The sequence below is a fragment of the Lygodium microphyllum genome, chromosome 25 (genome assembly GCF_053477565.2).
Source record: "Lygodium microphyllum isolate KBCC chromosome 25, Lygodium_microphyllum_v1.1.10, whole genome shotgun sequence".
Classification (NCBI taxonomy): domain Eukaryota; kingdom Viridiplantae; phylum Streptophyta; class Polypodiopsida; order Schizaeales; family Lygodiaceae; genus Lygodium; species Lygodium microphyllum.
Genome location: NC_141159.1, coordinates 42,143,558 through 42,287,736, shown reverse-complemented (window position 1 = coordinate 42,287,736; position 144,179 = coordinate 42,143,558). Strand labels below are relative to the sequence as shown.

The following is a 144,179-nucleotide window of genomic DNA, read 5'->3' as shown; positions in this document are numbered from 1 at the left end:
TTTGTAGTTTAGTAAAATGCATATAATAAGTTATTTAAAAAAATTATGTTCTCCAAGTATATCAAAAAACAATCGAGATACCTTAATGCCAATAATGTGCGTTCACATGCCTAGGATACTCTTCACCCAAAGTTGTAAATAAATTACCTAAGGTGACAGAACACTGCTTAGGTATATATGGTTGTCCATATAGAAAGGTTATCCCTAATCATGGGTGAGAACTAGCGAGGCTCTGGTCAAAGGTTATAATCTTAATCCTAGTCCTATGATAGGAAATGAAACCTATACGAGCCCAATGTGGTTTAACATTGGATAATAGCTTTGGCTTAATCTTCATCTAATGTTCTTTTCACAATAGCCAATTGTTGTTTAATGTCCTTATATTTATTCAAATGACTTGTGAGATATTCTTTTGGATTGAACTTTAGATTATAAAGTTGCGTCAGTAGTTTCATCTTGGAGTGCTTGGATTCAATGCCAATTGAGCTCCTTCCATGTTGACTTTGCACTTGGAATGCCATCAATGTGATGTATGCATTCATCACCTAAGCTTGCTACTATGTATCCTCTATGTATCCCAATGTTTTTTTGTTGTTTCTTCATATTCCTCTCCTAAGTTTGTTGTGCCTCTCTCAATGATAGTGCCCAATGAGCTCTTTCGCATAAGCAGATACATCATTTTGGATTGCCAAATGTAGAATCCAAACCCCATGAATTTAACAATTATATCTTGATTTGACATTTTTCTTAATGGAGAGGTCTTATCGGGTTATCTTCCATGATAGTGTCTAACTCCAATTTACAAATAGTAGTGAGGATATTTTTGGACATTACAAGAGAGTTTGATTAATGAGGAAACTTGCATACAACCACCATTTTTTATGCTTTTACAATATCCAATTCAGACTTTCATGAGTGTGAATAGCCTTTTGAAAAATAGTTTGCATAGTTAGTGTGAATCTGTTTTGTGCTTAAACTATTTACAAAAACGCACTAATGTGGATCCTCCTTTGTAGAAACAACCTTGAAGAGGACAATGTAAACATGGACCTAAATGAACCAGTTTTGAAGTAGGTAGTTAATGGGGCCTTAAGTGGGCTTAAATTAAGCTATAAGAAAAGGAGAAGATAAGGATTTGCCTTACATGAAGACATGCTAACCTAATGTAGATTTGATGGTGATGAGTAGCTCAACATCCTCCTCTTGTAGCAAGTGATCAATTTTAGAGCTTTGAGCCATTTCTTTACCACAAAATAGATCTCTCTTTCTTATCTCCTCTATTTGTTCCACAAAAACAAACCTTGAGCTTGTGAGATAAGCTGCCTCCCCCCCCCCCCCCATCTCGAACTTTCTCCACAACCATCCCCCTTTAGCAAGGCCTTTAAACAGCCCCTTTGTGCAAGTAATGTGGTGGAAAGATCAATCCAATAGAGCTTAGACCAACCCCTTTAATGACTACAACCTTCTTCTTACTGAAAATAGAAGCCTTAAGACCTAAACCATTAATAAAAAAATAAAGAAGATGTATCTCCATACCTTCCTTGAATCCACACACTTGCAAGCTTCAATCCCAAGCCTTTGACTTCTTGAGTAGCACCTCCTTGTCTTAGAGCCTTGAATCTCTTCAACTTTGTGTAGCTATGGATGTCACTTTACTTAATAAGCCTCCTTGATGTGGTTTTGATATCACACGAGGAAATTATGGAGGATATGAGAGAGAGCCATTCATAGTAAGAATGTATGCAACAAGGGTGATTGAATTATACTTGAGTGGTACATGAATTTATAGCTTTTAAGCTTGCACACTCTCCCTTATCTTTGCGTATGGGATACATTTCATACATTGTAGGTGGCCTGTTTTGAGTGCCAACTCATCCATCCTCTTAGACCTAGTTCCCATACATGCACATCAAATATACTAACAAAAACAACTTTCTTGCATAGAGACTTGCATGATTATATTTACATAAAATAGCCAAAAATTCTTATATGGATTGAAGCAATCTCATCCAAGGGAATGGTATCATAAGTTTAATGCTTTTATGAGGTCTCAAAGATATACGAGGAATGATAAAACCTAGAGACTTGCATGAGGATATTTACATAAAATAGCCAAAAATTCTTATATGGATTGAAGCAATCTCATCCAAGGGAATGGTATCATAAGTTTAATGCTTTTATGAGGTCTCAAAGATATACGAGGAATGATAAAACCTATTGTCTCTAAACCTGGAAGGCTACTGGATGGTAGCCTTATGATCTTGATCCTTATGTGGATGACATGCTTAGTATTGGGAAGTAACTTATGGATGTGGATGCATTGAAAAGAAGGTTACATGAAACCTTTGGCAAGGACTTGGGGAATGTAGGTCATATTCTTGGCATGAAAATTATGAGGAATAAAGACAAGAAAATTTTGTATCTCAAAAGAGTGCATTGGTAAGGTACTTGCGTGTCTCAATATGTAGAGAGGGAAGGCTATCAATGTCCCCTTGCCTCCATACTTGAAAAATTAGCTAAAATAATTGCCCCAAGTAAATTGAGAAAATATATTCAACCAATCATTTCACATTAGTGATGTCTTTGAGTGTGTTTGACTAAGTGGCTGGAGGCTTAACTTAGTCTCAATCTAATGAAGATCATATTCTATTATCAAAGGGGGAGCGCTTCTCAAACACATAGTTTCCCAAGATGATATTGTGGTGGATCCACAGAAGGCATCTGAAAATGTTCCATTGGTGACTAGAGATGGGATAGAGATATGCTAGGAGATGTCATGTATGTGCCTACCGTTACTCAAAATTTGGCTTCAGTTAGACAAACGGTTGTTGATCAAGGACTTCAAGTAAGGTTTAGTAAATATGATTGCTTCATTGAGGAGTTTAAAAATGGAAAACTAGGTAAGTTGATTGCTTATGGTCAAAAGAAAGGCCAATTGTTTGTGTTAGATGAATGTACTCCTATCATGCAAAGCTCTATGTATGTGGAGACTAGACATGGACAAGACAAGGATGTTAAGATATGGCATAGAAGAATTGGGCATGTAAACTTGCAAAGGTTGAAACAAATGCAATCTAGATAGATTGTTCACGGTCTTCTATAGTTTGGCTATCTCAACTATGATAATGTATGTGAGGCATGTCAATTTGGCATAAGCAGTCTATGCTCCCATTTCCAAATAAGGGGAGAATCGGCACTTATCCTTTGGAGGTGGTACATTAAGATATATGGGATCCATGTTCAAATGTTTTCTTGAGTGAGAATGCATATTTTACATTATATTCATTAATGATTTCAGTAGGATGATATGGGTCTATTTCTTGTAACATAAAAGTGAGGCTTTTGAAAAGTCTTTGGAATTCAAAGCTATGGCAAAAAATCAATTGGAAATTACATAAAGTGTTTGAGATCAGATAATGGAGGTGAATGCATGTCAAATGAGTTCCTTGACTACTTGAAAGATCATGGGATTAAGAGATGTGTTAGATGTGGATATACACTACAACAAAATGGTGTTGCAAAAAGAAAGAATTTGATCATTGTTGAAGTTTGCAAGAGCTATGATGAACCAAATGCATATGCCTTTGACTTATTGGGTTGATGCAATACATATACGATAGTTCATATCATGAATAAGACTCCTATAGCATTGACTCATCACATGTCACCTTATGAGAAGATATATGGAAAAACACCTACAGTTGCACATTTCATGGTTTTTTGTTGTGTATGCTATGTCTAGAAAGGTCTACATAAGCAAAGATGTAAAGTTTAGTAAATATGAGTCCTGGTATAGACCTAAAGTTACAGTTGAGATGGATGCTTATGAAAGTAGTAATAGTGATGGTTTATGGAAAGAAAATTGCAACAAACAATAATCAAAGAATCAACATATTGAAGACATGCCTAGCCCTCAAGAGGATGAAGAAAAAAGTGGGACTTATAAACCATGGAGTGGCAAGTAAGAAGTGCACAAAAGAGGGTAGAAATAGCACAAGGAAAGAAACCGATGGGTGAGAGTTTCAGAGGATGATTCTATGGATGATGATTTTTGGATACCTCACCTTAGAACCCCAAGTATAAAGAGTGTAGGGAAGTATATACCACCACATGCAAGAACGGTTGAGATACGGTCTATTGCACCCCAATTGAGAATATAAAAAAGAGTAAGGCATCCAATTGACAGGTTGACATACATTGGCTTTATAAGATGCATTATGATTACATGGTATCATACATGTGATATATAGACTCTACTTAGTTTGAAGAAGCAATTGAAAGCAAAGATTGAAAGAATGCAATGGATGGGGAAATGTATGCTTTGACCAAGAACAAGACTTTCCACTTAGTTGAGTTGCCTTATGGCAAGAAAGCAATTGGTTGCAAGTGGGTTTGTAAAGTAAAATGCAAGTCAAATGGTTCTTTGTAAAGATATAAAGCAATCTTGGTTTGCAAAGTGTTATCCATAGACAAATAGATTGGGCTATGAGGAGACATTGTCCAGTTTTTGCAAGATGACTACAGTTAGATGAGTGATTGCCTTGGCCTCAATTTATGGTTGGAATTTATACCAAATGGATGTCAAGAATGCTTTTTGAATGGAACATTGGAAGAGGAAGTGTACATGGAATACCTTCAAGGGTATGTGCACCCTAACTATTCACATTATGTATGTAAGTTAAGGAAGGAACCCTATGGGTTAAAGGAAGCACCTAGAGCTTAGTATAAGAAAATTAATAGGTTTTTATGTAGCATGGGATTTTAGCGAAGCATGGCGACTTAGTCACTCTATATTAGATACATAAGGGATGGAATGGTGGCTGTTGTCATTTATGTTGATGATCTTACCATAACATGTACTCTTAAAAGAGAGATTGTTGAAGTACAATATGGTCTACACAAGGATTTTGACATCAAAGATCTTGGCTTATTGAGGTACTTTTTGGGCATTGAAGTGATTGATACACAACGTGGAGTTTGGTTGGTGCAAAGGCAATATTCTATGAAAATTGTGGAGAAGTATGGGATGACAACATGTAAACCAATTGAAACACCATTGGACCAAAACATAAACATGGCTGATGATGAATAGTATATTGACGATATTACCATGTTTATGAAGATGGTTGGTATCTTGATCTACTTAACCATAATAAGACCAAACTTGAGCTACTCAGTTGTTGGAGTGATAAGCCAATTCATGCAAAAGCCATGTAAGTCACACTTGGATGTAGTAAGAAGAGTATTGAGGTATGTTAAGAAGATAATTAGCTATGGCTTGTTCTATGAGAAAGGGATCAAGTCTACATTGTTTGGATACACATATGTAGACTAAGCAGGAAGTATTATGGATAGGAGATCGACATTGGTTATGTTTTTTTATTTGGTTCAGCCATGTTAAGTTGGAATAGCAACAAGAAGTAACCCACAATTGCTTTTTCAAGCACGAAAACAAAGTATAGAGGAATAGCATTGGTAGCATCTGAGCAGACATGACAAAGACTACTTCCACAGGGGATTCACCAGTAATAAGAAGACGTCACCTGCCTGCAAGAAATATATGAAAATACCCCTTATCTACCCTCTATTTATGGGACCTTACCTTATAAAATGTACCTTCATTCCCTTAAATAACCCCCCTCCCTTATACTCGCGCGGTACCATACGGCAAACCCTAGTGGACCCCCGGGACTACTTCTATGTGACATGGGGGTTGAGATAGATGGTGGAGTTATCATGTATTGGGATAACATCAATAGCATTAATGCTTTCAAATAACCCAATATATCATGCAGGAATAAAACACATTGAAGTGCACTATCATTCAGCAAAGAGAAAATCATGGATGGAGGGATAGACTTCCTACACATCAAAACCAATTACCAGGTCATGGATAGTTTGAGTACTTTAGAAGCACACTTGGGGTATTATATCTATAAGCTCGTTCTAAGCTTGGGGGAGTGTTGAGAGATATAACATAGGCTAAGTCATATCCTATGGTTGTATGAAATGTAGAAGAGGATGTGTGTAAAGTGTCCTTAAGTCAAAAGTATCTATCCACTTTCAGGATACTCATTGTCTATATTGTGAGAAGAGTAGAATGAAGATGATGAAGAAGAAGATGGATTGAGCCTCTATATCTTGTGCCATCTCCCTTCTATTGCGTATTTAAATTGAATCCTTTCAAAAGTCATCAATAATCAATCTTTGGATGCAATAGGAAAGATTTGACAATTTGGGATCACAATTGTGTAGCACACATTAATCTATAGACAACCTATAACTAGTTGATGTGATGCTTTTTCATAGTGGATGGATTTGGATTGATGCAGATGCAAGAAATAGATGCCATATGCAAAGTAATTGAATTTGAAAACAAGTAGTAATTTTTTTTGTATAGTTGAGGTAAATAATGCACAAATTCTGGCAAATTGAGAGCACTCAAAGTGGTGCAAAGAGTAGGTACTATGCATAACTTATGATTTTTTAACATACATAGTAAATTTCACACACATGTAGCAAATTCTCAACAAGTAGACCAATCAATTAAATTAATTTATTTTCTTTGATTCATTCAAATATGTGCAAGTAAGGCACATCTCTCAAGAGTATTTGTGGTAACAAAGTATCCATGGCTCCCATCTTGGTAGTTTTTACTCCTGCTTTGTGTGATATAGTTGTAGTAATCTTGTCTCCTCTTGATCATTGTTTCTTGTAGTCTCTTAGCCTCTACAATAGTTGTGGCATGAGAGAAAGAATCTTAGTTCATGCATTTTTTTAGTTTTGATGATTTTTATATTTAATCTGACTCCTTTTCAGTTAAGATGGCAATGTGATAGTCAATGTGATGATTGGTTGGGTTCTAGCACTTTTTTGGCTTCCCAGTATAGTAAGGTCCTTCTTTATTTGTAATGTAAAGTTCAAATCTTGTCCTACGTTATTGGATCTCTCTATTTGAATGACTCCAATGATGATTTCAACTCAATCATGATAAATTTTATTTTTTCTATCAATTTTTGTCTAGTTGAGATGATCAATTAGCCATGTTTAGCATTTTCTAGCATGTTTTAACTGACAAGCACCACTTTTCTATATAAGTTGTTAGCTTGATGTTGGTCTTTATTATCCATTATTCTCATCTCCTTGGCCTAGAAGAGAGGTTCTCATTCTAGTATAACCACCATTTTAAGTGCCTTTATTCTCATCTCCTTTATGTCACATTCTAAATACCTTTTGGATGCTTTGGAACACCTTAAAAGTAGTTTATGCTTCTCAAATAGGGTTGGAATGTGGTATATATGGATGTTATACATTGGTAGAGCTCTGTGAATGCACTAGAGGTGATACGAAAGTGGGATGTGTAAATTCCCTTGATCTAAAAGTTCAATTAAGGTTGTCTTAGTTAAGGTAATGGAGCGGAACTGATCATATCCAAAATAAAGGTCACCAAGAGAATAAATAGCATGACTAGCAAAAGCCTCAGCAAACTCATCCACAATAGGTCCTGCACCAAATTTTTGAATAGTGACCTTGTTCATTGACTGTAGGTCTTGTATGAATCTGAGTGTCCCATTATTTTTAGGAACTGTGAACCACCTATTCGAATATGGAGCTGAAGATGGCTCTAGAATTCCCATCTTGATCCACTCATTCAAGATTTCTACTAGTTTGGGCAAGTGAGCCCTCGACATAGGAATAGGCCATAGATTCCAAGGGACATGCGGAATGGTAAAAATAACCATAGGCATCACAACCCTAGGATCAACGCATCCAATCTCATGTGGAAAGAAAGCAAAAGCTTTTTCATGTCTGCATAACATCTCTTCAAAACACCTGACCTCTTCAGGAAGTAGAAAATCTTTGGACATAATCTTCATCTCTTTCAATGTCTCACCTGAAAACTTATATACAATACCTACAGGATCTCACAAAAGAGGTTGCATAGCAGCTCTTCTAATCATCTCATCATTGTCCAAAGGTAGTAGTCCTGCAACTGGTTGAACCTTCTTGTCAACTGTCTTATATTTTTCCTAAACTCATGCTTCATTGCTACAACCTGTAAATTTCATTCCTAAATGAAAATACCTTGGTAAACACAAATTTTGTTGTGTATAAATAGCAACACCCAAATCTTTTTACTGAAATGTCAGCAAGGAGTTCTTTTTGCTGAGAATCCTTAGCACCCAAATGTGACAACATGAGTAGTATACACTTGGAAAATAACCCAGTCTATCATGCTAGAACAAAGCACATTGAGGTGCATTATCACTATGTGCGAGAGAGGGTTTTACTAGATCTTATTGATCTAGTTTATGTCAGCACAGAGGATCAGGTAGCTGACATATTCACGAAGGCATTGGGCGCAGAGAAGCTGCGCAAGTTCAGAGACCTGTTTGGTGTGCAGGAATTGGGATTGAGCTCGAGGGGGAGTGTTGAGATATCGAGCTCCACTCGTGATACGCCAGGGTAACCGTTGTGTATTTATATCACCGACTTGTCAGTTGCAGACACGGTTGGTACACCGCCCATGAATAATAGCTACATGATAGCTATCCTTATCTACTCTAGTTCGTGGCTCAGTTAGTATGCCACCTTAGTTAGTTGAGTTTGGTTTGAGACCCATATATAGGGTTCTTCTATTTCTTTGTACTTGAGTTCTTTTGGCTTACACAACTAAGAAGAGGAAAACTGTTTTCAGCCTCCACCCTTGTGTGTATTCCCCCATTGTGCAAGCAAGAAAGCTTCAAGTGAGACTCCTTCCTTCTCTCCCACAATCTTGACAATGTCAACATGAGTAGTATCTTCATCTTCCATCCTCCATAGCTTCCACCTCTACCATGCTCTAGATCCCGCATCTTTAACAGGGCTCAATATCGAGGGTCTCTCAAAATTCCAATCAGATACTTTTGTTTTTAGAATGCCTTTAGAAGCTCCATTTTGATGACTCTCACCTTGGCCTCTAGCATCATAAAAAAAGATTCTTTAAAAAAAAACATTTTTGGGGAATAAAGTAGATTCAAATTGTCCTTCAATAGAAAATGACAAATCTTAATGCTTGCATACGTCTTTTACACACTCCATCATTCAAGGATAGTGATAGCATTGGAAGTAATCGATGTTTTCTTTCCTTATAACCCATGGGATTTTACTTGCACCTTTGCAAGTTTGCTTCTGCAATGTTCTTATCCTTCTCCATTTGCTTCAAAAGTGATTTCAATGAAGCATTCTCCTTCTCCAAGGTTAAATTTCTTTGTGTGTCTATTGTTGTGTCTTGTTCCTTGTCTTTATATTGCTTCAATTCTTCTTCAAGCTTTTGTACTTTGATTTGTTGATCTTGTAGGGCTTTTTGCAACACATTTAAAGAACCTTGGGATTGTAACAAAGATTGATGATTGCTGTATAACATTGATTGAGAATATTTATGCATATGAATATTTCCCTCTAAGCGTTTATAATAACATAATAGACCATTTTTACCATCCCCAACAAATGTAAACAACGAGAACTTGAATTGAAAGGTGGATTTAGCCTAGTGCTAGGATCATTAGAATACAAGGAGCCATCCACCCAAAGATCAATATTATTCTTTCCCTCCAAACAATATTGGAAATCAGTTGTTGCATCTAACCCACACTTGCTATAAGGGGACTTTGCAATATCATATTCTTCATCTACATGAACATGCAAATCCACCTTTCTCTTACGATTGCTTATGTCCTTATGTGGTTTCATTAAAGAAGGAGAGAAAATGGAGTAGATTAAGTTTTCATGGGATAATACTCATTTGGAATGGCTAGAGGGAAAAAGAGAGCATGAAAAATGCTTTGATGCATATATAATATGGTTAGACCACTAGAGATGGAAAATAAAATGTTTTGACAAGGGAGGAAAACATTCACTTTTTGGGGTCAAAATTAGTATGTCATGTTGTTGTGGCAATTAAGAGAAGTAGTCGAGCATAAAGTAGGTATGTAACTACCTCAACAGGGTCCCAAGTATCACATGTGTGGGTATTAAAAAATATGAGCTGATTTTGAGGGCCTTCAATGCAAAAAAGTGTATAGAAAATGATTATTTCAACTTGCAATATGATTGGGTATCTTTTGAGAAAAAGAAACCTATTTTTTGAAAAATAATTGAAATTTTATTTTTTAGGACCGAGTTGCTAATGTGGCACTTTTGGAAGAGTGGTGGTCCCTTCTTGGAGGATGAGCTGATGTAGAGGGGCTTTAATACAGAAAAGTATATAAGAAATGAATATTTCAACTTGCAATATGAAATTTGGATATCTTTTAAGAAAAAGAAACCTATTTTTTATGAAAATTTATTTAAAAATATTTTTTGGGGAAAAAAATAAATCCGAGTTGTTGATGTGTGGCACTTTTGGAAGAGTGGTGGTCCCAACTTGGAGGATGAAAATGGCTAGTTACTAGGGTGAAAAGTAAGGAAGACCCCCTTTCTTTTTAGGTAAGGTCCACCATAAAAAGTGGGTAGAGCCTAGGAATGTAGGGGAGTGAGGGGAAAAAAAGGTATTCAATGATGACCATTGAAGAGGTAGTAATCCAAAATGAAGGATTCTTAATCAATTTCTTATGAGGCCCTTTTTGAGTCCGTATTCTTCCTAATAAAAAAGTCCTTAAAAGAGACTCTAGAGGGGATGAACCATTGTCCTTAAGGACATGTCCACAAGGGATCAAAGATACATGTGACCCCCTTAACTACCTTGAGAGTCCTTTTGAACCAACCCAAGATCTAAAACAATAGTTGTCCTCAACTGCTACCAATACCAAACTCACACGCTTGGTAGATACTATATCCCATGAAGATGTTGAAACACAACCATCACAATTCCCAACTATGACTGATCCCACCAACCCTACTAAGAAGTATACTCCAAATGTCTTGGAAAAGAGTGATACTAGCACAAAACCTAAGAAGTATACTCCTAATGTCTTGGAAAAGAGTGATACTAGCACAAAACCAATGAGACCTAGTGAGTCAGCAACTCTTAAGTCAAGCTCAACCCAACCAAAGCCTCAAGCTCAGTTGAAACCTAACTTATAGGGCTAAGAGAATTAAAGGACATTGCAATGAAAATTGCTCAAAATGAAAATTGAAGAGTGCCTACTTGTCTAATGAATGGAGTGATAAAATCATGTTCCTTCCTCGGGTGTACTTCAAACTGATGTTGGAATCCTATTTGAGAAATTTGAGGAAGTCTTTGCCCACCCACTAACTTGGGAAGAGTAGAAGCACCTCAACAAGCAATATAGTGACCACCTAGATGACCTTGTAAGACTTATCCCTAATGAGGAATTTAAGGAATGCCATTTGGTCCCCACGATGGCCCTCAAACCATTGAGGAAATAGTAGCACTAGAATAGAAAGGAGAGGGCGGGAGTTGATTCAAGCAAGTACAGTAACTATGCGAGCCTCAACAGAGTTGAACTTAGAAATAATCTCATGACCATTTCACAGCAAAGATGAGCCATATGGAAATGCCAAGCTAACCCAACATATATAGCTTTGACCACCTTTTGAGTACTTGCCATCGCATGACGAGTCATGCTAGTTAGACCACTCTTAGACCTTCCCTTACTCAACAAATCCTCATAGAAGAAGAACTCCATGTTGTGCAAGTAGATTATATCAAGAATTTGTGGTACTTGATGTTGTAGCACACCTAACCCTATTTGCACAATTGCCACAACTTCTTGACACATATGCTCCACTTCAATACAATCCTTACTTCTATCAATGGCTCACATCTTGGTAGAGTAACCCTATACCATAATCCACAACACTTGTATATTACAATTTTACACACAATATAATTTACATTTACTTAAATAAAAAGAAACAAAAAGTAATAAAATAAGAAAATTCATGCACACCACACTATTAGTATCCCCACAACGCTCACAAGGATTACAATATTTTTCATGTAGGGAGGGAGTAAGTGGAAGCAACTATATGTTAACAACATGAACTTGCAAGTGATGTTAAACAACCATTCTCGAAAATTTTTAGCTTCTCATTGAATTTGATTGTTCTCAATTTTTATCAAGTGAATGCAGACAAACAAGTGGTGAATGGTATGCTTAAGGTAGCAATAAAGCAGCAGCAGGTTAGCAAGCTATGAAGGACCTCATGGATACAAGAAAGATTGAAGAAATGGACATGTAGGATTGTCAACAAAATCCAAGGGAACATAAGAAAAAAATTTGACAACAAGGAGCTAATTTTGTTAAGTGAATCTCACATGCTATCTCAAAAAGTGGCCACCAAGATATTTAATCATCCCTCAAAATTCAAACTCTTCATCAACAACAGGTTATCAAATCACGGCTTAAGGATCAAACACCTCGTACTCAATGTATAAGGGGTCAATCAACTTAAACACTTTGAGTAGATTTTTGCTAGCCTATATGCTTTATCTAGGCTAAGAATGTAGTAAGCTTGTGTGGATATAGAATCAATCAAGGTGATGATCACCTTGAGTGGATGTAGAATTAATCAATGTGATGTGATCACCTTGATCAAGGTAATCCAATTCCAATCTAGGTGATGGACTATGATCACCTTGACTGGTCAAAATGTGATCATAATAATGGGATATAATAGTAGTGATGGATTAAAGTTTGGGTAATGATGAACTTGAGTAGTCTTGTGCTAGTGGAGGCAATGATCACCTAATCAAGGTGATTATAATGAGAAAAAGTGACTCAATCAAAGGTGACTAATCACCTTGGTTAGAGGTGATGGAATGCAATTAGGGTGATACTTAGTCAAAATGGGTATTGCCAAGGTGACTAATCAACTTGAATAAAGGTGGTGTTGGAATATCTTGAGTGAAATGGATCCACTCAAGGTGATGATCACCTTGATCAAGGTGAACATCAATAGAGGTGATGCTCCCTCAAGGTGAGGACCACCTTGAGTTGATGGATGGTATGAAGTCAAGGTTAAACTTTTGAGTGGAACGGGTCAGTCAAGGTGAAGGATCACCTTGAGTGATCTTGTGAATCAATTAAGGGAATCATCACCTTGATTGACATGATTGGAATGACTCAAGGAGCTTGAGCAGGTTTATGTTAGCCAAGGTGAAGGATCAACTTGAGTAGAAAAATGCAATGTATAGTTGGGTGAAAGCATACATTGGTGGTCTACTTTTGGTGCTAAAAAGCATATGGTTTTTAATATTTAAAAAGCATGCAATTTAGGTTTAGTTTTTGGCATATTATAGATAGTGGTCCATCAAAATACAAGTTTATTCAAAAAAAAGGTCTAGATTTCAAATGCTAGTGAAAAGAAAGAGTAAAATATTTATTAATTGCTCGATGTTCCATTAAGGTTGTATTGTAATAACTACAAAATATTCCTTGCTCCTCTCTCTCTCTCTCTCTCTCTCTCTCTCTCTCTCTCTCTCTCTCTCCCCTAGATGGAGCAACTCATATTTAAAATACGAGGTAGCCTCCTTTGCTCTCTTTCTTGAATGTTTTGGCCCCAAGCTATGCATGTCATGTAGTTAGTACATGTGTGGCTATATGTAGGTTTGAAGGTTTTGCACCATGCATATATTAAGGACCACATGCATGCTTATAGGAATCATCATTTAGGTTGTGAAAATATTGTTTTTAGAATATTGTATTTTGTAATTATTTATAGGAATCATCATCCATCATTTAGATATTTTATTGTGGGATTGTTTTCGAGATGACGAATCATGTTACAAAAGGGTCTTCCTCAAACTCCACAATGGATACACCTCAAAAGTGAAGGAACCCATCAAAGAGTCACCTAGCAAGACTCACTAATTACATGTATACATTCATGTAATTGGTATCGTGGCCTACAAAAGAGACATGCATAATCAATATGCCTTTAAGTTTGGCGAAAGAGACAAGTTAGAATTAATCTTTGTTTGAATCAATCATAAAATGACTATCATGACCATTTTGGGAGAATATTTGGTGCAAGATGTGAGGCCCAAAAAATATAGTAAAGTTTTAAGACTGTACATGTACATGAAAATATAATTATTGCGTAAATATGTTTCCAAAAATTAAAGTTATACTTGATTACATAAATAACAAAGGTTGTCCATGCAATATAAATATTGCATACTATTTAAAATCTTGATGATAAAAGCCCTTCAATATTTATATGTATATCTATTATCACTTACAAGTGGTCTGGTCCCACTTCCAAGTAGTCTACTCACTTACAAGTGGTCTAGCTACCACTAAAATAAAGTTAATCAAAATTTACAAGTGGTCTCCAACTTAGTTAGTGGTAATAAACCACTTCTAAGTAGTCGCAAGTAACTTGAAAAAGGGTTGTTATACTACTTACAAGTAATAATGAAGCACTATCTACCACTAATAAATGTAAATGCACTAATCCAAGTACTCTAATATCATTGACAACAATATAACACTTGTTTTAAGTCAAAGTATGTGGCAATGCATTGTAATGCTGACAACTTTTAGACCACTTTTGAGTGTTGTAGCCCGCTTTAATGGTGAATGTACATTGAGGTGAGATCTCATATACAATACCACATTTCAGTAGTTCATAACCACATAAAAAATGTGAAATATGATACTAGTATGTGGCAATGCAAATGACATTTTACCACTCTTCCCACCACTGAAAAGTTGAAATGGCTTGAATTTTCAAATGTATACCTTGCTCAACTACTCTCTATTGGTACTCTACCATTGAAAAGTAGTTAGAATCCACACTTTAAACATAAAAAAGCACTCTAAAGTGGTGGACTACCTAGAAAGTGGTGAGGGGCTTTATATTGATCCATAACTTAAAAGTGGTGCTCCACAACTTTCTACTAGTGTGATACTACTCTATAGTACTTAAAAGTGAAAGAGAATGTTAAAAACCATATCCTAAACATGAAAAAAAGCTATAAAGTGGTTAATAATGACTAAAAAGTGGTAGGGAGGGGCTTTAACATTGAATAACCACCACTTTAAAGTGGTGCAATATCACTTCATCCACCAATGAGAAGTGTAGGAGAATAATTTAAAAGTGGTGTAAAATCATTGTAAGATGGTATCAAAACCATTGTTGAACAATTTTATAGTACCTAAAGAAATAAAAACCAACTCTAGACACCCATTTAAAGGTGATGGAACCACACTTTTCAAGTGCTCCACCAATTAAAATCTTTCTAGTTTTGCTCTACCACTCAAAAATGGTGGAAAACCATTCCAAAGTGGTAAACAATCACTATTAGATTGGGATGAAGCACTTCAAGGTTCTTGAAAAGTGGTACTCTACCACTTCAAAAGTGTTGCTCCACAACTTCACATTTAGCAATTGTGCATAAACTTTTAAGTGCTAGAGAAACTAATAAGTGATGCACTTCCATTCTACAACTCTCAATGCCACTAACAAGTGGTGAGCAACACCACCTAATAGTTGTATATTACTACAGAATGATTCTCCACCACTTTTAAGTGGTGGAGCAACATTGTAATGTCATGCATACAATTAAACAATGATGTGATAGTTTTGCAAGATTTTTAATTGGTTGTGTCTAATTGCATAATGACATGAATTATATATATATATATATATATATATATATATATACATATGAGAGAGAGAGAGAGAGTAACGAGAGAAGGGTTAGCTGCACGATTAGCATTATCAATTCAAACTAGATTTTGTTTTATGAAGGAAGAGTTTGAATTGGAATATGGGTTAAGTCAAGTTGAGCAAGATCGCAAACTTCTTTGTATCCATGATTTCATTGACTCAAAATTAGCAAGATCGCAAACTTCTTTGTATCCATGATTTCATTGACTCAAAATTATTGGATTTAGGGTTGCAAGTATGCACATACTCAGTTTAGAGGAGAAGCTTCAAAAAGCACAACTCAAAGGGTATTGAAAGGCATCAATAGAGAATATTTACATTACCTAGTGTGCTCTAAAGTGAATATGCATATATAGAAGGCTAGGGAAGGAAAAAAGCCCTAAAAAGGAAAAAAAGTGCCCCAATGGTGTGTTCACACACATCACTACCAAAATATGGTAACAAATGCTTCCTATGAGTGATACAAGAGCTGGCACTCATGTATAGGGAAGTGCCAAACCTAGTGGAGGAGATAAGTCCACAAAGATGAGTAAACCCAAAGCTTTGAACTTATCATGAGGCAAAGCTTGTGTAAAAAAATCTACAAGGTTGTCCCATATTGGCTCATGGGTTAAGCTAATCTCTCTTGTAGAGAGTCTCTCCCTGACATAATGATAATGCACCTTATGCATGCATGAAACATTAGATTCTATGTACCTTCTAATTCACTTCAACTATCAATGAAGATAGTAGTAGCAATGAATGTCCAATAACACTCAATACAAGAGAATGTAGGTCTTTGAATGTAAGCCCAAAATTCTAATAAAGACTACAAGATATGAGATAGAGTCCACAAAAGAGTGACATAGAAAATGACTTATAAAGAGGTAGAAATTAGTCGAGTTAGAGATTTCACAAGCCTAGCTTAAAAAAATGAGTGACCTCTCACACAAATGACAATTCTCCATCCATCTCGTGACTTGCAAATGCTAAAATATACTCTATCAATGCTATCTTCAAACATACAATCAAGGCAACTATGTTGAAGAGGAAAAAGCACTTTGACCACCCATATATCTCACAATCAATCTAATTGAAAAATGAGAGCATACAATCAATGCTATCATCAACAATGAAGGAGCAAACTATAATGCCCTAACCCTTGATGCATGAATTGAGATTAGACAACCAAAGCTCACACCCATGAATGCTACAATCCATCCTTATGAGGGATCCTCATATTTCCTCTTAGGCAAAGTCAAATCTTAATTACCATTGGGAATAAAAGCTTGCCGAACATATTTTATGTATTATCTAATCACATGACTATAGGAAAGGAAGTCCAATTTCTAAAACCTTTTAATTATTCGACTAATTGTGACATCGATTACAGGGCACAATGTATACACTTGATGTTGAGTGTTGAAATGACTTGTTTTTTGGCTGATTTTTGATTGTTTTTGAGAGCTGAATGGTTAATTTTATGAGATGATTGATTGGTTTGGAAGTGGTTTGGAAGTGGTTTGAGAGTGTTTTGGATTATATTGATTATGTTTTGGAAGTTTATGATGTTTATTAGTGGAGATATGAGGTTCTGTGATGTTTTGATAGGTTTTGATTGGTTCTGTATAGCTTCTGTTTTGTTCTGATTGTCTTCTGTAAGGAGGGATGGATTGATTATTGATGAAGATTGAGATCTTGTGAAAGCTTATTGAATGGTTTGTGAGAGTTTGGAATGGTTTGAGTATGAGTTATGAGGTTTTGATGGCCTTCTGTAACCTTCTGTAGGTCTTCTGTAGAGCTTCTGTCTCTGTTTTGTTCTATACTGTAGCTGTTATGGTACTGTACTGTGACTATTTTGTATGCTTCTGTATGTGTTCTGATGGATGAGAGTGTAGCTTGGGAAAGTTTTCTAGCCTTGGAAAGAGGTGAATACAAGTGCAAAAGAGCTAAAAAAAAGTAAAAGAAGTAGCCGCTGAAGACTCAAGTGAAGACTGAAGTGAAGTGACAGTAGTGAGCTATGAAAGGACACTGTAGTGGCTTTGGTGACTCTTCATATCAGACATACCTCTTGGGAGGGGTATCCACGACCTAAGAATGATTATTGTGAGTGATTATGAGAGATTTTAGTGAGGAGATGATGTATTATTGATGAAGAGAGAGAGAGAGAGTCAGAGATAGCCAATTCTACTAAAACAGAGTGATTGTATATGAGAGATTGAGAGAGAAGACTATGAAGATATTGAAGATGAATACTATGTGATGTATTTCCATTCAAAGATGGTGTATTCCTTTGCTTTCTTTGTTCTATTGATGGATTTTGTGAAGATGTTGAAGAATATGGTTGATTCTATCAAATCCGTGGGAGATCTACATGATGCTGCATGAAGATTTGTTGTGCCTGGTGTTCTTTTCTTCATTGTGATCATATAAAACCTAATAAACAAGCTTGTTGATGTTACAAGATAGATTTTCTTGCAAGAGAATTTTCTTTTCCTTGGTGTTCCTCTTAGGGCTCTATGTTTTTGGTGCGCAGCCAGGGAATCTTGCCATCAACAAGCACCAGAAGAGGCTGAAAATGAAGGAAATGGCATTGCCAAGAAGAGAAGAATCCAATGGATGTTTGTAAAGTTCCTTCTTCCACTGAAGAGTTGGAATTTCTCATAATCAAAGCCACTTTCCACAAGAAGTTCATCTCACAATGGCGGAAACACATCACTATCATGATGCATGCTCTATGTAGTGGACAGTTTCCTCTTCCTGTTGAAGCAGCAGAAACTTGCATCTTGGTGGCAAACCGTTTGGGGACAAACTGAAGAGCAGAAACAGAGAGAATGACCATCCATGGAAGATTTGGCATTCATTGAGAAGTTTCCAGACATCATCAAGTGGGAGATTGTGAAGAAGCTTCAGGAGTCTTGGTCTGTGGAGGTTCACAGAGACAAGAAGGAAAAGAGTTGGAATTTGTTCGTGGATGCTCAATAGCAAGATACATGGGATGCTTGGTGTACTGATAATCTTCTGTTTATTCAATTAGCAACCCACTGGAAGTTGGTAGACAGAGTGTTCTTTACAACATACACTGTTGAAACCATCAGAAGCTGGCATTACTATGATGATGGCACCACCACAATGCTCAGACATATGCATTTTAACACCTTCAGAACCGAATACCTTCCTCTGTGCAGTGGCATGAAAGCAGAATTCAGGGACGTTGAAAAGGAAGAAGTAGAAGAAATGTTGGCAAGAGAGTCCTGCAGAGACAAGCCTTCTGTTAACCCTCTGTGGAGCACTAACAACATAGTGGATTCAACCCCCTGATGAATGACGCAATAAAGAGGCAAGCGTTAGAACAAGTCCAGAGGTACATGAGAAGAGAGAAAGCAAAAATCAGAGCTGAGAACGAGCTCGCAGCAGAAGCCACCTTTGACGCCCTTGCAGAACTATTTACAGAAGTCCCAATGGCACATCAAGCCCTTCCTTTGCAGAACTATTTACAGAAGTCCCAATGGCACATCAAGCCCTTCCTCCTCCTGCTGGAGGTCCATTTCCAAGCCAGATCCGTCCTGGAAATATTGATGACAGGCCAGCGAATGTAGTCCCATTGCCAGTTTTTAAGGGAGAGTACAATGAAGACCCCGATCTTCATGTAGCAGAGTTTATGGTAGCATGTGTGGCTAACAATGCCAGAACCCCTGAGCATTGGCTAGCAATATTCCCCGCCACTTTCAAGGGCGCAGCATTTCAGTGGTATGAGAGGCAAGCAACAGGAACTTTTGGCACATGGGATGACCTGAAGTTGGCCTTCCTCACTAAATTCAGGCGTGAAGGTTTTGAAGAGCGGATGCGAGAGGAATTTATGAATTTAAGTCAGTCCTCTGGAGAAAGAGTAGAAGCTTATGTCTCACGAATGGAATCCATCCTGAAGAGATGGACTAACCATAATTTAGATTATGGCATTCAGAAGGGGGTGTTTCTCAGAGGATTACAACCAGAAGTCCGTAAGTTTGTGGAGCTGCAAAGACCAGCCACGCTGCAAGCTGCAACAGAAGGTGCAAGACTGTACGATGAGGTGGAAGCTAGATTGTCGATGAATCCAAGAAGAGGAATCCTACCTCCTCTGATGCCAGGAATGATATACCCACCAAATGCAGTCCCAGGGATTGTTCCCTACCCCTACCAGCAGATGCCCTCAGTATCACAGTACAGTGCACCAAATCCATAGTGGCCACAATCAATGCCTCAAATGATGGTTCAACCACAACAACAATGGTCCCAACCAATTTCCCTAATGCCAAATCAGCAGCAACAGTGGAACCCTACCAACTGGAGCCAACAGCCAACAGTTCAAACAGGAGCTCTGAATCAGAACCAGAACAGAGACCCCTCTGCACCAGCCCAATATGTTTATGCAGTGATTACAGAGACTCCTCAAAACCCTGCTGCCAGTACCTCAGGAGGAGAAAGCTTGAAGGATTATTTATCCAACTCAGTTGCAAATATCAAAAAGGAGTTGATGGATGTGATTACAGAACAGCTACAGACGCTGAAAGTGAATACCGCTAGCATATCCAACGTTGCAAGAGCAGGAAGAGATGTGATGCGGTCAAATACTTGGTGTGGTAAATGTCATCAAGCAGGTCATTTAGCCACTGAATGTACACGAAAACCAACCATTCCTGGAGCTTTTTGTTCCTATTGCTTGCGGAAGAACCATACAGAGGACATTTGCTCTCTAAAGGAGATGCATGATAGGAGAAGGAAGGAAGAAGACGCAAGATTCAACTCACGCGTGCAAAGAAGAAGGAACCACCTATCCAGAAAGAAAATAATCCTCCTGCCAAAACAGTGAAGTTCAATCTTCCACCAGAAGAACAGAACGGAACAGAGCCTGACAATGCCATACAGAGCACTACAGTGCCACAGAGAGTCACAGAGACAGTTCCAAAGACAGGACCAGAGGTCCAGGAGATAGAAGAGGAGGAAGTGCTACAAGTGGTAGAAGAAGTCCCCATGATTCCCCTGTTGGAAGAAACAAGGAAAATGAAAATGGGTGTTGCCCCATTTCCTAACCGGTTAGAGAAGCCAGTGGATCCTATTAAAGAATACGATCTGGTCAGAGATCTAGATACCTTTAAACCAAACCTCACATTCCGACAATTATTGATGTTGTCTCCCAGTTACCGAAAAAGATTCAAAAGTATACTGACAAGAAGATGTGGCTTAAGGATTCCTCCCTCAACAGCAACAAAGTCCAACAAAGCTCCAGAGCCTGTAAAAGAAGTGGATGTAGCTAACGCCTTCCTAGATCCGGGTACCCCAGAGGCTGGCGTGTGGATAGAAGGCTGCTTCATTGCAAATGCACTGATTGATGGTGGTTCATCAGTGAACATTATGACGAATGTGACAATGAAGGATCTAGGCCTACAAGGTGTGCAACCCACCCAATGGCTCATCAGATTGGCGGATCAGAGCAGAATCAAGCCTTTGGGCATTCTCCCATATGTGAAGACTACAGTGGCTGGAAAAGATTATTGGCTAACCTATCTGGTGGTGAAGACAAACTCTTATGGTACATCCTACCCTCTGTTACTGGGCAGACCATGGCTTTTTGAAGCCCGAGCAAGGACGGATTGATTCAAAGAAACCTTGACCTTGGGTAGAGGACCCAACAAAGTGGTGATGAAGCTATATGGTGCTCAAAAAGGCCATGGATCCACCTCCTTGGAATTATCTTCTGACTCGCCTAATGAGGCTATGGATGGAACATCAGCAGACGAAGATGCTATCAAACAGATCCTTCCCAAGAAAACAATGGCACGTTCCTTAACAGTGGATACTGTAAGCCAACTCCCAAAAGATGCAAAGCCATTATCAATACTTCCTACCTGAACCAGGAACGATTTCCAAAATCACTTCTGACAGTGAGATAGAGGCATGGATGTACTGCTCTCCCTGTTACATGGCCAAAGCAGAGCCAGAGACAGAGGCAAAAGATGAAACAGAGAACCTGTTCTTCTCTTACAGAGCTCCCACAGAAACAGAGGCAGAGACAGAGACAGAAGCAGAGACAGAGACAGAGACAGAAGCAGAGACAGAGACAGAGACAGAGACAGAGACAGAGACAGAGACAGAAACAAAGACAGAGACCGAGATAGAGACAGAGACAGAAGCAGAGACAGAAGCAGAGACAGAGACAGAGACAGAAGAGGATGGATATGATATGGACGAAGAAGGTTATTAAAGCGAGACGGAAGAGTCTATCCCACCCGAAGAGGATATATATAAAGAAGAAGTTCCAGAAGCATCAGAAGCAGACGAGCTCATGCTATGGGACAGAATGGTGATGGTACCATTTGGTCTGGTAAATGGATCTTCTTATATGCAAAATTTTTATAAGAAATGGATTAAGAAGACCAAGCCGTCTTTTAGCAGTGGCTCTTGCTGTCCTCACCCATCCTTGCCAAAGAATGATGATGATGATGTACCGTGCCAACAAGCACCAGTCCCACAAACCCAACAGAAATCAGAGGGTCCCTATTATGTGGCGTTCCTGGATGTGTCATCAGAAGATGAGTCTTCAAGCCAAGAGGTAACTAATCGTGAAACCAAACCCGAAACGGCTCTAATCCCATTCCAACATCTCAAGAGGCAACCTAAGTCTCCACCAAAAGAAGAAGTTGGTTCTAGTGGAACATCAGGAGAGGATATCACTCCCTTGAAGGAGTCGGATTTGTATACCGAAGCAGTCCGTGGAACCTTCATCCGTGAAGTAGAAGGTGAAAGGCAGTTAACCTTTGTGGATGCAGATGGCACTGAACGCCACTTGAAGGTGGGTAGCAGCCTCCCAGAAGAGGAGTTGTCAACCTTGTACAACTTATTGAAAGAAAATTTGGACGTGTTTGCGTGGTCCTACAAAGACCTAAAGGGGATTGATCCCACAATATGTTAGCACCATATTGACTTGGAGCCAAGCCACTACGGCAACGACAGAGGCGAATGAACCCGAATTATTCCACATTGGTGAAAGCAGAGCTGCTGAAGCTTTTGGAAGCCGAGTTCATCTATCCAATGTGGCAAATAGTGAATGGGTTTCACCCATTGTGGTGGTACCCAAGAAGAATGGCAAGCTTCGAATATGTGTGGACTTCTGAAAGCTCAATTCCAAGACGAAGAAGGATCGCTTTCCTATCCCTTTCATAGACCAACTGTTGGACACAGTGGCAGGACATGAGCTTTATTCCCTTCTGGATGGATTCAATGGATATAACCAAGTCCAAATCGCAGAAGAGGACCAGTCCAAAACAACCTTCACCACAGAATGGGGGACTTACGCTTACCGAGTGATGCCGTTTGGGCTCTGCAATGCCCCTGCTACTTTCCAGTGCGTCATGATGGCCGCATTCCAAAATCATCTGCATGACTTTATTGAGGTATATTTGGATGACTTCTGAGTCTATAGTTTGATCCGTGAACATTGGGGACACCTGGAACAATGCTTTGACCGATGCTAGGAGTATGGGATTTCCCTCAACCCCGACAAATGCATCTTTGGGGTCTCTTCTGGAGTTCTGTTGGGCCACATTGTCTCTGCACAAGGGAATATCCACAGACCTTGCAAAGATCGAAAAGATCGCAGCTCTGACAGCACCCACCAACCTCAAACAGTTGAGGGGATTCCTAGGCCATGTGGGTTACTACAGAAGGTTCATAGCCCATTTTGCAACAAAGGCAACCTCCTTGCACAAGCTTCTGAGGAAAGATGTAGAGTTTGTTTGGACAAAAGAATGTGACAAAGCCTTCAACACTCTGAAGCAGTGTCTGATTGAGGCACCCATTCTGAAACCTCCTGATTGGATGAAGGAGTTCCATGTACACACTGATGCATCTATTGAAGGCTTAGGCGCAGTTCTCTGTCAGAAGGGCTCCTCGAAGCTGGATCAACCCATTTATTATGCAAGCCGAAAAGTCACTGATAGAGAACATAACTATACAGTGATAGAGCTGGAGTGCTTGGCAATGGTGTTTGCCCTAGAAAAGTTCCGCCACTACCTCCTGTCTACCCACTTTAAATTTTATGTGGATCATGAGGCCCTGTCCTTCCTGATGAATAAAGCAGATGTGAAAGGACGAATGATGAGATGGCTCCTTCTATTTCAGGAGTTCGACTTTGAGGTAATTACCAAACCTGGTCGTTCCCATGTTCTGGCTGATCATCTGTCGCGTATCCCACAAACTGCAGACGAGGAGCAGGATGATCCAGACCTCCCTGATGCTTCCCTCTTCCTAGTAGAAACTGTAACCCCTTGGTATGCAGACATTGCCAATCTGCTGGCAACCCAACAGTATCCTCCTGGCATTTCTAGTGGAGAGAGGAAGAAGCTTATGTTAGAATCAGCCCCCTACACCGTGCTAGGTGGTGCATTGTACAAGAAAGGAAAAGATGAAGTGCTCAGAAGATGTGTTGCAGAAGATGAGATTGGGATTGTTTTGAAGGCTTGCCATGATGAGCCATGTGGAGGCCACTTTGCAGGAGAAGCTACAGCCAGGAAGGCTCTGCTAGCAAGATACTGGTGGCCTACCCTTCATAAGGATGCCTATGATTATTGTAAAAGATGTGATGCTTGTCAGTGAATGGGGAAACCCACAAAGACAAGTGCCATGCCACTGCAACCTATCCTTCCTTTGAAGCCGTTCGAGAAGTGGGGCATCAACTTCGTAGGCCCAATTGATTATCTCACCAGAAGGAAACAGAATAGATACATCCTCGTATGTACGGATTATGTCACAAAGTGGTGTGAAGCTAAAGCCCTAAAGCGGGACGATGGTAACAGCGTGGCCCTGTTCATGTACAAGAATATCATCACCCGTTTTGGCAGTCCCTTAGAGCTGGTAAGTGACAGAGGCACTCATTTCATTAATAAAGTCATGGAAGAGTTGACAGAGTTGTATAAGATCCACCATCGCAAGTCCACTCCTTATTACCCCAAAGCCAACGGCCAAGTTGAAGTCACGAATCGCATCCTCTGCTCGATTCTGACAAGAACGATTGCCGCACATCGTCGTGATTGGGATGATCGACTTACAGAGCCCTCTGAGCATACAGAACCTCCCATAAAGCAGCAACAGGACAGACACCCTTCCAGCTAGTGTATGGTACAAAAGCTGTTTTTCCTGTTGAACTGGAATTACCCTCTTTGAGAGTGGCTATCAAAGAGCGTTTGGGGGACGTTCACTACAACGCCGTCTCCTGCACCTGGAATGTTTGGACGAAACTCGTAGGATGGCTCTACAGTGCATGGAAGCCACGCAAGCTCGACGCAAGGCTTACCATGATAGCTTCATCAAGCACAAGGAGTTCAAAGAATGTGATTTAGTCCTAGCCTATGATTCACGATTTGGCAAGTTTCCTTGTAAGCTTCAACAGCGGTGGATGGGCCCATATAAGGTACTTGCCGTCAACCCTAATGGCTCTGTCCAAGTGCAGACCGTTGATGCCTCTGATGATCCCTTCCTGATCAATGGATTTCGCCTAAAGAAGTACTTCCCTCCTTGGGGATCTTGACAATCACGGTCACCTGATCCTTTACCTCGTTGGCGTGGCACTGTACTTCTTATGATGCCACTTCTGATAGCCGTTCTTCAGCCACTCCTAATGAGGTGGACACAACCCTCTGTCCCCTCAACCCTACGTTCTAGCCTTGATCTCTTATCCTCTATTTTCCACCAGCAACGACAGTGGCGAGGTTGGTTCTGATACATGGTCTTTCTACCATTCCCTTGCTTGATTCGGGAAAAAAAAAACAAAAAGAAAAAAATATATACATATCGGTCATGGGAGAAAAGGACTTAGGTCCCTGTCATACCGACCTATTCTTCGAGAAAATGTGGAAACACCCTCGGGAGTAGGAGAAAAAGAAAAAAAGAAAAAAAAAACAACAAGAAAAGAAAAAAAACAAAATTGTTATGGGAGAAAAGGAAGAAATTCCCTGTCATAGCAGGCCTCGTTCCAAGAAAATGTGGCAAACATCCTTGGGCGAGAAGCTGGCTGTGGAAAAGGTGGCAACACCCAGCAGTCTAGAAAGTGGATTCATTCATGGATATCCCCAGGATCCAGTTCTGAAGCTGCCTCCCTTGGTACGCTGTGTCCTGGGCCTCTCTGTAGAGCGTCTAGCTGTCCTCTAGCAGACGACATGTCCTATCCAACACAATGTTTGATTTGATGGCTACCTCCCTGGATATGCCTCTTCAACAACTGACGACGCGATCTTCATCGACAACCAATCGAGTGATGTGAGCTTTTATCCTAACCGGATGGGGAAGTGAGTATGGTTGCCCGCTGTAATTATCAACAGAGTGTGAGACAGAGGGTGGGGCGAGTGACCAGTTTTTTCCCTTCAAATCAAATGAGAGGTGAGAAGTGTGAATGAACTGTTGCACGCACGGGATGGGCCTCTCAATGCACAAAGCAAAATTTGTTTCTGTGCACTGCACCATAAGACTCCCTGGCCTTCCTTCTCGCACCGTATGCCAGCACAGGGCAGGATGCATAGTTGCACCATCAAATGCGCACAAGCCATACAACCTTTGCACAAGTGATCGTGAGGATTACATCAATGGGTTTCAGGAAAGGGTTGCCCTCCTGTATCTATCAACAGAGTGTGAGACAGAGGGTGGGCTGAGTGTGACTGGAGTTTCTTCAATCAATTACCGAGAGGTGAGATTGAGGGACGTTATGACACTTGGAGTCAGGTATGTTCCCGTTTCCCTATGCACCCATGGGATGGGTCTTTACCGTCATCACAGGACACGTCACCCTGTTCTGTACACTGCACTGTACGGCTCCCTTGCCTTCCTCCTTGCACTTATGCCAGACGGGTTGGACGCACTATTGCACCATCAACTGTGCACCCTAGCATACTTCTTCTGCACCATTCCCCCTTGTCGATTCCTAAACCGGGTATGCGATATGGGTTTCAATCCTTATTCCTCGAGTGATATTAGTCATGGGGCGAGTGGCAGTTCTTTCATTCCATTTGAGTGATTGTAAGTTGAGTGCAACATTCCTTATCATCGACGAAATTCCTGCGATTCCTTCAACCAGCTACCTCCCTGGATGCTGCCATGTGGTCCCTGCCATGAAGGACGTGTGCCGAGAAGATGCCTTGGTACCTCCAGCAGCCGACAACAACACCGGACGTGTCATTGACAATCAACCTTGATTCCCGACAGCATGGGCCAAGTTTTTCTAACCCTATACCTTCTGTTTCTCAGTGACGTTCATGTTTTAAGTATGGGGACGTTAGTGGATGGTCTGTTATGTGGTTCTAGGTCCCTGTTGCTCGGTTAACCCTACCCGTTCGTGTTTTAAGTGTGGGGACGCGTCCCTGCGCGTCTATATTGCATACCCCTCTGCATATGCCTCAACCTACTAATGCCTCTATGACATGCCTTGCTTTTACCCTAATGGGGGTCCCTTCCCAACCACTCGTTCATTTTTCACCCACCCTTGGTGCTGTTCCCTTGCAGTTCTCCTTAATTCCCTGATTTTGCTATCCTGCCATGTGAAAGCACCCTATATTTTCCCAAGTCCAAATCCAACCTTATAGCCCTATTTCTCCCTCTGAATTGACCATTTTTCCTTTTTACCAACCCTCATTCCGATGCACGATTTTCGAGTTATTAATTTTTAAAGTATTTTGCGCAAATTAGCCGGTTTTCCATATGAACGCGCTTTGCTTGCTTCGGAACCGTGATCTGACGTCATAGTCCTGAGAAAAATTTCCCCTTGACATTTTTTCTTTTTACTCCGAATCATTTTGATGCACGGTTTGTCCAATATTAATTTTGCGGTTTTTAAAGACTTTTTCGTGGGTCTTTTTGACATTTTTCCATGTGAACCTACCTTGTTTGCATCGGAATTCCAATTTGATTTGACAGTCGTGTTCCGCGTGTCTTCCCCCACCTTTTTCCTTTTTCCCCACCCTCTTTTGACTTCTAGATTTTTTATCATTAATTTTTAAATGTATTTTTGGGCATATTTTTGGTTTTTTTGCATGTGAACCCCTCCTACTTCAACCGGAACTACGTTTTAACATAACCACCCTGTGCCATCCCTTCCTGCGAACATTTTTCCTTTTTATTGCATGACATTCCGGTGAACGGTTCATCTAATATTAATTTTCGATCCCATTTTCGGGTTTTTTTTGGGTTTTTCCCATGTGAACGTGTCTTATCTTAGTCGTAACTATGTTTTGATGTGATAGGATTGTCGTGCATGTCTTTCTGCACATTTTTCCTTTTTCGTGCACCTCGTTCCGATGCACGGATCTTCCGATATTAATTTTTAATTGCGTTTTTAGATCCGTTTTTGCGTTTTTTGCACGTGACCGCCCTTTAGCCCCCCCCGGAACCTCCGTTGCACATTTTTCCTATCTTCCCCCTGTTGTCTTGCCCACTTTTTGTTTTTACGCCATTTCGTTTTGACGATCGGATTGGGAGTTATTAATTTTTCTTTATTTTTATGTGTTTTCGTGCGCACCGTCCCGCCTGTGAACGCGCCCGTTTTTGATTTTACGCGTCTTAACGTGCCTCGGTCGCGTCCGCGTGCCTAGTCCCAGCATCCGGTTGCCCTTTCAATCCCGTCACGGCAAATTTTTTTACCCCGCCCCGCGCATGCGCGTGGGATGGGGGTATGCCTCCTTCTTGGGCCATTCCCCCTAACCTACCCCCACCCTACCCTGCCCATTGCCCCTACCCACCCCAACCCTACCCCGCCCATTTCCACTACCCACTCCCCCTACCCCTACCCTACCCCTACCGCCCATTCACCCTACCCACCCCCACCTTTCCCTATCCCCCCTCCCCTCTCCCGACCCCTTCCCCATCCCAATTGCCTCTCCCTCTCTTTCCCTCTCCTTCTCTGCGTGCGCCTGTCCTCCACCTCCCTCTTTACCTCCTCCATCTTCTCCTCCCTCCCCTCCTCCTCTGCTTCTCCCCTCCCCTTCATCTCCTTCCCCCTCCTCCTCTCCTTCCCCTCCTCCACCTCCCTCTTCTCCCCTTTTCCACGCCTCCTGCGCCGTGCCACGGTCCTTCCCCCTCCTCGCCCTCTGCGCAGCGCTCCTCCTGTGGCGCCCTTGCCACGGGTGTGCCCCTCCTCGTTGTCGCCCTCTGCACCCCCGCCTTCGTCGTCGATGCCCCGCCCTCACGACTGCCGCCGACAGCGCCCCTGCTGCCTGCGTGCCCCCTCGACGACGTCGCCATGTTTCGGCCTGGTCTCCGCTTGACGCGCCGCTGTCCGCACTCTTCGTCTCGCCGTCCTCCTCGCCGCGCGAAGCCGCCTTGCCCGCCGTTGCCTCTCTCCTGACACCCGCGCCCGTTGCCCTCTGCCACGTGCAGCCCCACCTCCAACCAAGCCCCCCTTCCCCCCCATCCAACCACCCCCCCCCCCCCCCCCCCCCCCCCCTCTTCCCACCATTACATAAACCTACCTTCCCTCCCACTAACACACCCCCCACACAAGACCCCTTTCCCACCACAAACAACCCACCCCTCTGTAAGCCCCAGTCACACCACTAACACACACACACAACCCTACCCCCCCTAAGCACCCCCTTCACACTAAACCCCACCCTACCCCGCTGTAAGCCCCCTGTTCCCCCGCAGCAGCTTACCCCACCACTTCCATAAACCCCCGTCTCACCCGCCGCCACCCTTGCGACGCAGCCAAACGTGCGAGTGGGTGCTTGAGATAGATTGTTCACGATTAATCATGCGCGGGTGCAGGAGTTTGTTCGTTTGTTGCGGACACGCCGCTGCCAAGCAGCTTCTTTCTGGGTATTTTCCCAGATTTTTTATTCAAAAACCTACAAACCCTTTTAACAACACTTTATTAAAAAAAACAAACAAACAAACAAAACAAAAAACAAAAAACAAAAAAAAAAACACAACACACAACACATTGAAACATTCTACCAATTCATTCAAAAATTCTACAAAAAATACAAAAAAAAACTAGCAAAATTCCTACTATTTTTGCAACCCATGGCCATATTTTTCTCAAGCTGTAAATTTCAGAAAAAAGCATTTTTGCCCATTTTAAAATTCCAATATCTTTTAAAAATGCCCTAAAAATTGAAACAATTCATTAAAAATACTAAAAAAATCCCAATTATTTTTTGAAAAATTCCTAAAAATTCCATTAATATTTTTACTTATTTTTTGCATATTTTCTAAGCTGTCACAATATTTCATTTCACACCTAAATTCCTTAAAAATACAACAAAAAATAAAAATCCTTTTTCATTCAAAACACCAACTAAACATCTAGCAAAAAAATCCAGATATTTTTTGGATTGAGAAGAGCGCATTCTTTGCATTTCCATACACCCACTACCAGGTATTTTTCTTTTATTTTTATTATTTTTTTTCCAGCTACCCCAAACATCACGATTAATTTCTTTAAAAACCACCAAACAAAATAATGAACCCTATCCACCACCATGGCACGCGCATTCGCGCTAAACATACTATTTTTTAAAAAAATAAAAATAACCCAGCCGTTCACTTAGCACGCGCTAAGTGCGCTAAAGAGGCACTTTAATATTTTTAATAAAAATGAACCAGCCGTCACAAGAGCACGCGCTTGCAAAAAAACGCTCCACATCACCTTAATTTGTAATCAATGAACTTGCATTTAGAGACCCAGTCTGGGTATCGAAGTCCAGGATTCGAATTAACATACCGCTTTAACCTAATAATTGGTAATTAAATTTTTAAGAAGGAACCGCCGTTTTCTTGTTAAGGTTTATCACTTAATAAAACTTCACCCATTTCTTAATAATTTATTACAATGAACATTTCATTAAATTAATTCCCCCTCACTGCACTTAATTTCCCCTTTTTAATGAACCCGGTTTCGTGGGATATGTATACGCAGTTTTTGGAGTTATTTCCATGGTCAAACACCGGTTTATCAAAGTTGTGGTCTTGCTGTGTGTGGGTAGTGGTGATGTTTTGGTTTAGTATCTTTGTTACGGTTAAGGGTACGGTGTGTAGTTTTTTTTTTATTGCCTGATACGGGGATTTGGGTGTTTGTATGTTGCATAGCATGAAGCTTTCGGTCGCATATGTCTAGAGGTCATGTCGAAATTTTTTTCTAGACTGTGGTTTGCTTGGGGATAGTTGGTCGAGTCACATTTTATTGTTTTGGTTGTTCTCTTATCCTTGGTTTTTTGTCTGTTGCTTTACAGGCATTCTCCTTGATTGTCTGTGTTTGTGGTGTGTGTGTAACCATCTGAATGGCCCCTTCTCACGCTCCTCCCCCTATCTAGTATGTCCCACTAGTCAGTAGGGATTACTCTTCCCTACTCACTTTTGAGCCTCTCACGAAGGCGGGACTCGCTACTTTTGTGGCTACCTCCATTCCATTGCTTCCAGAGGATCCATCGATGTGTGATGAGTTCCTGGCCTCCTACAGTAAGAAGTCGGGACTGGTCCAGGGTATTTCTATAACTTTGACACCTCGAGGCCTAGGGAAGGCTCTTTCTCTTCCCTTCAAAGGTGAACCCTTTGTTACCACTCGCCAGCTTTTCTCTAATGAAGAGATTTTGAAGCTGTTACAAAAACAGACAAGGGAAATGCTGGATGTTAAGAAGGTGATCAACTCTTCAGGAGTTTCCTTTTCCATGATCACTGATCCTGTGTGGAAGATGGTCTGTTAGTTTTTCGAGGACAGGTTTATGCCTGTCAAAACGCCATCCCAGTACTTGTCCAAAGAGCTTTTCACAGCTTCACGGATGGTGTTGAAAGGAGTAGCTATTGACTGGAGTACTTACCTACTCACTAAAATGGATCAACATTTCGTCAAAGTCACCAGGGGCAATGTTACCAATGTCACCTATGGATCATACTTGTTTGCCTTCTTGACCTACTTAGGTTTACAGAAGAGTGTGCCTCCACCTCCTCCATCAGATCCAGTACCTCCTCCTCCACCTTCAGATGAGTCAGAACCCATTGATATAGAGGATGATGATTCTCCGCCTCCCCTGGTCATACAGCGCAAACGCTTGAAGCGGGTAGAAGATAAAGCTCCTTCAGTTCTTCCTTCAGTGCCCATTCCTGCTACCTCTGGAAGTGTTCTCCCTGGTTATCTCACTTGTAATAACCTGTTCAGAGCACATCGAGAAGGTTCGTTGGATATATCAGTCCCCTCACTGAACAGTCTAGTCTCGAGAGATGCCATTCCTTTCCTATGTAAAGACATTCAGAGTTCCATTGAATTGTCAGTGACAGCCTGTGTTCAATAGCTGTACGCTTCCTTTTATAAAGAGCTGATGCAGTCTAAGGACTAGTTGTATAAGGCAACATCCGAGTTAGCCTCTGCTAAGGATACCCTAGCAAATTTGTTTAAGCAGATGGAGCAACAAACCCAACTGATTCAAACCCAAAGAGATGAGATATCTTTTTTGAAGATTCAGTTAACCGAGGCTCAATCAGAGGTTACTAGCCTTTCAGAGGAGAAGGAAGAGGATGTCCAAAGAAGCACAAGAGTTCCAAACTCTTCTAGATGTCAAACTTTCAGCCTTACAGACTACTAATGACACAGTGGAATCATAAGCTTCCTAAATCAAGCAGTTGTAAGATCAACTGGCAAAGTCCCGGTCTGTTCCTCCAAGCCCTCATGTTCCCTTGATCCTTTCTCTCTCACAGCAAGACTTGGCAGCTCTTCAAAGACGGGCTACCTTGTGCCCTCTCTTCCAAGATAAAGTGGAAAGATTGCAGTCCAGAATGGATTTGTTATGGTCTACATTTGAGCAGTTTCAGGAATATGTTCCTCCAGACCATTCTTTCTTTGTCCACTATCAACAACAGAAGTTGGCCTTCTACATGAAGCTTTCCACGATGGATCTTCCTCTTCCAGAGGATGGTTGGAGTGGGGCTTGGTCTGCTGAGTTGCTAACAGAGGTGGTAAGTATGGTGTTTGAAGATTCTGTCACGCCAGATATCATGTTGATGTCATACATGTATCTACGCGGAGACTTGTTGATTCCAGATGAAGTGGATATGGCTTGGTATGTGGGAGACGTGGTTCTACAAGCTGTTTTGTATGTCAACCATTTATACCCAGACTGGGTCTCTAAATTCAAGTTCATTGATTACAAATTAAGGTGATGTGGAGCGTTTTTTTGCCAGCGCGTGCTCTTGTGATGGCTGGTTTATTTTTATTAAAAATATTAAAGTGCCTCTTTAGCGCACTTAGCGCATGCTAAGTGAATGACTGGGTTATTTTTATTTTTTTAAAAAATGGTGTGTTTAGCGCAAATGCGCATGCCATGGTGGTGGGTAGGGTTCATCATTTTGTTTGGTGGTTTTTAAAGAAATTAATCGTGATGTTTGGGGTAGCTGAAAAAAAATAATAAAAATAAAAGAAAAATACCTGGTAGTGGGTGTATGGAAATGCAAAGAATGCGCTCTTCTCAATCCAAAAAATATCTGGATTTTTTTTGCTAGATGTTTAGTTGGTATTTTGAATTAAAAATGATTTTTATTTTTTGTTGTACTTTTAAGGAATTTAGGTGTGAAATGAAATATTGTGACTGCTTAGAAAATATACAAAAAATAAGTAAAAATATTAATGAAATTTTTAAGAATTTTTTGAAAATTAATTGGGAATTTTTTAGCATTTTTAATGAATTGTTTCAATTTTTAGGGTATTTTTAAAAGATATTAGAATTTTAAAATGGGCAAAAATGTTTTTTTCTGAAATTTACAGGTTGAGAAAAATATGGCCATGGGTTGCAAAAATAGTAGGAAATTTGCTAGATTTTTTTGTATTTTTTGCAGAATTTTTAAATGAATTGGTAGAATGTTTCAATGTGTTGTGTGTTGTGTTTTGTGTTTTGTTTTGTTTTGTTTTTTTTTTTTAAAGTGTTGTTAAAAGGGTTTGCGGGTTTTTGAATAAAAAATCTGGGAAAATACCCAGAAAGAAGCTGCTTGGCAGCGGCGTGTCCGCAATCAACGAACAAACTCCCGCATCCGCGCACGATCAATCGCGAACAATCTATCTCAAGCACCCACTCACGCGTTTGGCTGCGTCGCGAGGGTGGCGGCGGGTGAGACGAGGGTTTATGGAAGGGGTGGGGTAAGCTGCTGCGGGGGAACAGGGGGCTTACAGCGGGATAGGGTGGGGTTTAGTGTGAAGGGGGTGCTTAGGGGGGGTAGGGTTGTGTGTGTGTGTTAGTGGTGTGACTGGGGCTTACAAAGGGGTGGGTTGTTTGTGGTGGGAAAGGGGGCTTGTGTGGGGGTGTGTGTTAGTGGGGGGGAAGGTAGGTTTATGTAATGGTGGGAAGGGGGGGGGGGGGGTGGGGGGGGGTGTTTTGTGGTATTGGTTTGCGGGGGGGGAAGGGGGGTTTAGGTGGGGTGGGTTGGTTTTGGGTGTTTGGGGGGTAAAAAGGGGGGGAAGGGGGGCTTGGTGGGCGTGGGGAGGGTGGTGTGGTTGGATGGGGGGGAGGGGGGCTTGGTTAGGGGTGGGGGGGGGGGGGGGGGGGTGGTGGTTGGATGGGGGGAAGGGGAGCTTGGTTGGGGGTGGGGCTGCACGTGGCAGAGGGCAACAGGGCAGGAGGGCAACGGGCGTGGGCGTCAGGAGAGAGGCAACGGCGGGCAAGGCGGCATCGCGCGGCGAGGAGGACGGCGAGACGAAGAGTGCGGACGGCGGCGCGTCAGGTGGAGACCAGGCCGGAGCAGGGCGACGTCGTCGAGGGGGCACGCAGGCGGCAGGGGCACTGTCGGCGGCAGTCGTGAGGGCGGGGCGTCGGCGACGAAGGCGGGGGTGCAGAGGGCGACAGCGAGGAGGGGCGCACCCGTGGCAAGCGGTGGCAAGGGGGGGGGGGGGGGGGTTGTGGTATTGGTTTGCGAGGGGGGAAGGGGGGTTTAGGTGGGGTGGGTTGGTTTTGGGTGTTTGGGGGGTAAAAAGGGGGGGAAGGGGGGCTTGGTGGGCGTGGGGAGGGTGGTGTGGTTGGATGGGGGGGAGGGGGGCTTGGTTGGGGGTGGGGGGGGGGGGGGGGGGGGGGGGGGGGGGGGTGGTTGGATGGGGGGAAGGGGAGCTTGGTTGGGGGTGGGGCTGCACGTGGCAGAGGGCAACAGGGCAGGAGGGCAACGGGCGTGGGCGTCAGGAGAGAGGCAACGGCGGGCAAGGCGGCATCGCGTGGCGAGGAGGACGGCGAGACGAAGAGTGCGGACGGCGGCGCGTCAGGCGGAGACCAGGCCGGAGCAGGGCGACGTCGTCGAGGGGGCACGCAGGCGGCAGGGGCGCTGTCGGCGGCAGTCGTGAGGGCGGGGCGTCGGCGACGAAGGCGGGGGTGCAGAGGGCGACAGCGAGGAGGGGCGCACCCGTGGCAAGCGGTGGCAAGGGCGCCACAGGAGGAGTGTGGCGCAGAGGGCGAGGAGGAGGAAGGACCCTGGCATGGCGTAGGAGGCGTGGAAAAGGGGAGAAGAGGGAGGTGGAGGAGGGGAAGGAGAGGAGGAGGGGGAAGGAGATGAAGGGGAGGGGAGAAGCAGAGAAGGAGGAGGGGAGGGAGGAGAAGATGGAGGAGGTAAAGAGGGAGGTGGAGGACAGGCGCACGCAGAGAAGGAGAGGGAAAGAGAGGGAGAGGCAGTTGGTATGGGGAAGGTGTCGGGAGAGGGGAGGGGGGATAGGGAAAGGTGGGGGTGGGTAGGGTGAATGGGCGGTAGGGGTAGGGTAGGGGTAGGGGGAGTGGGTAGTGGAAATGGGTGGGGTAGGGTTGGCGTGGGTAGGGGCAATGGGCAGGGTAGGGTGGGGGTAGGTTAGGGGGAATGGCCCAAGAAGGAGGCGTAGCCCCATCCCGCGCGCGTGCGCAGGGCGGGGTAAAAAAATTTGCCGTGACGGGATTGAAAGGGCACCCGGATGCTGGGACCAGGCACGCGGACGCGACCCAGGCATGTTAACACGCGTAAAATCGAAAACGAGTGCGTTCACGCGCGAGACGGACGCGCGAAAATACATAAAAATAAAGAAAAATTAATAACTCCCAATCCGATCGTCAAAACAAAATGGCGTAAAAACAAAAATAGGGCAGGACGACAGGGGGAAGACAGGAAAAATGTGCAACGGAGGTTTCGGGGGGGTAAAGGGCGGTCACGTGCAAAAAACGCAAAAACGGGTATAAAAACACAATTAAAAATTAATATCGGAAGATCCGTGCATCGGAATGAGGTGCAGGAAAAAGGAAAAATGTGCAGAAAGATGTGCACGACAATCCTATCACATCAAAACATAGTTCTGACTAAGATAAGATGCGTTCACATGGGAAAACCCCAAAAAATAGACCCGAAAATGGGATCGAAAATTAATATTGGACGAACCGTTCACCGGAATGTCATGCAATAAAAAGGAAAAATGTCAACAGGAAGGGATGGCACAGGGTGGTCACGTTAAAACGCAGTTCTGGCTGAAGTAGGAGGGGTTCACATGCAAAAAATACCAAAAATACTCTCGAAAATACATTTAAAAATTAATAATAATAAATCCAGAAGTCGAAAGAGGGTGGGGAAAAAGGAAAAAGGTGGGGGAAGGCACGGAGAACACGGCTGTCAAATTAAATTGGAATTTCGATGCAAACAGGGCAGGTTCACATGGAAAAATGTCAAAAAGACGCACGAAAAAGTCTTAAAAAACTGCAAAATTAATATTGGACAAACCGTGCATCACAATGACTCAGAGTAAAAAGAAAAAATATCAGGGAAAAATTTGTTGTCAGGGCTATGATGTCAGATCACAGTTCCGAAGCAAGAAAAGTGCATTCATATGGAAAACCGGCTAATTTACGCAAAATGCTTCAAAAATTAATAACTCAAAAATCGTGCGTCGGAATGAGGTTGGTAAAAATGAAAACTTGTCAGTTCAGAGGGAGGAATAGGGCTATAAGGTTTGATTTGGATTCGGGAAACGTAGGGTGCTTTCACATGGCAGGAAAGCAAAATCAGGGAATTAAGGAGAACTGCAAGAGAACAGCCCCAAGGATGGGTGGAAAATGAACGAGTGGTTGGGAAGGGAACCCCGTTAGGGTAAAAGCAAGGCATGGCATAGAGGCATTAGCAGGTTGAGGCATATGCAGAGGGGTATGCAATATAGACGCGCAGGGACGCGTCCCCATACTTAAAACATGAACGGGTAGGGTTAACCGAGCAACAGGAACCTAGAACTACATAACAGACCATCCACTAACGTCCCCACACTTAAAACATGAATGTCAGTGAGAAACACAAGGTGTAGGGTTAGAAAAACTTGGCCCATGCTGTCGGGAATCAAGATTGATTGTCAATGACACGTCCGGTGTTGTTGTCGGCTGCTGGAGGTACCAAGGCTTCTTCTCGGCACACGTCCTTCATGGCAGGGACCACGCGGCAGCACCCAGGGAGGTAGCTGGTTAAAGGAATCGTAGAAAATTCGTCGATGATAAGGAATGTTGCACTCAACTTACAATCACTCAAATGGAATGAAAGAACTGACACTCGCCCCATGACTAATATCACTCGAGGAATAAGGATTGAAACCCATATCGCATACCCGGTTTAGGAATCGACAAGGGAGAATGGTACAGAAGAAGTATGCCAGGGTGCACAGTTGATGGTGCAGTAGTGCGTCTAACCCGTCAAGCATAAGTGCAAGGAGGAAGGCAAGGGAGCCGTACAGTGCAGTGTACAGAATAGGGTGACGTGTCCTGTGATGACGGTAAAGACCTATCCCGTGGGTGCATAGGGTGGGCTGATTGAAGAAACTCCAGTCACACTCAGCCCACCCTCTGTCTCACGCTCTGCTGATAGATACAAGAGGGCAACCATTTCCTGAAACCCATTGATGTAATCCTCACGGTCACTTGTGCAAAGGTTGTATGCCTTGTGCGCATTTGATGGTGCAACTGTGCATCCCGCCCTGTGCTGGCATACGGTGCGAGAAGGAAGGCCAGGGAGCCTTATAGTGCAGTACACAGAAACAAATTGTGCTTTGTGCATTGAGAGGCCCATCCCCTACGTGCAACACTTCATTCACACTTCTCACCTCTCATTTGATTTGAAGGGAAAAGACTGGTCACTCGCCCCACCCTCTGTCTCACACTCTGTTGATAATTACAGAGGGCAACCATACTCACTTCCCCATCCGGTTAGGATGAAAGCTCACATCACTCGATTGGTTGTCGATGAAGATCGCGTCGTCAGTTTGTTGAAGAGGCGTACCCAAGGAGGCAGCCATCAAATCGAACATTGTGTTGGATAGGAACATGGCGTCTGCTAGAGGACAGTTAGACGCTCTGCAGAAAGACATAGGACACAGCGTACCAAGGGAGGTAGCTTCGGAACTGGATCCTTGGGATATCGATTGATGAATCCACTTTCTGGACTACTGGGTGTTGCCACCTTTTCCACAGCCAGCTTCCCGCCCAAGGGTGTTTGCCACCTTTTCTTGGAGCAAGGCCTGCTATGACAGGGAATTGCTTCCTTTTCTCCCATAACAGATTTTTTTTTTGTTTTCTTGTTTTTTTTTCTTTCTTGTCTTCTTTTTTCTTGTTTATTTTTTTCTTAATATTTTTTTTCCTACTCCCGAGGGTGTTTCCACCTTTTCTCGAAGAATAGGTCGGCATAACAGGGACCTAAGTCCTTTTCTCCCATGACCGATATGTATATTTTTTTTCCTCTTTTTTTTTTCGAATTAAGCAAGAGAATGGTAGAAATACTATTTGTCAGAACCCACCGTGCCACTGTCTCGCTGGTGGAAAATAGAGGATAAAAGATCAAGGCTGGAAGGTGGGGTTGAGGGGACAGAGGGTTGCGTCCACCGCATCAGAAGTGGCTGAAGAACGGCTACAGAAGTAGCATCATAAGAGTGACAATGCCACGCCAACGAGGGAAAGGATTAGGTGACCATGATTGTCAAGATCCCCAAGGAGAGAAGTACTTCTTCAAGCGATATCCATTGATTAGGAAGGGATCATTAGAGGCATCAACGGTCTGCACTTGGACAAAGCCATTAGGGTTGATGGCAAGTACCTTATATGGGCCCATCCACCGCTATTGAAGCTTGCTAGGAAACTTGCCAAATCGTGAATCATAGGCTAGGACCAAATCACCTTCTTTGAACTCCTTGTGCTTGATGAAGCTGTCATGGTAAGCCTTGCGTCGGGCTTGCGTGGCTTCCATGCACTATAGAGTCATCCTGCGAGTTTCGTCCAAACATTCCAGGTGCAAGAGACGGCGTTGTAGTGAATCATCATCCCCCAAACGCTCTTTGATAGCCACTCTCAAAGAGGGTAATTCCAGTTCAACAGGAAAAACAGCTTCTGTACCATACACCAGCTGGAAGGGTGTCTGTCCTGTTGCTGCTTTATGGAAGGTTCTGTATGCCTAGAGGGCCTCTGTAAGTCGATCATCCCAATCATAAAGATGTGCGGCAATCGTTCTTGTCAGAATCGAGTAGAGGATGCGATTCGTGACTTCGACTTGGCCGTTGGCTCTGGGGTAATACGGAGTGGACTTGCGATGGCGGACCTTATACAACTCTATCAACTCTTCCATGACTTTATTAATGAAATGAGTGCCTCTGTCACTTACCAGCTCTAAGGGACTACCAAAACGGGTGATGATATTCTCCTACATGAACAGGGCCACGCTGTTACCATCGTCCCGCTTTAGGGCTTTAGCTTCACACCACTTTGTGACATAATCCGTACATACGAGGATGTATCTGTTCTGTTTCCTTCTGGTGGGAGGATCAATTGGGCCTATGAAGTCGATGCCCCACTTCTCGAACGGCTTCAAAGGAAGCATAGGTTGCAGTGGCATGGCACTTGTCTTCGTGGATTTCCCCATTCGCTGACAAGCATCACATCTTTTACAATAATCATAGGCATCCTTATGGATGGTAGGCCACCAGTATCCTGCTAGCAGAGCCTTCCTGGCTGTCGCTTCTCCTGCAAAGTGGCCTCCACATGGCTCGTCATGGCAGGTCTTCAGAACAATCCCAATCTCATCTCCTGCAACATATCTTCTGAGCACTTCATCTTTGCCTTTCTTGTATAGTGCACCGCCTAACAGGGTATAGGGGGCTAATTCTAACATAAGCTTCTTCCTTTCCCGACTAGAAATGGCAGGAGGGTATTGTTGGGTTGCCAGCAGATTGGCAATGTTTGCATACCAGGGGGTTACAGTTTCTACCAGGAATAGGGAAGCATCAGGGAGGTCTGGATCATCCTGCTCCTCGTCTGCAGTTTGTGGGATACGCGACAGATGATCAGCCAGAACATGGGAACGACCAGGTTTGGTAATTACCTCAAAGTCGAACTCCTGAAATAAAAGGAGGCATCTCATCATTCGTCCTTTCACATCCGCTTTGTTCATCAGGAAGGACAGGGCCTCATGATCCACATAAAATTTAAAGTGGGTAGACAGTAGGTAGTGGCGAAACTTTTCTAAGGCAAACACCATTGCCAAGCACTCTAGCTCTGTCACTGTATAGTTCTGTTCCCTATTAGTGACTTTTCGGCTTGCATAATAAATGGGTTGATCCAGCTTCGAGGAGCCCTTCTGACAGAGAACTGCGCCTAAGCCTTCAATAGATGCATCAGTGTGTATATGGAACTCCTTCGTCCAATCAGGAGGTTGCAGAATAGGTGCCTCAATCAGACACTACTTCAGAGTGTTGAAGGCTTTGTCACATTCTTCCGTCCAAACAAACTCTGCATCTTTCCTCAGAAGCTTGTGCAAGGAGGTTGCCTTTGTTGCAAAATGGGCTATGAACCTTCTGTAGTAACCCACATGGCCTGGGAATCCCCTCAACTATTTGAGGTTGGTGGGTGCTGTCAGAGCTATGATCTTTTCGATCTTTGCAAGGTCTGTGGATATCCCTTGTGCAGAGACAATGTGGCCCAACAGAACTCCAGAAGAGACCCCAAAGATGCATTTGTCAGGGTTGAGGGAAATCCCATACTCCCGGCATCGGTCAAAGCATTGTTCCAGGTGTCCCCAATGTTCACCGATCAAACTATAGACACAGAAGTCATCCAAATATACCTCAATAAAGTCATGCAGATGATTTTGGAATGCGGCCATCATGACATGCTGGAAAGTAGTAGGGGCATTGCAGAGCCCAAACGGCATCACTCAGTAAGCGTAGGTCCCCCATTCTGTGGTGAAGGTTGTTTTGGACTGGTCCTCTTCTGCGATTTGGACTTGGTTATATCTGCTGAATCCATCCAGAAGGGAATAAAGCTCATGTCCTGCCACTGTGTTCAACAGTTGGTCTGTGAAAGGGATAGGAAAGTGATCCTTCTTCATCTTGGAATTGAGCTTTCGGAAGTCCACACATATTCGAAGCTTGCCATTCTTCTTGGGTACCACCACGATGGGTGAAACCCATTCACTATTTGCCACACTGGATAGATGAACTCGGCTTCCAGAAGCTTCAGCAGCTCTGCTTTCACCAATGTGGAATAATTCGAGTTCATTCACCTCTGTCGTTGCCGTAGTGGCTTGCATCAGGCTCCAAGTCAATATGGTGCTGACATATTGTGGGATCAATCCCCTTTAGGTCTTTGTAGGACCACGCAAACACGTCCAAATTTTCTTTCAACAAGTTGTACAAGGTTGACAACTCCTCTTCTGGGAGGCTGCTACCCACCTTCAAGTGGCGTTCAGTGCCATCTGCATCCACAAAGGTTAACTGCCTTTTACCTTCTACTTCACGGATGAAGGTCCCACGGACTGCTTCGGTATACAGATCTGACTCCTTCAAGGGAGTGATATCCTCTTCTGATGTTCCACTAGAACCAACTTCTTCTTTTGGTGGAGACTTAGGTTGCCTCTTGAGATGTTGGAATGGGATTAGAGTCGTTTCGGGTTTGGTTTCACGATTAGTTACCTCTTGGCTTGAAGACTCATCTTCTGATGACACATCCAGGAACGTCACATAACAGGGACCCTCTGATTTCTGTTGGGTTTGTGGGACTGGTGCTTGTTGGCACGGTGCATCATCATCATCTTTCTTTGGCAAGGATGGGTGAGGACGGCAAGAGCCACTGCTAAAAGACGGCTTGGTCTTCTTAATCCATTTCTTATAAAAATTTTGCATATGAGAAGATCCATTTACCAGACCAAATGGTACCATCACCATTCTGTCCCACAGCATGAGCTCGTCTGCTTCTGATGCTTCTGGAACTTCTTCTTTATATATATCCTCTTCGGGTGGGATAGACTCTTCCGTCTCGCTTTAATAACCTTCTTCATCCATATCATATCCATCCTCTTCTGTCTCTGTCTCTGTCTTTGCTTCTGTCTCTGTCTCTGTCTCTGCTTCTGTCTCGGTCTCTGTCTCGATCTCTGTCTCTATCTCTGTCTCTGTCTCTGCTTCTGTCTCTGTCTCTGTCTGTGCTTCTGTCTCTGTCTCTGTCTTTGTTTCTGTGGAAGCTCTGTAAGAGAAGAACATGTTCTCTGTTTCATCTTGTGCCTCTGTCTCTGGCTCTGCTTTGGCCATGTAACAAGGAGAGCAGTACATCCATGCCTCTATCTCACTATCAGAAGTGATTTCGGAAATCGTTCCTAGTTCAGGCAGGAAGTATTCACCCATTGATAATGGCTTTGCATCGTTTGGGAGTTGGCTTACAGTATCCACTGTTAAGGAACGTGCCACTGTTTTCTTGGGAAGGATCTGTTTGACAGCATCTTCGTTTGCTAATGTTCCATCCGTAGCCTCATTAGGCGAGTCAGAAGATAATTCCAAGGAGGTGGATCCATGTCCTTTTTGAGCACCATATAGCTTCAACACCACTTTGTTGGGTCCTCTACCCAAGGTCAAGGTTCCTTTGAACCAATCCGTCCTTGCTCGAGCTTCAAAAAGCCATGGTCTGCCCAGTAACAGAGGGTAGGATGTACCATAAGAGTTTGGCTTCACCACCAGATAGGTTAGCCAATAATCTTTTCCAGCCACTGTAGTCTTCACATATGGGAGAATGCCCAAAGGCTTGATTCTGCTCTGATCCGCCAATCTGATGAGCCATTGGGTGGGTTGCACACCTTGTAGGCCTAGATCCTTCATTGCCACATCCGTCATAATGTTCACTAATGAACCACCATCAATTAGTGCATTTGCAATGAAGCAGCCTTCTATCCACACGCCAGTCTCTGGGGTACCCAGATCTAGGAAGGCGTTAGCTACATCCACTTCTTTTACAGGCTCTGGAGCTTTGTTGGACTTTGTTGCTATTGAGGGAGCAATCCTTAAGCCACGTCTTCTTGTCAATATACTTTTGAACCTTTTTCGGCAACTGGGAGACAACATCAATAATTGTCGGAATGTGAGGTTTGATTTAAAGGTATCTAGATCTCTAACCAGATCGTATTCCTTAATAGGATCCACTGGCTTCTCTAACCGGTTAGGAAATGGGACAACACCCATTTTCATTTTCCTTGTTTCTTCCAACAGGGGAATCATGGGGACTTCTTCTGCCACTTGTGGCACTTCCTTCTCTTCTATCTCCTGGACCTCTGGTCCTGTCTCTAGAACTGTCTCTGTGACTCTGTGGCACTGTAGTGCTCTGTACGGCACTGTCAGGCTCTGTTCCATTCTGTTCTTCTAATGGAAGATTGAACTTCACTGTTCTGGCAGGAGGATTATTTTCTTTCTGGATAGGTGGTTCCTTCTTCTTTGCACGCGTGATGGCAGCAACTTCCAATTCCACTAAATTGGAGGTAGGTTCTTAGGCCTTGGCCGGACTATCAGTAACACTGTTTTTCACTGGGGCTGGGCTTGGATAGTCTTTTGCAGTGTGGCATTCTCCTTTGCATCGACTGCATAAGGGCTTATAATCCACTGACCTTCTGGGATTTTGGACAATTTGGTGAAATGTGTTCCTTTTCTCCGCATCTGTAACACTCCACTTCTGATCTCTGACCACCCCAGACTGTCTTCCTCTGTAACTTTGTGAGGGAAACCTCCTTGGACCGAAATTAGGACCAAACTCCCTAGGCTTGGGTCCAATATCCTGTGTTATCATTTTGGATTCCAGCAAGTTGAATCTTGCGTCTTCTTCCTTCCTTCTCCTATCATGCATCTCCTTCAGAGCAAATATCCTCTGTATGGTTCTTCTGCAAACAGTAGGAACAGAAAGCTCCAGGGATGGTTGGTTTTTGTGTACATTCAGTGGCTAAATGGCATGCTTGATGACACTTTCCACACCAAGTATTTGACCGCATCACATCTCTTCCTGCTCCTACAACGTTGGATATGCTAACAGTATTCACTTTCAGCGTCTATAGCTGCTCTGTAATCACATCCATCAACTCCTTTTTGATAGTTGCAACTGAGTTGGATAAGTAATCATTCAAGCTTTCTCCTCCTGAGGTACTGGCAGTAGGGTTTTGAGGCATCTCTGTAATCACTGCATAAACAGGTTGGGCTGATGCAGAGGGATCTCTGTTCTGATTCTGATTCAGAGCTCATGTTTGAACTGTTGGCTGTTGGCTCCAGTTGGTAGGGTTCCACTGTTGCTGCTGATTTGGCATTGGAAAAATTGGTTGGAACCATTGTTGTTGTGGTTGAACCATCATTTAAGGCATTGATTGTGGCCACTGTGGATTTGGTGCACTGTACTGTGATACTGAGGGCACCTGTTGGTAGGGGTAGGGAACAGTCCCTGGGACTGCATTTGGTGGGTACATCATTCCTGGCATCATAGGAGGTAGGACTCCTCTTCCTGGATTCATCGACAATCTAGCTTCCACCTCATCGTACAGTCTTGCACCTTCTGTTGCAGCTTGCAGCTTGCAGCGTGGCTGGTCTTTGCAGCTCCACAAACTTACGGACTTCTGGTTATAATTCTCTGAGAAGCACCCCCTTCTGAATGCCATCATCTAAATTATGGTTAGTCCATCTCTTCAGGATGGATTCCATTCGTGAGACATAAGCTTCTACTCTTTCTCCAGAGGACTGACTTAAATTCATAAATTCCTCTCGCATCCGCTCTTCAAAACCTTCACGCCTGAATTTAGTGAGGAAGGCCAACTTCAGGTCATCCCATGTGTCAAAAGTCTGCTGCTTGTCTCTCATACCACTGAAATGCCGCGCCCTTGAAAGTGGCGGGGAATATTGCTAGCCAATGCTCAAGGGTTCTGGCATTGTTAGCCACACATGCTACCATAAACTCTGCTACATGAAGATCGGGGTCTTCATTGTACTCTCCCTTAAAAACTAGCAATGGGACTACATTCGCTGGCCTGTCATCAATATTTCCAGGACGGATCTGGCTTGGAAGTGGACCTCCAGCAGGAGGAGGAAGGGCTTGATGTGCCATTGGAACTTCTGTAAATAGTTCTGCAAGGGCGTCAAAGGTGGCTTCTGCTGCGAGCTCATTCTCAGCTCTGATTTTTGCTTTCTCTCTTCTCACGTACCTCTGGACTCGTTCTAACGCTTGCCTCTTTATTGCGTCATTCATCAGGGGGTTGGATCCACTATGTTGTTAGTGCTCCACAGAGGGTTAACAGAAGGCTTCAGTCTCTGGAGGACTCTCTTGCCAACATTTCTTCTACTTCTTCCTTTTCAACGTCCCTGAATTCTGCTTTCATGCCACTGCATAGAGGAAGGTATTCGGTTCTGAAGGTGTTAAAATGCATACATCTCAGCATTGTGGTGGTGCCATCATCATAGTATTGCCAGCTTCTGATGGTCTCAACAATGTATGTTGTAAAGAATACTCTGTCTACCAACTTCCAGTAGGTTGCTAATTGAACAAACAGAAGATTATCAGTACACCAAGCATCCCATGTATCTTGCTGTTGAGCATCCACGAACAAATTCCAACTCTTTTCCTTCTTGTCTCTGTGAACCTCCACAGACTAAGACTACTGAAGCTTCTTCACAATCTCCCACTTGATGTCTGGAAACTTCTCAATGAATGCCAAATCTTCCATGGATAGTTATTCTCTCTGTTTCTGTTCTTCAGTTTGTTCCCAAACGGTTTGCCACCAAGATGCAAGTTTCTACTGCTTCAACAGAAAGAGGAAACTGTCCACTACATAGAGCATGCATCATGATGGTGATGTATTTCCGCCATTGTGGGATGAACTTCTTGTGGAAAGTGGCTTTGATTATGAGAAATTCCAACTCTTCAGTGGAAGAAGGAACTTTACAAACATCCATTGGATTCTTCTCTTCTTGGCAATGCCATTTCCTTCATTTTCAGCCTCTTCTGGTGCTTGTTGATTGCAAGATTCCCCAGCTGCGCACCAAAAACATGGAGCCCCAAGAGGAACACCAAGAAAAAGAGAATTCTCTTGCAAGAAAATCTATCTTGTAACATCAACAAGCTTGTTTATTAGGTTTTATATGATCACAATGAAGAAAAGAACACCATGCACGACAAATCTTCATGCAACATCATGTAGATCTCCCACGGATTTAATAGAATCAACCACATTCTTCAACATCTTCACAAAATCCATCAATAGAACAAAGAAAGCAAAGGAATATACCATCTTTGAATGGAAATACATCACATAGTATTCATCTTCAATATCTTCATAGTCTTCTCTCTCAATCTCTCATATACAATCACTCTGTTTTAGTAGAATTGGCTATCTCTGACTCTCTCTCTCTCTCTTCATCAATAATACATCATCTCCTCACTACAATCTCTTATAATCACTCACAATAATCCTTCTTAGGTCGTGGATACCCCTCCCAAGAGGTATGTCTGATATGAAGAGTCACCAAAGCTACTACAATGTCCTTTCATAGCTCACTACTGTCACTTCACTTCAATCTTCACTTGAGTCTTCAGCAACTACTTCTTTCACTTTTTTTAGCTCTTTTGCACTTGTATTCACCTCTTTCCAAGACTAGAAAACTTTCCCAAGCTACACTCTCATCCATCAGAACACATACAGAAGCATACAGAACAGTCACAGTACAGTACTAGAACAACTACAGTATAGAACAGAACAAAGACAGAAGCTCTACAGAAGACCTATAGAAGGTTACAGAAGGTCATCAAAATCTCATAACTCATACTCAAACCATTCCAAACTCTCACAAACCATTCAATAAGCTTTCACAAGATCTCAATCTTCATCAATCATCAATCCATCCCTCCTTACAGAAGACAATCAAAACATCACAGAACCTCATATCTCCACTAATAAATATCATAAACTTTTAAAACATAATAAATATAATCCAAAGCACTCTCAAATCACTTCCAAACCAATCAATCATCTCATAAAATTAACCATTCAGCTCTCAAAAACAATCAAAAATCAACCAAAAAACAAGTCATTTCAACACTCAACATCAAGTGTATACATTGTGCCCTGTAATCGATGTCACAATTAGTCGAATAATTGAAAGGTTTTAGAAATTGAACTTCGTTTCCTATAGTAACGAGAGAAGGGTTAGCTGCACGATTAGCATGGGTTAAGTTAAGTTGAGCAAGATCGCAAACTTCTTTGTATCCATGATTTCATTGACTCAAAATTATTGGATTTAGGGTTGCAAGTATGCACATACTCAGTTTAGAGGAGAAGCTTCAAAAAGCACAACTCAAAGGGTATTGAAAGGCATCAATAGAGAAGATTTACATTACCTAGTGTGCTCTAAAGTGAATATGCATATATAGAAGACTAGGCAAGGAAAAAATCCCTAAAAAGGAAAAAAAGTGCCCCAATGGTGTGTTTCACACACATCACTACCAAAATATGGTAACAAATGCTTCCTATGAGTGATACAAGAGCTGGCACTCATGTATAGGGAAGTGCCAAACCTAGTGGAGGAGATAAGTCCACAAAGATGAGTAAACCCAAAGCTTTGAACTTATCATGAGGCAAAGCTTGTGTAAAAAAATCTACAAGGTTGTCCCATATTGGCTCATGGGTTAAGCTAATCTCTCTTGTAGAGAGTCTCTCCCTGACATAATGATAATGCACCTTATGCATGCATGAAACATTAGATTCTATGTACCTTCTAATTCACTTCAACTATCAATGAAGATAGTAGTAGCAATGAATGTCCAATAACACTCGATACAAGAGAATGTAGGTCTTTGAATGTAAGCCCAAAATTCTAATAAAGACTACAAGATATGAGATAGAGTCCACAAAAGAGTGACATAGAAAATGACTTATAAAGAGAGAGAAATTAGTCGAGTTAGAGACTTCACAAGCCTAGCTAAAAAAAATGAGTAACCTCTCACACAAATGACAATTCTCCATCCATCTCGTGACTTGCAAATGCTAAAATATACTCTATCAATGCTATCTTCAAGCATACAATCAAGGCAACTATGTTGAAGAGGAAAAAGCACTTTGACCACCCATATATCTCACAATCAATCTAATTGAAAAATGAGAGCATACAATCAATGTTATCATCAACAATGAAGGAGCAAACTATAATGCCCTAACCCTTGATGCATGAATTGAGATTAGACAACCAAAGCTCACACCCATGAATGCTACAATCCATCCTTATGAGGAATCCTCATATTTCCTCCTAGGCAAAGTCAAATCTTAATTACCATTGGGAATAAAAGCTTGCCGAACATATTTTATGTATTATCTAATCACATGACTATAAGAAAGGAAGTCCAATTTCTAAAACCTTTCAATTATTCGACTAATTGTGACATCGATTACAAGGCACAATATATACACTTGATGTTGAGTGTTGAAATGACTTGTTTTTTAACTGATTTTTTATTGTTTTTGAGAGCTGAATGGTTAATTTTATGAGATGATTGATTGGTTTGGAAGTGGTTTGAGAGTGTTTTGGATTATATTGATTATGTTTTGAAAATTTATGATGTTTGTTAGTGGAGATATGAGATTCTGTGATGTTTTGATAGGTTTTAATTGGTTCTGTATAGCTTCTGTTTTGTTCTGATTGTCTTTTGTAAGGAGGGATGGATTGATGATTAATGAAGATTGAGATCTTGTGAAAGCTTATTGAATGGTTTGTGAGAGTTTGGAATGGTTTGAGTATGAGTTATGAGGTTTTGATGACCTTCTGTAACCTTCTATAGGTCTTCTGTAGAGCTTCTGTCTCTGTTCTGTTCTGTACTGTAGTTGTTCTAGTACTGTATTGTGACTGTTCTATATGCTTCTGTATGTGTTCTGATGGATGAGAGTGTAGCTTGGGAAAGTTTTTTAGCCTTGGAATGAGGTGAATACAAGTGCAAAAGAGCTAAAAAAAGTGAAAGAAGAATCTGCTGAAGACTCAAGTGAAGACTGAAGTGAAGTGACAGTAGTGAGCTATGAAAGGACACTGTAGTGGCTTTGGTGACTCTTCATATCAGACATACCTCTTGGGAGGGGTATCCACGACCTAAGAATGATTATTGTGAGTGATTATGAGAGATTGTAGTGAGGAGATGATGTATTATTGATGAAGAGAAAGAGAGAGAGAGTCAAAGATAGCCAATTCTACTAAAACAGAGTGATTGTATATGAGAGATTGAGAGAGAAGACTATGACGATATTGAAGATGAATACTATGTGATGTATTTCCATTCAAAGATGATGTATTCCTTTGCTTTCTTTGTTCTATTGATGGATTTTGTAAAGATGTTGAAGAATATGGTTGATTCTATCAAATCCGTGGGAGATCTACATGATGCTGCATGAAGATTTGTTGTGCATGGTGTTCTTTTCTTCATTGTGATCATATAAAACCTAATAAATAAGCTTGTTGATGTTACAAGATAGATTTTCTTGCAAGAGAATTCCATTTTCCTTTGTGTTCCTCTTGGGACTCCACTTGACCTTATACCAAGTGTCAAGGTAATTATAGCTTTCACCAAAGGTGATCTTGCCTACTCCCAAGGAATGGGCAAGGGACCAACCTCCAAATCCAATACAAATCCTATTAAGGAAAGCAAGAAAGTACTCAAAGAGTTGCTCAAAGTACACAAGAAAGACAAGAACCAATTAGTGCGACTTCTCTTAAAGCAGATAACATAGATAATATTGCTAAGGGCACCCAAACAATCTTTATGATGGTCCCAATCAATTTCCAAAAGCCTCTAAATAAATAAAAGAGACAACCCAAAGTACATCATAGGCATTCACATAAGAGTTAGCACAAAGTAGCAATGGGTTCTTGAAATCCTTCTAAATGTGCAAGGATACTATGTAGGAGACCCATTGTTGTAGTTTCCAAAGCTAGCCACTACATCTCCATTGCCTAACACTAAGGCTCCACCATGCTCAACAAAGAAGGAGGAGCTAAATTTGTTGAAGAATTCCAATCAACCCAAGCTAGAGAAATTAAGCACAAGGATGACAAAGAAACTAAACATCAACAAACAATAGCTCACAACAATTGGTGAGTCTACTCAACACCCCAAGTCTCCTAAGTCCACATCTTTGTCACCCAATAAGAAAGAAGAGACTTAGCAACAATGTAGCCCCTTGCCGCTATCCCAACCAAGAAAACAAATCCTAAAGGAAAGAAAACAATGAAGGCCCAACAACGAGAAATTTAAATTACTTACAATATTAGCCCCAAACCCCCTTAACTCTAAAGAATACTTTCACTTAAACCACAAGGATCCAAGAAAACAAAATGTCCTTGACTACTAATATAGCCAGGCCCAATGAACTTGTAGCCGTGACTTCCAGATCAAGAGTGGAATGTAACCAGTAACAACAACCCCTAATTGGGATGGTAACAAAAATATATGGCCTAGTCTCGAAACAAAATCTCCTAAAGCTATTGAGCCCTCAACCTAAACTTCAACCTATTAATTATCCTCACTTGTCTATGCTACCAAATCCATTAGGCCCATAGCTATTACTTCATAATTTGAAACCGAATGCAAAAAATTACACCTCCCAATTGTAATGATTGAATTAACCAATTGGTTATAGATCCATAATGAAAATAGCAAAAGACATAGTATAGGATAAGGATCAAACTGTGAAATAATTTTCTCAAGATCTTAAGGCTAAAATAGCATTACTTACTTGACCTTACATCTAAGGTTGATGTGGGTATTTTGTGGGAAGGGCATGAGTCACTCATACCATTTCAAGTGACTTAGGAAATGCATGATCACATCTCCACACACTACCTACACGTCATTCCCAAATGTCTAGTTGAGCTTTGCCGATTTATCCCATTCTTCTATACAATACATTAGAAATTGAAAACCATATTTTCTACATAATTAAAACCAAAATAAAAATAATTTTTAAAATGATAATTTTGGCCAACCTCAAAGTTAAAGTCTAATATCCCATGATTGGATAGTTCAATTCTTTCCAAATCCCAATCTCAATCCAAGCATTGATATCTGACCACATCCCTCACCCTTATCTTTATCTAAAATCATGGTCTCTTTAGTGCCCGCACATTGTGCTTACCAATAATTTCTTCTCTCATCATAAGACCTAACTAGGATTAACATTAACATGACCATATCTTCCATTTGGCCCCACACCGTCATAAAGGGAACCTTCTTTGAACATTTTACCTCATCCTCCTAGGTGCCCATCTCACACTCTAAGCAATAATATCCAATCGAGTAATAAAGCCAACCTTGACAAGGCTCGAGGGGACCATTTAATGTTGTGAGACTAAGATTGTGAAAAACATGATAAGTATTAAACGAGTATTCTAAATTGTAACGTAACTTACCTGCATTGAACCTCAAACATGTGCATAAATCTTTGAGATACATGAATGGGAAGAAAGAATAAATAAATAAATAAACATCCAATCAATAACTAGGTTGATTAGTAGTTACATTAGTTAAGTGAGTTTAGGTAGTAATGATTTGTTAGGTTAGTAGGTAAGTTCTAGTTATATAGTTAATTAATAATACTAGTTATTGAAAAACAAAGTTAGTAGGAAAAATGATTGAAAATGAGAGCGGCAATCGTTTGCAAGTCTTCATGTCACCTTCTCATTTGTTCAATCTCATCATCCCTCACATCCCCCAACCAAACCACCACCAACCATTAATGGCTATCCCCCGCCCTCTTTTCCCCCTTTTCCCACCCTGCCCAATCACTTAAATTTATCTCCCCTTTTGTTGATCAATCCTTCTCTACCATATTAGCATAGAAGACATACATTTAGCTCTAATATAAGAGGAAAAAAACTTAAGATTAACATTTCAAAGAGCTACGAGAAACTCATATTAATATTTCATCACCTCATGTCAAAAGAGAGGATTGCTTAAAGAGACATTGAAAGTTAGAGAGAATAGTTAGTAAGAATGAGTACTTATAAGATGGTTTTCTGACTTTCTTAATTGGCTCCAAGTGCTGGGTTGATGAAATCCTATGTAAATATAGGAATTGTGCAATGGTATTGTTGCGTTGGGACATACAGAGGTATAAAAATGGGATGCTTTCTTAAACCCTACCTTGTGCTTGTGTTGTGGTTGAAGATAGGGATCATACAATAGTATCACCGAGCTTAGTTGAGATAGAAATGCATAAAAGATATAACAATTTCCTAAACCGCGCCTTGTGCTTGTATGGATGTATTATTAGAATAGGGATCATGCAATGGTATCAATTTGAACCTACCATGCAACACAAAAGGCAATTGTTGCTACTCACACAAAACTTTGGCTTCTCTTGCTTCAAATGGTACAACTTGTCAATTCCTTTTACTTCTACTTTGGCTTCTCTTGCTTCAACTGGTACAACTTGTTAATTCCTTTTACTTCTTACTAATTCATGTTTTCAGTTGGATTGCAAGCAATAGGACCACATCATCATGCGCTTGGTACTATTTTCTTTGAAAATCATCGTACAAGTCCTTCAAATATATGCTCTTTTATATCATGGCAAAATTATTGATCAACTTGATGATGGCTCAATAACATTTGTATAATGTGTCCTCTTCTCAGCGATAAAATGATAGACACATCCATCAATTCTCTTCCAGTTTGTCACTGTTCTTTTATGAAAATTCAGCAATCTATATTTTTATGATATACTAGAGGATTTATAACTCTCTAAATCCCTTTTAAAAACACCAACAAAGGTGGTTGGATAGTAGCTCTGCCTTCAAAAGCTGTAGCCAAAAAGCTTAGAAAAGCCTGAATGCCTACAAAGATTTTGAGCTTTTACACTCTGCACTACCCTAAATGAGGGTCTATACATATCCTTTCAGAATATAAATAGTCACACTTTAAAAGTAAGAAAGACAAAGGTGGTTGGATGGAGCTTTATGCTAGTAGATGGTTTGCCTTGATCTCCTTTTATTATGATGTAAATATTATCTACTGATATATTTTCCCTTATCTCATCTTTTGATTATATAAATATTCTTTACTAACATATTTTCTGCATCATTAAAGGAAGGTGCAATCTTATAGTAGACCTTACCATTTATTGGCTCATCATGGGAATATATATTTAGAGGCTCTGTGTGTGTCTCAGAAATGCAACAAAAACGTGCGAATCTCCATGGGTGCAAGCTCGACAAGTAAGGTGCTTGGGTTGAGAGGCCTTCCCTTCTTCCCCTTGGCCTCCCCTCCATCCGTTTGCCATGGCAAAGGCTCCCTCATTCCCTCCTTCACTTGATTTGCAGACAAACTCATCTCAGTCACATTCCTCACCTGCACGAATTTTGTCAAAAAAAAAAAAAAACCAAATATACAGTGTACACATTAATAACAGCACCCATTATTGTTCTGATGCAATAAAGAATTGTGGATAAGAATTCCCAATTTTGATTAAGGGTCATTTCTGATCTCCACAGGTAACAAAACATTCCTGATTTATTCTCATTTTGTGTTATATCATTGGGCTGTAAGTATAAATACTAGACAGACAAATATAGATACATACACAAGAAGTTTTTGGCATTTCCCATGTGGGGGAAAAAGCTCTTTTCCCTTGCTTTTCCCTATTGACTTCAACATCATGAGCTTCTGCTTGGGAGGCACCACATACCTAGCTAGGTGTAACTGGGGCCAGGGGGCTGCCAGCCTGGGGTCTGCTTGGGAGGCATCGCACACCTAGCTAGGTACAGTCAGGGAGGGGGTTGCTAGCCCAAGTTGGGTGTGCAGTCCCTCCCTCATAGAAGCTCATGATGTAATTCACAATGTCGGAATTTTAGTGGGAATTTGTCTAAAACTTCTTGTAGTATGAGCTTCCATTAGCTTATGTTGTTTTGAGGGCTGATACCAGTTTATGGGAGAAAAGCATGTTCAGGTTGACTGTTGCAACTGTAGAGAGGTCTGGATCTTCATCAACCTGCTCCCATACCATGAACAGAAAGAAAAAGAAAGATGATGTTTGACAATACTCATATAGACTAGGTTGTATCAAAGCTCTTCTGGGTGCTAATGCTTACCTCAAAAAGATGGGCCAGACGTAGCAACACACTTTTATCATCAAGCTCCTGCCCAAAATTTCAAATGAGCCTTGCATCTCAAAGTTGAAGATACTTACTCCTATGAATTTCCATACAGATCAAATGATTTCATATACAGCACACATGACTGCAGATAGCAAACCAGTTATCACAACCTGCAGAGTGATCATGGCCACATTGTCTGGTAGTGTATAGCCTGGAGCCACAGCCGAAAAAGAAGAACGAAAAGAACTGACCCCAGAGATTATTCCAGAATCCTGCCACATGCAGCTTAGCTCCATGTAGTTTATCCCTTTTAAGTACGTTAAGACAATTACAAGCCAGAAATGTAACTGGAGATACCTTCATACTGAATGCTAGAAGTAGAGGAGAGAAGATTTCTTGACCAGTTGATCGTCTCCATCGCGATCCATTGTTTGCAGGATGAACACTTGCATAATATTTTCCTTTGACCTTAGCACAGACAATCAATCAGCTCATTGACCAACAATTAGGTTCTTCTACTGTAATTTTGATGGGGCATATGCAACCATCCCCATTTTGCCCGTTGCCCCATGTTATAGGAAAATCCAGGAGGTAAGAAGGGGTCTGCTAATTTCAAATCTGGGTTCATTTGAAGCCAAGCTGAAACTGTATCTTGGACTTGGCATTGAAAGAGAAAAAGGTATTGCAGCTTGTCCTAATGTGCAGCCTAAAAATATAACCATGTAATCTAATGGTATATAACAAATTTCAGCCTGTAACATTATTCTTGGAAGAGTTCCATGATGAAGCTTACAGAAACATTAGGAGACTAAGAATTGCAATTGTCACATGCTTCAGCCTTATCATTATTTTTATAGGTGTAATAGTCTAATGGGTTTGTGAACCACACTATTTACTACAGGAAATATAAGAGTAGCCCTACATGCAGGTTTAGGATTTAACTTGCCATCTAGGACTGAAGTCGACAGTCTGATATGCTCACAGCCCTCCAAAACCAGAACTCTCTCGCATGACATGCCTCCATGCTTGTAGTACAAAAGAATCACAAACCATTGGAAATATTGCATCTAAAAAGTGCAGAAGCAAAAGGAGACCACCTAGCGCCAACATTCGACAAATAAATACTTTGTATTTGAAGGGGGCTTTGATGCCTAGAGCTTGTGCCTTCATCAGATAATTTTGCAGGCATATTGGCCAAGGCAGTCAATTGGTCGCTGCTACAGTACTTACTACCCAGGATTAGTTTGTGTGCTTTCTCCCCCTACTTCAGATTCACAGGGAGAGGGTGCTTCTCTCCAGCTTTCCCTTCCAGTTTGAGAGGGGGTGACCTTTTGTTGGGGACAAAAGGTTGTTTAAAACTTGTTTTAGACACTACGTATATTGTACTTCGTATCATCATCCGCTTCATCAAGATTACTATGATTGTAAAAGGGCACTTGGACAAGTAAACAATTCCCCTACGAAGGCACCGTCCAAGTGGCACCATTGCATTGCATTTTGCATGAGCATACTCCCTCGTGCATAACTTCAATGCATTAGCATTATGTTTGTGTAAACATGCACTAGTCAACTCTGGATCCACCATATTCATGGTATGGCACATGGTGGTCTCCCTTGCTTAGCTTGTCTAGCTTGCTTTCCGCACTTTATTTGCATCCCTACACACCTCCGTAAATGCTTCCCACACCTAGTGTATTTCCTTTGTCATCAACACCCAGTAGTGGTTGAGATAGGTTTTTTTTTTTTTTGTGAAGATCTTGGGGCTGACCATTCCTATCTTTCCGTTTTGGGGCACTATTAGTCAATCGACCAAAAACCTACTTGAAAACACTCACTCAATGCTAAATCTTTTGACAAACAAAACAAAAGTCCTCACAAAAAAAAAAAAAAAAAAGAGTCCATTGTGTTTCCATCTGCCTTTGCAAGACTTAGTAGGCCATTGGGCAACTGCACCCTTTGTCCGATACTTTGTTCTCTCTAGGGCGAACACTTGGGCTCCCTTGGTAAGATAACCATTACCTCTCTAGTCTTGGTCGGTCGTTGGGCAACTGACGTGCACCCTTTGCCTGATGCCCTGGCTACTTTGGGATGGAACGCCTTGGGGAAACGAAAAGACCAAGGGCTTGGGCTTGTTTGGAGTCCCTTTCTAGTTCCAATTTTGGGCTTGAGAGGAAATGTTGAGCTAAAGTACCATTAGCATTCATTAAACAACCCCAAAACTCAAGTTAATTAATGAATTTCAACCATTCTTTTAAACCAAGAGCGGTTTAAGAGAGTTTCAATTTCCCATATGTAAACTCTAATTTTGGAGGGCCCAAACTTTCTATAAATAGACAACTTGCCCTCCCATTCAACCAATCTCGTTTTTGCAAGTCTCAAGTGCTCTAGCTTCACTGCCCACACCCCATTCACAGAGAACATCTTAGTTGAGGCTGCCTAACATTGTCTACATTCATCTGGCACCTATTTCCAACCTCCACCATGCACTCCATACCATCCACTCTTGTGTTTGTTGTCCGAGCAGCCAGACCACCTTCCACTGCTACGTTTGGGCTGACCAACTACCGCCCTACTCTCCAATCATCCAGAAAGCTCTGTTTGCTCCATCCAACTGCCTCTTAAGCTGTCGCCATCGTCCACCATGCTGCATTTTGCAGTATTCTCTCTTCTCTACCTGTTTGAGCATCACCCTTGCTCCATTAGCTCCTATCAAATGTTTCGTAGGCTGTCGTGCTGCATTTTAGGATCTGTCAGGAGTACAACACACTCTCCAACTCATTACCTTTGCCTCAGTCCTCCAGACATGAGAGTTCGGGGTACAATATTCCTTCATTGCATAGTGTGCTTGCTACATGAACATTGTATTATGCAAATTCATTCATTTATAATCTTCACTATATACATTGTCTCTGTGTTACCCTAACCTTAACTATGTTCTGTTTAGTTTTTGCTTTGTCATGCACTTGTATTTGTGTTTCTACATTAGGGTATTTCTTTACACCTACTTCTTTAGATTGACACAGAGAGGGTGCCTTCCTCCAACTTTCCCTTCCAATTTGAGAGAGGGCGGATTTTTTCTCTTGATCGTGACAGGGTATATTGTTTATAATTTTGATTCAGACATTATATATGTTGTACTTTGTATCTTCATTCACATAATTAGAATGACCATGATTGTAAAAGGATACTTGTAACCAACTTTCCTTCCGTGGATAAGTGGTAAGTCCCTGATTACAACTTAATTACAACAACAAACAATTAGTGCAAATCTGAAAATACAAATTTCCCTATTGATCTTGGACGATGCACACACGATTGGTCCCAAAATTGGTGCCCCTTTTGGTATTTCTTTAGCTTTATTGAAGAAGAAGTTGATTTACAATGGGATTCTCCCAATCCCTTTCGGTATTCCAACTCCCCTTGTGATGAACCACCAGCAAGTCTTTAATCCAATTTGCCCCTAGATTCGAGCAATCGATTGGCCTTCACCCGCTTTGATGATGGAAAATGCCCCAAATTCAATTATTTTCTCATCCCTCCACTTGAATAGGCTAAAAATTGCTTCAGCCCTATTGAATCCAAGTCTTGGAGCTTCCGATTTCTGACACGCTTCCCGAGACTGCTGCTAAACCCTAATTTCTCCTGTAAATTAGGGTTTACAACAGAGAAATTTGCAATTTCTCAACCTCCAAGGGTCCAACTGCTAAGATCTTTATAGCAAGACTGTGAAATGATTGGGATATGAGAGAGAAAGTTGTAGAGAGAGAAAATTCAGAGTTTTGTCGTGAAGAATGACTGAAAATCAATCAAATGCAATTGTTACCTTGCCACAACAGATTGTAGATGCAAAGAACTGAAGAAAATCAATCATTTACTGTTGTTGCCTTGTCTCAACAGCCTATAGATGTTGTCTCCTGCTGTTGATTGGTCTTTTCCTGCCCTTGGCAGCCTCAGAAGGTCCTCCAATGGCTAAAAAATCAGACCACCAGCCTCCCCTCCCTATCTCTTGCAGGTTGAATTTATAAAAATGCCTCTCTCCAACCTCTAAAGGCGTTTTTCAGTCTTGCATGAGCATTTTTGACAAGTGGCAACCTTCCCAAATGGTTTTTCCAACATTTTCCATTATTAAATATTACTTTTCAGTCTTTAAATACTAAAAATTAATCTAATAATTATTTCGGTACCCTAAAAAATAATTTGACTAACCAATAATTAAATTGGCTAGGCAACTTCCATTCCTGAGTGTTTCTGTGCCATCTTTGACCATCAGACTAGCATTAGGTACCATTTAATGTCACTTCTCTAGTGTCACGAACTAACACTTATGGCCACATGGATGACCTATGCCAACAACTGGCACCAGATACCATCAAGTACCTGTGCGGCATAACTTACAGCAACTTTTGTCATTAGCATCCCGTGATTTGTTTGGGTCTCGGACTCATAAATTTACTTTAACCCTAGTTGCACCTCACATGTCCAACATTTACTTAATCATGTAATTAAAAATTAATCCACATGGTAAGTAAGGTTTCAAAAATATATATCCTCATGACAGTACTTGGATAAGTGAACAATTTCCCTGCGAGGGCACTGTTCAAGTGGCACTGTTGCATCACATTTTACATGAGCATGCTTCCTCTTACATAACTCTAGTGCATTAGTATTCTGTTTGTGTAAACATGCATATGTACACATTTATCCATTTTCAATCTTTGGAGTGGTCAATTTGGATCCACCATATTCGTGGCATTGCACACAGCAATCTCACTTGCTTGCTTAGCTTGTCTAGGCTGCTTTCCACACTTCTTTTTTGCCTCTCCACATACTCCGCATAGATGCTTCTCACACATAGCCTCTTTCCTTCATCATTGACACCTAGTAGTCATCGGGATAGGGTTGTTTGTTTTGTGAAGGTTTCAAGGTGACCATCTCTATTTGCCATTGGGACATTATTACTCAATCAACCAAAAACTTTTTGAAAACACTCCCTCAATGATAAATACTTTAAAAAACAAAACAAAAGCCCTAAAAAAAAGGCCATGTGACGAGATGCTCTAAATACAAAAACACAATACCAATCATACAACAAAGCACAAACTGATAACAAAAAACACAATTAGGGTTAGAGTAACTCATAGACAATGAGCACAATAAATAATAAAGTGAATGAATAATAAATATACAATGCTCATGCAACAAACACACTATGCAATAAGTGAATACTATGCCAAAAACTCTTGTATCTCGAGGATTAGGGCAGGGATAAAGAGCTGGAGGGTGTGTCGTACTCCAAACAGATCCCAAAACGTAGCAAGGCAGCCTCCCGATGTCGAACACCAACAAACACAACAATGTAAGTGTTGGATCTTATGCAAATGGTAGAGAGAGAATACGCAGTAAATGCAGTGAGAAGAGAGAAAACAGCAAAACGCAGCCTGTGAGGGTTGGGCGACAATTGGAGAAGAGAGAAAACTGCTGAATGCAGCCAACAGAGGCTAGCGGCAGCCTACAGAAGATGGCGACAACAAAGGAGAGAGGGAATCTGATCGGCAACAGCTCCAACAGCAAAACATAGGCAGGATGATGATGTGGCAAGCTGGATGCAGAGCAGAGAAGCACCTCAACAGCAATCGCCTAGCTAAGATCAGCTCTGAACAACATGTAGAAGGCTGGAAATAGGCGCTAGACTGATGTAGACAGCAATGGCCACCTTGGACCACGATGTCCTCCACGTCTGGTGTGTGGGTAGCAAGCTGAAAGACCTGAAATCTGCAAAAACGAGATGGAAAGAGTGGAGGGAAGACTAACTATTTATAGAAGGTTTGGGAGTCCCCACTTAACTCTCTCAAACCGCATCCTACTTTAGGGTTTTAAGTGAAATAAGCCTAAAACAGGCATAAAATAAGTTGTTTTGGGGCTCTTTAAGTGGCTAATGACATTTCTTAGCTCAACAAGCCATTGTGTTTTTATTTGCCTTTGCAAGACTTGGCAGGCCACTAGGCAGCCATCCAACAAGCACGCTTTTATTCAATGCTCTATCCTCTCTAGGGTGAAGACTTGGGCTCCCTTGGTAAGATAGCCATCGCCTCTATAGTCTTGGTAGGTCATTGGGCAATTGATGTGTATCCTTTGTCCGATACCCTGGTTGCTTTGGGGTGGGATGCCTTGAAGAAAAGAAAAGAACAAGGGCTTGGGCTTGTTTGCATTCCCTTTATGGTTCCAATTTTGGACTTGAAAGGGGATATTGAGCTACATTACCATTAAATAGTACAAAACTCAAGTTAATTAATGAATTTTAACCCCACACTAAGATGTGGCTCATTGATACACTAGTCACGTTCACATTACTCTATGGAGTACAAGTATGGGGCCCTGGTCTTGATCATCACAGCCAATCAGGTCTCACATATGATAGTTAACCATTGCCTTAAAATTGAGAATACTGGCATAGTGATTGTTATCCAATCTTCAGATTGGCAAGGTTATTAGCATGGATCTCACCTAGCTAGATATCAAGAGGACATGGTTGGCACTAGTATAGGAGCTAGGGATGAATATGGTTTTCTACAAATAACGTCTTCTCCATACTACAGATGATGGATTAATCGTCCCCCCGAGATACATGGACACCCACCTCTCACATGGGATTAGTTGTGCTATTGGTCAACTGTGTACCTCTTCACACCAGTTAGAGATTGAGATTGGTAGATACAGATCTGTACCACCAGAAAAGCACATGTGCCATGTATGTTAGCTAGATGGCAGCTTGATCTTATACTACATGCTGATACCTTGGTTAAAGATGAATTAGTTTCTTGGCATCAGGCGGTCTCCTCAGTCACCCTGCCTTGACAGGGTCTAGCAAGCACAGGAAGAAGCAGATTGTGATAGGCCTGCAGTACGCTGACCTGCATCAGCCACTTTAATCATTTGCAGAGGATGACCTGCAGGGCCTGATCTATAGGGACAGCCATGCATGCATACTCCACAGGTGGGTGCACATAGGACCAGTGGGACCTAACAGCCCTGCAGTTGACAAAAAGACCATCACTTCAAGTGCACTCTCAAGTGAGAGAAATGGCAGGCAACACAGCCTTTATTGACAAGATAGTGGAAGCCCTGGGACTGGATTCAAAAGCTGAAGAGGAAGAGGAAATGGTTCCTTCACCAAGGAAATTATGCCAGGTTCTGATAATCAGCTGGCTCGTAAGCGCAACAATTATATCGTGGATGAATCAATGGCAGGTTCCGAGGATCTCGTTCCCTCGTAGCCTCTGGTGCATTCTTACGCATAGGTCATCACTAGCTTGGATGAGTCTCAAGATTTGGATTAGCAGCACTTGTTGGAATTCGGCAATACTTTGTTGAGTGATTATGTTCAAAATAATCTTAACAATTCTTTTCCTAAGTTAGATAAGGACGACATTCTAGATGCTCATGTGGATACCAAAGCAATGTTGCATTCTCTTTCTAGTTTTTATGAGAAAAGTGTTATCCCGTAGGTGGTGTGAAGATGTATAGAGTTGTCCAATGGTGCATCGTGCACCATGAGACAAGTGTGCATCCATGTATCTCGGTTGGATGACAAAGCCACTGAGGGATACGTGCAAAAGATGCTTCTGGTAGAAAGCCATCTTTGTCCCAAGATCCTCAATAGGTGCCATCCATGTCATGGTTGTGTGTATCTGAATAATGACCATCCCGATCATGCGGTTCAACTCCTCTTGGCTGAGCTCCATGTGTGGGCAATGCAAGTTGTATTGTAGTAGTGGGAGGTGATTCATGTGTAATCCATGCAGTCATAACCATGCCTCTATCCGCACATACTGGCACTTAGTATCCCCCTATAATGTTAGCTATCTAGACGACTATAGTGCAAGCGAGAAGTATCTTTTTCTCAGCAAGTCCTAGAGCCAATGCAAGAAGTTCATTGTCTGGAAAAGGGCCTTTGCCACTATGGATGGTACTCCCATCTCTATTCTAATAATCCCATGTGGTATAGAGGGCTTACTTTGGATCTCATCCGTGAAATCATCAGTACTAGGGGTCTCTCCATCTGCTCCCATCCCTCCTATATCTTCTCTCCCCTATTTTTGTTTACAAAACAGATGCTCCTACCGACATGCCGCATTGCTCCCTTGCCCCCGCCATCGAACCAGCACCCCCCCACCACTGTCTCGGCGCTGCCACACCTCTCCACCCCCGTCTGTTGTCCCCTCCACTAGTCTCCCCCACCTGCTGAACCCCCCGCCTGATCCCCTGCCTCCTCCGCTTGACCCCCCCACCTTCTTTGCCTGATCCCCCCACCTCTTCTACCCTACGGCCCCAGCTCTGTCCGGCAGACCTACCACTTGCGCTATGCCCGTGGCGAGCTGGCCTTCAATGGGGTCCAGCACCTCCCCCACTATCAAAAGACAACATTTCCCCCCTCCTCGCCATCGCACCCCCCCCCCCTCCAATTGCTCCCTCCTCTATAGCAACTTCCCCCTCTCCCCCTCAATAGCACTACAGCATGATAGGTAGGTCCTCAGCAGGGACGCGCAATGGAAACCTCTGGTCAGACGTCGATGCATTCTGCAAGAGTGTCTCCCAGTCAAACACCTTGCGCATCGTCCTCTCTAAGGAACAGCTCTTAGCCATCCATGCCACAGAGCTGAAGCTGAAAGAAACAACGATCTTTGGGCAGGTCATAGAACACTCCCCATCCATGGCTCAGCTTTGGGATTGGCTTCACTCCACACTGCGCATTGGCACAACGTAGATCGCATAGGCAATTCTCATGGGTCAAGGGATCTTCATGGTACAACTCATCTTGGCAAAAGCAGCCCGTGAACTAGTAGATAGCTCACCCTATCCTTCCACGAAGGGGGTCATCTACATAGTTCCCTTGTACAGTGGCTTCACAGTGGAGGCATTCACGCTCCATAACAGGTTTCTTAGACATCCGATCACCCTACTCTTCCTCAGACTGGCGGTAGAGTATCGCCAGTTAGTGGAGGACTTTGGACGGCTCTTCAGCACTATCCTTCCCACCTCCTTCGTGGACGCAGTGACAGCCGCAGGAGTCCCAAAGGTATGGGTGGTAGTGAGAGATACAAAGAATATACCACAGTTTCTGGAAATTGAGGTAAGCGGACACTCTTTCAAGTAACAAGTTATTGTGATTGGGCAGCCAGGGCAGTGCTTGCATTGCCATGACTTTGGGCATCATGCAACAGATTGCACGTGCTTCAAAGCTACGGCGGCTCCACCGACAGGCCCACAGGTGGACGCTAACGGTTTTACGCGGGTTCAAAGATGACATAGAGTGAGACAGCAAGGGGCCCGCAGTCAGCCCCTCAGACACAACCACAACAGCAAGGAGCAGGAGGGCGAGCGTCGCCCTCTCGGCAGAGCACCTCGCAAAACCCCCCTCCTTGTCCCGCCCGGCAGGACCACAAGCCTCCACATCCACCTCCCATGGATGCATCACAAGCTACCTCACCCAAGGGCCCACAACCCCTACATCCACCCCCTCCCCCTCTCCCCAACAGTTCCTAGCCCATAGCGCCCCCCCATACCCGCCTCGTGCCTCCGACCACCCCACCATCCCTCGATCTTCCCCCTCCCCACCATCCTCCCCCCCTGCCGATCGATCCCCCTGTTCCCTACCTAGTACAGGTGACCCCCGACCCATCCCCCCCCTTCCCACAGGAGGTGAGGAGCCCCATACGCCAACATCCTCCACTCACCAGCAGCCTAGCCCCCCCCCCTCTCCACACAACCACCAGCTCATCTATCCCTACCACTCATCACACTTTTCCAAGACGAGTAGCTGCTACCACAGGAGTTCTTTCGCAGTGGTCTGTCGTCCTACCTAAGAGTTGCGGAGCACAGAGAGTTTCCACTACCTTTGGAGGTGGGGATCTTCGTGGTATGCAAGTCAAGGAGTAGCAAGGTCCATCTACTAGCACCGCCGAATGGAATAAACTATGCTTTCTTTCTTCAGACCTCTCAATGACACAGATACAGGAGGAGGTGAAGAGTCAAGTGACAGACCACATCTCCTAATGGATGGGAGAAGGAGGATTAGCACTCTTGTCCCAGTAGTGGCCAAGTTGCATGATGGACATTAATTGGTGGGCTAGTGCCGAGGTCCCACATCTAAGCATTATCTTTCAAGCCCCTCTGCAATGGAAGCACCGATGGATGTGATCAAGTGGCCCCTGGTACAGGCAGCTCGTTTTTACCAATGTATAGAGTCACACCTCTCAGCCAAGGCTGATAGATGCCCTAGTGGTACCACCAGAAGCATCTATCACCCCCATGGTCCCGCCCGAGGGCCACCTTGGGGGAATGAAGCTCACCGTCTAGGCCTACAGCAAAGCGTATCCGCATGCCCCATAGCTCTTCTTTCTCGTCAATAGCTTCCACACCGAACAGATGCATATTCGGTCAGTCATAGGTTTCCCTATGAGTTTATATCTTGCATCCTCAAATGTGAACAGCCTCCACTACAGTGGGGCACGTGGTTCTAGAAAGTTGATTGTTCGGCAAGAGTTGCAACCTGCTCTCGCTGGACGGATCGACATCTTACTTTTGTAGAAGCACAAGCTCACTCCCGCCACCCAAGCCCATCAAGTAGGGAAGGTACTCCCAGGCACTTCACACACTTACTGGGAGCACGCCATCGGTGCCCACAATAGGAGCGGAGGTGTATACACCTCTATTAGCCCAAGTCTTACCGCCTGTGTACGTGACCACGGGACGATTGTGGCAGGGAGGGTTCTATGAATCAAATTGGATATTGGGGACTCGTGCCTTGGAGTCCTCAATGTCTATGCCCCTACTGAGGTTAGGGCACACAGCAAGTTCTGGGTGGAGATCACAGCAAGACTCCTAGAGGTGGACTCCTGGATTGTTGGAGGAGACTTCAACAACCTGGAGTTCTTAGAAGACTACCAGGGCAGAGACAGAAACTACCACGGTATGGCTGGGGAGAAGCAAGAGGCATGGAAGGTCTTCCTCCTCACAGTAGGAGCATGTGATGCTTGGAGAGACCCAACTTTCCACAGGAGGGAGAGATCGTTGGACTTCTCTTGGGGATACAGGCAGCTGGGCGGAGATTTGCTAGAGCGGCTAGTCAGGTTTTATGTGGGAGAGTGGGGATGCTCTCGTGGAGGCCAGAGAGGGTAGTTGACTGTCACCACTTTGTCTGATAACTACCCGGTTCTCCTGACACTTCATGCCCCAGCCTCTGCCCTAGACACACGATCTTGTCGGATCCCTGACTCGATCTACAGGAGGGAGGAGGTGAAGAGACAGATTGAGCAGCTTTGGACTACGGAGTGGGACAAGAAGGACTCGATTGCAGAGGAGGTTGAAGAGGTCCTAGCCGAGTCGAGCACTATCTGCCAGGAGACAACCCTACAGACCAAGCAGCAGAGCTAGAAGGAGGAGAGAGCACTCCAACGAGACCTAGTAGCCACGCAGAGACTACTCCAGTGTTGAGATGGCAAGCTCAACACGTGCGGACATTGATGATTGACCGCCTAGCTAGATGGGTCCACACGTCTACACTTAGCACGTTGGTGGTCATTATGATATTCACATGGCCATTGACTTATCACTTATTATATTTGGTTTGTTACACCTACCTACAGCTGGCAAAGATATAGCGCCAGTCAATTAGTGTAGTCCGTTATGCACTGTTTAACTTAGCAGGCCATTTTCCTTTATGTTGTATCTTATCTATACTTTGTGTACATTGTATAGTGTGTGGAAGAAGAAGAAAAATTCAGCAAGAAAACGTTTTGGCCTCCTCTCTCTTCTTGTGTTCATGAGTGAGCTTCCTCTTGTGCATACAGTGTGTTTGGCGCAGCAGCTCAAGCAAGTCTACCCACTGCACGATTCTTGACATGGTATCAGAGCCGCGCCACTGAGAAAGGCTGATTTTGAAGGTTAAAATGAAGAAAAAGAAGCAAGGTTCGAGCAAGCAAGCAACGGGTAAGAAGCTCTCTCATTCTTTTACTCTTTCTCTTGGATAGTACATGTGGAGGCACCGGAAGCAGGATAGAGAGAAAATCTCAGATTGCTGTGAGATTTGGTGTGCGAGCAGAGCACAGTATATTCTGCAAATTAGCCCTTCAGGGCTTTCCCGCAGCTTTTTTGGGCATCTGAGGCCATTTCAGGCCCTGTTTTAGAGCCGCAAGGCTGCAGACAGCAGTTTCAAGGTACACTGTGATTTCGGCTGTATTGACCGAAAGTGGGTATACACGTTACAGATTTCGAATCTGTGATTTTTGAGGTGTTTGCCAAGAAGCAAACATAAGGTTTATCTGCAAACAAGTTGTAGATTAAATGTACTATTGAGCAATCAGTGAAAAAGGTTGCTTGGTGTATTGCTGTACACTTGTTGTGAAAGGCTGCAGAAGACTAGCTTGCTACGTTGTATCCTTTTTTGTGATAATGGCAGAGAACAGTAAAAATCCCATTATTGAGAAGCTTGACAAGAACAACTACCCTTTATGGAAGTTCCGTGTGACGAACTTCCTCATTGGAAAGGGCCTTTATGAGTTTATTTCAGGTGAAGAAAATGAGCTAGAGCTGTATCCCTCCGACTACAGATGAATTAAAGGCATGGAAAGAGTGAAACCCAAAAGACAAAAAGCTAAAGTACTGCCTATCTGCACTCATTGATAATACGATGTTGAGACATATCAGGAATGCAGAAACTTCACATGCAACTTGGACAATTTTTGAGAACATGTTTTCAATAAATACAAAGACAGGGAACATTGAACTCAAGCAAAAGTTGAATACCTTGAAGAGAGGAAAAATATCTGTCAATGAGTATGTTTTAAAGGTGAGGAGCATTGCAGATACTTTAGCAGCGATTGATACAATGCCTGATGATGATGATTTGGTTTCATCCACTTTGAGTGGCCTTAATAATGAGAAGGCATGGAAATCCTTTGTTACTTCAGTATATGTACGGAAGCCATTTTCAAATTTTGATGAGCTGGTCTCTCTCATGATTACCGAAGAGATCAATATACAGGGTGACTCGTCTGAAAGAAATGGTGAATAGGTCCAAGCATTTTACTCAAGTTCAAGAAGGGGACATGGTAGATTCTCTTCGAGAGGCCGTGGTGTGGGACATACTAACAATAACTAGCAAAACACGTTCAATCAGCAATTTGGTGAAATGCAGGTTTCAGGAGACCGAGGAAGCTTTAGAGGCAAGGAGAGCTCTAGAGGAAGAGATGGATGGCAGAACAGAGGTTCTGAAAATTCAGCTATTGTTTATAATTATTGTGGCAAAACAGGTCATATTACAGTCCATTGTTATGCTAAGAAGGATGATATTCACAGTGGTAAATTGCAACAAGGAAACTATGCATCATCTTCACAACGAAATGAAGAAAAAAATGAGCGTCTGTTTGTTATGCAACATATGATGAATGCACTTAGAGCAAAGGGAACACATGATGATGTATGGTATATGGATTCAAGTGCATCTCATCATATGACCAGTCATGTTGAATGGTTTGGAGAGATACAGAACTTACAAAATCCAGGTTATGTGCAGACGGGTGATGATTCATGCCACCCAATTTTACCTATTGGAAAGGTTCTCTTGTCCTTGCATGATGGCTAAACAAAGAGTCTGATAAATGTATTACATGCGCCTTCAATCACAAAGAATCTAGTATCTGTTGGCCAAATGATAGAGCAAGGGTTGCGGGTCTGATTCAATGCAAAAGGTTTTTTGTAGAAGACTTTAATGATAACTGCAGGTTGGCCGCAAAAGGAAATAGAGGTGGCCACATGTTCACTTTAGATGTTGGAATTCCTGCAATGGATACTGCTATGTATGCTAAAGGAAAAGACGTGGTTGCAGACATTGAAATATAGCATAAACGTATTGGACATGCAAATGTGCAAAGACTAAAATTAATGCAATCCAGAGGATTGGTTACAGGGTTGCCTTCCTTTAGAGTTGCAAAATTCCATAAAGTCTGTAAAACATGCAAGTTTGGTAAGCAGGCAAGACAACCCTTCTCGTATGATAGAGAAGTGAGTAGAAAAATACTTGATGTAGTACATACAGATGTTTGGGAGCCTACACAGAATGTATCTCTTGATGGTAGTAAATACTTTGTCACATTTATTGATGACTGTTCAAGGAAGCTATGGGTATATTTCATGAAGGAAAAGAGTGATGTATTTGAGAACTTCAAATCTTTCAACGCAGCTATTGAAACAGAAACAAGCTTGAAAGTGAAGTGCTTGAGATGAGATGGAGGGGAAGAATACCTCTCTAATGAGTTTAGTGGCTTCTTGAGGACTCATGGGTTAATGAGGCAATTTACTTGCAGGTATACCCCACAACAAAATGGGGTTGTAGAAAGAAAAAACAGACATATTGCAGAAGTTGCATGGACATTAATGACTGAAAAGAATATACCAAAACATTTTTTGTCTAAAGCTGTTCATATTGTTGTCTATATTATGAACAGAACCCCCACAGCTACAATTCATGAGATGACTCCTAAAGAATGCTTTACTGGCAAGAAGCCTGATGTATCACACTTGAAGGTATTTGGTTATGTTGCATATGTTCATGTGCCAGATGAGCTACGGAATAAGCTTGATCCAATGGCTGAAAAATGTATTTTTATTGAATACTCTTTAGAGCATAAAGAGTATCGTTGTCATAACCCTATCACAGGTGAATTCAGAGTGAGCACAGATGTTATTTTTTATCAGATAAGCAATTGGTATGCACCTGCTGGTGATGTATTAGATGATGATAATGATCATGATAGCTATGTGCAAAAAGAAAAGCAAGAATCACGAATTCTTAGTGGACCAAAAACATCATCTGATACTATACCTATAGTGAGCCCTTGGTTTGGGAGACTAAGGGATAGCCCCACATCTTCAGGTGGATCTATAAGTGTTGCAGGCAAAGACAAAAGAAAAGAAGAAAGTGTTGCATGGTAATGATACATCTACTAGTCATTTGGGATTTGATGAAGATTCTAGTGGTTCTGAGAGTTTGAATTATGAGCTTGGTATTCCTTCAGTCAAGACACCAGGTGTACAGAGAGCTCATAGTAATGTAAAGACTCCATTGAGTGATCCACTGGTATGCAGGTCTAGCAAGGTCAGATACCCTATTAAAATACTTGGTTTTGAAGGTTATGCAGCTCACCATTATGCTTATATGGTGAAACTAGTTGAGGATGTTGAGCCCACTTGTTTTGTAGATGCTGTTGGTCATGCTCATTGGAATGTGGCAATGAATGAGAAGATGGCTGCATTAGAAGCCAATAAGACTTGGGATTTGGTACCCTTGCCTAAGGGTAAGAAAGCTATTGGTTGTAAGTGGGTTTACAAAGTCAAGTATAATGCAGATGGTTCAGTTAGCAGATATAAGGCTAGGCTGGTTGCAAAAGACTATGCTCAAACATATAGCATAGATTATGAAGAGACATTCAGTCCCATTACTAGGATGGCAACTGTTAGATATGTGATTGCCTTGGCAGTAGCCAAAGGTTGGAGTTTGCAGCAAATGGATGTTAAGAATGCCTTCTTGCATAGTAAATTGCAAGAAGAAGTGTATATGAAGCAGCCAGCAGGTTATACAGATTTAGAGTATCCCACATATGTGTGCAGGTTAAAGAAGACACTCTATGGGCTAAAGCAAGCACCTAGAGCATAGTCTGACAAGATTAGAGGGTATCTTGTCAATATTGAATTTTGTATTTTTTATATGTGAGAAAGGGAGATGCAGGTTTGATCCTTATAGTCATCTATGTGGATGACTTGATTATTACAGATGACAGTGACAATGGGATTGCTGAAGTTAAGGACTTCTTAAAGAAGAAGTTTGAGATAAAGGATTTGGGTGAGCTGAGATACTTTCTTGGTATTGAGGTGATCAAATGTGATGATGGTATATGGCTATCACAAAGGCAGTATAGCCTGGATATGTTATCCAAGTATGATATGACAGCATGTAAACCTCTTTCAGTACCATTGGAGCAAAATGTGAAGTTGAGTGCCGACGTTAGGGATGAGATAGAAGACCCTACTATTTTCAAGAGGATAGTAGGGAGTTTGATTTACGTGACTATCACAAGGCCAAACTTGAGCTATGTTGTTGGCCTTGTCAATCAGTTTATGCAGATGCCTAGGAAGCCTCATTTGGATGCAGTTAGGCGTATATTAAGATATGTGAAGTCCACTTTACATTATGGACTTTTTTATGAGGCAAGTAAGGATGTACAAGTCTTTAGATACACAGATGCAGATTGGGCCGGTAGCATGTCAGACAGAAGATCTACTAGTGGATTCATGTTTTCCCTTGGTAGTGCAGCAGTTACATGGAGTAGCAAAAAGCAATCTACACTTGCTTTATCGAGTACGAAGGCTAAGTATAGAGGCACTGCTATGGCAGCATGTAAGGTAGTATGGCTGCAAAAGTTATTAGGTGATTTGGATATGCAAGGAGATGGTCCAGTTGTCATTCATTGTGACAACATGAGCAGTATACAGTTAGCTAGGAATTCAGTGTTCCATGCTAGGACAAAACACATTGAGGTGCACTACCACTTTGTGAGAGAGAAGGTACTTGTAGGAGAGATTGACTTGGTATATGTCAGCACACAGGATCAAATAGTTGACATTTTCACAAAGACATTGGGTGCAGAGAAGCTTCAAAAGTTCCGAAGCTTACTTGGAGTTGTAGAGATAGGGTTGAGCTTGACGAGGAGTGTTGAGATGGTAAGCTCAACATGTGCGGGCATTGATGATGGACCGCCTGGCTAGATGGTCCGCACGTCTACACTTAACACGTTGGTGGTCATTATGATACTCACATGGCCACTCACTTATTACTTATTATATTTAGTTTGTTACACCTACCTACAGCTGGCAAAGATATAGCGCCAGTCGATTAGTGTAGTCCGTTATGCACTGTTTGACTAAGTAGGCCATTTTCCTTTATGTTGTATCTTATCTATACTTTGTGTACATTATATAGTGTGTGGAAGAAGAAAAAAAAATCAACAAGAAAACGTTTTGACCTTCATCTCTCTTCTCGTGTTCTTGAGTGAGCTTCCTCTTGTGCATACAATGTGTGTTTGGCACAACAGCTCAAGCAAGTCTTCCCACCACGCGATTCTTGACATCCAGGAGGCACCAAGGGATCCCACTCTCCACGCACAAGAGGTGCACGCACGAGTAGCCCTCACCAACCTAGAGAACAAGCACTCAGAGTTTTCCTTCCACACCTCAACAACCTTTTGGGCGCGGAAGGGGGACACGATGTGCAAGAAGTTTTTCCAGGTGCATCAGCCCCGCACCTCAAGAGAGCAGATACACAACCTCCGGGATTAATATGGGAGGATTCGCTCTAGCCCAGATGAGGTGATGGAGATTGCCACTGACTACTACAAACACCTTTTTCAACAGGAGACAACCTCAGCCAGAGGACAGCGATGTAGACAGGAGGTATGGGACCACATCCCGTCCCTCGTCACAAAGGAAATGGGACGCTCCCTCCTAGACCCCTTCACAGAGAAGGAACTAGAGAAGGCTTTCCATGCACAGGACGGGCAAAAGTGCCCGGGATCTAAGGCCTTCTTCACTACCTATTGGGAGGTGGTGAAGGACTGCTTATTGCTGGCCTTTCAGGAGATTTTCAGCTCAGGTTGAATGCCAGGAAGTCTATCGGCAGGTCTTATCAGTCTCCTTTCAAAGTAGGAGACCAGTTGGAGCTATCCCAGTGGAGACCAATCACCTTGTTGTTAGCAGCCTATAAGGCACTGGCCAAGATGATTAGTAGGCGACTCCGCCCTGTGCTTCCAAACATCATTCATGACACACAGACAGGTTTTATCCAGGATAGGAGCATCCTAGACAATGTCTTCACCTTCTTTGAGGCGGCAGAGTGGGCCCAGCACAGTGGTCAAAGATTGACTGTACTACTCCTGAACTTTAAGAAAGCCTATGACAAGGTTGATTGGGACTTCTTAGAGGGCACCATGGTGAGGTTGGCATTCCCCTAGGCATGGATCCACGGGATCTCTGCACTTTACAAATCGGCTACCAGCAGGGTTCTCATAGGTAGCAGGAGAGGGGAGGAGTTTCGGCTAGAGAGATCAGTCTAGTAGAGCTGTCCTCTGGCCCTGTATATGTTCCTACTCTTTGCAAAGGCAATGTCTCACTTCCTTAGGTCACGTGTGAGCGGATTACATGGCCTCCAACTTCCCGTGAGAGGAGACGGAGCTGTTAGACTCAGAGTATGCAGATGATACAGCACTCTAATAGAGCATGATGAGCTGATACTGGAGAGAGTGAGACTAGCTCTTGACGTGTTTTGCACTACAACCTGAGCGAAAATCAACTGGCGAAAGTTAGTTGGTTTCCTTACGGACCTAGACTCTAGCACGGAGTGGGACGTCCACTTGGGATTCAGATGGGTGTGCAGAGGGCAGACCGGTGTCGTGATGTTATGAGGACACAGTGTGAAAAAGTATAGAATGCATCATCATCCAACTTCTTTATTGATCTAGAGAGTCAATGTGATCTGAGCCATTAGTACTAGTGTGAGTTGCATGGATTATCCGAAAATACTAGATTTTTAGATAATTTTAGTCTATCTTTTATATTATTTATTGTAAAAATTCGAAAAATTTAGAAAAAGCTTCTAGATTAGGATGGCATGTAAAAAGCTAGTTGCTTTTTCAGCCAATTAGGGAATTTTCACAAGGGACAGATTGACGAAATCGCGCACATCACGATCGCTGTAAACAGGCTGAAGACTGCAGATTGAACGGAAAGAAGAAGGAGTGATCTAGGAGATCCGTGACCAGGCGTCCGAGGGGTTTTATTCCCCTTTCGGAGCCAACGAAGCCATCAGATTTGGGTTCCGAGCAGCAGAGTAAGAGCTGATTTTTTTTATCCACGTTTTTGGTCTACGAAGGAGCTCTAGGAAAACTAATGCCTGGAGATTGCTTCTGAGTAGTGTGAAGATTCCAGGTTCTTTCAATACATATTGATTCAATTCATTGTGATTTGTTTTTGAAGTATTTACCACTTAGGTATTCTCTATCTTCTCTTTCATCTCCTATCTCTACTCCTTTTACTTCTGATCCCCAGTGGATTCGACCTTTCGACCAAAATCCCTCAAACATTGGTGAACCTGACGTGAAAGGTCGTCACAGAAGAAGGAAAGATAAGATGGGAGAATCTTCAAATACAATCTCTAGTGATGTTTTGCAATAGTTGGTGCAAAATATGAATATGCTTATGCAGCTACAATAACAATAATAGGTGATGCAAGCTTCAGCTCAAACAGAAAGTGTTGTGATAAATGCTTTGCAAGCAGTTGAGTGTGAGATGAAGTTATTCAATGGCAGGAATGTATCTGCATATGTACATACCTATGCTCAGAAGATGGAATTCTTTGGAGTGACTCAATCTGCATGGAGCCGTATTTTGTACGTGTTACTGTTCATGAACTGAAAGCACGGATTACTGAATTATACTTACAGGATACAGACTAGGTAGCCTTCAAGAAGACACTCAGGGAAGAATTTTACATTGAGGACACCAGTTTGATTACGCGCAAGACTTTTCAAGAGTGGGTTTTACAACCCAATAAGGGTCTTGTGGCTACGGAATTGTTAAGAGAATTTGAAAGTCGATTTGAGCAGTTGGATCTCGCAGAACAGCAAGCTCTTGCAAGTTAGAAAATTAAATTGTTTTTACAAGCAGCTGATCCTAAGCTTCAAGAGAAGCTTGATGATTTGCTGGAGGATCAGACTACAGAGACAGGCTTGAAAACAGAGTGGAGACATGTCAAGGAAGCTATTACTGCGCTTGTGAAGAAGCATAGAAGAAGAGAAAGATTGCATGTCTCTAGCTTGCCCACTGTTACGGGCAAAACAGTTGATGTATCCAGTAAGCCACCTACTTCTGTGGCTAACCCTATGGCTGTACCTGCTATTATTCCCTCTACTAGGGAAGATGTCTTAGATGAATTGGTCAAAGGCATGCGGGATCTTCAATTGAAGGTTGCAAAATTGGACGAAAAAGGACGAGAGGAAAGGGGACGGGCAGCAGCCCCTAAGCCTGGAAAAAGATGTATATGGTGTGACAGTTTGCAGCATGAAAGAAAGGATTGTGCTACCTATCAGGAGGCCTTGGCACGACAGCTTATCTTTTGGAAAGATGGCAAGATCCATGCACAAGAAACGGGATTACCTCTTGCTTTGAATTTTGGAAAGGGAGGTATGCAGAAGTTCTTGGAAGACTTAGCTATCCGAAATGCTTATGCGGCGGTACATGCTTCTACTTTTAGTCTAGTGTTGGATAGAATGTATGGCCAAGTGATGGTTGGTCCAAAGGCCGAAATATGGACACATGCTTTACATGCAGCTAAAAAGAGAAAGGTCACTGATAGTAAAATGTCTCATGCAGGGCAAGACATTCGTGGCATAACTGGTTGGGAATCACTGGCATATTCAGTGTATGCATATTTAGCAAAGGTACAAAACACGGATATACTTGTGGAAGAAAAACGAAAAAGAGATGACGATATTGCAGGGACATCTAAAAGAATGACAAGAAGAAGTGTGGATCAGCCTGAAGCTACAAATCAGCCACCTCCCGAGTATGTTATGGAAGAGGTCAGTCAGGAACAAAAACAAGATAACAAACAAGAGGGCAAAAAGAAAGGCAAGCAGCCAGGATATAAGTTGCAATCTGACATTGAGTCAATCACAGATCTTAAGAAGGTCCTTGAAGAACGGATCCTAAACAATCGGGTGGAATTTACCTTGGGAGAGCTGCTTGGCATTGCTAAGTGAGAATTTCATGATGAGATCATTGACATAATTGAAAGGAAGCGTCACTTTCTTGGTGATACCACTAGTACATTGCTACAATTTGAAGAGGAAACTGGTTTGTTGGGTATTCGGACTGAATATGAGCATGAAATACTGGATTATCTATGCAAGATGCTACTAATCAGTGGACATCATGTGGAAAAGAGAAGAAAGTGGTTAAAAATTCATTGTCTTGTAGCAATATGCATGGTGGAGTAAGGCAAATGCAACAATATGGAGAAGAGACTCTAGGATTTATTCCTCGAAGTCACTACACAAGAAATCATTGGGCTAGAGCTACCACTGAAACGGTAGTGAAAATAGGGGAACATGAAACTCCTTGTGTTGCTTTACTTGACCATGGATCTGAGATAAATGTCATTGAACGGGGATTGTATGAAAATGGTGCATGGCCTGTAGACACTGATCATGGTTGGCATATGAGGGCTGCAAATAATTCTTCAGGGGAGCTCTATGCTGCATATCCTAATGACGATTGGTGATGTACAGGAAGAGCAACACTTCTTTGTGCAAGATAATTCCTCATATGCAATGATTTTGGGACAGCCCTATATTACAGGTGTGCGTATGGAAACAAAGGTGCTTGATGATGGTTCTGCTTATGCAAGAGTCAGAAGCAAGGATGGGAGAAAAGCAGTCCAGTTTATTACTATTTGTGTTAATCATCCTAGAAATCGGGATACGCTTCGAGAGTCTCCTTTGGTTCCAAATATAAGGGAATTCAAAGACCTAGATTTTCATTAAGCACTACTGTAATGCGGGGCTACAGTAGTATTGTTCAGAGGGTGTACTCGCCTCTTGATGAAATGAAGCATGTATTTACTATTGGTAATTCTCAGTTTACAGCAAACAGTTCATGTTGGTTTAAGCCTATGGAAGCTATGTGTAGGGTTGAACGCATATCTATGAAATGGGCTATTAAGAAACGGAGAGCATTGGGGCTGTTAGCTGAAAATGATGGCATTTCAGGCATCTTTTATGGGCTGAATATTACTGACACTATGGCTGAAATTTCAGCAACTATACATACAAAAAATGAGGCTGAAAACACAGTGTTGTTAGTATGTTCTTTGGATATGTATGATGTTATAGCATTGTTTGCTCAGCAAGAAGGATTACAATGGGCTGAAGCACTTGCGGAGACAAAGTATAAGACAGTTAACAAAAAGGTGAAACCAATTGCTTTGCCACTTCCACCAGAGAGTGAGGGTATGTATGAAAAAGTGTCAAGGCAGCCAAGCTTATGGGATCCTAAAGATATAGGTCATCAGTTTACATCTGAAACATTACAGGAATTGAAAGTTGGTGCAGAAGGGTTTCTTTTGCCTGCTGAGAGAGACTATTTTATGCGGATGTTGGCTAGATATGGGAAGGCATTTGCATTTCAGTCAAGTGAAATAGGTTGTGTGGATCCAAATGTTGTCTCTCCTATGGTCATATTTACTGTGCTACATGTACCATGGAACTTGAGGCCTATTCCAGTGCCTAAACTTACTTGCCAAAGCTGATGGATTTGCTAAATGAAAAGATTCGCATGAAGATCTTGGAGCCTTCTTCAGCCCCGTACTCAAATCGTTGGTTTACTGTTCCTAAAAAGAATGGGGCTTTAAGATTTATTCAAGACATGCAACCGGTCAATAAAGTAACCATAAGAAATGTGGGTGCAGGTCCTGTGGTTGATGAATTTGCAGAGGCTTTTGCAGGCAGAGCGATCTATTCTTTGGGTGATCTTTACTCGGGTTATGATCAGCTTTAGCTTGCAATTGAAAACAGGGATATCACAACCATGAAGACTCCTTTGGGGTTAGTACGGATGTGTACTCTCCTACAGGGTGCAACAAACTCATTGGCATACATGACAAATGCTATGAATCGGATACTCAGGGATTTTATACCACAATTGACTATGCCCTTCTTGGATGATGTTCCAATCAAAGGGTGTGCAGTGGATGAAAAGAATAAAGAGATGGATGCTCATGGATGCAGACAGTTTGTTGTAGACCATATTGTGGATTGTGAGAGAATTTTGACACGTCTAGAAGAGGTGCATTTAACTCTTTCTGGACAAAAGTCTGTCTTTGGAGTTGAAGAGGTTTTGATTGTTGGGCATATGTGTGGGTCTTATGGGCGAAGGCTATCACCAGCAAAAATAGATAGGATTGATAAAATGCGAGATGTATGCACGAATGTATCAGAGGTGCGTAGATTATTGGGTGCATGTGTGTTCTATTTCATATGGATTCCTCACTTTGCACATGTAGCCGATGCTCTTTATCAACTTCTAAGGAAAGGTCAAAATTTTCATTGGGAAAGGAAGCATCAGAAAGCAATGAAGAAATTCAAGCAACTCTTAAAATCTGCTCCTACATTGAGAAAGGCTGACTATTCACATGGAAAGCCTATCATTATTACTGTTGATACAAGCCCAATCGGGATTGAATGGGCAATTGGGCAAGATGATGAGGAAGGACAAAGATATGCAATTTGCTTTGGTGCTAAAGTATTGACTGAACGACAGAGAAGATATCCACAGGTTAAAAGAGAATTATGGGGAATTGTGACAGCCCTTAAATGTGATAAGGAGTATTTTATGGGTGCTCATGTAGTCATTGAGACCGATTGTTTGCCAGTATTGGGTATGATTACTAGTTGTGCTATCTAAGGGCATCACAGACCTGTTATTGCCTCAAACTTCCATGGCCTAGACGGCCATAGTCCCTCTAAGAAGTTGGCCACGAAGAGGATCCTTCATGTAACTAGTTAGTACGCTGAGGTCTCGTTCGTTAACGGAATTAACCAGACAAATCACTCCACCAACTAAGAACGGCCATGCACCACCACCCATAGAATCAAGAAAGAGCTCTCAATCTGTCAATCCTTACTATGTCTGGACCTGGTAAGTTTCCCCGTGTTGAGTCAAATTAAGCCGCAGGCTCCACTCCTGGTGGTGCCCCTCCGTCAATTCCTTTAAGTTTCAACCTTGCGACCATACTCCCCCCGGAACCCAAAAACTTTGATTTCTCATAAGGTGTTGGCGAAGTCATCAAAATAACATCCGCCAATCCCTAGTAGGCATCGTTTATGGTTGAGACTAGGATGGTATCTGATCGTCTTCGAGCCCCCAACTTTCGTTCTTGATACTCCCGACATTGCTATGCTTCGGTGGATTGCATACATCAAATCTTTGAACCCTGATTTTCAGCATATTGCAAGAAGAGATAACCCAGTGGCAAACATGTTATCTTGAGCACGCTATGAGAATGAAGATGGGATGATGGATAAGGAGGAAGAAGATGACTTTCTTATGGCTGAAAATGATGTTGCAAGAGTGAATTTAGCAATGCAAAGTGTTGCTATAACATTAACAGAAGCTTGGACAACAAAGAGAAGACACTTTAGGTGTTTTGCATCTTATGTAGAAGTGTTTCTGGAAGACAAATATACAGGAGAGTGGCTAAGAATTGGTCAATATCTCGGTACATTAACAAAGAGAGATGAATGGTCAGATGAGGAGTTTAAGAAGATCGAGAGGAAAGCCTATGGATTTTTCTTAAAAGATGGATACTTATGGAAACATGCTAGAAAACATGCTAAAAAGAAACAAGGTATGCCATTGCGAGTTTTGGGTGATAGAGCTTCACAAGTAACTGTTATGCAAGAATTTCATGAAAGCTTATGGGCTGGTCATAGAGGTGTTTGGGGTACTTTTACAAAGATCAAAGAAAAATATTGGTGGCAGGGTATGTATAAGGATGTTGCTCACTTTGTGGAAACATGTACGACATGTCAAATGTATTCAACTGTGAGACATCGGGATGGATTGCAACCCACATATCCATTATCTCTTCATTTTAAGTGGGTGGTGGATTTGGTCACAATGCCTACACGTCTTTGGCAAATGAGGTATCTTGTGCTTGCTCGTGAAGACTTGACTAATCAAGTGGAAGGGGAGCTCTACGTACTAAGATGACAAATGCCGTATGTACTTTTCTCTTAGAAGAGATCTTTTGTCGATATGGCTGTGTGAAAAAAATTACAGCAGATAGGGGTGAGCTAGATGCAGATGAGGCTCATGATTTCTTTGCACGGTTGGAAATAAAGCTTTCTTTAACTTCAGCCTATAACCCTGAAGAAAATGGCAAAAATGAAAGAGGTCATTCAACTATTGTGAAAGCATTGGCAAAAGCATGTGGAGAGAAGGTAAAAGAGTGGCCACGATTGCTCCCTTATGCTTTGTGGGCTGACAGAACAACTCATAGTGCTGTTTCAGGATATATGCCTGCAGAATTGATGTATGGTCAAAAACTTATCACGCCGATAGAAGAGATGACAGTCACATGGAGTGTGTTACCTTGGGAGGAGGAGTTGAATCGAGTGGAGTTGTTGGCCTTACGCATTAGACAATTGGAAAAAAAGTCAGAATACATAGAGGCAACAACTACAAAGTTAAGGGCAGCAAGGATACAGAACAAGAAACGGTTTGACAAAAGACATAGACTGAGACCAAGAACCATACAAGATGGGGATTGGGTATTGGTTTACGATAACAGTTTAGATAACCAGCATAGTGCCATGCGTAAAGTTTCCAAAAGATGGTTTGGACCCTATGTGGTAAGACAGGTGTTTGATAATGCTACTTATGCATTAAATAAGCTGAATGGGACAGCCATCAAACTTCCGGTAGTAAGGAAAAGAATCAAATTATTCAAAAGGCGGGAATCTACTACCTATGAGTTGCCAGAATTGGAAGAAAATAGAGGTCATGATACAGGGGCTAGCCAGGAACATATGGAAGATGAAGAAGTAAAGGATATGGTTGCAGAGGATGAGGACTCGGAATCCGGTGACAACTAGGATTTTGGCACATACCAGAGGATGTGCAAGTTCAAAGGGAGTGGATATCGTGATGTTATGAGGACACAGTATGAAAAAGTATGGAATGCATCATCATCCAACTTCTTTATTGATCTAGAGAGTCAATGTGATCTGAGCCATTAGTACTAGTGTGAGTTGCATGGATTATCCGAAAATACTAGATTTTTGGATAACTTTAGTCTATTTTTTATATTATTTATTGTAAAAATCCAAAAAAGTTAGAAAAAGCTTCTAGATTAGGATGGCATGCAAAAAGCTAGTTGCTTTTTCAGCCAATTAGGGGATTTTCACGAGGACACATTGACGAAATCGCGCGCGTCGCGATCGCTGTAAACAGTCTGAAAACTACAGATTGAACGGAAAGAAGAAGGAGTGATCTGGGAGATCCGTGACTAGGTATCCTTGGGTTTTACCCCCCTTTCGAAGCCAACGGAGCCATCAGATTTGGGTTCCGGGCAGCAGAGAAAGAGTTGATTTTTCTCATCCACGTTTTTGGTCTATGAAGAAGCTCCAGGAGAGCTAATGCCTGGAGATTGCTTCTGAGTAGTGTAAAGATTCCAGGTTCTTTCAATACATATTGATTCAATTCATTGTGATTTTTTTTTGTAGTGTTTACCACTTGGGTATTCTCTATCTTCTCTTTCATCTCCTATCTCTACTTCTGATCCCCGGTGGATTCGACCTTTCGACAAAACCCCTCCGACACCGGATCCGTTACCTAGGGTTCCAGGTGGGACTCCACATTGTAAAGAAAATACCCTAATACAGAAACATAAACAGAAACCGTACGAGAAAGCACAGACTGATTAAAAAAACACAGTTAGGGTTAGGGTTAAAGTAACTCAAAGACAATGAACACAGTGAATAAATGAAATGATATAACTACTAATAATATGATGCTCATGCAGCAAACACACTATGCAGTGAATGAATACTAAGCCTCAAACTCCTGTATCTCTAGGATCAGGGCAGGGGTAATGAGCTAGAGAGTGTATCGTACTCCGAACGGATCCCGAGTCGCAGCAAGGCAACCTCCGGATGTCGAACACCAACAAACGCAGCAGTGAGAAGCTGGATCTGATGCAAACAGTGAGGAGAGAGAAAGACTAAAAACGGAGCCTGCAGGAGAGAGAAAGACTAAAAACGCAGGCAGGAAAGCTTGTAGGAGAGAGAAAGACTAAGAACGGAGCCTGTAGGAGAGAGAAAGACTGAAAACACAGGCAGGACAGCATGCAGGAGAGAGAAAGACTAAAAACGGAGCCTGCAGGAGAGAGAAAGACTGAAAACGTAGGCAGGACAGTCTTGTAGAAGAGAAAAAGACTGCAGCGACTGCAAATAGGAGAGAGAAAATTGTCAGGGCGGCAATTGGAGCCTGCAAACGCAACATTTTGTTGGCGTGGCAGGCTGTACGACAACAGTGCACACGAACAGCAGTCAGTCGCCAGGCAGAAACAGCAGCAATCAACGTATGGAGAGCTGGAAACAGGCGCCAGACTGTAGGGAACAGTGATGGACAGCAAGGGCTGAGATGTCCTCCGTGACCGGGGTGTGGGCAGCAAGCTAGTAACACCTGAAACCTGCAAAAACGAGATTGTCAAAGAGTGGAGGGCTGGCTGCCAATTTATAGAAAATTAGGGTTCTAGATCCTCTCCCACTTAACTTTCTTGATCCGCTCTCCGTTTTAGGGTTTTGGCTAAAATAAGCTTAAAATAAGCATGTTTTTGGGCTGTTTAAGTGGCTAAGTGTATTTCTTAGTACAACACCCCCTCTAAGGCCCAAAATAGGGCAAGAAAAGTAGGCCACCTAAATTTTGATTTACCCCAAGAAGTCCCACTCCAAATCAGCCAGGGCATCGGACAAAAGGTGCACGTCGGCTGCCCAGTGGCCTACCAAGACTACAGAGGTGATGGATATCTTACCAAGAGAACCCAAGTGATCATTACCCTAGAGAGGCCAGGGCATCGGACCAAGGGTGCTCGTCGGCTGCCCAAGGGCCTACCAAGGCCTACAAAGGCGGATCGAATCAACAATTGATCTTTTTTTTTTTTTTTGGAAAAGTGTTTTGAAAATACATAAGTAATATAGGGGCAATGGACGATTAAGTGACTGATAGGAAAAGATAAAGAGAGTTTTAAACCCACGTTATTCACAAAACTAGCAAGTCAATCCCTCGCACTGACGAGGATAAGTGCCTAAGGATGATAAAAGTGAGTGTATGTGCCAATCATGTGTTGAATATGGGAGAGGCAAAAAAAAAAAAATGGGCTTAGCAAGACAAGCAAGCAAGCAAAGATAGGGAAACTGCCTTTAGGAGAACTGCCATGTGATATGCTACGAATATAGTGGATCCTAGAGTCGACCACTCCAAAAGACCGAAAAGGAATAAATGCGCACAGATGCATGTTGACATGAACAGAATGCCAATGCATAGGGTAATGCAAAGGGAGATGCAAGATGTCATGCTCATGCAATATGCTATGCAACAGTGCCACTGGGACAGTGCCCTCGCAGGGGAAGTGTTCACTTGTCCAAGTGCCCTTTTACAATCAAGTCATCCTGATAGTGCGGATAAAGTTACAAATGCCCATAATACAATACAAAAGAATAAGTGAATGTAATGTCTAAAAAACTGTACGCATCATCACTGTCACGATCAAGAGTAGGAGCCGTCCCCTCTCAAACTGGAAGGGAAAGCAAGAGGGAAGCACCCTCTCTCCTTCAAGCTGAAGAAGTAGGGGAGGGTGTACCCAAGCCGATCCTGGGTAGAAGGTACTGAAGAACCGGCTGGTTGACCGCTTTGGTCAAGATATCTACAAAATTATCTGATGAAGGCACAAACTCTAGGCGAATAGTGCCTAGCTCAACCTGCTCTCTTGAAAAGTGAAAGTGGACTCCCACATGCCGTGTCCGTGGTGTAATGATGGGATTGCCCGCAAGGGCAATGGCACTGTGGTTATCGCAATAGACAATTGTGGGAGAGTCACATGGAAAATAAAGCGCCGCTAGTGAACTCCTCAAATAGATAGCCTCGATGGTGCCATCGAAGAGAGCCCATAAGAAAAAGAACACCGCAAATAACGCAACACACGAAGACATGCAATCCAAGGTGACATCCTAGGTGCTATGAAATACTGACTGAGTATGCTAACTGAGTAAGCTAAATCTAGCCTAGTGTGAATTAACCAAAGAAGTTTTCCTACAACAGAACGATAGGTGTGTGCATCGAAGGGTTGTCCTAGGGTATCCTTCGACAAGTGGACAATAGGATCAAGAGAGGTGGCCACTGGCCGTATCTGATCCGAAGTGGTAAGCTTACCTATCTTGTCTTCAGGCGGGTGTGTGTATATATGACACCCGAAGACTCTGAAGTGGAAAATAACAGGCCGAGAGCCAAAAAGTGCCTCATACAGGGTCTTCTGAGGAAGAGCCGTAGTCGAGCACCGGTTGAGGATATACACCGAAGTGTTAACAGCCTCGACCCAAAGGCGCTCAAGAAGCTCCGCTGCAAACAACATAGAGCGTGTCATTTCCATGACTCTGCGGTTCCTACACTCTACGACTCCATTCTGAGAGGGGAAGTTGATAGATGTGAGCTAGCGAGAAATGCCATGCTTCTGTAGAAACTCGGAAAACTCGTGGGAGATAAACTCACCACCCCTATCACTCCTCATGCACCCGACACGACGACCAGTTTGGTTATGAACCAGCAGCACCCAAGCAGAAAAATATGTGAAAGCATCTCACTTATGCTTGAGGAAGTACACCCACATGTATCGAGAATGATCATCCACTATCAAAAAGAAGTACAGCACGCCGTTCAAAGCAGCAGTGGATGTCGGCCCACAAAGATCAACGTGAATCAGTCTAAGAGGATCCTCAACTCTATGTGTAGACTGTTGAGGAAACACGATACGGTGCTGCTTCCCGAGTTGACAGGCTTTACAGACATCTCAAGCTAGCTTCAAGCATGGAAGGCCCTCAACCAGCTCACAGCATGACAACTCATAAAGTGAGTCATAACCAAGATGCCCTAAGCGAAAATGCCAAAGACGCTCATTTTGCGTAGGCTCCCGAGATGTGGCTAAGGCCTGGAAGCTATGGAACACGAAGCCTTCGGCGGTCGGCTTGATCAGAAAGTGTGTCATGTGGTATAGGCCATTAGGCTATGCCTCATCGCGAGCAATCACTAAACCAATCAGAGAGTCTAGGACCTCGACTGTGGTCGCTGTAAAGAAAACTGCTCGCCCCAACTGGCAAAGCTGCTGGAACAGATAACAAGTTCACCCCAAGCTGAGGGACATGATATATATTGTCCAGCGAAGCCAAATCCGGACCCTTGTCAGTGGCAAAACTGACGCAACCTTGAGCCTGAATCTTGACCGAGGAGTTGTTTCCTACACGGACCTGCTCGGCTGCAGGGGCTCGGGTACAGAAAATGTCCTCTATAGAAGTCATGTGATGTGTAGCTCCACTGTCCACAATCCAAACTGGAGCTGAAGTGCTCGGTTGTGACGAGTGGGCCTCTGCAGTAACCTCATCGGGAGGCAACTCACAGATGTGGACGAGACTCGCATCTGATGTCTCTATGGAGACGATGTGGGCCTCTGCAAACCAATCAGACAAACCCTCTGGAGTTGAAAACGTTATCGACTGAGATAACTGTGCGGTGGCAGTGTGAGTCTGACCTTTAAACTGCCCCTTGCCATCACCCTACCTCCCCTGCTGGGGGTTGCTCGATTGAGGGGCGAGGGTCTGAGACTTAGGTTTTGGTGCTGTGTCTCATGCCTTTGATCGATACTCGTCGTCAAAATGGCCAGCCCTTTGACAATGTTGACAATACCTATTCTTTTTAGGTACATTCTGCCACCCAGGTCTGAGTTGTGACTGGGAATTTCCTTGAGAATCCCCAGATTCATTTAGCTTTTCAGTTTGATTTTGATTTTGAGTGGAGGTTTAGTTTGGTTTGCCCTTCCCTTGTTGCCCTTTCTGAGAATGAGCAAGAAGAGCCCCCTCTAAAGAGGAATTCATATAAAACTGATCGAACAACCGTACGCAACGCAACAGCTGACACTCAAATTCATAGAATGTAGGTATGGTAGGCTTTCAAACTATTCCTTCCACAAAATTGAAGTATTTCTTGGGGAGTTTATTTAAGAACAATGTGACCTGATCATCAGAGGACTTGGAAGTCCCCGTAGTGGAGAATTCAGCGAGGAGACGCCAATACTCAGTCAACTTGACTTTCAAGTCATCCCGGTCAGTGATTTTGAAAAGCTGGAACTCATGGTCAAGATTAATACGACGGGTCCTATCTCGAGCTGCATAGCGGTCAATCAAGTGTGCCCATCGCTATGACGCTAAGTCAAAATGCTGAAGCTGAGAATGAAACTCTGGCAATAAGCCCTGCATCAGCTTGACAATAGCGGAGGCATTCCTAGCCTTCCATGAGCGGATAACCTCGTATGAAACAAATATGGGATCGGGTTGGGGTTCTAACCCCTGCACTAGATCCCATAGGTTTTGTGAATCAAGGACATGTCTCATAAAATTCGACCAAGTAGTAAAGTTTGACCCGTTAAAACAAGTCTTGTCATTAAATGCATACTTGGTAGAAGATGAGCTAGAACCATGAGGTGTCGGGTGGGTGGAGTAAGATGATGGTGGGAAAGATGGTGGAGGTGAGAGTGTCTGATAAGAGTAAGAAGGAGGGGGAAGAGATGGGTAGGCTGTGAGTGTCCAATGAGTGCAGATTGATGCGGAGGCACTGGAACATGAATGTTTTCATAAGGTGCCGGTGTAGGTGGAGGCACTGGAACACAGTAGCCTTGTCCAAAGTAAGACTGGAACACAGCATTATGACTAGAAGGTCCACTAGGCAATGCCATGGAGGCAAATTGTGGAGGCAACCGATCCACACTCGGAAGAGACTGAGTGGGATACCTAGGCTGCAATGATCTCGAAAGTGTGTATGAGGTAGGTGGAACATCACCCGGCTGAGGAAAGGATGAGGTCCTAAAGGATGTGCCTATGTTTCCATAACCCCCCGTGCGACATGAGATGTCTGAAATAGAAATGTAAATGGTGTAAATGAAAGTGGTAAGCAGCGGAAGAATGTGGTGGGATGGGTGGGTTTTGAAAGTGAGGTGTATGAGGTGCAGATTCTTTTTGTTCATTTTTATCATTTAAAGACTAAAAATAAAACTGTGAAGATGATGATATACCATGTAATGAAGTGAAAGGAACACCAAATTCATTTTGATTATATGAAGTAGACGGAAAAAAAGGAAAGACAGAAGAAAAGTTACCTGGCTTTTTCTTATAATCCTCGCGACATGTGTTAACATACAAGGATTGGTCCTCTAGAGGACCTTTTCCGTAGTCAACAGACTGGACTCTTTCTTCCACATGGTCTCTACCAGTATATTGCAAAACAGAAGAGGTAAAAGAAGAAGGTACAAAAGACGAATCAAAAGTACCTTGCACCAGAGAGGACGGAAGAGTCTGAAAAAATAAAACATACTCCGGATCTTACTCTCCAAGAGGGGGGCCCACCCCTGATGGAGGTCTCGACGGCCCTGCAATATCATCAAACTTACGCACAACATCTAAAAGTGAAATCCATGCATAGCTTCATTTAGAAGCTTTTCTTAAAGGGCAATCCTTCCATCGAGCTCCTCGATCTTCTTTTGTCAATAGGCTATGATCAGTTTATATTCCTCAAAGGTCAGCTTGCCTATCTTTTCTTCATGTACTCAGATGTTTCTCCCACCATGTCGAAACTTTGTGGAGCAAGCTGATCGGCCCACTCTCGCTCGGTTCTCGGCATAGGCTGATCTGGAGACTGAATCGGTGTTGATGTGTTCGAAGTCATTTGAACCTACTGTTGTTCTTACTTCTTGCAAAGAGCTTTCAGATCAAAGACCTAGGTTTCTCAGAGAGTACCAAGCTCTAATACCATGTAAAAAAAATACCCTGACACAGAAACATAAACAAAAACCATATGACAAAGCACAAACTGATAAAAAGAACACAGTTAGGATTAGAATTAGAGTAACTCAGAGACAATGAACACAGTGAATAAATGAAATGATATGACTACTAATAATACGATGCTCATGCAGCAAACACACTATGTAGTGAATGAATATTGAACCTCGAACTCTTGTATCTTTAGAATTAGGGTAGGGGTAATGAGCTGGAGAGTGTGTCGTACTCCGAACGGATCCCGAATCACAGCAAGGCAGCCTTCGGATGTCGAACACCAACGAACGCAGCAATAAGAAGCTAGAACTGATGCAGACAACAGTGAGGAGAAAAAGACTAAAAATGGAACCTGCAGGAGAGAGATATTGAAAACGCAGGCAGGACAGCTTGCAGGAGAGAGAAAGACTAAAAACGGAGCATGTAGGAGAGAGACTGAAAACGCAGGCAGGACAGCCTACAGGAGAGAGAGAGACTACAGCAACTGTAGACAGGAGAGAGAAAACTGTCAGGGCGGCAGTCGGAGCCTGCAAACGCAGCAGTTTGCTGGCGTGGCAGGCAGTACGACAACAATGCAGATGAACAGCAGCCAGTCGCCAGGCAGAAACAGCAGCAGTCAGCATGTGGAGGGCTGGAAATAGGTGCCAGACTGTAGGGAACAGTCATGGACAGCAAGGGCTGAGATGTTCTCCGTGACCGGGGTGTGGACAGCAAGCTGGTAACACATGAAACCTTCCAAAACGAGATTGTCAAAGAGTGGAGGGCTGGCTGCCAATTTATAGAAAATTAGGGTTCTAGATCCTCTCCCACTTAACTTTCTCGATCCGCTCTCCGTTTTAGGGTTTTGGCTAAAATAAGCCTAAAATAAGCATATTTTGGGGCTGCTTAAGTGACTAAGTACATTTCTTAGCACAACACATCACTCCTGCCCAGCAATTTTTTCTAGTCCTTGACTCTATTAGGCGGAAGCTGACCTACTAAAGTACTACATGCCTTTCCCTAGCGGGCTAAGCCCCGGTGGTCAACCAGGTCTTCCTAGCGACGGCTTGGTACATCGCCTTGTGTTGGTGCTTTTCCTTGTGCTGTGTAGTTCAACTTCGCCGCCTAGTGAGGAATTTTCTCTTGGCCAGCCTAGAAGGATCCAGGGACTCTCGGACTAAGGTGGCGTGGACAACCATCATCCAGCATCGGTCAGAGGAAGGGCTTGGGATCATAGACCCAGAGTATCAGAGCCTAGTCCTTTTGGGCAAGCTAGTAGTCCACGGTCTCACACTAGGAGGGCAGACCTGGAAGGCCCTACTATAGAAGGGTCTCCAGGAGTGTAGATTGAGGCTTAGCGGTGACTGGAGGCCGTCATTGAGATGGATCTTCACGACGGCCCAAATCACACCCCCCAGATCCTCCTTTCTCCGCAGTCTACTTCTGTGTGGCAGGCCCTCCATAAGGCCCTAATTCAGAGTCCCCCAGGTTGCCAGGAGGAGATAGACCGCCAGCTGGTGATCTGGAATTCCCAAGCCGCCAGAGACTGGGATGGGATACAGATTGGTGAGCACCCCCACATCCAGTGGGCTGGTTGGGAGGCCAGCCCTGCTCGTACCATCAAGACATGGCAGGAGGTATACAGAATGATGAACCAGGAGGTATTGCAACAGGTATTAGGTTGTCAGAGAGGAGTTGAGCTGAGGAGAAGAGAGATTGACACAGCAATACCTCAGGAGTGGCTTGACCCCCCAATACGAGAGCCAGTAGAGCCTGGCGAGGTATGGCCATAGCAGCCAAGAACGTTAAGAAACGTTTAGAAATAAAACGTCAAAAACATATTTCGTAAGTTTCTTTCAAGAGGAGGTAAAATAAGAAACGCAGGTTTTTTTATATATATAGAGATTTTTAATAGTTTTGACTGGGAAAAGAGATTCTAAACCTCTATGGAACTCTCTCTTAAACAAAGAATGGTTAATTGAGCTTGAGTGATACTAAAGTCAATTGAGAATAACACGTTATACGTTACATATCCACGATCCATTATTGACTTGTCACTTATGTCAAAGTTAGTATGATTCATACATATCATACAAAGAAAATTGAAATTAACATGTAAATAGCCTATCTATAATATGGGCTAAGTCAAGTTGCAACATCATGATCCTCATTTCAAAACAAACCGTCAAAATGTCAAAATCAAGAATGAATCGTAATATATCATAAATAACTCATAAATGAGACTAAAGTCGTATAGTATTCAAATCTCAAGACAAGAATAGATACTAGATTGACAAAGTCCAATAGCTAAACAAAATCACAAAACAATCAGTCTCTCGTCCAAAATCTTAAGCCCTCAGGAGTCATTACACATCATCATCATCATCATGTTTAACATTGCCCATTATTTTTTGTCAAAAAACATCAATTGGTCCTGGCAATGGAACCAAAATTTGAGGCGAGCGCAAGCTCTACCGCCAAGACCCATGGACCGCTTATTGTTCAAGCGTTTCAAGCGAGTACTAATAGCTACCTGTCACATAGCCGACGTGCTATCCCTCTCTATGAGTGTAGTGAGTTTACCTTGATGCCCGATTTAGTTGCTTCCTCTCTCAAGCACTCCAATAGCTCCACGATTCTTGATGCAAGCTCAAGCATCCTCAAGCCTCTACCTCCAAGCTCCATCCTCCATAGCCACGCACAAAGAGAAGAGAAGAGAAGAGAAGAGAGAGGATGGTGGAGAGCTTCACCTCCTTGATCCCTCACCCTCACACACTCACTCCCTCACACTCTCACACTCCCTCCCTCAAGCACACACAAGCAAGCAAAGAGAAGAGGAGAGAAAAAAAAGAGTCCACTTTGCCACACACTAAAGAATACGCTATCATTCACTTTTTGAACTTTATATACAAAGCCCTAAATCCCATTTGGGTGGTCATCCCCTTTTTACATGGCCGGTCATACCCTAGGTCTTTTTTTCCATTGTCCTCCTATCTTCCTAGCTTCCTTCTTACCGCCCATCTACATTTACAATTTGCACAAGTTAGAGCCCGGTGCTCTTAAAATAAATCATGATGCGCCTTGCGCTCTTTTACAGAAGTATTGACTTGCGCTTTTTCTTGAGTGCCTCTCCTCGATTTAGGACTTTTTCACACTTCTTGTGATTCTCGATTTTTCTTGGCGTGCCTTCGTTCTCCATTCCGCTTTTGCCTTGGCTTTATCTTCTACTTTCGATTTTTTGGATTTTTCACCTTGTCCGTTTGAGGGTTAACACCCATGTAACTCTCTCTCTCTCTCTCTCTCAACCTTCTTGCACTCCATAGCCTTTGTTTCATATCCCACCATTGCTTTTCCATGTTTTAGATTCCAACTTACCAAAAAAATAAAAACAGTTAAAACACCCACTTTTTTACTCTAAAAAACGTTTTGTACTTTAAGAAACGTTTCGTAAGTTTCAAATTTAAAGAAAACCATTTCTTAGCTGCTATGGATATGGGCCGCTACATTTTCACCAACAGGTATCCCCCTACAGGTGGCAGGTAGAGTGGGCAGTGCCCCATACAAGACTTTCTTCACCGTGTAGGAGGGGGGGCATCTGGTCCTTGACAGAGGGCAGCAGGATGAGGAGATCATTATCCTTCTGTGGAGGAGGATTTGTGTGGTTGGCCTTCAAAGGAAGACCTGGCGTCTGGACCCTTATATGTTCTGGGAGGAGTTCCGGGAGTGGTGCCTCTGGATACGAGAGAGCATGCCACTTGATGAGCTGGAGTGGGACTCTGGAGAGTGGCTATGGCCGGCCACTGCGATCGCCAAGAAGCCACCGAGGTTCTTGGAGTACACAGCCAAGATTAGCAGACACGTACTAATGCAGGAGGACATGGACTGGGCGCCTTTGCCTAGCAGATACTGGGCAGAGCATAACATCATGAATGCCTTCAGTCGGACTTTCTAGCACTGCCTATGGGACAGTTGCAAGCCGAGGAGGGTATCGTATTTCTTATGGCCTTTGGCACATGGAGGCCTGGCAGTGGAGAGTTGGCTAGCCCAGATGCAAAAGAATGGAGGGTGTAAACGCTACACACAGCAGTTTCTGGAAACTCCAAAGCACTGCCTTTGGTCGTGTGAGGCGGCACAACTCGTGTGGAGAGGAGGATGCCGCATTCTCGGCTGTCTAGCACTCAACCTTGGATGTATCTTGTGGGGAGCTTTCTACTGGAAGGTAGTTAGCCATGGCCATTACCTGTTGTATGAGGTCGGGATGCAAGACACGATCATCATTGAGGTTGGGTCATGCGTAGTGGTCATCTTGGAGGCTCTAGCCATCCGCCAAGTACTAGAGCCCACAGCAGACCGCTCTGAGGTATGGGAGATTGTAGGGAGTCTTACTGGATGGCACATTTGGAAGGCGCGCTACCAGGAGGTTTTTGGCAAGGAGAACCTTTTAGTACAGGCGACTTTGGCAGAGCTCTGGACCTCCATCATCTACTCCCTCCGCGGCCGCTGGGACCAGGTGCAAGGTGAGTCTCGAGCTTGTTAGGAGCTCTGTTTTCACTTCATACGCACCTAGGGCAGCCAAGACCTATTCTTCATGATGCATGCATGCAACCCCAAATGGCGATACACCCCCCCCCCACCCCATGGCTTCTTGCCCCCATCCCCCCTAGACCACCTTGAGAGGCCTGTACACACGATGTATTTATGACCTTGCACCAGCTCCAGCTAGTCTGTCGAGCATGAGCATTCCGTTGTAATCAGTTTTTTTGAGTAATATAATCAGCCACATTTTACTTGAAAAAAAATATATATCCTCTCCCTTGGGTAGTGGCTGATCCTATGTGGCTCTCCTTGTGTGACAGAGGCTCGATCCCCATACGAGGGACCCATATAGAAATGCATGTGTGACCAAGGTGCCGAAGAGCCATAGCTTTGTCCGAGGCTCTTAAAACTGTATGCATGTGCACTGGCTCTCCATTGACCCTAGACCTGCATAGCCTCATGTCAGTCTATCCTTTGCTTCCCTCAGTGAATCTCAGCCCTAAAAAATTAATCCCCAAATAAAAATATCTCTAGACCATCTCCACGATCTCCTCTCCATATGTGAAAGGGGATATTGATCGCCAAATCCACTAGGAGGTAGTATTAAACACCATAACCTTGGTTTTCCCAAGCTTCATTGTGAGATCTCTATCCTGATAGAGGGCCTATAGTGCATCTAGGTGGCACTACAATCCCTCCAGTGTGCTAGAGATGTGGACTATGTCATCTGCATACAGTAATGTGGGTATCAATGCCCCCCCTGGGCCAGCTTCCTCTCCTCCAAGTCTATCAATGTAATCTAATATCTCATCAATATAAAGGCCAAATAGAGTAGATGAGAGTGGGCATCCTTGTTTCAGTCCAATGGTGCTAGTGATCTCCTTTGACAATCTTAGTGATCGGACTAGAGACTCATACGGTGCTAGTACCCCCCATCTCATCTCCATCCCTATTTCAGTCCAATGGTGCTAGTGATCTCCGACAACAATCGTCTCCTAGTGCTCGGAACCAAGACTCATATGGTGCTAGTACCCCCCATCTCATCTCCATCGAGACCTCTAGATCCTGTAGTCTCTACATGAGCCTGATACGTGGTACTATCAAAGGCCTTAACGGAAAATCCACAAAGCAGCTATATATCCGCCTCCCCTATGCCCTACTCTCCTCAATGATGGCTCAAAGTGTGAGGATATGTCAAGGGTGGAGTATCCCTTCCTAAACCCCACCTATCTATGTGCCCGATGTCGATGCTTCTCTACCCATTTGCTCAGTTCATGCTCTGGTATCGATCCATAAAGCTTGGCTAGCACGTGGCCAACCATAACCATTCTATAGTTTGTAGAAACCATGGGGTCTCCAAGTTTCAAGATTTGTACTATAGTAATAGCTTACCAATTAGCAAGGAAGTCTTCACATAGGACCTTGTTGAATAGGTGGCCTAGAAGGGGTGTGAGTATATCTTTGGCATGGATAGATGCTTTGCTACTAGTCTATCATGGTCTTCAATTTGGCCATTCTGGAGTCTGTCAGTGGCACTGCAAACTCTCCCTGTACTACAGAAGGTAGATGACATGGATCTGTCCTCTAATGGTCAGGGCAACAAGATTTGCCCAGATACCTGATATAGTGAGGTAGTATATGCATACCACATATCTAGGGAGGTAATGGGTGTATGGGCTCACGGTGTCTGGAAGCCTTCCACGCCTCCTTGTTGTCCTGCCCAAGAATAGTTGGTACAACTCGTACTCCAATTTGGATAAATAAGCCCTCTTCTTTCACTGCATTAGGCGATGAAAGATCGATTGTGTCTATATACATGTGTATGTCCCTCGTGCTTCACCTTGTTGGAGATGAAGATGGGTTTTCCCTATACTCCTCATCATCATACTAGCTACTCTGTGGGACATTCTTGCTTGGAGGGGTGGAATGGGGAGACGTGTGGGGAAAATACATGGTGACTACGATGTGAAGTGCTCCAACAAGTTGTGTTGTAAACTCCTCCAAGGGTATGTGCAAATCCATCTCCTACACACTCCAATAGAGATGATTTGAGTAGGCAATCACTATCAATCTAGTAAAGTGGTATCTAGGGAATCTTGAATAGCTACTCGCTAGGGGGATCACCTCATAACTGCAAGTGATGGTAAATTGTAGGTAGGCATTGTCAGTTGGCATTGCTCGTGGACAAGGGAACACTTTGAGGGACTATATGGCGAGGATGAGAGATAAGGGCCCTAATATATAGTCCACCGTGCTCGCTCCTAGTCTTTATATAAATCCTCCAAACAAGCCTTCTCTTGTACATCTGGGTGGATGCTTATGGAAAACATGTGAGAGTGTCTAATCCAAGCCATCTATAATAGTCGTTTAAGGATAGCTAATCCATGTGCATCTCCCAAGGCTAGGAGGTGGTCACCATAATCTATGCACTAAGCTGTGTCCTATGATGTCCAGCTAAGCCATGTCCTTTGGTGCTCTCTCTGTACATGTCCTCATTCTCAAAGAAGAAAACCTATCTTCCTGTTATGCGAGCATTGAATTCCCCAACCAACTGGACATCTCCAATACTCGAATAATGCATAATCTCCTCATATAGTAGTAAATATGGTGACTCCCCCCCTATGGTGCATATGGGGAATTTGCTCGGGCAAAGTTGCACACTACCATGTATATACCACAATCCACATGAAGCGGGTCTCCTCATCTATCCGCATGACCTGCACCATATGTTGTAGCTCCTCCCTGTACAATACAACTATCCTCTAGACCCTCTGGTTCCCCCTCATGATTGGGCTTTAGGGCAGCATGCTATCTCCCATCTATAGCCTCTCACCTCTGGCAAGTGCGTGCCCAAACTCTAGTGTGTCTTTGTATGTAAGACCAGTGAAGGTCTCCTGGAATATCCCTACATCAATCCTCATGGCTCCAACTTCAAGTGTGTCTCTTAGGCCACGCCCCATCATTGGCACCAATTTGTGATAATGATATGTTCATCTCTATATACTGCCCATTTTCCTGCTTTGTGGGCCTCCATAATCTATCGCATGCATTCCCTGCAGTCAGCTACCTGTGCAAGTGTGAGATCATCCTCAAGATAGACTTTTTCTCCTTTAAGAGCTTTCCTTTTGGAGAGGAATGCTCGTCATAACTCTAAGTCAACAAATTTGAGAATAAGGGCCTGGCCCTTTGTAGATCCTTCCCTACATGCCATGCGCTTTCCCCAATTGGGCACCCACAGAGAGAGAGAGAGAGAGAGAGAGAGAGAGAGAGAGAGAGAAGCAAGGTGATATGGTGACCAATCCTGCCTCTATTATTTGGATGGCTATTGACTTTTATAGGGCCTTGTTGGGTCTGCAAGAGATTCTTTCTAATGCTATTCTCTCTGCTTGTACATATATTTGTGACCTGGTTAGCAATCAGGTCAAATGAGAATGGGTGAATTTAATGGAGGCTCATAATTCTGAAGATGAAGTGGAAGAAGTGCTATCTCACTTGCCTCGAAGGAAAAGTCCAGGCTGGGATGGGCTTCCTAATGAGCTGTTTTCAGCCCATGTGCAACTGCTTAAGGACCCATTAACTCGCTTGTGTCAACAGGTGTGGAACTCTGGTATGATGCCTTCGGATTGGAAGATTGCCGTCATCAGGTTGTTGCCCAATGTTCCTTCTCTGATCTCTTTGAAACAATGGAGACCCATTTCTGTTATGGGATCGTTATATAAAATCTTCTCCAAAATTACTGCCAATAGATTGCAAAAAGTTTTCGTGCACCTCGTTCATCCGCATCAATATGGTTTTATTAAAGGTCGGAATATAATACACAACATTTTAAATGTTCAGCTCGAAATTGACTATGCCAAAGCTTCTAGCCAGTAAGTTGTTATGCTTCAACGGGATATTGAGAAGGCATTTGATCATGTCAGCTGGTCTTTCTTGCGGCAATGGATGTCCACAATGGGTTTTGGGCCCCGTATGATTTCTCTAGTTGATACCATCAATCAAGGTGTTGTGGCCCATATTGCTCTTAATGAAGGGATTACGGAGGAAATTGCCTTGTCTCGGTCCCTTCGGCAAGGCTGTCCTCTCAACCCTTTGTTGTTTGCTTTGGTAACTCACCCCATGCTCTCATTATTGGGATATCCTATTGGTGTGGAGGTTGCTCCCTGTGCCTTGCTAGATTGGATGGCCTCCCGAATTCATAACAGGTTCATGTACTAGAAATCTCAGAGTTGGCCATACATGTTAGACTAAAACTAGCTCAATGCATTATGATCTTATTTTTTCTGCCATTACTTCCTTGGACTAAGAAGTCCATTTTGGATTTGGTTCAGTCTATCAGATTTATGCTCTGGAAAAAGAAAGGCAATCATTTGGGGCAGGTATGGATCTCATGGCAACATGTGACCACTCCGAAAAGGATGGGGGGGTGCAGCTTTGCTAGATGTTAATTTGCATATGGCTGCTTTGAGGCTATCCCTGTTGCAGAGTCTATGTATTCAGTGTCATCCTTGGTCAGATATTGCCAAATTCTTCATAGAAAAGTCTGGCATCTCTCATGGTAGCATAGTTATTCATGCTTCGTGGTGGCATGCGCTTAATTCCACGAGGCCTTTGAAGGTCTCCCAGCCTTTTCTCCTTTCTCACTTGATAGCTTCTTGGCAGAAGATGCTTCGTTTTGCAGTTTGGCGTCCCCCAAATATTCGTAAAGAGGAAAATTCGCTGAAGGAGAAATACTAGCTTCCTCAAGGTTGTTGGATTGGCCACAAAAAAATTTGCAGCGAGACAAGTTCAATCGGATGGCTAGGTTGGGGTTGAAGACAATCAATGATGGTGTTATTCCGGGGCAACTCCGTCTTTATTCCTTTAGGCGTATTCATCAGTATTTTAGGGTGCCTCGTGGATACAGGGACATTTGGTCGTCTATACAGGATAGGCTTCAGAGGTTCTTTCCTTTACTTGCGTTACGGCCATTGGCTCCTTGACGTGACTGGATGTTTGTGCTTCCTGATGATTTTGAGAAAAGGTCTACTAATTAGATATATCATCAGATGGTGGAAGCCAAGAGATGGGTCATGGGGAAAGTGAATAGGTTATGGCATCGTAGGGACAATAAAAAGAAGTGGCGGGAAAGATTTATCCAGCTTTGGAAGTTTAAGGTCCCGTATCAAGGAAAAGTGTTCATGTGGCGGCTGCTCATTGGGGGCCTTCCAACAGGAGAAGTGCTTCGTGCCCGAAAGATCTCTGCTGAGCATTGTGTTTTCTACACTACATGTGATGAGACATTGCTTCACCTCTTTGTCTCCTGCCCCATTGCGCGACAGATCTGGAATTTCATTTCCCATGTGTGGTCCTAGGTGACTCAGCACCACCTATCAGTTCATTCGTGGATTATGGGAAATGTGTCCTCCATGTCCTCTTTGAGTTCAGATTGTTCCTGCCTATTTCATTTCCTTAGATGGACAGCCCTGTGGCATGTATGGCATACTTGCAATGCCTTTATTTTTGATTCAGCAGTGGGCATCCATGGGCATGTGGCCCGTGTGCGTGGACTAGTGTTATGGCAAATCTCCTCTATGATGTCAGCGGACCTGGTTCTTCCGGATATTGCTGCTCCCTAGCTGGCGATTGTTCGCTCTACTCCAGTTGTTCCTTCTGTGTGATCTATTAGTACTGTTCATGTAATAGGTTGTTCTGGTTGTTCTGTGAGCCTGCAGGCCTCATGTAAATATTAGTTTTAGAGAGAGTGAGAGAGACAGAGTATGCTGACCTGATGGTCTGATGTAATAGAAAGTAAGAGATACAGAGAGAATGTTGACCCGATGGTCTGATGTAAATTTTCACTACCTAATTCATTTATCTTTACGAGAGAGAGAGAGAGAGAGAGAGCAAACTAATCAGATGTAACTGGTTACTGAGCTCACTGACCAGCACTTATTAGGCTGCGGGTGGCTGTGACTCTTTACTTCAGCATAAACTGCAATGTAAGTCCTAAACCTGCACATGGCGCTGCTCTAATTGTGCAATGACATATGGATGACTACTAATGATTATGATAAAACAAAGAAGAGTCATGCAGGAGCTTCATTTACGTTGATTCACATTATTACAGAAGCAGACTTGCACAAGCCTTCAGCAATGGGAAAAACTTACCATCAAGGCTTCACACGTAGAATCAACACAGACTTGTTCCTGCAGAGCCTCCCCCACTCCCCTGCCATCATCGTGTAACAAGAGCCTGGATGCATAGAATACAAAGGTGAGTATTTGTGACATGACAGCAATAACTCTTTCAGTTTCTGAAAAGCAATTGACCTGTGCAGCATTAGCTCTATTTGGCCATCCTTGATACTTGAGCCACCCACAGACCGATCTACGAGAACAGAAAATTCATTTGTGCTATCTTTTATATACATTCCAAGGTTTACCTGCATCATTACGCTTATTAATTAATAAGTCTTTACACATGTTTTTAGCATCATGAAACTGATAATAATGTTGAGGAACCCCATACACATAAAGCAACATGTACTCACAGGATAATAATTCCCTGCAACTGGCTGTGTGACTTGTAAGGTCCAATCTGGTCGAGAGTCTCTCACCTATGATTGTAATGCATTCAGATTGATCATCAAAATATACCAATATGTATACATCCTCGCCCTTCCTCCAAAAGATCATTTACCAACATTAATCCATATAACTCGAGCCATACCCTATAGGCAACCTTTATCTTTTTTCTTTAACATGCCCATTCCACCTCCATGTAATCCATGGAAACTTTGGAAGTATAACATTCACATCTAGCATGTATTCATATCCCAATAAAGATAACTTCAAACAGACCTAAGCTGCTGTTTGTCAGATATATACCAACATTACAATAGGAATCTATGGAAATGAGATGATCAAAGTAAGCAATGGAGAGAGTATTTTAAATTGTGTAATTCTGGAGTCTTGCTTACTTACACGCTGTAGGAAATCGCGCCCATTGGAATCTGTATAGAAAGCACCAGTGCTAACTATACTTGTGGTCAACCTTGTGATGATCTCCTTCCCAATGCCATCATCATAGGGGATTGGACCTACCTGTGATGCAGACATATTAACTTTACATACAGATTCAAGATCTTAAACAGATGCACTTTGGGAAAAGGAAGAAAAGAAAAGGATGTTCTGTGAAAGTCTGAAAAAGTTTCAAAAGCTCAAGGATTTACCACAAATTCGAACTCGGCATGCTCTTTGTCTTTGTAAGTTCTTATGACCTGCATGCCATGAAAAAACGGCTAATATAAATAGCTGCTGGGTACATGTCCAATGTTTACTTTCCCAAATAGTGTTACTTATCCAAAGGAAAAAAATTGTATTCAGGTAAATGAGAGAACCTGCTTGACCCAAGGACTAAACTCTTGGTACACCTCATCTACCAAAGCTCCCCTAGCAATGGTCACAGAAACCTATTCCAACATCCAAAACGTTGTTATTCCACTGACATTCCTTACTGTAACAGCTGATTCCTAAGGACATAATGAGATTTGATAGTAAAGGAGATACCTTTCTTGCAATAGGTGATGGGGGTGCTCCATTGGGACGAAAAATATATGCTCCAGATGCCTTAACGATTTAATGTGTCAAATCCAACCAATTGGTTGTAGAACTGAATGAAAATCAGTCAAAGGCATACATAAAGTACACACCTGCCCATCTGCACCATCATATGAGCCATACCAAAGGTAGGATTGCTGGAGTGGCAAATCTGCCTGCCATTACATGACCAAAACTATCAAGATATTTGAAGTAGTATTTTTGCATGAGCCTACAATGTTGACATATAATATTCTGTAACACATGAAGCAATCTTGTGAGCAATATATTTCTTCAATGTCTAGCAAGTGCTGTTGTTGAAATAATACTCTACTTGTATTGATACTTCAAATAGCATAATGTGGAAAATTTCATCCTTAATGGATATGCCTAGGATATTAGGCATATTTACAAGCCACATCTAATGCATGCTACTAGAAGTTTGCCAAAGCCACCTACTACCGAACTGTTATTTGCCAAAAGCCAAAGAAAGAGTGTACTCTTAAGAACTAGGCCTAAAACTCCAAAATTGTATCAAGAAAGGCTGAGTGATAACCTGTCAATGCCCAAGCTTGTCCAGCAGCTGGAATTGCCTGATCCTACTCAATTATATTAGCAGAGCAGCCTTGGACCATGTCATAGCTGGGATCATGTGTTGACCTCAAGATATAGAGAGGAGCTATTATAGCTACATATTCTATACATACAGTTTTTAGACTTTGAGATCTTCAGATTTTAGATGTTAGACTATGTTAGGATGCATTTTTCTTTCCCTTTCATGATGGGATGACACTGGACACATATGTACTTTGATTTTGTCTCGTATGCCACATTGGCCTTTTGCAGACATTAATGCATCTTTCTTTCTTTCTTTCTTGCTAGTCCCCTCTGGAAATGGGATTAATCTCCTGTAGACATTCCTCCCCTCAAGTTTGGGTGACAGGTAATCTGAGCTTGTCCTCATGGTAGAGATGATTGGTAGCCATAAATCTTGTAGAATCACCTCTGGCCCCTAAAAAAATACAACTGCACGAGTGCATGGTGTAAGAGAATGGTGCCTTGAAAAACACCAAGTGATCCTCCTCTATCATCTGCACCGTCATCCATGTAGAATCTATCAATCCAGGAAAAGATCCTAAACTCTGTTGCTCTCTCTCCTAGAGATCTAACTGAACCAGTAGACCAACCAAACATGGCAGTGAACCATGGATCCCATCCCTTGGTGTGGAACTAAGCGCTTCTACCTCCTCCCTCTCCTATCTCCTAGAAACTCCACCATGTTGAAGTCCCCTCCTATTATTCAATCATCAAGACTCCATCTGCAAACGAACCTTGATTCAATGAAATCCATTACTCCTCAAGTCTCTCTACACATTGGAGGCATGTACCACCAACAAACCGACCACATACTCCTCCATCTGGAGTGAGACCCAATGAGCTGTCCCTAAGTCAATGATCCCCAATCCTATGAAACCCAACTCTCCACCAGGCTCAACCCCAACAAGTACTCTATCCTGATAGGATCTTTCTGCAATGTGATATACGACTTCAGGAAAGATTATGAACAAGAAGATAAATCTAAGTAGAGTCCACTCTAGGCTCGATAAATCCTGTGAGTCCATGGAAATGGCCTCCTCTCTACATAACTCTGAGGGTCCCTCCATCTGAATCTTTCTTTTATCAATTGGGACCTCCTGAAGCTGCAAATTCTGAACCTATGAAGGAGTGGGGCGTGAAGCCAGTGTCTATATTCAGGTTGGAGTGTGCATTAGTATGGTGAAGACTTCTTTTGGGGAACAATAAATCCTCACACAGTCTGATACGTACCGAGTGAATGGACCAACCTGTCTATATATGTAGTAAATTCCACAACTTGTGTATAGAATCTTAGTATTGAAAAGTGGCAGCACATTATGTGTGGCATTTTGTTTCAGCTGTATCAAGGGTTTCACAGCTTCAAAAGTCAGAAGACTGACCTTATTCCTTTCAGCAGATTTAATTACCAAAGTAGAATGACTCCATCATCTTGGGCATGTCTAGAATTTTTCAATGGTTATATGACAAGAGTTCTCACTGTTTCTCATGTGAAATCTTCGATTTCCTTTATCTGAAATTGTAACTCAGTTTGAAATCATAAGGTGGTATGATTGCCAACTAGTGGACAGTGAACCCTTGTTGCCTCATAACAGTCGGTGTGCCTATCTGCACGCATCTAGTCTGGAACAATATAAACTAGGGATAGAGCAATCCCAAAGTCATGAGTAAACTTAACCTCTTATAATTCTCTACTGATTTTCTAAAATTCAGTAACACCTGGACTTTGTGAACTGCACAAAAATTTCAAGACTTGCCTTTGTGGCACAGAACATTGAATGGTTTTGTAAGCCCACATTTCAAACTTTAGTATTCATCAGTTCTATTAAGTTCGGTGATATGCATCTTTTTGCACATCATTTTCAAGATATGGTATAAAGGAGAAAACACAACATAGCAAATAACATGAAGTCAGAATCCATATTGGCAGTTCATTTACCCCAGTTTCATTGTTGGTCATTCGTGTTAGCTGTCCAGTTTCAGAAGACAGGGATAGTTGCAAATATCCAGGACCAACAACTATGGTTCCATTACCAGTGGAATTTTCCACTGACGATTTTGGTACTCCCCCTGTACAAGGAATAGAAATAAATTGACAATCTGTAATCACTTGCGAGAATAAATTTACAAGTTTAGAGGTCCAAATGCTTGTCTAATTGTTGCATTCAATAGAAATATCAACTGTCAGTTGCTGACCTTTGCTAGATTTTGAGACGTAGTAGGTGTTGTAACCAAAGGCAGGAATTGTGACCTGAATGACAAGCCATGAAGTGGCATGTGTAACTTGATAAACACCTAAATATGCTTTTGTGTAAAATTCTCTGACTGATTGGTCCAAAATATCAATGGGAGTAAGTTGAGCTGGTACAGCATTGCCATCTGCATCTGTAACTTCAAGAGAATCTTCACTAACCTGTCACAAATAAGAATTTTCTGCTTATTTGCGCAATTTTTCCAGACGGAAGCAACTCGGTGACTTATTTAAGGAACACTGTCTGAAGACTATGTTACATGGAAAAACAAGATCTGGACTTGAGAGTAGTGATAATAGTATTCTTCACCCACAATCCAAGGTCGTAACATTAAAATTTCAACTCCACATGATGTCTGCTCTAACTTGAAACACTTGTCATCCTAGGAGCTTAGAAAGTAGCCTCAATAAGTGGCCACCATAACAGCAATTCAGTTTTTATGGATTTTCCCAGGCCTCTTCTACAGTGATGAAGCTAATTTTGAATACTCAGACTTCACGATAACATCTCTCAAGGGGCTACGTTTAAAGAAAAGCAGCCAAAACTTCCTCTAACATGGGTACTTAAAGAAAGGAGGAAAGAGGTTAACTATCTGAGGAACACTAACACTTTAGGTAGAAAAAGTTCCTCTATATGAAATTTGGGATTTGTTTAAGTTGGGAATCAGTCATCTCATTCATTGAGATGCCATAAATTCAGCCAAATAATTCTCTGCCACATATGCATTCCTGATCCAAAGGTCAGCTGAGAGGGGGTCCTTCAGCACCTACACCTACTGCTCCTTTTCATCCTGGTAACCCCCCACCTTAGTGGCACATTGCTAGACATGTGGCATATGGACAGCCCCCTCCATCTGCACATTTCAAGACCCCAAAAGGTTTGGTTAATTGGTCTGCCACACTTAGTACATTAGACTTCACACCACAAGCTCATCTAGTCAGTCTTACAAGGGCTCCTGATCCAGTCCCACTTAGATCCATTTCTCCACCTCACCACGAGTTTCCTTGGGAAAGACCTGCTGATGGACATGTGCATTGGTGGCCACACCCTTTGGCTAGTGCCTTCTAGGTTCCTAGGGTACCCTAGGCTAGTATATCCTCAAGATAGTCTAGCATTACTTATTACAAGCTCCTTTGACATTGACATCCATGGTTGAGAGTGGGTTCCTACCATTCATTTGGTACCTTCAAGTTTTGGCATTGTCTTCTTGTCCTCAACATCAGCATCCATTCCCTTGTATCTTCCCCTTTGCATTGCATGATCTTCACATCATCTTTGTAAAAAGGTGCTTGGGCAAGTGAACAATTTCCCTCGCGAGGGACATTTTCCTTGTGGCACTTTGTTGCATGAACATTCTCATTTACATTGCGTAGCATTCTTCTATGCATTTCATCATGCAAAGCATTCTCTGGGAGTTTTGCCAACAGAGGTGGGATTATAGAGTCACTTTATTACTGCCCCTTACCTAGATGAGGAGATTTTTGAGATAGCCTCTCATCTAAAACCCCTAAGTTGCTATTATGAAAATCACATTGTTGGTTCTAGACCTTGTCTCTTGTGACCCCTCAGCTCTAGCCCAAATAGAGATGAGTCGGGTTGAAGTATTCACTAGACACCTGATATTACTTGTGATTTTCTTTCATTGAGAAGGGAAGCAGACTTCTTTTTCCATCACAAAGACACAAGCATGGTCATTAAATATTCATAATTTTTCCATTGGAGGATCTTCAAAGGAAGGCATTGGAGAGTAGTTTAGGGGATGTTTGAGACAGGATTACAGGATATCAAGAAATGTACGTTGTTCTTGATCCATTATTAACAGTTCATGATGACTCATAGCACCTTTGGGTTTGAGAGAGGAGACCTCTTTGCAAACTTGAACATGCTCGAGGTGAGTGGTTTTGAAGACACCCATTCCTTCCACCAGGTGCTCCAAACACACCTTTCTTCCAGTATTGACAGGACAAGATAGAAGACATTCCAGCTTTTGCCAAGCGACAGGGGAGGCAGAAACCTCCCAACGAATTTTTCCCAAGATTCAATCAGGGACTTTGGGATAGCTTTAGGGCCTGAAAAGTGACTTTAGCATCCCACAAGGGACTAACTACAGACAATCTTTGTCAAACTGTTCCACATGTGGTTACCCTTTAAAATCTAGATGTGCTGCATCTGGGCTTGCCGAATAGCTTTGAGGATGCTATTTTCAGGTAGGGAGGATAGATGACGTCACGTGGGAAGCAGTTGCTTGGTCATCTATCAACAAGTAGAACTTGGGCCATCCATAAATGCTGATAGTGTATACTATTCCACAAAGGACCAGTTGCCATGCTCATAAGCTTTTTCAAGTTCCATTACTTGCCAATACTTACCTGCATGTTGAGGACACTCTGCAGAAATATGTCTTTTACAAACCATATTGATGAGGATGAATAAGCTTCAAAAGAATCCATTCCAACAACATATTGGCTGGTCATCTTAATGAGTAACTCACATAAAGGCCCTGTCAGCTTACTAGGTCAGAGATGGCAATCTACGCATGCTCAATTTCTAATGGCAGGCATGCTGATGGGCATATAGCAATGCATAGGTTGCTAAAGTCCCGTTAGTAAGCCCATTGCATCTCAGCTCCCTTGTAGAAGATGTTGTAATAATACTTATTCCACCTCCTGTTCTACTATGTCTGCATCCAAATCTGTTGCCCACTCATGTATAACTTGATCGTATACTAAATCCAACACATAACGCCGAGGTAACAACTGTTGATGAAAGTCCATGCAGTATGTGGATTACTGATTACAATTCAATGTCAAGACTCAAGGACGTAGGTATACGACATTGTCCCTGGCATATTTTGATGCAGCACAGTAAAGGGATTCCTCTTAAATCTTAACGTATCAATGTCAGCTGCAGTTTGGAAATGGATAGCCAAACATAAACCCAGATCAATGAAAAACATAACCACAGAGTAGAATCATGTAATCAATTTCTGCTCTGTCTTCCCATTGACCTGGAAAGAGAATACACGTCACTTGATATTGTTTCTTTTGTGAGAAAATTCTACAAAGTCGTCCACCCTTCCGCTTACCATTCTATCTACCATCTAAATTTTATTTATCCAATAGCAAGATGAGCAGGAATTCAATGGAGGCAATGAATTGCAAGACGACAATAGTCACCTTCAGGTATGAAACACGGAGGAAGATAGAGCCCATCTAATAAAACGAGGTTACATCTTAGGGAAAAGTTCCCCCAATCCTTAATTTGCATGGACCTATTGCTACTTGATACTTTGAGCCACCCAAGCTGCACATTAGAATCTTGGAGACCATTTTCTCAATTGTGCATTAGAACATAGGATGCAGAGAATCAAATACCATTACAGATATGTCTTATGCAATGGCAGTTACCCATGGGCCAGATGCAGGTCTAATTGAGGGTAGCAGTCAATCAGGGGAAAAGATCGCCATGTGTGACCCTCATAAGCAGATTGTGTACCACTTGAGATGAGACTCAATCGAAAGAGGTTGATCAGGGTGTTGAATGAGGATCCTCACAGTTCATAAAGAGTGATCATTCAGCATAGGCCAGTCAGAAGAGTCCATGCAGCATTAGCCACAAGGGTATCAATATTGAGGGCTCCAACAGCTGCTGCTTAGATGGTCCTGATGACCTTGGCCGCCTCATCAAAACATGGCATCTCCAAGATCAAGTTAGATTTACCAAATATGTGAGAATCCTCCCTCGCTGCTTATGGAGGCAAATGAGGAGGATTTAGACATCTCATGAAGCCAAACGGACTACAGCTTTTGCATTTACAGTAAATACACTTACACAAGGCCATAAATAAGCTGCTCATTTAACTCTAATAATGGTGCACCATATTATGTAAAGCAGCATATGTGCACCATTATTAATACCTCCCAATCAGTGCCACAGTAGAACTACAGTATTCAGTGATTCTGACAGATGCACCAACAACGATCAGTTAGCCATTTATGTGAAGTAACATATGCTGCACCAATTATTATATACATCCCAAGAATCAGTGACACATCTATGTGCAGAAAACACCCATAATAGGTCACTCAAAGTGGTAATCTCTGTGTAAAAAAATGCTGCCAACAATAATCTAGGGCAACAAAGTTATTACCTCGACTACTTATTTACTTTAATGCATAAATTATCGTAAAGCAGAGTTGTGAAAGCTAAGATTCACATACTGGAATTATATGGATCAAATCAGTTTGGTTCCTATGCATAAATTATCGTTAATCAAGGTGAGTAGTGAAAGTTAAGATTCACATACTGGAATACGGATAAAATCAGTCCGGTTCCATCCAAGTGAGTTATATGCTATGACAACCTGTTCAAAAAGTTCAAAGCTTTAGCTGGGTTCTCCATGCTGATACATTAGTTATTCTTTTGTTGAAACATAAGATGCACACTTCCATACCAGGGACTTCCCCTCTGAAAAAATCTGTTCTGATTCAGGGCAGTAGCTAATATTCAGTAAAGGGCACTGCAAATAGTACATTAAGATAAATTTGTTGTTAGACAGACTAGACATATACTAGAGCTAGTTTTTCCAGAAAAAACAAGAAGTTGCATATGATTCCTGAATACATTACCTGTTGAAACATTACTTCTGAGGGTTGACAGCTCGAGTTGAAAGTTTGGGATGTCAAGCATGTAAGAGCAGTATTAACGAATTCAGCAGCCTACATTAAAAATTTGAAAAGGGTGAACACTGAAGCAATATTCAAAAAATGTACTGCTAATGTCTCCAAACTTTTCAAACTAATGCAGACGCAGCAAAACACACTCTGGATGCTCCGATGTCCAAACGCTTCGCATAGTCATTTGCAACATGCTGCTTTTCAGTCCCGCTGACTCCATCATGATGTTGAAGAACTGCTAGAGCCTCCCCCAGGGCATCCGTGTTTGCACCTGATGTATTCTTTCCCACTAGGAATTCAAGCTGTCTTGCTGCCTGCACATAGGTGCTCTACTCATTATACTCCCAAGAGCAAGCTCTGTCTTCCTACAGCCATCAACATGGCTAGGATGACAGCAATGAATCACATTTCTGTGATAAGTATCTATCTACTGCAACACTTAATGGTGTACTTCCTGCAAATTTTGTAAAATTATCTGGGCATTAACTTTTTGTGGTAGCATTTATCATATATCACACACTTGGCTTCCTTTCGAAGTTTTCTCTTCAAGAGTTTCATGGCTGTACCAAATAATATCCACTGAGCATGCGCACGTAGCCTTTCAGACCTGCCCTGCTGGTAAAATATCCTGTCCAGTAAGCATTTGCTTCATCTGCATAGCTGCAGAAAAACAAATAGACTCTGTTATCTCAAAGTATAGATGGAGGAGGACAGTTTCTTTTATTGGGTGATGGTTGTTGTCTGGGGGGCAGAGGAAAGAGGAAAGAGGAAAGAAGTGGAGGGAAGGGGAGAAAGGGTTAAGAGGGGAAGGGGAGGTACATGAGCTTTGTAAGCAGCTTACGGGAAAAAATCACCAGACTTGAGAGGCCATGTGATATTGGCTGCAAATTTAGCATCCGTGTATATTGATGGAGTAGAATAGAATGTGTTCACTCTTCCATCCTGCATGAGAAACAGAATGTTTTTCTCTTGAAGCAAAAACACCAAGTAAACTGATGATAAACGTTTTTAAAACTACAAGTTGTCAAAAATTCTACATACTACAACTTGACTTGTGAATTTTTTTCACACAGATTCACCTCTAGTAACAAAAATCTCCATAAAATCAAATTTCAAGGCTTAGGACAAAGGAGGACGTACTACATATAAAAGAATCATATATATCAAAACTCATTTGTCCCATTTGGAGAATAAACAAATACTTGCAAGGATAGCAAACAGTTAGCTTCAAACAGGATGCCCAAGCAAAAATGAGAAAGGTTTTTACTTCTAGTCATTGCCCTTGGGAAAAGCAGGAGGCCTTTTCCTTCTATCTCCCCATGTAGTGAACTCCTACCCTCATAGAAAACCATAACCTTCCATGTAGCTCTAGAAACGGCACCCAAACAACCTCATTCCTTTACTCACTTTGGCGCTCTCTCTCTAAAATCTACCCAGTAAACCCTCTTGTAGATTATGAGTCTCTGTCTATCTCTTTGCTTATGGTATTCAGGCACTTCTGCATTCCCAGCTTGCACTCCTTGCCAATCGATCTCGCACATGTACACATGCATTTTAGACACTCATTGTCATTATCGTGGTAGCAAAGGACACTAGATGGAAGATACTTTTTAGTTTGTGAAGCACAAGTCAGACACCTTCTATAGATTTTATGAGTGGCTTGCTTTGGTTGAGATTGATACTAGGACCCTTTGAAAAGAGATCTATTTTCAGGTTATTCTCCATTACTTACAACTCCCTAGTAGAATGGGATTGTTGAACCACAGTGAGAAGGTATTGATTACTTGGAGACATTTGCACCAACTCAGATGACTATTATCTATCTTATCCTCACTCTTGCACTCACCCCATCATGGTGGGTCACTTTATCCTAGGGTGTGCCTTCTTGAATGTAACAGAAGCAACAAAGCAAACTCCTCTAAAATCCTTGTGAAAAAAAGAGTCTTAACTTCCAGTGCCATACTTTCAGTGATTGCACTAGATGCATAGAAACATGGAATGGTCGTTTCAGCCCTCAGGAACAGCTAGAATGCATTTCTGGACCCCCTGACCCTTGGAACAGACGTTCCCATTTCATGCCTATTCCCTGCCAATTCCCTGCCATTCCCTGGTTGTCCCTTGGTCACAAGTCTGCTAGATCAATATTTCCAGTATGCCTCCGTGAGTATAAAAATTTCCTTTCCCCTTCCACATCTTCTCATTTTCTTATATTTAGGTAACATAGGTCTCTCTTCTTACAAACACATACAAGTTTTTTGGTGGAATGTTGTTTCTTGGGTCTCTGTGTGGGTGTATATGTGTGTTACAAACAAAGCTAAGCAATACCAAGCAAGATCACTATTATAACAATCAAAATTGTACAATGCATTACAAAACATTTTTTGAATAAATGTTCATGATAAATGGGTTCATTAGCATAATGATAAGCATTAGAGGGGTATACCATTGGGCCCATAAAAAAAGGCAGGTCCAGGCGATACAAAGGCCTATAATAAGCAGAAGTTGAAAGAACCCAATACTATGGAGTGTGGGTGGGGGGAATGAATGTGCATGTGTGTGTGTGTGTGTGTGTGTGTACATATATGTACATATGTACATATCTTGATAATCATACCACATGCATACCCACTGATTTGATTCACAGGCCAAGCTTAGTACTCTCACTCAGCCAGTTAGTGAGAATATTAAGAATCAGATGAGAGTGGCAATTACAACAACTATATTGAGGCCCTCTACTATTCTTTTGGCATGGAAGTTTCTCAGCATGAACACAGAATTTTCCACCAGGCATAGTGTTTAACTCTGGACATTGGCTAACCTAGGTTTCCCTTGCTATTCACAAATCCCTTCTTTCACTAGTCTTTTCTCTGTGGGTCTCTAATTTATACTACTTTTGGTTCTTCAGTTCTGTTGAACTTTGCAGCTTCATCTTCAGACAATGCAGTCCTAATAACCATAGCTGTTGAGCTTCTTCCGTTTATCATGTTGTGTGCTTTTAACTGGTAGAATGAAGATTTTTGGGTGGAAAAAAAGTCTTTGTTTTCACTCTGTATTGGCACATCGTCTTCTCTGATACCAATCCTTCTTGCTTTCACTTTATTTGAAGTTCCTGCCTTGGCAGCTACTTTCTTCATGCAGCATGTCAGGGCAAACATCAGTAACTACACTTTTGAATCTCGATAGCATGCTGCTTGTTGATAATGATTTGTATTGATCAATGCTGCTAAGTACTGACCAGTTCTTATTTCCCTAATCTGTCTTGCCAACACCCTGACTTGTATTTCTCTTTCAGTGAGTGTGCTTAGCTAGTTCTCATCTGCACCTAACTTCACCAATGGCAGGCAGATATGAGAAAGTTGAGGTATCTCCTCTATACCATGATTAAGCACATCAATTCCATTATCTTCTTAAATAGTAGAGGTCAACTACGAACATAAAGTACTAGAGGATACATTGTTAGCTAACCATGTGCCATATTTTGGCCGCTTCATTTGGGGCACTTATGTTTTGGTTTAGTGGTACCACCCTTCAGTGTCATGCAAACAGCATATGTGTATATTCACTACTCCTATAAATTCACTTCATATGAACATTGTACAATAGTTATTCTTGCTCCAATTTCTGTTTTGAGCTACACCTTCATTAGAGGATTGTGATGCATGCTCCCCCCATAGGGAGCCAATGCACCTTGGCAGCAGTTGGGCAGCCCAGGTTTCACCAATGGGTATCCGTGTGGAGGTCATTGGTGGACTGTTTGATGCCTTCCCCCCCCCGCCCTCCAATCCCCCCAAAAGACACCTCTGTATAGTACACAAGGGCAGAAGACTAATATTGGACAAAGGGCAAAGGGATCTAGCCTTCCTTGACCTCCCATGGAGGATGATCCCTCTCATCGGACTACAAGGGAAGTCATGAAAACTACACCCATACATTGCTTTAAAGGACATCCACAAGTGGAAGTTGTGGATGTGGGAGAGCCAAGCTCTAAATGAGTTGGATCAAGACCCAACTAGGAGGGTTTAGCCTCTTTAGTTTCAAAGGACCCCTTGATCTTCTTCTATTACATGGCACGAGGGTTGACGACGGACATGTTTTGATGTAGGACAACATTGATTGGACTCTCACACGCCCCTAGCATTAGGCAAAGCAAAATATCATAGAGCCTTTCAAACACAAACAGCATATAGTCATGGGAGATCTCCCTTTTCTTGCGTTTGGTGTCTCATGGGAGTCTTGCAATGGCTAGATGACTAGTATAGATGCAACACATTAGGGTTTGTTAGCTCTATCCACGGCAATGTAGGGAGACTCCAAAATGTCATTTGTGGTCCAATGTGGTAGCTTAGTTTGTGTGGAGAGGGACCCACAAAATTCTTTGGCGTGTAGAGCTTAGCCTCTATGCGTGCAAGAGAAGAAATTCCTTCTCAAGCAGATTAAGATACCCGAGTTTGGTGGAAAAGGGATAGACATCGCAGTGGAGGCGGAAACATGGATTGAGTTGATGAATGATTATTTCTCTACCGCAGGAACTGCTTCTGCCAATCAAGCAATGATAGCCAAACTTAAGTTAGTTGGCCAAGAGGCGCGGATATGGTGGAAGTAATGGTGCAAAGATCAAGGTATTTTTTAAGCCGCTATCACTTGGGTTCAGCTGAAAGATGTCGTATGCGGACAATACCTTCCGCCAATCTACCAGACTTTGAGAATGAATGAATTCTTCAAGCTAATGCAGCTAAATTAACCTTGGAAGCTTACTACTCAAAGTCTGTAACCCTACTAAAATACGCACCACCTATGGGTATTGCGCAACAAGTATCCAGGTTTTATCGTGGCCTGAGCACTTCTCTGAACCATCATCTTGAAGCAATGCATCCAACAGACTTGTAAGATGCATTACTTCGAGCCAAGCCAATCATCCAAGAACTTAAATTGGGCAATTGTGACAAAGATGATTCCCAAGATCGGGACAAGAGATGCCACACGTGCGGAGAGATAGGGCACGTCCGTAAGAGATGTCCCCACCGTCGATGCTTCCACTGCAATGAGCTAGGGCATGTCCAAGCAGACTACCCTACTTAAGTCCAGAAGATCTTGAGCCTCCAAGAAAACGAAGCTACACAAGTGTAGTCTTTGGATATATAGAGGAATCAAATGAAGATGAAGACCTAGAACCCACTACACATTTTCAAGATGATTAGAAATCCTAGAAATTTTATCGACATGTAATACAACTTGTATTGGAATAAACCATACTCTTGTAACTGCAGTTAACCCAAGTAATATGAGTTGCACCAATTTTGATCCTAGAACTTACAAGTGATCAGAGATACTTTAGCAAGGAATGACAGTTATAACTCACAATGAATTTCTCTTAAGTTGTTTCTTCTCAACTAATATAGATTGGGTCTTACAAGAATGTCAAAGCTTGGGAGTATTCTGTAGTATTACAAGCAAAGCCCATTGTCCATGGATCTCATTCCCGATCTAAGAAGAGGACAATTTGAAAACAGAGTTTCCAAGATAAAGAACCACTTCAGTCTGCTAAAAGAATCCTAGGACAATTTGGTCTAAAGAAGAAAATCCTGCCTAAGACAACCAAGAATCTTGTGACCCCAGGTGATAAAGCTCCGCGATGTTTCTATTGCAAGGAGCTAGGTCATTTCATAAGGAAATGTCCAAAGTACCCTAAACATCGATGCTCCTAGTGCCACAATATTGAATATATCCACGTCAATTGTCCCAACAGGACTCAAGAGAACTTGAACTCACAAGGAATGAAGTTGCACAAGCCTCCGTGATCCAGAACCTACCAAGAAATTATCAGACACTTAGAAAAAAAATCTAGAAGATATTCATGAGATATAACTATAATAAACTTTTCTCTTGTAATCCGGACTCGGATATATCAAATACAATAAGTTGTTGTTTTAAAGGACCACATAGTTATGAGAGGTCAGAGTGTCGCAACGAATGTTTGATGGGTCCTACCCCACAGGTTCCAAAATGAAGCCCCCAATTTCTTTCGAGATGAGGACATCTTGAGTTCTTTAAGGGGGAGAGGGTGTAATAATCCCCCCCCCCCCCTTCGCATGTTCCATAGGAAACCCCCCTCTAATTTTTCACTAAATTATTGCAATTTTTTTATCTCCTTCCCCCCCCCCCCCCCCCCCCGTCGATGCCGAACGAGTGGCGCGGGAGGGAAAGAGAAGTGAAGAAGACAATCATAACAACGATGAGGGGGGAAGCCACCTGGCCTACCCCCCCCCCAGCCACCTCGCCTAGTCCGCGGGCCAACTGGGAGGCTAAGAACCCCCACCGCCATGCATTCGTGAGTGGTGGGTGGAGTGAGGCACCACCACCACCCCATGCCACCTCCCTCATTATAAAATCCCTTCTCCCCCCCCCCCCCCCCCGGAAAAGGAGAGGACACCTGGCACGCTGCTGACAGGGGGAGAGAGAGAGAGAGAAGGTTCCTATTTTATTTTTATTTTATTTTTTTTCAAAGAAAGAGAGAGCCCTACTGGATTCGACCGTCGGGCTAACTTGTGGCCCTCCTGGTCGTGTTCGTCCATTTTTGCAGAGGTGCCACACTGCTATTAACCCTAATTTCCACTATCGTCAAAGAAACCGAAGGTCTCGTCCAGGTACTCTGCATCTGCTGCCCCGCTAGCCATCAGCCCTGTGTCCTGCTGCCCATGGGCGCCACACTCTACACGCTGCTATGCCAAGAAGTGTGAGAGATTCATTATCTGGCAGTGTGTGACAGCGTCTTGCACAAATCTGTGCTCACTGGTATGCACAGAGAGTGAGAGTGAGAGTGAGAGAGAGAGAGAGAGACACTTGTGGTCTGCAAGTCTGCAATAGGGGAGACAAGCAGTTCATTCTCAGCATCTAGATCAGTGATGAAGATTCTGCAGGAGACAAATGGTATCGATGTGGCCTTTCTCGACCAACACTTAGGGAATGGGAAAGACCAAGTTCTACCAGATTCGGATAGCGATTCATTGGTGGAGGATTCTGGGCAGTTGACAGAAGGGGATGAGATAAGTAAACGTCGGAAGATGTCGGTTGAAGATCCACTATTATGCCCCCCAAATTTGCCTCGGCCAGAGGTCCAAGCTTCTGGTCAATGACCTGATGGGTCTCTTTCGTTCATGCTGGCCACTACCAACCATCTTATGTCTGATTATGTATATGTTAATTAGAGTAAAGCTAACTCTTTTCCGGAAGGGGATCATGTAGTTGCAGTCATGGAAACGAAACTGGTTCTACAGCACATTGCTGCCTTCCATGAGAGGGCAGCCATCTTTTATTTTATAGGAAGGACTCCCTTGATCACAAGGATTCGTACCTGGCTGCAATCTACGCTTGTAAATGTGCAACAATGCCAAGAAGATGCTTTAGGGCATGTGCAGGCCCCTCTTGTTGAAGAAATTTATAATGGTTCCAAGGGGTTTTTTGAGGTGCTTTTTCGCTCCTCGGAAGTGTGATCTTTCATCATGCAACACATCCCTTTGTTTTTGGATGGGCAGCTAGTACACATGGTCCCTTGGAGGCCCATGGCCAAGTTTCAGGAGGTGTTGAGACAAGCATACCCTATTTGGGTGGAGGTGGTTGATTTCCCTACGCATCTTTGGAGACTCCTCCCTTTGGTCTTGAGAGCCTAAGGCGACGTGTTGGTAGAGCTTCGGCTAGCGCTTCCCGCAATCGGAACAAGGCATGCATGCTTTGGGACACAGGAAAATCTCGCCCGACCAAAATCTGTTTTCAGGTTCCAGGACTGCAAACCTTGGTTTATGAGTTGAAATGGGATACTTTTGCAGGACACTATTTCAGATGTGGCCAATAGGGCCATTTCGTTTCAGAATGTGACAAAAATCCGGAGGTTTTGCAATAAACTATAGATTCAGACATGGATATGCAAGAACATCATCCTCCCCGCACACTTCAGCAGCCTCAAGCTGATTCTAAGATGCTTCCCTTGCATGGTCGGGATGAAGGTAAGAAGGACATTTCTCAAGTGGGTCTTGAGCGTACTTCCATTCTGGTTGACCGGAATGTGTCTTCTCGGGAAGATTCTTGAGTTTCAATGGTTAGACGTAACGCAAGACAAGCTTCTCATTCGGCTGCCCACCCATCGCCACACCCCATCACTCAAACCTTTCAACGCAAAGGTAAGGGTTTTTACATGAACCCTCAATCTTCACATGCTCTAGCGGGGGATGATAAAAGGAATTCCAGTTCTGATTTGCACTTTGATGCACAGGGGAGGCTTGTGCCTCCTAGGGATGTTTTTTGTTCACAGCAACAACAATTTCCTTCTAGTGCTTCAATTGCTGGTTTGCAAAGGGCAAACCTTGTCGATGTAATCCGAAGCGAGATGGAAAGGTTCCAAGCTGCTAAAGCTATAGATGTAAAAGGAAAAGGAAAAGTGGTGGTTCAGTAGTTTTCTCTTTTTCGATTTATTATGAGAATTGCTTTGTGGAATGTGAAAGGTATCTCTTCGGGCAGCAAGCAGTATTAATCGTGGAAAGTTGTGTTTGCTGGAAACTGGGATGTATTTTGTGTGGTGGAACATAAACAGCATACTTTGGCCGGATCCTCTTATGTTTATAAGGATTACGTTGTTTTTTTCAGTGGTCGAGCTCCATATAAATCTGGAGTTATGTTGGCTGTGAAATCCTGCGTGCAACCATCGTTGGTTTCTCAAGACCCTCGAGGTCGATTTGTGATTCTGGAGATTCTTTATGAGGGAGAGGTTTTGTGGTTGGTGGGCGTGTATGCTCCTTCTACGGCAAGGAAACATTGTCAACTTTGGGATGACCTGCACTGCCTTTCCATGGCTTGTCATGGGCGACTTTAATGCATGTCTATTTGGGGATCAGGCTACTTCTCTGCACTCAATTATGGATGGTCCTGAGCGACAGGCTTGGGATGCCCTTGCAGCTAGATCTTTGAAGTAGGACATGTGGTCCTCCATCACAATCTGGTTATACCTATCGATCTTTGCAGCATCCTAACACCTGGGCCAAACTAGATCGGATATATATTTGTCAGAGTGATTCCTTTCTTCCGGCAATTATTGACATGTGGGTGGAATGACAGCATGTCTTATCAGATCACTACCCTTTGGTCTCGGAAATGACCCATAGACCTATTCATGTATTTAAGGCCCTTCTTACTAAGTTGCCACTTCGTTTTAATCAATCTTTTCTGCAGCAAAATCAGTTTTTGGAATATGTTCAGCAACTTATCGCTTCTTTTAGCTTGAAGGTCCTATTTGGAGGGAGGGACGCATGGGCCATTTTTAGGGATAATGCTAGACAATTATCCTGTCAGTATGGTATTCAACATGCTTCCTCTTTACGAGCTGAATTGTAGAATGCCCAATCTTTATTGGCCCACTCCTTGTCTCTAAGTTAATCAAGGGATCCTAATGATGACTTGCTCACATGCATTGAATGGTTGAAAGGCAAGGTTCATTCTCTTCAGGAAGAGGAATATGCAAAATACAAACTGCTGGCCAAAGCTGAAGCTTTATACAAAATAACTGTCAATCCCATCAATTCTTTGCTCGCCTACACCAAAAATATGCCTGGGAGAATATTGTGCATTTATTGGATGAACAAGGTGTTATGGTGACTGATCCGGCCTCCATCATTTGTATGTGTGTCGACTTTTATAAGTCCTTGCTGTGTCCGCAAGAGAATTTTTCTGAACCAGAATGGTGGACTTAATGGAGACAGATATTTCAGAAGATGAAGTGGAAGAAGTGCTATCCCACCTACCCCCAAGGAAAAGCCCTGGTTGGGATGGGCTTCCTTATGAGCTCTTTTCAGCTAATGTGCAAAAGCTTAAAGACCCATTGACTCACCTGTGTCAGCAAGTGTGGAATTATGGTATTATGCCATTAGATTGGAAGATTGTTGTCATTCCGTTGTTGCCCAAGGTTCACTCCCCAACCTCTTTGAAACCATGGAGACCTATTTCCTTTATGGGTTTGTTATATAAAATTTTCTCCAAAATCATTGCCAACAGATTGCAGAAAGTTTTTCCACACTTGGTTCATCCACGCCAATATGGTTCCATTAAAGGCCGCAATATAATGCATAACATCTTGAATGTTCAACTGGGAATTGACTATGCTAAAGCTTCACGACAGCAAGTAATTATGCTTCAACTTGATATTGAGAAGGCATTTGATCATGTTAGCTGGTCTTTTTTGCAGCAATTATTGTCTACAATGGGATTTGGCCCTCACATGGTTTCTCTTATTAACACTATTGGTCAGGGAGCTATGGCTCGTATTGCTCTTAATAGAGGGATCATGGAAGAAATTGCCTTCTCTCGATCTCTTAGGCAGGGCTGCCCTCTCAGCCCTTTGCTGTTTGCTTTGATCACTCACCCGATGCTCTCCTTGCTGGATAAGTTGGCTGATCAAGGCAAGATAGTTGGCTTGTCTCTTCCCAGTGGTACTCAACTTGTGGGTCAATCTTTGGCAGATGATTCTTTCATGTTCCTTAAGGCAGATCGCACTAATGTTAATCGGGCAATGGTGGTGTGGAATCTTTTTGCTTTGGCATCTGGTCTTCATATTAATACTCGAAAATCTACACTCCTATCTTGTACGGAGACTGATTTGCAAGCCCTGGGCTGGCATGGAATTGTGATCTCAAAGGCAAATATCACCAGACACTTGGGATATCCTATTGGTGTGGAGGTAGCACCCTGGGCCTTATTGGATTGGATGGCCTCCCACATTCATGACAGGTTCATGTACTGGAAATCTCAAGGCTGGCCTTTACATGTCAAATTGAACGTTGCTCAAAGTATTATGATCAGTATGATATCATTCTTTCTGCCACTACTTCCCTCGACTGTGACTACGCCTAAACGAATGGGGGGAGCAGCTTTGTTGGATGTTAATTTGCATATGAAAGCCTTGAGGTTGGCCCTTTTGCAAGCGCTATGTGTATAGAGTCATCCTTGGTCAGATATTGCAAAATTTTTCATTGAAAATACTAGCATCTCCCATGGTAACATGGTCATTCATGCCTCCTGGTGGCATGTTCTTAATTCCTCGAGGCCTGTTAAGATCACCCGATCTTTTCTTCTTTCTCATTTGATTGCATCCTGGCAGGAGATCCTATGTTTTTCACTTTGGTGCCCACCTGAGATTCGCAAGGATGCACATTCGCTGCAAGGAGAAGTCTTGGCCTCCTCCAAATTGTTAGATTGGCCGGACAAAGATTTGCACAAACTCAAGTTTAATCGGATGGCTCGTTTGGGGTTGCAGACAGTTTTTAACGGTGTTATTCCTGGGCAGTCCCGACTTTACTCTTTTCGGCATATTCGTCAACACTTTTGGGTACCCCGAGGATATTGTGACATCTGGTCATCCATACAGGTCAAACTTCAAAGGTTCTCTCCTTTACCAGTGCTACAGCCATTGTATCCATGGCGTGACTAGAAGTTTGTGATCCCGGATGATTTTGAGAAGAGGTCTACTAACCAGATATACCATCAGATGGTGGGGGCCAAGAGATGGGTCACTACAATGGTGAATAAATTGTGTCATATTAGAGATGGCAAAAAGAAGTGGCCAGAAAGATTCCTTCGGATTTGGAAATCCAAGGTTCCCTATTAGGGAAAAGTTTTCTTGTGGAGACTATTGATTGGTGGTCTTCCAACTGGAGAGGTGTTGCATGCTCGAAAGATCTCTGCTGGTCGTTGTGTATTCTGCACTACATGTGATCAAACATTGCTTCATCTTTTAACCTCTTGTCCAGTTCCGCGACAGATCTGGTGTTTTATTTCTCACGTGTGGCTCTCGACGACTCCACTACGCACCCTTCTTTGCATTCTGATCATTCATGTCTGTTCCAGTTCTTGAGATGTACTTCCTTGTGGCATATCTAGCGTACTTGAGATGCCTTTATTTTTTATTCGGTCTCGCGCATCCATGGTCATGTGGCCCATATTCGAGGTTTAGTGCTAAGGTAGATTTCTTCTATGATAGCAGCTGACCTCGTTCTTCCTGACATTGTTGCCCCTTGGCTGGCTATTGTTCGCTCTACACCAGCAATGTATTTTCTCTTTGTGTTAAAGTCCTGATAATCTTTCGTCACTTTCTTGGATGACCTGATGGTCTGATGTAACAGAATGTAAGAGATTTAGTGAGAATGGTGACCAGATGGTCTGATGTATATATTTTTCGAAGAGAGAGTTCTAAGCCAACCTGATGGTCTGATGTAAAATATTTACTCAATTCAATTATCTTCACGGAAAAAAAAAGAAGGTTCCTATTTTTTTTTTCCTTCTTGGAGATCACACGCACCTCCCCTTCCCTTCTATCCCACGAACCTTTTCCCCCATTTGCCCCTCTATTAAGCAAAAGGCTGCCGAAGTCCCTACAGGGAGGGTTGCACTTAAAGAGAAGAAGATCGAGAATGGCCCCCAAGCGGAGAATGTCATGTACGGATAGCAATCCCACAACCAGCAACAAAGCTTTGGGCGAGGGTATCACTATTAATACAACTACAGTACCGGATATAAGTAATACATTTCCAAGTTATTAGATACTTGCTTTGATTCCCGCATGAGATATATTGGGCCCCGTACTATACCACATGAGAATAGTTCATTGAAAAGGATGAATTTTATCTCAAATTGTAATATCTGCCCACGAACGAACTACCACCTCCCCCCCTTTTTTTAAAGGATTTGAAAAAAAAATTGTTATTCTTTCCCCCCAGCCGCCGCCGAACAGGTGGCGAGGGGATGGAAGATAACGAGGGCAGTCGACGAGAGAAGACGGCGCCATCAGCGAACGACGTGGAGGGGAAGGAGACGCTGAAGAGGGAGATAGAGATGACAATGAGGGAGAATAAGAAGCAGATGACGATGATGGCCACAGGCCTATTACTCCCCCCCCCCCCCCCCCCCAACCATGCCCCCTTTCCACCTACAAAATCCCCCCCCCCAATCAGCACGTAGATAGGAAGCTTTAGAGGATGGGCCAGGACGCTGCAGAGAAGAAGAAGAAGAAGAAAAAGAAAAGAAAGCGGTTCTTGAAGCAGAGAAATAATCATCCATCGACTCAATCCATATCTCCGCCTCTGCTGCACCGTCTATCCCTTCTCCATCAAACTCGGGTGCCTTAATTTGCTTGAGAAGGAATTTCTACTCTTGTATATCAGCATTCGTGGGCGCAGAAGGTGCCTGACAATCAAGTCATACCACTTAGGCTATTCTGTTTAAGATATGTCTACGAACCATATATAAATTAATCACGCATCATTACCAAGTTTCACTCTGATACCAACTGTAACGTGCCTGCCTATTGACTGTCCAAGCACATTTTAGCGGTTCATTGAGAAACGAATCTAAGCGTCGCCACCCGACACTCCCATGGAATGTCACGGGGTTTGTCGCCTAGGGTTTCCCGAGTCCGCCTCGCAACAGAACGTTCTCGGCCGAATCCACTAGGATCGACCTGAGACTTGAGTCCCTAGTAGTCAAGGTCTCCTGACAGCATTCTAGTGTCGGGTCCTGGACATCCTACTTTACGCAAAGATACCCAAGCCAAAGCTGACCCATACTGCACTTGGTTCAAAGAGAATGGGAAACGAGAGGGATGCACCACTCAACCTCTTTGCCTGTAAGGCATAGTCCCATTCTGGTCCCCTAAACGACATGAATCAGGTTCTAACCTAGCACTGCCTAAAGGTCGAATGATGGTAAAACCTTGTGAAAAGCCTCCCAGTTCTCTGGGACCACCCTGTCGTAAGACGAACCCGCCGTTGGGAGTTTTGCCCACCCGCTTCCCTTGATAGCTTTAGTTTTCCAATTAGGTCCTATCACATTTATGTGTGACATTCAAAATCAGCTTCATTAATTAAGCCTTTTAGGTAACGGGGTTTGTTCGTGTAACTTATGGCACAGACACAAATATAGAACAAGCAGTCCTTTTGACAAACAAGTTCCTTAACTTATCTTCAAGTTAATCTTTGTCTCCTGCCCATACAGGAGAATTTATATATTCCCTTCTGTCCAACAGAAGTACCTGGTCCAAATCACATGGCACCATAATTTCCATCCAGTATCTAGAATAGGATCTTCCAACGCCCTAGACGTTGGGCTCATGGCAGTCCACAACTCTGTCCCGGACTCGACAAGGAGTATCCAAAGCTCCACTGATCCCAAGCGATCTAGGAGTGACACACAATTTCCGTGGTTGACCTTTTCACTACTCGACCTTAGGCCCGTAAATCGAGTAGTGCCCTCTTCGGTTGAAATGCAGTATGACCTTGGAGATAATCCACCTACCCAAAATATCCTTCCTTAATTAATCCAATTAAGAATCAAGCAAAACCAAGGCAATCATCCTGACATCATCTTCCAAGAAAACATTCCTTTATTCCCTATGGCACCTTGTCATCACTGACCCCTACCAACATGCGTTTAATATCAAACACAAGCACTTGGAATAATCATCCACATCACATTCCAACAATCAGTTTAATGCAAAAGCATTTTGAACATTATTCAACCAGTCAACAAAAAACAATGATATCCTTTTCCAAACATTGCAGAAATAGCTGCAATAATCTTTCCGTCGCGCATTTGCTCTCCCCCTTGGGATCTAAGTGATTCCATGCAAAATTTACTTAACACCTTCTCCATTCGGCTAGGACATATGTCGAAGTTTCAACATTGCTCAAGACATGAGTTCTAATAATCCCTTACTTTGATTTGATTGATAACCGAACCTTCTTCCTAACAAGTACAAAAGCATCGGTCTTTCCTTTGACTTAGGGTTTCCTAATCCTTGAGCTCTTCATTTTCCTTTGAGGCCTAGAGTTGTTTGTATCTATTCCACTCCCTAAATAGGATTGATAACATCGTAGTTGTTGGACGGATCTCAAGGCATCTCAGTTTTAGCCCTTATGATCGCCTTTTGTGTTAACTACGCACAACATCAAAACTCCCAATCTATCAAACATAAGCTATTAATGAGAGCTTGGACAATGGTCTAGAGCTTCAATAATGATTCTTTTCTAGACTAAGCTGTTTGCCATGCAATTCAAGCATGCAAGTTGCAACATATACCTTCAAAGCGAGGAAAACGCACCTACTATTGCGAGGACATGCTTGAAGTCTTAAATGTTGTTTATGAATTCATCGCATGGTATCTAAATACAACTGACTTCTTTTGATACGCACATTTGGAAAATTCAATCCTTCGAACACTTGCGATGCAATTTATCCTTTTTAATGTCCTATTCCCGTATGCCATAACATGGGTCTAATGCATCTCATGCGGGAATCAAAGCAAGCATTTATCGATTTGGAAATATGTTACTTACGACCGGTGTCGTTGCTGGATGGGTAGTGATGTCCTTGCCCAACGTCTTCATTGCAGGATTGCCATTCGCGTGACATCTGCTTGGGGGCCATTCTCTGTCTTCGTCTCCCTTAGGTGCGAGTCGCACAAAACTTCGGCACCTTGTGCTCGATTAGTGGGGCCAATTAGGGAGAGAATTAGGCTTCGACGTGGATGACAATCTTGCGGGAAGGGTACGAGGAAAAGATAAATGCGTGTGGCCACCCTCTTAGGAGGGGAAAGGGAGGAGACCCTTCTGGGGGGGGGTCTCTCTTTCTCTCTCTCTCCCTCTCTGTCACACACACTCCCTCTCTCCCACTTCCTCTTCTTCTCCTCCCTTCTCTCTTTCTCTCCCTCTCTCTCTCTCTTCTCACCTCTCCCTTTCTCTCCCTCTCTTTTCCTCTCTCTCTCTCTCTCTCTCTTTCCTTCTGGGCATCAAGGTCTCCCTTTCTCTTCTTCTCCTCTCTCTCCCTCTCTCTTCTTCTCCCTCTCTCTCTCCCTCTTCTTCTTCTTGCAACAGTCCAATCTGCAGAGTAAGTTCTTTCCAAACGTTTAAGGACATCTGACATCAGTATATAATGCCTAAAATATTTTGGCAAGTATTGTAAACATGCAGAATCCTAGGTGTATGGATGTATTGCTGGGAAATTTCAAAGTACATGTTTATCAGATAATTTAAGTATTATGCTTGCCAAAACTAAAAACTGTTCGGTTCCTTTATATGCTTGCCAGGGACAGCTCTCGCCTCACAACACCAAGGTATAATTAGCTTCTATCTCTTGAAACGAAAAAAATAGAAATCAACAAGTTTCACAAGAGGAGAAACTACTGAAACTCATTGTTTTGTCATGAAAAAACTCTTGAGCAGAATCCACAAGACATACCAAGTTCACATAATGAATAATTTTATCCATCTCTCTGAACCAACTCCGTGCATTCTGATAGGTAAAATCATCACCCATTGTGAACATTATATGATTTGATCGGTAAAATTGTGCCTGAGGAAAAGAGAAACATGAACAAGCTCAGTCGCCAGTGTCTGATCACCGGCCCATATCATACTTCTGGATGAACTATTGACAGATGAAACAGTTAGAAACATCCAGGTGTATCCACTAAGCTTTCAAAATTCCCTCAAAGAGCTGCAACATAAACTCCAAAAATTTTAGCAAAATTATGAGATTCTTGGGCTTCGATTTACCTGTTCTTCTGCAGCTGCAACAAAAGCATCCACACTTTCTTTGACATTGTAGTCAAATAGGAGAGGATCATCCTGCTCATTAAACAGACTTGTAACTCATTTCTTATGCTACTGATAGACATCAGTGTATGCTCCATTTGCATCTTTCATGGATTTTCAACTAAAAAATGTATTTGGAGATTTTCTGCTCTTTTTATATCACCTGAAGAATAACGGTCTCAGCTCCAGTCTCAAATTCAAAACCATCAGGGGGACTGTAGTGTCGCAGGAAGACCCCAGTAAATATCTAAAGGATTGGTTTCAATTAGAAACATAGTTCTATGTTTTATTGAGAGCTTGTGTTGATAAATATAGAACATCTTTTGAGTAGTGTTCAATATTTTGAAATTTCAAATCACTAGCATACCTGTGCAAGTGAGCCAAGGGAATTGGAAGCTTGCCAAATAGACTCAAGCGATTTCATATTCATACGTTTCTTCCTGTCTTGGTAATCGATTCTTGCAAAATACAAGGCATCAAATCCTAACTGCAGGTGCACATAGGCAGTCTTATTGGCAATACATAACATGAAAGAGCAGTTGAAATGCAAAAACAAGTTTAGAAAAGATCAAGATAACCCTTTTGTACACGTAGTCACCTTGTAGATAATCGACTATGGCACAAAACGTTATCAAGATAACAAATCTATTATCTTACTATCATACTGCAGCAGGAAACCTTATTCATTGAGAACACATTATGCACATTAAAAGAAGTGGTTGATACCCAAACCACATTGGGATTAGAAATGCACCTCTGAACCAAGTAAGTATGCCTGTACTGCAGAATGCCCAAATGGATCAATCTGCCATCCTATCCGGGGATACTTTCCAAACTGCTCTTTGATAAATCGATGCCCAAAAGTAGTTTGATCAATCATATCTATGTAATGTGTAGTTGCTTCATCGTGCATACACCAGCCACCATTCCTGCATTTCAATAATGTTAAGAATTTACTTTTGATATGATGAAATCAGCTAAGTTCCATCACAATTTTGTAGTTTGAGGGACTTCAATATTTACACAAACTCGAGTTGCCCATTGTCCACTAGTTTTTTTACTAGGGTTTGCTTTGCAAGTGTTTGGTCTCTCCACCAACGCTGGAAGAAAGCCTGAAAGTACCTTGGTTTTAGCCAGAGTATTTGCACAAAAGTTCCTGCCTATACAATTGACGCACAGTGCAAGAAATTAAATCATCTGCACCAAATATTTAGGTTTTTTGGTGATATGGGGATTAGAGCGATAGATTTTACTGCAAATTTAAATTTTCAAGTCCAAGGAATGCGGATTCTAGTAATTACATGTCAGCAACAAGCATCACAATGTAAGATACATCCTATGTTATGAAATGAAATAGAAAAAGTGATGGACACCTCCCAGGATGATCCCTTTTTAGGGAGTAATTCTAGCACACCATCTGTAAAAACAGTCCGTCTAATAAAATTTCCCCCAGGCTCGGCCCTCTCTAGCTAAAATGTCTAGTACACCAACTGTAAAAAGAGCCAGTCAAGCAGTCTATAATGCAAAATTTTATACAAAATCCCATAATGGGAAAAGATAGCCATATCCAACATGACAAGAAATACAGTTTGAGCCAACCAATAATCTTGCATCACTCAGTACCTGCTCCAAAGCAGTCTTATCATGAAGCACATCTATCTTTGAAAGTGTGTATGATGCCTATACCTAGGAACAATTGAGTTCTCAAAAGTCATGATATGCTGTCTCATTGACCAAATCTATTGAGCAATGATGGTAAAATAAGCTACCATGTATGGAAGTGAACATTTAGGCAATATCCAAAAGCTGAGGAGATTAAGAAAAACGATGAAAATAGAGGTGTAGAAGGTGAGTGAAGAGCAAAAGGAGAATGGGTACAAGACAATGGAAGACATGAGCAAGGCTCATGAATAGGTACTAATGAGAACAAGACTCCTACCCCTTCAGTATGTCATCTCAATGACTGAGTCTACATCCCCAAGGAAGGTGCACAGCAGTTGGAGTTTGAAGCTGTCAAGGATCTGAAACTCAATACCCAAACAGGACACACCGACGTGGGGACAATGCCACATCCAATCTATCCAATCCCACAAGAATCAATACAAGGTACATACATTTTGCATTCTGCTAGTCCTTTGGTAGCTCCGTCTAATGTGCAAGTCATGGGTACAAGTATTCATGATAACCTTGACAAATACTAATATGTGAATGTAAACAAAGGTGGGATGAACAAGGCTCCTACCCCTTCGGCATGTCATCTCAATGACTGAGTCTACATCCCCAAGGAAGGCGCACAGCAGTTGGAGTTTGAAGCTGTCAAAGATCTGAAACTCAATACCCAAACAGGACACACCGACATGGGGACAATGCCACATCCAATCTATCCAATCCCACAAGAATCAATACAAGGTACATACATTTTGCATTCTGCTAGTCCTTTACTAACTCCATCTAATGTGCAAGCCATGGGTATAAGTATTCATGATAACCTTGACACATTCTAGTATGTGAATGTAAACAAAGGTGAGTCTAGAGGAGGAAGATCAGTAATACATCTCATTCACTTGCTAATCTAGAAATTTTGCTTTTAGTGTGTCTACTCATTCACAAATCCCACCCATTTTACACATTCCATCTGATGTGCATGCAAACCCCCCCCCCCCCACCAATGACACAATTTACCACACCAAGGGGTGCACATTTCATCTGATTTGTGCATGCACACACTCTTCCCCATTACACAATTTACCACACCAGAGGGTGCTTATTCTTATAGGCACGTATCCCATAGGAAGCATCCCTATCCCCCATCCAAGTAGTGCAAGCGCAACAATAGTGGGGGTTTATTGTCCAAACTGAGAACCATTGGAAACCTATACACAAGGGTACCCATCCTATGTGTATCAAGCCTTGAAATTCAAAATAGATGTGATGAGAGAAAAAGGAAAACAATTAGGCCCCCACCCCAACCAATATGGCCTATTTGTTTTTCTTTTGTGTTGCATGTAATTTACAAAAACCTATGTTGGTTGATTATTGATGGCTCACAATCTTGCCAACATCACTCTAATGCCTATCAAGCTTTACCAACTTCAATGGGTCAACCACCATGAGTCACCATACCAAGCACTTTGATGCCACATGTAGTCCCAGGCTAAACATACATTTACCCAACACAACCCACACATTCAACACTTACACATATCCTTCCATTCTTCTGCTATGGCCAAGAATGCATTCACTGACAAGACTCATTTCACCGGGTTGAATTTCATCACTTCACCAAACCTTACATGCCATGCTTTGGACTCATAGGATTTATTGGGGTCTTATTTAAAGACTAGAATCCCAACCTGACCACCATTTGGTCTCTTATGACCAAGCCTATTACCCGAATTTCACTCACAATTACAGCACTTCGACCTTCCATCTAATCAGTGAGCCTAGTTGTTCAACTACTATGTGGCTCATGAGAGGACTCATTCGATAAACCTTGACCATAAGCTCCAAGAGTTCAAGATCTCTGAACAAGATGACTTCAAGGTCAAATTGGCTGAATCCTAGCAATTACTTGCCAAGTTTGTGACTACCAAACGCCCCAAGTCCAATGATGACCAAGTTACCTTTTCCTAAACAAATTGCCACCAAAGTACTTTAATGTTGTGTAACAAACCATTTCACCATCTTAGTTGCCTACTTTCTATGAGTTTGAGTATCAATTATTGTGTGCTAAGCACGATTGGCTGATCAAGTTCATAAGAAACACTCTTTCATGCAACCATCAAGCCAAGTGCATCGGGGACAATGGAGTTACAAATCACATGTCTCCCCTTCAAGACATCCTTGTCTCCTATCAACCAATAGCAAACAGAGTCCGTTGCAAGAGTGATCCCTTGGTCAACATCCTTGTCTCCTATCAACCAATAGCAAACAATGTCTGTTGCAAGAATGATCCCTTGATCAACATCCAAGGCATTGGTAAAGTGAAGTTTGACACTAACCAAGGCTCAAATCTAAAAACGTTAGACAATGTTTACTATGTGCCCCATTGAGGGCTTAATCTTCTATCTGCCCATCATTTTTGCCTCATGAAAAGAGCTATCTTTTTCACTGTGACTACAATTGAGGTCAAAGATGACAAAACCAATCTACTAATAGATTGAGATGAAGTATAGCCTAATAGCCTCTATTTGATGTCACCATTTCTTTCTCAACCAACAGCTAAAGGCTTTGAGTTCCATAGTGTACATGGTTTAACTCTAGCAATCACCTTTTGATGATGAGTGCCTTTGGCACTATAGGCTAGGCCACCTTGGCTACAATTTTATTTATCCATTATCAAGGCATCAATTGATTGAGAGCCTTCCTTGCCATAAAATGGCTAGGGATGTGTGTTGAGCCTATCAACTAGGGAAACAACACCAAACCCTATTTCTGCAACATTTGATTCATAGAACCAAGGGACCACTTAGGTTGATGTGCCTTGACTTGAATGGAAAATCATCATCCACACCATCCATTAATGGTTCACATAATTACTTTTTTATTATGGATGATTATTCCCATTATATGTTAGTGTATTTTCTTGAAGATAAATTTTATGTTTTGGCCTACTACGCTACTTGGGTGCAGCTAGTACAAAATCAAATGAGTGTCCAAATAGGGACAACAAGGAGTGACAATGTTGGTGAGTTCGTCTCCCATGAGTTCTCCAACTTCTTATAGGAACATGGCATTCAACGCCAACTCACATCAACCAATTCCCATTCTCAAATGGAGTGATTGAGCATAGAAACTAGACAATAATGAGTACGGTATGCTCCATGATACTTGCAACAAAGCTTCAGGAGTGCCCATGGTTAGAAGTTGTAAATACCTTGGCACACCTTCTCAACCAATGTCAGACTTCCTGACCATAGGTACTCATGAAGCTCAGTTGCAAGCTCATATATACACATACACACCAAATGACAAGAGGGATAAGCTCAAGCCTAAAGCAAAGTTATTTATATTTACTCCTTTTAAAAACAGCCCCGAACAGTCCAAAATTAAGAAATGTACAAAAGTTCTCATCAAGCCGTCCTACACCTTCCCAACTCCATTTATAAGGAGTCCTTCTATTAGCAAAGTAGTCAGCTCATGAGTGAGTCTGTGCATGTATTGGGGACTGGGCACATTTTTGTGCATTTCTTTCTATAGGTGCCTGATTTATTGGGGCTTGATTTATGGCCAATTGGGCATTTTATTATTATTTATGCTGGTCAACTTTCTACTACTTTTGGTCTATTTATTGCCTGGTTCTCTCCTCCATGGTGATTTATCACATGTAGTCTTCCTTAGCATGTCCTATTGGAGAGAGGGAGCTCATGACAATGCCCATACAGCAAATGACTCACTATTGTACGCAATTGCCTCATGTTTGGTATATGGGTTCCATTTCCCAAGCATATCTTTGAGTTCTCTCTTTGCAGTGTTCTTTTGTTCTCTCTTTTCTCTTGTGTTGTGCAGTCTACTACAGCACTTTGCTACACTTCCATCTCTGCACCCACCTTTGACATGGCATTAGAGCATTTTCAGTTTTTTTGCCTCCTACAGGTTGGGCAATTGACTTATCAGGTTTGATTAGCTGTTTTTTATCAGATTTTCCATTATTCAACAGCAGTTGTTTTGTGATCAGCTCCTCTCTACCCTGCATGTGAACTCGTGAACAATGCAGTCTGTGCTTGGCTGTACTCTCTCTCTCTCTCTCTCTCTCTCTCTCTCTCTCTCTCTCTCTCTCTTTCTCTTTTTTCCTTTACCTTTTCATCCTATTCTCATCCAAATGGCACCTCCCTTTTTTTTTCTTTATCTTCTCATCTATCTCTCTGTTTTTCTTTATCGTCTCATCCTATTCTCTCCAAATGTCACATCCCTGCTACTCTATTAATGATAAACTTCATAGCCCTGATTACCTAACCTATCGAGTGCTCTTATGAAAGAATGGTTTATGCAAAAGCAACTATGGCACATTGTTTCAGGAGCTATTGGGCAGCCCCGACATCCCACCCCTCTTCTAGATGATTGGGACCCTGTCAACCACGAGGAGGCTATGCTTACATGGGATTACATTGATGCTCGCGCACATTCTACTCTTCTCTGATGTATTTCTAAAGAGGTTCTATCAGTGGTCACCTCTTGCAAAATAGCTTCAACAATGTGGGAGAAGCTACAAATGTTGTATGAGGCTCCATTGACTATGCATGCAATGACTCTCTATGAACAACTCTAGTAGATGAAGTCCAAGTCTAAAGATATGGTTCAATCTTTCTTGCTTCGTGTTACACAGGTATAGCTTCAGCACATGCAGTCCAAACTTTTGGAGGCTCGTCTAGTGGGAACTATACTCTATAAGCTTCCTCCGAAGTTTGATGGAGTCACCAATGTTTGGCGCGGCCAAATGTCATTGACACCAATCAGTTTCACATATATATCCTTGATGCTACTTGAGCAGGAGGCATCATTGAGTTTACATGGGAGGCTTCCATCTCAATATAGTAACCATGATGAGGCATTTGCAACTTCAGAGAGGGGCAACAAGAAAAAGTCGAAGGCCCAATGCTATCACTATGGTAAAAAGGGACATTTATGCAAGGACTATAAGGCGTTAGCAGCTTCTAGAAAGAAGGAGAAGAAGAAGCAAGATATGGACTCTTCCAATAACTCATTATCATCCTCCTCCGATTCTGACTCGGATCCTCCAGCCAAGGTGTAACAAGGGATCAGCTTCTTTAGAGAAGGGGGAGGGACTTGCTATCCCTCCCTCTACTACTTTCTAGTGTTGGTGATGCAGTCATCCCTCACAGCTCTCCACTGCTAGAGGGGGAGTGTGAGAGGGTGGTGAGATAGGATAGGTGAGCCTCATCTATACAAGTATACAGGTGCAAAGGATCCGAAGAGGGACTTTCCTTTTGCATCAACTCAAGTCTTGCAAGTTTTAAAATCCTAGAGCTAGGACTAGCATCCAATTTCATAATGGGTTGTTTCATGATAGAGAGCAAGATTGGCTCCTAGTCCGAGCTCACATATGCTAAAGGCGAGGAATCCATGGTCACATATGCTCAAAGGCATTGTTGACAGAATGGTCATGCATGCTACTACGAGGCATTATTGACTAGCATAGAGAGCTACTATGATTCTTCTCTATTTTCAAGGGTTGATATGAAAGCTAGTACAATCAACATCAACATCAGGTTCTCTCCAAGGCACATTGGTGGTGGCTTGATCAACCACTGCTTGGGTATCCATGTCATATTCGATTGATCTTTGTTGTATGGACTATGATAAGTCATTTTTATTGTATCATTACATTGTATTAGATCACCCATAATCTAAGAGAGGGTGTTAGCAGATTAGTCAGCTCGAGTGAGTCTATGTATGTATTGTGGGATGGGCACATTTTTGTGCATTTCTTTCTATCGGCACATGATTTATTAGGGCCTGATTTATGGCCAACTCGGTATTTTAGCTGGCTGATCTGCATATTATTTATGCTGGCCAACTTCTGCTGGTTTTGGTCTATTTATTGCCTAGCTCTCTCCTCCACGATGACTCATCACTTGCAATCTTCCAGAGCAAGTCCTATTGGAGAGAGGGAGCCAGTGCCAGTGCCCATACTGCCAATGACTTACTGTTGTACGCGATTGTCTCATGTTTAGTATACGGATTCCATTTCCTGAGCATATCTCTAAGTTCTCTCTTTGCAACATTCCTTTGTTCTCTCTTTTCTTGTGTTGTGCATTCTATTACAGCAGTCTTCTATGCTTCCTTCACTACAACCACTTCTAACATCTTTCTCTAAATCATCCTCAACACAATTAGTCTTTACTACCAACATTATTGTCATCCTAACCATATCAACAAGCACTGATGTTAATCTTGAACAGGGCTTTGTAAAAACACCAAGAGGTGGAGAGACTCAAGGGATGTATCCACCCAATTAGGGGGTAAGCATGTCACTGTGCAGTGTGGGCTGACCTTTGGGGTCATCTAAATTGATGTACAATGTCTATTTATAGGGCAATAAACAATGAAGCATACATGTGAATGTATTGCACTAATCTCTCTCTCATGTTCCCCCTACCATTTGGTCATAGATAGCTTGCATTTCTTTACATGCCCCACCTTTTTCTCGAAAAGGTTGCAGATCCTTGGTGCGGAGAGAGGAATGCTATCAAGTGTGTGACGTGGCACTCAACCATTGGTGCGGAGAGAGGGATCCTATCAAGTGTGACGTGGCACTCAACCATTCCATTCTTTGACTCTCATAGTGGATTGCTATTTTCATGTTTACTTGTCTTTGTCTTTAGCGTTTACACATTCTGCATTGTCACTTTGGACGCAAATAGATTTGTGCCTCCGGGGATGCAGGACGTAAGGATCGAACTCACACAGCCATTGAACTCAACCCACACACCATTCACTACGCCACGACCCCATTGGCTGCATTGTCACTTTCCTTATTGCACTGCCTTGTATTGCTCTTCTAACACTGCATTGTACATTTCTTTAACAATGGATGAGCATGCATTTGTTATTTGAGGAGTCCGTACTTTATGCAGTAAAGAAAGAAAGGGACGGAGGAGATGCACGCACTTGTTCAACATAAATGAATTTGCGGTCTGGGTTGTCTTGCAAGTTAGAGATGACTGTGTCTAGGATCAATTCCACTGCTGCACCCTGCATACCAAATAACCTTAAAGTCTGGTTAACAATCCCAAATCTCCTAAATGCCAGAGGAAATTTGACAGAAGTAATCGCCCGGTATGGCATTTCAATCCACGTATCTTTGCTTTACTATCAACACAAAGACGATAATTCAGGATACTAATGAATAAACAATTCATATCTTGGATTTTAGTATCAAAATATGATGATAACTCTCAGGATATAGATGAAGAAACAACTCTAGGGAGACACTACTGATACAAACAACCCAGGCAACACTTCGTAGTAGACAGACCGAATCCCATACTTACGGCAAGGCTGTTGTTCTGGCCAGTGTAATATTGATCCACTGTCTTGAGCCATCCAACATCATCATGCGTGTGGGCAATCAGATGAACGTTGAGCTTGCCTGGGACTGGCCCTGCAGAGGTGTTGTAAGTGATGCAGAGGCAGGGGCAAGGGATGAAGATGAGAAGCACAAGGAGGAAAGAGAGGGGGGCCATTACACACACACACTCTCTCTCTCTCTCTCTCTCTCTCTCTCTCTCTCTGTGTTGTAATGGCTATGGCTGCTTAGCTAGAATGCGACTAGCTAGTAATGTGCCTAAGTCGCTATCATCATCGAGGGCCACCTGCCTGCAGAGACGTGAAGAACAAAGAGACCCAGAGGTGGCAGTTTTGAATGTTTGATAATATGCCGACTTATCCTTCTCAACACCCTCTTAATAACATATGCAACAATTGAATGAAACATATTTGGTGGTGGGTCAGCTCAAACATCTCCATGCCAGATGCCATACATCCAATTTAAGCTTATTTTGTGCAATTAGATTTCCTTAAACCCATGCCCAAACCAATCAAGCTACGATCCCAAATCCATTTGCCAGTTTCAGTTGTCGTGTAGTGTCTGTTTAGCGATTTCTTGTATTGTAAACACAAGTTATCACAGTCCATTGTGGGCATAACACATTGCTCAAAAACACTGTTTGCTGGCCCATAATTTTGAGGGCGAGCTAATCATACAACCAAGATTCACATAGAAATCTATATTGTTTGCTAGGATTTATAACTTAAATGCTCAAATTGTGACCTTCAGAATTAAGGTCAAATCTGATTGTAACTGATATTTTTAATTTTTGACCACCGATTTACACTACAAACCAAGACAAGTGAGCACCGGTGTAATGGATGCTTTGAAGCATTAAATAACACCCTAAAGTTTGGGATACAGTATCGAACAACCTTGTAGCACTAGTATTCACAAAAAACCAAGTTTTAACAGCAATTGAATTGTTAAATTTGAAAAAAAAATCTTTGAAATTCTTCAGGAGAAGGTTTTTTAATTTTAAAGTCCAGGGTGCTTTTAGCTATAGTTTGATTTAAACACTACAAAATATAAAGCAGAGCATGCAAATTGGGAAGTGTGACTATTCTTGTATTAGCTCCAAAAAAATGTTCTCTATGAACGCTATGTTGCACAATGTGATCCAGATTTACTCACATTTTTATTTCTCTAAAATTGTACAAAAGCAAATGTAGTATTTAGGTCAACTACAAAATCAATATTTATGCACATTAGAGTTTGTTGATGTGTGCTCTGATTGGGACTTCATCAAGGTCATGGACACCTACTTTCAAAACTAGCATTTGTGCATTATTCATCAAGCTCTCAAACTTGGGTCTGGTTTTGATACTTGATTTAAAATTTCACATGTGTTGATGATTCTTAAGCGACTGGCTCTTCGATTTAATGATTGAAGTATAATTTTTGATTGGACTGTTAGCTTCATAATAAGATATTGCACTGACTTTGGGGCATGATACCATGAAAATGATGCATGCACGGCTTAATACCTATCTGTATCTTCACTATCTCATGTGTATCTATTGTTGGAGATCTAATGGACGATGGAGTTGTAGCTAATAACAATACCTACAAGGCATGTGTTGCCTTTGAATAAATTTTAAAATATGGCTCCATCTGTAACTTATGTTTTTTTAAAAAATTTAATGTATGTGAGATTGTACTGGAATATTATCCAAAGAACTCCGTTTGAGTTTCATAAGATGAAGGTTTAAGAATCTCTATGACTATGGACCTTATCCTATGGTCTAGGTAATGTAGAAATGACTTATGAATGCATATCTGAACGCATATCTATATCAAATGGATTGGCTTGTTGATTTGTCTTGAATAATACACACTGGCTTAGATATACCAATGCATGCCATGATAGTGACTGAAATTTTGGACCTATTATGTAAATCTAAGCGATGATGGATTTAAAGTAGAAAGGGATATCTATAGGGCATATGTAGCTATTAAATTTAATTCAAAGCTTATCATGTAATAGCAATCAGTTTTGCTACTTTAATTGGTGTATTTAATGATTACTTGATAAGATCATAAAATATGTGTGGATACAATTGTTTTTGATTCTGCATACTAATATTGGAATGTAGGAAAAACATGTCTCGAATTGCAGTAAATAAGGCTATGATTGCTCCTAAAATTAGTTGTATCTAGTCTAGCCATAGTAGTTACTATATACCTATAACAACAATAATCACTACTACATGAAAAATTATCTATGTACATTTAATGTTTGAGGTAGAGTATTTATACACTCAATGTTTTGCAGCAATACTTATACGACAATTAATGATATTGGTCTAATTAGATATCTTGTTGCATAATCCCAAATTGGGGTGAATAGTGTCCATGTAAACTGAAATATGGCAAAGAAATTTCTCGCTACAATTGGAGCAATTACGTGATGCCTTCAAGGACTCAAACACAAGAATTCTCTACATACTATACCTCAATGATTATTGTTATGGCATTTGGCTTGCATAACGGAAGTAAATTGAGAATTTTGGTTATGAACACACTAGTGTCACAAGGATTCCCTTAGCCAGTTCTTTAACTTGACTCCACTGAAACATATGATGCTTTTTTTCACTATCCCATCTTAAGTTATAATTCAATGTAAAATTGAATTGCTCAAAATCGATTACAAGAATGACTCTCATGTAGACTCCATGATTGTGTCCCCTAATGAGACCTCAAAAAATGGAAATATGATAGAAGTACTAGCTATTGTATGAATCCATGCATTGTTGATGATATTGAACTAAGTGAAGACCATAAATTAGGGACCCTCCATCTTGACACAGGTATATGAGACTTAATCATAGACTCAAGAGATAGTTTGTCTAGATAATGTAGACCTCAATTATGGTGGACACTATATTGAAGTGGAAACATGTTATTTCACCCACTGCTGCATGCTTTATTGTATGGCTAATGCCATTGAACTGAGTTAAGATCATAATTTTTGTAACCATGTAGATTAGTTGTAGAAGATAGGTATTTGAGACACACTAGCATGAATTGTCATGATCTACTAATAGTAAGAAGATTCCCAAACCCACATGTTACTACAATATGAAAACTATGATATGACAACTTTATTTAAAAACTGTCAGAATTATGGTTTACTCTTTTCAAACAATACTTGATTAAATAGTTTCAGCAAATTTTCTTTGGACAAGTTTCTTGTTTAATACTAGTATGAAAAAGTATGGTTAACAACAATGCCTAATATATTCAGTAATATGTCTGATAATGAGTATAGTTTTAGTTCCCCAACAAGTTAATATTAAAAAAATTTACAACTTACTCATTAGCATACATGTGAAACTCTAGTCAATTCTAGGGCAATTGGAGTATTTACTAGTATAGTGTTTACTGGTTGTTTACATTGTATGCATATTGTTCTTTGCAAGGATAGGAATGGTAGGGAACTCCTTTTTCACTATAAAGGGCTGTTAACTACAAATGTCCATGTTAAACAAGAGTCTTAGCACACTAACTATTGTAGCCTGAAAACTCCAAATTCAGTATATCTCAATTGACAGCCTAATTGCTGGCCCAATAGCATACATGTGACAATAAAGCATACTTATGTCTGCAAACTGTAGAGCATAGGTGCTCCTTTTGGTTAGTTTGATTGGTTTGACAATTTAGTTGATCAGTATGACTAGTTTGACTATTGCTCCTTTTGGTCAGGTTGATTGGTTTGACTAGATTTGGTTGTCTGATTGGTTTGACTAGTGCTCTATATGGTAAAGATGTAGGGTGATATCCCACCAAATGTTCCAGCAACCAATTAGTACTATATTAATATGTACTTGTAATGCTTCTACAACACCTTGGCACAGTTAATAATGACACATATTTCCCTTCACTGTCAAAAGCTGTAAATTACAATCAAATGTCCCTGCTAAATAGATATTTCAGCATATGAGTTGCTATATTTTGAAAATTCCATCTAAATATCTTTCAATTGGGAGCATTCACATTAGTAAGATATTCGATACTCCATATGAATATTTATATGTAATATTTTGCTACACCAAGTTTCACTATCAAGACGCTTGGTCCTGATGAACAGGTCTCTTAGCACACTAGTTGTTGTAACTTGAAAAACCCAACCGAGTGCTCCTTAGTTTGGCAGCTTAATTGGCTATCAATTATCTTCTCAGTTTGACTAGTTTGAAAAATTACCTTATCAGTTTGACCGGTTTGGCTATTGCTTCTTTTGGTCAGTTTGACTAGATTTGGTAGTCTAGCCGATTTGACTGGTGATCTATGTGGTAAAGATATAGGGTGATATCCCACCAGTTGTTCCAACATTAGTGATGTATAAATATGTATTTGTAATGCTTCTACAACACCTTGGTGGGGTTAATAATGATAGAGATCTCCCTTCACTAACAAAAGCTATAAATTACATTAAAATATCCCTAGTAAATAGATATCTCAGTATACTAGCTGCTAAATTTCGAAAAGTCTAGCTAAATATCTTTCAATTAGTAGCATGCACATTAGTAAAACATCTAACAAAAAAAAAGAGCTTTGGTACTTTGTTTGGATAGCTTGTTTGGTATGCTTACAAAAACTCGTTGACATACTACTTGGCCAGGATATTCATTACTCCATATGAATATTATAGGTAATATTTCACTACACCAATTTTCACCAACAAGATGTGGTTGGCCCTCATGAACAGGTCTCTCAACACACTAGTTGATGTAACCTAAAAAACCCACAACTGAGTGCTTCTTAGTTTGATGGTTTAATTGGCTATCCATTATGATAACTAGAAGAGCAAATAGTGCTCTCCTTGGTTAGCTTATCTCCTTGAAAAACCTTTGAACATAATGCTTGGTCAAGCTATTCCATGCTTTAGATGTTTGTCCAACCTGTTTATATACATCTGGTGGTCTATTGTGCTTAACTTATTAGTAAAACAATCTTAAGATATCTATTGATGGCTAAACCATTGAGCACTATTCATTGTAATTTTTCTCCAATTTAGTATACTTTTAAAGATTCACTGTATGATTGGAAGTAACAACCCTTTTTTGCTTACTAGTCTAATAATATGGTTTCAATAACATTGGAATGAGATTGACTTAGTAGGGACCTAAGTTTTTTCCTTAGTCCCTTAATGATATGCATACTTTATATTTACTTTAGGATTTAGGGTGGTTTGCTAGCATTCACTACCACTTACTATTACTAACATCAATAACAAGTGGCTAGGAATAATAACACCTATAATATGTATTAGAAGTCTAGGTTCTAACCTTCTTCTTTTACATGGATGCAAATATAGTTCCTAGCCTTGCGATACCAAATGAAGCTAGCTGTACAAGTGAAGCTAATTGTAGCTGCCTAAGATCCCATATGAAGAATATGTCTTTCTCATAGTTAAAGCTTCATTACCTAGAAGCATCTTTTTTAGAGTAAAATCACTATTTAGGGACAAGACCGCCAAAGCAATTGATGATGAATATATTTCTTTCATAATTTTTTCTTAAATATATATAGCCCAATTTATTGATGGGATTTATAACTAAAACACACACTCTCCCGGTATCTTGGTTAACCTCTAGCTAGTTAACACTACATATTTAAGAAATAAAGTATGGTTTTAATAACCTTATTAACCATGGTTTTGGCAATTGCAGTGATCATGGATCCCACTAGTGAAGGTAGGTTATAGACCACTCTAACTAAACTTGAACATCCTCCTATTGCTATACAATCCATTTTGCATGCTTTAAGGGCCCTGAATTCCATAAGAAACTCCTAGATTTTAAAGCCCAAGCACTACTTGACTAGACTCTTTGAGCCCTCAAATTTGTATTTGTGAATGATTGGATTGCACTTTTGGTTAAAGCTCAAAAAGAGCCAAACTCTTTGGTTGATAATCTCACAAGACTTTTGGTTTCCCTTCCAATATTAATTGTGAATATGTTTGTGATCTTGAATTCTATATATATTCTTTACATGGTATAGTAAATAAACTATACCAAGTTAATGGTCTACCCTTGATTCTCCTTTCTTTTACTACAATTGAAAGTAAGGGCATTTCCTTGATGGAAATTTTATGTTTAGACGGCTTACCCAAAATACTCAAAGTCTTGGATCTGTGTGTCCAAGAGCATACTGAGAGTTTGCACAATAATATTGCTACGTTCTCAAAAATCCAAACCAATGCATATTGGATTATTCAAAAATCAATATGATTTTTTGATCAATCTACCAAATGAAATCTATTCCATGTATACATTTAATATTACTTGTTGCTATGAGGCTATACCACATTTTGGACCAAATAGTAAGATGGAAGCAATCATTGGCCTGATCAAACATACAAAAAATTTAGGGCATGCTGGATTTAGAAAATCTAGAGGCACAATTAAAATGACCAAAAAATCTAAAGAGGTTTTTCTATCTCTAGAAAAGTTTCTTGAATCAAACCAAGAAGTCCTTGAAAATTGCTTTGTTAGAGTGGGACATGTTATCAAACAACAAATTAAAGGAATACTTGTGGGATATTCCTATTCATCACTCTCGCGTAACTTATATATTTGCTTCTTTGAAATCTAATTTGTGAAAACATTTTCAAGAGTCAAGAAATTTGATACGCTTTTTGCTTTCAAGTTATCTTTTTTGTTTATGGATGATTCATGCTTTATAAATAACCAATTCGTTGTTGATTGTCTAAAAAAGGACACATTATTGGATTATGAGGATCCTATGAGTATTTACCCATTACACATCATATCCATCAAAGACACATGTAACACAAGTGGTATCACATTTCTTAACATAGAAATCAAGCTTTCAAGACTTTACACTAGTGATTATTTCTCATCTATTGCATGGAAAAAAGGCAAATTGCTTTGTCAAAGCATTAATTACATACATGTCCATAGTAATAGACCTAAAATGCATGGCGGAGAAGGTTTGCATTTCTCAAGTACTACCCATACTATATAATGCTTCTTTGGTTTCTATAGCATTTCAAGATCTCTTACATATAGTCTTCCTCTTTCAAAAAAATGGAATTTGTAAAGACACGATAACTAAGCATATCATTGTTTTTCTAAAGAAAGGGTATTTTTTATGTGTTCACATTGATGTTTCTAATGTTATTTCATTACTTGGTGGGGAGCAGGGCCACTTAGTCAGCCCTACTCCCCACCTTGTGACCCTACCCTCAAGTATGGGGTGGGACACATACAAACACACACAAAATTCACCGTGAGATATTTTGCAAACATAGGCACCAAAACTATTTTGGCTACATGATGCTCTCCCTCATTCCACTTGGTGGGGGATTTCCTAAGGAAGAAAAAATCATCTATTTTCATGGTGTTAATCTATACAAACATCTGAGGGGTAATCTCACCCTATAAATATAATGGTGAAATCTCTCTCGTTTCCCACTCAACCTTCCTTTCTTCTTGTTACTGTGTGCTCTGATTGGGACTTCATCAAGGTCATGGACACCTACTTTCAAAAATGGCATTGGTGCCTTCTTCATCAAGCTCTCAAGTTTGGGTCTAATTTTGATCATTGATTTAAAATTTCACTTGCATTGATGATTCATAAGTGTATGGCTCTTGCAGATTTAATGATTGAAGAACAATCTTTGATTGGAGTGTTAGCCTAATAGTAAAAAATTGAACTAACTTTGGGGAATGATATCATGAAATTGATGCATGCATGGCTTAATAACTATCTATATCTACTGTTGGAGATCTAATAGATGCTAGAGTTGCAGCTAATAGAAATAGCTACATGGCATGTGTTGCCCCTAAAAGGATTCTACGAGCCTAAATTTTAAAAATTGGCTTCATCTATAACATATGGTGCTTTTTGAGTGAATCTCTATGAGATTGTACTAGAATACTATCTTGGGAGCTCTGTTTTAGTTTCACAGGATGAAGGTTAAAGAATCTGTATGACTGTGAGCCTTATCCTATCATCTAGGTAATGTAGAAATGACTTATGAATGCATATCTGAATGCATGTTTGTATCAAATGGGTTGGGTTGCATATCGATCTTGAATAATACACATTGGTTTACATATACTAATACATGCCATGATAGTGAATGTTATAATAAAATGTCACATTATAATATTTTATATTAACGAAATAAAAATTATTAATTTTTTACTTTTTGATAATTCATTCTAAACCTTATTTTATTATCTACTTTAAATTGTAATATACTATAATCAAATACTTGTTTTCAATCTAATATATTAATAAAAAGTTATTATGAGAATAAATTATACATTAGATTTAATCATAATATTCTAATATTAATGATTCTATTGATGTTAACTTAAAACCTCACTTTACAATAATTTTACTACCAATTAAATGTTATGAACATATTTTTTGAATTGTTCATTCTAAATGTTATTCTAATGTCTAATCAAATTAATGATCTTATGTATAAGTTGAATTTGTGTGTATGTTTATGTTTATATGTGTACACATGTGTATGTATTTATGTATGTATGTATGCTTTATATGCATGTGTCCATTTTTGTAGTCTTATAAGCTCATAATTTTTCTCTCCTCTCCTTTTTTTCTTCTCTCTTGTCTCTCCTTTCTTTTTTGCTCTCCTATCCTCCTTGCTCTGCTTTTTTTCTCCCTCTCTCTCTCTCTCTCTCCACACATACATGTATATATGTGTGTGTATATATGTGCACATGAGTATATATATACGTGTATATGTATGTATATATACATGCATATATGTGGGTAGGTACATGTTTGTGTGTGGTTGTATGTGCTTGCATGTGTGTGTGCATGTATGTAAGTGTGTTTTATAAGTTGGTATCCATTCTTTGTCCTCTCTCTCTCTCTCTCTCTCTCTCATAGTTTTTTCTAGTCTCCTCCCCCCCCTCTCTCTATTTTTGTTGTTTCTCATGTGTTTATGTATGGGCATGTGTGCATATATGCATACATGTGTATATGTGTTTGCATGTATGTGTGCATCGTACATGTGTGTGTGCATGCATGTTTTTATAATATTGTAAATTTGTGAATGTTTTTGAATACGTACATATTGCATGCACATGTTCAACCATTAAAATATATCATCCCATCTCATCTCATACATTTTCAATTAGAAAAGAGACTCATCTCTTCCTAGAGAGAGAGAGAGAGAGAGAGAGAGAGAGAGAGAGAGAGAGAGAGAGAGAGAGAGAGAGAGAGAGAGAGAGAGAGAGAGAGAGAGAAACCCACATACAATTGTCCAAAGATTCACCTCTTTCCTTTTCATTATTATATCATCCTTTAAAAGACCCCTCTATGTGCATATATAGTCAAAAATGTTATGATACATGGTTGGCATAATGATTAGTTCATCATAGTGGAGAAAGATAATGGGCCTGGGTACTTGTACTCATTTAATATCAATGGGGCTGAATATTGCTTTCCAAATAATGGTCCACATACTTACTCTCCACTCTTGGAAGTTGGCATGCTTGGGCAAAAAGGCTCAAAGCCGTTCTGGTCTGTTCCAGTCACATCCTCAGGATGCTGTTATTCACACATAATATATATATTCCTTATTTTCCAAAGGCTTAAGAAAAAAGGAGAAGCTTGAAATATAGTCTACAATAATGGCATCAAGGCATGTCACAACAAAAATCTACTCCCTTGGATAGCTAACCTTTGATGGGACCTTAAAATGTAAAGAAACTATGTACAACAAACAGCGCATGTGCTTCTCTGCTACAACATGTGAACTGGGCTGTGCATGGTCCTCGTGGGATTCATGATGGGTTATGTCTCATGATCCTCGGCTGCTGGTCAGTGGCAGCTCTCGTCCTCCTCGTTCTTGTCTACTGATTGGCGCCTCCATCTGATCTGCACTGTAGCTATGGAATTTCAGCTGCTATGGTTCCAACTTCCCTTTCCCAAATTGCCCTTGCGCTGTCGGCCATGATCAGTACTGAAGCTTCTGCAACCCAATGCAAACACACTGTTTATATTGGCGGAAGCTTTCGTGGGTTTGATCGCACTTCGTCAACTTATTTTCACAGTGCACTATCTGCATGCAGGCTATTGAGCCCCGCCGTCCGTCTCTCTGAGGCAACCGCAGTGCACTATCATGCAGGCTACTGAGCCCCGCCGTCCGTCTCTCTGAGGCAACCGCAGTCCCAGAGCCTGCTGCCTAATTTTTTGCTCTCATCACGGTTAATGCAGATATGGAGGTGGCGGCAAAGGAGATCATGAAGCTGCCCACCTTGTTTAGGCAATAGCCGCCCCTATCGTACTGTCGCTTTGAAGTAGCTTGGTGGGTTCTTCTTCTAAGGGCAAGAATAACTGATTGAAAGGTGACGCTCGAGCGATCAAGCCAAGACTATCACAAGCATTGTGATTATTATTAGTTTTAAAACCACTATATTCATTCCTCACTCATTCAGTCCTACATGCATATTGTTTTAATGCTGTGGAGAAATATATTAAAATAGAGAGAATGTTTACATGGGGAGGGAGTAGCCCTATATGCATATTTGTAGAAAGAGAGTAGCCCACTCAAGAATGTTAGAAACAATAGGAAACTCCTCGAACACCCATAAATATGTAAGTCTATCACATGGGTTCAATAGAGGAGATTTTTGAAATATTTTAAAAAAACCTTTTTATGTACACAACGGTCCTATTTAATGGGGATATTTACAGATTGAAGAGGAATTAAAGGGTTGTGTTTTATTAATATAATAAAATTATTTAAATAAGGGGTTTTTAAAATTGGTCTTGGATCGACATGATAGTAAGGATCTAAATGTACTGAAAGCTCTAAGGTAAACTCCCAAATTTATATGTAGATGAGTAGTACGAGCATTAGAATGGAAATAAGTGTATTGGCACATTCCATTACTTTCTTACCTAATACCACAAAACCCACTTCATCTAGATTGCCCAAAATTGAGGAGGACCAGTAGATTTACATATGTACATAAGAAGCATAAAAAGATATGTGCATGTACACATACACATAGACAAAAGAATGTTATTATGCACACACTCAAACACCCCCAAGGGAGGACACTTTCGTAACAAATAGTTAAGAGAGGTGGCAAAAACCATGCTAGTAGTGCTCCTCTACATATATAAGAGAGCTCAAGAGTTGAATGAGCAATGGATTTTGATTGTACTAGGACCTCATGATCCTAACAAGGAGGAGGATCAAGCAAGGGTTCTAGTGGGCAATAGCTTGAACTTTGACAAACACACCATATGAATATAGGTATCCAACTAAGTGATACACCTATGAAGACTTAAACCCACAACCTCATGATTATGAGCCCAAGTTTTAGATGTTAGACCAACACCCCTAGGATTAAAAAAAGGACATCATTATCTATGATATTTATTAAATGAATAATATTTTTACATACTATATGCTAGACCACATTGTGATAACTCACATAATCGCCCAAGTATGTGAATGTTTTTGTAGCTATAGTCTTTCAATTTACATTTCAACACATAACACATCTTGTAGACCACTAGATATTAAGCAAGTTTGTATGAACCTATATGCTAATTCTTATTAGTGGAGGTTAGGGTGATATCATCAAGTTGGTGTGTGTTTTGATACTCTTTCACTTTGCAAGTCATAACAATTTTTAGGCTATGAATGCAATGAGAGAGAAAAGTGTCATATGTTAACTCAAAAAGTACCAAAATATTAAAAATAAAGATTTTTAAACATAATAGCCACTCAAATTAATGGATTGCTAGAATATAAATACATGTTTTAAAGCCACAGAAGTTGAAAATGCAACTAAGGAGGTGTCAAAAATATGGTAGAATAATTTTTGGAATAATTTTAGGCCCTTGTGTCTTTTGAATAATACATATGTAGTTATTTTTGAGTCCATAGAACACATTGGGCACTTTTGTAAAATCAAAGCATTGGGTTCACTCTTCTACAATTTGTATTTTAAAGTAAGAAGTTAAGTCTTGTATATATATACTTAAAAGTATTGCATAAATATTTTAATTTGAGATATCAGAGCCTTGTTACGTTCAATCAAGTATGTAAGTCCAATGTGAGTAATTCATAGGTTGTTGAATTTAGTGCAATGGATCTCATAGAAGG

The 144,179-nt window shown here is 41.9% G+C and overlaps 1 protein-coding gene across 1 annotated transcript; it reads right to left on the bottom strand.

The window, feature by feature from the left end:
- Positions 1–51,839: 51,839 nt before the first annotated feature.
- LOC148014136 (alpha-mannosidase-like) lies at positions 51,840–132,373 on the bottom strand. Its single transcript, XM_087666311.1, has 29 exons — positions 131,994–132,373; positions 131,611–131,694; positions 124,003–124,091; positions 123,734–123,908; positions 123,347–123,466; positions 123,143–123,226; positions 122,941–123,012; positions 122,624–122,737; positions 107,196–107,296; positions 106,921–107,014; positions 106,501–106,668; positions 106,307–106,396; positions 106,132–106,197; positions 105,985–106,041; positions 101,623–101,839; positions 101,366–101,496; positions 98,946–99,008; positions 98,803–98,862; positions 98,634–98,705; positions 98,466–98,513; positions 98,218–98,337; positions 97,785–97,850; positions 97,564–97,676; positions 97,402–97,486; positions 54,335–54,445; positions 54,148–54,249; positions 53,972–54,019; positions 53,803–53,871; positions 51,840–53,231 (listed from the first exon to the last, which is right to left on the bottom strand). The coding sequence occupies exons 1-29, from the start codon at positions 132,183–132,185 to the stop codon at positions 53,049–53,051; spliced, it is 2,994 nt and encodes a 997-aa protein (XP_087522437.1). The 5' UTR covers positions 132,186–132,373; the 3' UTR covers positions 51,840–53,048.
- Between the last annotated feature and the right edge of the window lie 11,806 nt (positions 132,374–144,179).

Bases quoted from the DNA above. Each gene is read 5' to 3' on its own strand.
- LOC148014136 (XM_087666311.1), bottom strand. From the start codon at position 132,185: ATGGCCCCCCTCTCTTTCCTCCTTGTGCTTCTCATCTTCATCCCTTGC. The intron at 123,013-123,142 runs GTGATATAAAAA...TTTAATGAGCAG, and splicing joins CTGAGACCGTTATTCTTCAG to GATGATCCTCTCCTATTTGA. The intron at 54,446-97,401 runs GTAAGTTTTTCC...GTCTGTGCTAAG, and splicing joins CTACGTGTGAAGCCTTGATG to GTCAAAGGAAAATATTATGC.